At 38.8% G+C, this 144179-nt stretch overlaps 4 protein-coding genes across 6 annotated transcripts; 2 read left to right on the top strand and 2 right to left on the bottom strand.

Moving 5' to 3' along the window:
- Window positions 1-733: 733 nt before the first annotated feature.
- On the bottom strand, window positions 734-25954 carry LOC121944025 (guanine nucleotide-binding protein G(q) subunit alpha). The gene is made up of 7 exons (XM_042487682.1): window positions 24826-25954; window positions 9454-9638; window positions 5909-6063; window positions 5599-5727; window positions 3929-4058; window positions 2993-3146; window positions 734-1141 (listed from the first exon to the last, which is right to left on the bottom strand). The coding sequence occupies exons 1-7, from the start codon at window positions 24959-24961 to the stop codon at window positions 951-953; spliced, it is 1080 nt and encodes a 359-aa protein (XP_042343616.1). The 5' UTR covers window positions 24962-25954; the 3' UTR covers window positions 734-950.
- Window positions 25955-30313: 4359 nt separating this feature from the next.
- Window positions 30314-40545, top strand: wdr31 (WD repeat domain 31). 3 transcript variants are annotated; one of them, XR_006105909.1, is made up of 11 exons: window positions 30314-30571; window positions 31769-31839; window positions 32361-32493; window positions 33288-33362; window positions 33453-33597; window positions 34280-34380; window positions 34580-34647; window positions 35534-35675; window positions 36595-36757; window positions 36870-37347; window positions 39479-40545. XR_006105909.1 is itself a non-coding variant. In XM_042488254.1 (10 exons), exons 2-10 carry the CDS (start codon window positions 31793-31795, stop codon window positions 37070-37072), a joined length of 1077 nt encoding a protein of 358 aa, XP_042344188.1. In that variant the 5' UTR covers window positions 30314-30571; window positions 31769-31792; the 3' UTR covers window positions 37073-40545. The 3 variants fall into 3 exon arrangements, 2 of the variants coding, with proteins under 2 accessions (XP_042344188.1, XP_042344189.1); XM_042488254.1 differs by having other exon boundaries at window positions 36870-40545; XM_042488255.1 differs by having other exon boundaries at window positions 31780-31839; window positions 36870-40545.
- A 3320-nt stretch (window positions 40546-43865) lies between these two features.
- Window positions 43866-49096, bottom strand: LOC121944292 (bri3 binding protein). Its single transcript, XM_042488033.1, has 3 exons — window positions 48785-49096; window positions 46781-46883; window positions 43866-46677 (listed from the first exon to the last, which is right to left on the bottom strand). The coding sequence occupies exons 1-3, from the start codon at window positions 48959-48961 to the stop codon at window positions 46256-46258; spliced, it is 702 nt and encodes a 233-aa protein (XP_042343967.1). The 5' UTR covers window positions 48962-49096; the 3' UTR covers window positions 43866-46255.
- Window positions 49097-52303: 3207 nt separating this feature from the next.
- On the top strand, window positions 52304-116311 carry stpg2 (sperm-tail PG-rich repeat containing 2). The gene is given in 15 exon segments (XM_042488988.1): window positions 52304-52345; window positions 52446-52556; window positions 53868-53899; window positions 53901-53972; window positions 54346-54513; window positions 57491-57658; window positions 64680-64795; window positions 66213-66324; window positions 69929-70036; window positions 77154-77313; window positions 79065-79228; window positions 79354-79446; window positions 103779-103944; window positions 106487-106602; window positions 116144-116311. Coding segments are annotated over 14 exon segments (1749 nt in total). The 5' UTR covers window positions 52304-52345; window positions 52446-52450.
- The last annotated feature ends 27868 nt before the right edge of the window (window positions 116312-144179 follow it).

Raw genomic sequence — 144179 nt, forward strand, 5'->3', positions numbered from 1 at the left:
TCGGCTCTCTTCAGTCTGTGTAAAGCAACCATCATGGTTTTCATGACGTCTCTGTGTGCCTCCTCACCTGCTCGCTCAAAGCTCAGGAAGCCTTTTTAAAGCTTATTTCTCTCAAACTTCTAAACTTCATGGTTAAATCAATGCCGGAGACATCATGACTGTTAAGTATCTGGCTATTTCACTCCCCAAAATGTGGGGACTCCGCTGTCACACATGCTCAACTAAGCCGATGGTACCAAGGTCGATGCAATGTAATAATGATTTAACTCAATTATTACCAAATCAATATGAAATAATTTAAAAATCACAGTTTAGATTTATCAATCAGTTCTTTTAAGCAAAGTGGAAGCTGTTACTTAGAGATCTGTTACATCATTTCCTGCGGGTCAAACAGGTTAGCGCCCAGAATGAAGCTTCAGAAATGACACATGAGGGAAGGTAAAAAAAAAATAAAAAAAAAAAATGAATGAAAACTTTGTCTTTTCTTCTTGTCTATAAAAAGGCAGGAGGCAGGGAGCACATTGCATTCATTCCAGCTCTGATGTATCAGACTGACAAAACAAAACAAACCCCCAAACCTCGAGTGCACAAAGTAGTTTCTTTCTTTCTGTCAAAAAAACAAAATTTCACAATGCGCAAAGCCTAGAAATGAGGATCGTTGCTGTACATATTCAACAGCAAATCCCTCCCCAACTCTTCCAAATATCTTGCCCCCCCTCCCTCCCCCCCCCTCCCTATATTTCATCAACTCCTTAAATAGCAAGATAACATTTACTTTGCTCATCTCCTGGGGACCAAGAGACCAACAAATGGCAAATAAATTAGTATTATGCAACCATTAGATTTTTTTCTCTGATTTTCTTTTCATGTGTGTGTATATGATCTATCTTTTCACAGATTGCGTCAGTCAGTGTGTGTTGAGGGCCTCCCGTCGGCAGCCCCGCTCCGCTCTACACCAGGTTGTACTCCTTTAGGTTGAGCTGCAGGATGGTGTCTTTGACGGCAGCAAAGACGAAACGGATGTTCTCTGTGTCAGTGGCACAGGTGAAGTGAGAGTAGATGATCTTGTCGCTGTCTGGATTCAGGTCCACAAACATCTTGAGGATAAACTCTCGCCCTGCTTGGGCGTCCCTCTGAGGACCTGGAGACGAGAAGACGACACTCTATGAACCCAGTTACCACAAGATACATCGAGCTGTTTCTGTCATTACAGTGAGTACCGATAAGATCAAATAAGCTTTGACTCAGGCTGCACAGTAAATCTTTTTTTGATAGCCATTGCATACAACTACTATAAGTGATTTTTAATATAGTGACAATAAATTAAATTCTGTCCGATACAAAAATTGCTGTTAACTCTGAGTTAGACAGAGACGTTACATTCAGGCACTGTCTGATTGGTCAGAATCTGCATGGCAACCAGGGGAGGATTATTAAACTAGTGCTGCTGTACTAACGTAGCACAAATACAGGAACTTTAGAGGTCTGAGTCAAGAACTGAATATAACATTCATTTATTTACTGTATTAATAGTATTAACACCTGCTCAAGAAATGAACAAACTACTCAAGAGGAGATAAAGATTGTCTGTTTGTTTAGCATCTCTACATTTTTATAAAGCCCTGACTTCACCTGAGCGCTGTGAGTATAGACGTCCTTAAACATGAAAATGAGAAAATACAAGCAGAGGGCCGAGTCTGCAGAAAAAGTACGCCACCACACACTTCTAGTAGGTCACAGATGATGATTTAGAGGGGTTACTTCTGTATGAGTCATGTCTTCTGACACATTGTTTTTGGGAAAATCCTGCATGGTATGTCTTTATTGGTGGTGCATCCAAAAGGCTGACTGTCTGATGGTCAAATTACTGCTGAATGGTTTTCAAAAACTAAAAAAGATATGTTACAATATTGTTTTGAATAAATTCAAATTGCCCATTAGTTGTCACATTTTGATGAGAAATGTTATGTAATAGTTGAAAATCATGAAATGTCAGACTTAAGCACATACAAAATATATTAACTGTATATCAAACACTGTATGATGAGTCAGGCACATTTTTATGTAATTGACTGAAAGACTGACTGATAAATCATGCAGCCTCATTATCTAACCAGAACAACAAAAACATTATAATGTCAGTATTTAGGTGTAGTGTTTACCAGTCATAATAAAGTATATTACTGAGCAGGACATATTAAAGGAGCTGTATGCAACATTCAGAGCATAAATACTGAAGCAAACTACTATTTCCTATGTGAAGATATAGCAGAGTTATGGTGTCCTGACGAGAGGGTGAAGAATGAGGTAATCCGAACTTTTCTGTTCTTTGCTGTGGTCGACAGTCCGCCCCCTTGTGCATGTTAGTGCATGTGAACCTGTGAGTGTATCCCACTGACTCCAACATTGCCACCACTTTGCATGTTGCTCAAGAAGTGACTCACGCTGATATTGGGATGTTGTCGTTATGGAAGCGTAACATCCACACTTCTTTCCCCGTTAATTATGTTAGCTCTTTCAGCACTGTTGCTGTTGTTCATGGTGTTTAAGGACTTAGCACCATTAGCTGCTAGCCACCAGCTCCATGTTAAGAGCTGTGTGCACAAAATACCACCCCAGACTCTGGATCATAGATATGCTCTAAAGGTCGCATACAGCTCCTTTATCATGGACACATTATCAGCAAAAGCCAATAACACCTTTATCAAAGCAAATTAGCATTAGTCCAATACTATTCTTATGGCTGTATGTTGGCGGCATTAATATTTGATGCTAATTATTACGTCAAATTAACAATGACACAAAGTCATATGGCCTAATTTTCAGAATAAGTTTATAGCCTTGAGAATGCGTGTCAGACAGTGAAAACCTTAACCTGATTTGCACCTTACGCTTTCATACTGTATCAATATGGAGTGACATAAACTAAAAGCTAATAGGAGGAGCTTTGTGTTTGTTTCAGATGTTTGGGCTGGACTGAGCCGTCACTCACCGTCATACTCTGGGAAGTAGTCAACCAGATGAGAGTACATGATCTTCTCCTCCAGCAGATCCTTCTTGTTGAGGAAGAGAATGACTGAGGAGTTTTGGAACCAAGGGTATGTGATTATTGTCCTAAACAAAGCTTTACTCTCCTCCATCCGGTTCTGCAGAGAGAGTGTGAATATGTGCGTGAGAGAGAGAGAGAAAGACAGAGAGAGAGAGAGAGAGAGAGAGAGAGAGAGAGAGAGAGAGAGAGAGAGTTAATCACTTAATTAAACCTCAGTCCTTCATTCTCATTAAGTACAGATTTTAATAAACGTTTTACCACACCAGAGGGAGAGCAGTAACGACGAGAGAGAAGGGCGGCCATGTCGCCTTCAAGAGTTTAATTTCTCCCTTGCTCTTGAGTTCAGTGTATAATTGAACAAAACAACCGTTCTGAAAGCAAACCTTAGACATCAGACGGCACTGCAGTGTATTTAAAGTGCTAAACAGAAAATCTCCTGTATACGATAAAAACTAATCTATTGACGTCAGAGAACAGAGGACACGCAGCTGGTCAGTCCTCTCTTTCTTGCAGGCTTGCGGTAACAAAGGAAGGAAAACACACATACAAACACACACCTGCTCATTAATACACTTTAACAAACTGACACACATGCTATATCCTCTTAAGGTGGAGATGTGGCCCGAGGCCGTATTCAAAACAGCTGGCTGATCATTTACAAATGCTTTCCAAGGGGAAAAAAAGGTGGAGCGCAGCCAGGCAGGGGGAGAAACTGATTTCCATTGTTTTAAATAAGGACTAGCTTTTCATCTTCAGAGCCAACTCATCTTCCACATCACATTAAATGATAAAGCATTTAGGCGAAGTCATTGTTTTCAAATGTGAAACTAAGAATTACAATTAGTTTGATTGTTAAAGTTACGTTTTTTTATCATTCACCTCGTTGTCCGACTCCACCAAAACTTGGTCGTACTCGCTGAGCGCTACCAGGAACATGATGGATGTGACGTTCTCAAAACAGTGGATCCACTTCCTTCTCTCCGACCTCTGACCTCCGACATCCACCATCCTGCCATGGCAGCAGCATGCAGGGGAGAGAAAACAGTTAGTGTGAGGAAAACGTTTACAAATCTCTATGATTATCTTAATTAAACAAACAGGCCAAAGGTGAATCACGTGATGAATCTGATGATCCGTGTGTGTGACGTCAATACTAACTTTGCCTAATTATATTCTAAGTGAGACTGAAGATAAGGGGAAGTTGTTGTATTATTCACTAAAGAACCAAAAGTGGAACAGCGTGTGACACTATTTCTATTCTCTGAAGCTGTTTTAAGTAAAGAAAGAGTATCATTCTTATAACAGGAAAATTATGTCTCTCAGTCACAATTTTACTGTTAGTTACTATAAACCGTAACAAAGTACCTTGTATTCTATTATATTTTATGAGCTTATTGAACTTCACAATGTGGATTGATATTTTATATGCAAAATCAATTATAACCATCAGAAAAGTATTTGAAAAAAAAGCACAACATTTCACTTTTACTGGTGCTGAAGTAAAAAGATAACGTCTCAAAGAAATGTGCCAACATTTGAAACTAATAGAAAACCTATTATGCTTTTACTTATTTTAAATCATATATAATGTTACTATGTTGGATCTTCACATTAAATATGGCCAAAGTTTCAAATAAAGAGGCAAACTTATGTAAGTGTAATCCCTGTGAGCAAGAACCTCAGGCTTCAGACTATTTTTCTACTTTGGCTACAAGATAACATCAGCTCACAACATTTTTTTTATATGGTCATCTGTCCAGGAACACTACTGCAAGTGTTAACATTACGCAGCTTACAATGCTACCTGTCGCTACATGCTAACATCAGGCAAACATGTAATCTCGGTTGCTGATGTTAATTTGTCCCTGATTTCAGATCAGATTTCTGCTGGAAGGTTTCCGGTTGTGAAGACTCTACTGGTGACTGAAAACAGTCATTCCTCGGCTACAATGACGGCGCAGAGACCCGCAAACACTGACCAATCAAAGCAGATCAAAGGTGAATCACATGTGATGACTCTGTTAATCTCTGTGTGTAACTTCAATGTGATCCAAATATTCTGCTGAGAAAAAGCAGCATTTTAATAATGTGACCATGACGACTACTTCTACCCTATTATATTCTAAAGACGGAGCGTCTCAGACATGGGCTTAATACAGGTGTCCCAGCATAGAGGAAATATGAGGAAAATAGGGTATTTTTTGAACATTAACACATGTAAACATGTTTAGTAGAAACCCAAAATACAAGTATTAACCTGAAAATGACAACAATAGTTCCTCTTGAAATAAGTAGATACTTTATGTCTTCCTGCCTGTGTTATACACATACCTTTGGTAGACTAATGGGAATGTTAGACTTGTTGGACTCGTTAGAAAATATGATTTAAATAAAGGTCTAATTAAACATGCTTTCTTTTAACATTAACATGAAGATTTTCTATGCTTTTACCCACTTGAGCAGCTGTACAAAATAACAAAAGTTAGTTAAAAACTACGGGTATGTGTACACAACTGCTATTCTGATTCTGAATATATTTATTTACTCACCTGAATATGACACTCTGCAGGTCAAACGGGTATTCAATGATGCCCGTGGTGGGGACTCGGACCCTCAACACATCCTGCTGGGTGGGAAGGTAAGATGGCTCGGCGATCCGATCCAACGCGTTCAGGTAACTACAGACACAAAGAGGAAATTAAACAGGGTGTGAATTTGTTATTACATCCACAATATAACTCCAGTGCCTTTTAGAAGGTTTTGTATTTCACCTTAAAAAGCTGGAATTCACTTCATACCCCACTGATTTCAGGAGTCTGGTTCAGACATTTGTATGTGTTGTTTTTTCGTTCTACTCACTATTTAGTGGAGTCTGAGAGTTGGTATTCCCTCCTTCGATCGTAGCATTCCTGGATGCCCGGGTCATTCCATAAACTCTTGATTGCATCTACGTAAGGCTTCTCAAACATGCTGACCTTTTCTACATCCACCTCTCTCACAATGTTGGCGTTGCCCTGCAGGGAATAAAAAAACAAAGAGTAAAAACATGCTGTGACTTACTGAGACACACATCCTGATTTAACTAAAACAAACAAAAAGTTAACTTCATCAAGCTTTTTTTTGATAATGACTGAAAGACAATCAACATACAGGCTCCGCAGTCCTAATTATCACTGGTTTATTTTCTAACTCACTCACTGACATATTCTACATCCAAAAATTACTCTACACCTCCAGGCTCAGCATGGACCTAATATCTGAAGCTCAAATCCCTCTGGGGCTATTAAGGGGAAAGTTTCGCTGCCCCAGATTCCCATTAAAACTCTCCTGTGTCCCATGACAAGAGATCAACATGTTCCTGAATGGAAAATGTTCCTCTTTTGCGCACTGAACTAATTATAGATTATAAATAAATAATTATATAAAAGAATATAATAAAAGCAAGAAGTAAGATGTCTGAGAGACCAAACAGGTATACAGTAAATACACTGTAGTACTTTGATGGGTGGGCCTGATTAACCCACCCATCGTGACATTTACTCCAAGTGCCCAGACAGTCTGTAAACATGATCAACAGGTTTCATTTTCACTTCCTTTGCCATGTCAGTGAAAGCCTTTGTCAAAGATATGACACTTCCCATTTTTGCCTGGTGTATATAAGAGCAGAGGGATGTTGGATACAACGTTTGACAAAAAATTCAGTAGTATTGTTACACATATACTTTGTTGTTTGTTGTACTTGCGTACTCTCATAGTGCAATGCTAGTACTCTGGTATTTCCACTTAGTACTGAAAGTGTTTCCAGTGACTGAACTGTATTTTCTTAAATGAGAAAGATTATGGTTGCATTATTTTTATTCTAAATGTCCGAGGGATGTGCATGGTCTGTGTTGTGTTCAAAGTGGGTTAAACAGTGGTGAAATGGCTGGGCTGATACAACATATTCAGTTTTATTTTTCATGAGCATGTGAGGGACAGGAAGTGAAAGCTAACATGGACAATGGCGATCCAACCACAGTAGCAGAGAGCTATATTCAAGTTGTGGTGCCATTTTAAAGTGCTGGCAGTGTGTGACGGCTGAACCACTTCTTCATAAATCGTTAGTGAAAATACAAGTGGGGACTTCTCTTATGCGGCAACCCGCCACTTTATCTGGTCAACAACCTTCAGAAATCTACCTAATAAAGGGCGTTTTCAGATTATTTTAAGTTGTGTTGTATGAGGTTTTGGTATAGGTATTTATCCTCAGTCAGTGTATAACCCACAGTAGATAGCAGTCAGCAGTTTGGAGAAGCAGGCAGGAGGACCGACACAGAAGCTGAGCAATGTACTGGTGTGGACAGGGGGCAGCTGCAAAATGTAATTTATAGCCAGCTAAACAATCCACCAGCATATGCTATATTAAGAATATTTTTACTGCTTCACCTTGCCACAGATGGCCCTTTCTGATGGGGAACTAAACTAAAAGTGAAACATTTCTTTTTTCTCTTCAAAGCCACCAGACTTCTGAGACAAAAACAGTTTTTTAGCTTGCTTAACATGGGAATTGCTGGTCTGCTGTTGTTTTTGTGAGTTATGGTGTGACTTTGGCGAAATCCTAACAAACTGTTTAAAACACCAAAGTCACACAATAACACAAATAAACTAAACGATCAAGGCAGAGGTAGTGCGGCAGCTCTCGTGTTCTCCAAGGTAAAAATACTGGTTTTGTTAGTGGAGTCTGGTGGCGTCAGTTTCCCATTGAAAGTGCTGTGTGATGGCAAAGTAAAGGGGTGCATATATTCTAAATACAGCATACACTTAAACTGATATAGATTTTTTTTAGGTTGTTTAAGTGGATGCTGTATTTAGAATATATGCACCCCTTTACTTTGCCATCAAACAGCACTTTCAATGGGAAACTGACGCCACCAGACTCCACTAACAAAACCAGTATTTTTACCTTGGAGAACACGAGAGCTGCCGCACTACCTCTGCCTTGATCGTTTAGTTTATTTGTGTTATTGTGTGACTTTGGTGTTTTAAACAGTTTGTTAGGATTTCGCCAAAGTCACACAATAACACAAATAAACTAAACGATCAAGGCAGAGGTAGTGCGGCAGCTCTCGTGTTCTCCAAGGTAAAAATACTGGTTTTGTTAGTGGAGTCTGGTGGCGTCAGTTTCCCATTGAAAGTGCTGTTTGATGGCAAAGTAAAGGGGTGCATATATTCTAAATACAGCATACACTTAAACTGATATAGATTTTTTTTAGGTTGTTTAAGTGGATTTTGCTGCTATCCCAGGCTATAGCAGTACATTACTTAGCTTCTATTGCAGTACTTCTGCCTGCTTCTTCAATCTGAGGGTGTGCTGATCCACATCTACTGGTTATACACTAAATGCCTCATAAAACCCAATTCAAAAAATACATACTATCCTTCAGGGTCAGTCCAGATTATACAGAAATACAAACCCGAATACTTAAACACTGAAGACTGAGGACATACTAACTTTTGCTGAAAAATAACAAAAAGAACATCTTTTAACTTTTGATGTTAATCATCATTAAATAAACCACTTAAATGTTCTGCACTGTTCTGCATCAACCAAAAATAATTTTGCTTCAGTCTCTCCCCCTTTGTCTGTGCATTATCAATGAAACACTTACTGATCCTAACATCCAAGGATCATGATCTGACTTCAGGATATCACACTAAAATCTACTAAATAATTTATCAACCCCTTGTAACAAAATCTCTATAAAACCTTTCAGCGAGCAACATCTGACTGGACTGTGGCCAGGCAGGAACAAGCTGAAGCAGCGTTGTTAGCTGTCAGCTGTCACCTGAAATGACCTGATTTGTTGTAAAAAAAAAAAAAAAAAAAAAAAGAGAGGTTGCAGAGGTGACTATGTGACTACGATACCTACATTTCACTGCCTTTCATTTGTCACTCTCACAGGGAATAAACTGTGAGTAAGAGGTTACTGTAACAGTTCCCAAAGCTGTGACTACAAGGGTGACAGAGGGAAGAAAGAGGTCCTGATGTGAAATTTAGAGAGAAGTAAGGTCATTTTTGGGTGAGTAGTGCAGGGAAGGTCTCTCTTGTATATTTGCATGTGTGCATGTGTGTGTGTGTGTGTGTGCACTCATGGATTTGAGTGCACTTAAACACACAGGCAAACACAAATACGCACAGGGTGTGATGACGGGCTGGAGCGCTTTAAGGACACAGGAAGTATCAAAAAGGACAGGAAATGATTATGGATGGCTGTTCCAAATAAGATAGACAGCTCTCTAAAAATATACAAGGACGCCATAGCCACTCTGTAGTCTTTTTTCCTCAAACTAATAGTCACCCTTCACAACAGTCGGCATTTCAGTTGAGGAATTTGAAATGGCTCGAGTGAAAGGATCTCAGTTACCTTGTTGTGCTCGTATTTGTAGGGGACCTTGAGCGTCTCCGAGGCTCGGATCATGGCCTGCATGGCTGTGAAGATGTTCTGATAGACCAGTTTGGTGAAACCCCTTTTGTCCTCATCAGAGTAACCGGCACCGTGGATAATCCTCATCTGTTTGATGAATGTGCTTTTCCCACTTTCCCCTGTGCCTGAGAAAAAAAGACAGGAAAAGGGAACAAATGACCAGAGTTTATTTATTTATTTTGTGGGTTTGCGCAGGGCTTCTTTCAACCCGAAAACGCGTTCAATTTTCTGTGTCAGCATCCATGCTCCTGATGCCTACCAAACATGAAAAGACTCTGAAAAGACTAAAGGCTAACACGCTCTGACATCTAAAGACAGTGTGTGTTTTTAGTGACACTCTAGGATTTTGCAAAGCCTGGGGCTCTTACAGGGTCATTATTTGCAAGACTACAACTAGATTTCTTTTGAGATTATTTCTCATTCTGCTCATGGTGGAAAGAATTATGCCAAACTCCCTTTAAGACACATATACGTATATGACACGTACACGTATATGACATATTAACAATTCCTGTCTGCAAAAACAAATAAGTTTAGAAACATAAGATAAAAGGCATCATATGCATACAAAGTTAAAATCTTGGATTTTATCGCCTAAACTTGCTGCCTGCTTCCATTGGTTAGCTACGCTGTTTTAGTGGGAGGAGACCATGGGAATGAGAGGCGAATCGTTTCAAAAATTAAGATTTCTCACTAAAATAAGTCCTGATAAATTGATCAGATATAAACCAAATCACACACTAACCCTTGTTCACTCCACAACACCACCAGTTTCTCCTCCCTTACCACAGTTCAAGATAACCACAACTATTTCATGTTCTTGCTCCTCCCCTGAGTCCCCGTCATGTTTGCGGCCTCCCTTCTGGTGTCTTAAGTGAGTGCAGCTTTTGCTTGTCAACTGTTCTCGTCATTAAACTTCAGAATTTGCATGAGCCCGAAATAAAATTTTACAATAATATTAAACATGTTTAATTTTCTCAAAATGCCAGGACAAGAAAAAGACTGACTCTGGACAGCTCGGACTGAGCTCTACGACTACTTTTTATCGCATGGCTGAGATCACAGGAGCACACTACATCTCACAAAGTCATGATTTTATTCCAACATTGGAAACTTGTGTGACAGTAAAATCACCTGAAAATTTGTTTCGATGAAAGGCCAGCATTAAATGGATATTAGATATTTCCGACTTTTTTTGGACCTCTATGGGCAAAATGAGAACTACAACAACATGACAAAAATCATTTTTTCACAATAAAACAATTAATTAGTTGATTAGAGTTGAGCAATTTGAGGACAACCATAAAAACTTTAAAATATGAGATACAGAGAATACAGATACAGAGTATAGTATTTATAGACTTTTTAATGAAAGCTGCATTAATATATCTTTTGGGGGAAACAGAATAGGCTAAAAACGCATTAACAACATTCACTGTTATTCTGGTGAGCAAATTAACAAAAAAAGTTGCCTATTCACACAACCAGCAGACACAAGGTCAGACCTGCTAAGAACATTTCTGTTACATTTTCGAAATGACACAAGTCTGACTTGAGCGCCGTCAGATGTTTATAGAAGTTGCAGCAGCAAAAGGTTAAAAATACAGAAAGCGAGATTAGATCACTTTGCGCAACCTTCTTAAATCTCTGTAATACTTTTTTTTTGTCTAAGTCATCATGATGAAGCAATGAGGAGCATTCACAAAAAAATAATAATTAATGGAGCTTTAATTAAGTTCAAGGTTAGGCTGAATACGGGAATGAAAAATACCTCTAAAAAAGTTTAAAAATCTAAATGTGAGGACTTTTCCTGAGGGCAAAAAAACTAATCCATGTGGCTTTTTGTAACATCCTGTCGAGGACGAAATATGTGCACACACACATCTGTACACACACATACACAGATGAACAGCACATGCACACAGTATGTAATCACTCACTCGTGCACTCAGTCAGCCACACACTCAATATTCTGTGCTGGCTACTTTCCTCTCAGCCTGTTTGCTTAGTCTGGTGACAGACCAAGAACAACATCTCTCCCCTCTCAGTGGTGACAGGGACTATTTGGGTGTGAAGAGCTGGGGGTGTAATTTGTCTTTGGTTCATTGAGGATCTTGGCAGACTCACTGAAAGGGCTAACTTTACTTCACCACACTAACTCTTGAGTAACTTTGGCAGGAAGGAGAGTATGTGTGTTTAGCATGACGGTGGCTAAGAGATGTGCGCTGGCTTCCGGCGTAACCTAAAGTTTCTGGATGCGTTTCGCTCCTTTATATTGTACAATATAAATTCTATTTAGCCAAATTATCCTCCTTACAGCGGCCCCACAAACAGAAATTATGCACTTAACAAAACCAAGATAAAGACTTAAATAACTCTTAAGTCTCTTAAGTCTTAGATAACTTGTGTTGAATGCCATAACCTCTAAAGAAACAGCTTTTCTATTGTGAATTTGCAGGTGTAGAAACCTGAAATGAGCAGGGAAGGCAATAATGACAAAACAGGAGTTGGCACAGTTACCCTTAAAGTGCTCTGGAGCCAAGCATTTAACTCTGATAGAGACAGTTCACCCCGAAATCAAAAATATACTTTTATTTTGCTGTATGGACAAGATTAGTTAATAGCTATCCAATACTGCTAGCTCCCCTAGCACCACTGAGCGAGCTAATGTTACAGCTCAGCTGAGAAGGACGCCATAAATGTTTACAATCAATGCTCTCACAAGCCTCAAGTCCATTTTTTTCGTGGGTATCTTCAAGATATCCTCATGAAAGTGGGCTCTGTGGGTACCCATGAGTCTCCCCTTTACAGACATGCCCACTTTATGCCAATCACATGCAGTTTTTTGTCGTCATTTGATTCCTAATCGAGAAAATCTAGTAATATTATCTGTCAAAATGGACTTAAAACTGTTTTGAAATGCAAAATAATGGAATTTAAAACGTATGATAAGTCGCGATAACCTATTGACATTATGTGATTAACTGAGATAAAAAAAAATAATTGTTTGTCAGCCTTAACTTTCACTTTTTAATAAAATATATTAAAAAAAATACACTAGGTTTGTAGACGCAGATTTCTTCCAGCTCACACTATTTGATTTTGAATTGGATTACTTGTTAGTGCTACAAAATGCTGTTGTCCTTTGGTGCACTTTAAAATATTCACCTTGGAGCACAAAAGAGAGGGGTGAGACTTGTCACCACCTGCTTTCCACCCACACACTCGGACCACCTATAATTAACTATTACTTGAACCTCAATGACAAATAGTAGTTGTTGCAGGCCACAAATAGCGTTGCACAAAAGTTAATGCCTTACGGCATCCGCCCTAAAAATAGACACATTCTATTTTTTAAACAGGCAAAGTGGAACAGTGAGTAATCAAAAAACTTAAATGAACTGCCAGTGGGCTCTGGGTTTGTACATGCACAAAGGATCTGGGTTACTTGTGTGGGGTACAATTCTGATCTCGGCTCTGTTCAAACACAGAGAATAGGAGAGAACCTGATGTCCTCACACAGACAGAGGAATGTGAGTGACTCATAAATTCATCCATAGATGGAAATGTTTATGATTAAAGTCGCCTCAGTTGGCCAAGTCTGACCTGATAAATTGTCGCTGAGATGCTACAATTTTGTTTTATGTGTAAAAATTGGAATATAATGTCTTTCAAGACAGCAGAATCAACAGTTTATTTTAGGGATTCACCCATTCAAGAAAATCCTCAGATAAAAGTTCCAGTTTGTAGGATTTAGGGGACATTTCAAAAAAAAAAAGAAGAAAGAAATAGAATAAGTATTAGTATAGTTTTCTTTAGTTTATAATCTCCTGAAAATAAGAATTGTTGTGCTTTTATCATCTATTATTCGATGAGCCGTTTATATATAATTAAGTTACAAGATCTCCATGTTGCACCACAATGATTCTAGTTGATCAGAACAAACAATCCAAACCTAATTCCCATTTTCATATTGGCCACTAGTTAGATAGTTAACAGGTAAATGTTATGGGGAAAAAATTAATAAGAAACTGCTTTATTTCATTTGGTTTTGAGAGGAAAAGACCTTTGTGGATAATTCAGCTCCTGGTATACACCACCTAAACATCTGGATCTAAAGTTATTGGAGAAAAAAGGTGAGCCCATATTAACAATTGTTTGTCTCGCTGACCATCTGTGACATGGCAAACAGCTTCAGAGAAACACTGATCTGTAACTTGAAACTACTTTATTCACCGTTTTTACCAGTTTAAATCACCTGGTCTGTTTGTTTTAGAGAGGAAGAGACCTCTTTGGTTAATTCGACTCCTGGTAAAAAAAACAAAAAAAAAACAAAACTCCCGAACAATAAACACTGAAGGATTCCTAACACGGAGAAGTTTCAGCCGGTTGCAATCTGCAATTCTCAACACTAGAGGTCACTCAATCCCCCTAAATCTTACACACTATTCCTTCAATTTGTAAGATACTACCCTACAAAAGTGTTTTATATAGGTTACCTTGAGTTATAGAAAAATGAAAAGGCTTTACAGCATTGTTTAACCATCAGCTGTATGTATAATAAAATATAACAAAATGACTCAAAAGTCTTAAAATATTAAAGACAATAACTCCAGAATATTCCAGGATTACTTAAATCTGGGTCCTAATGGATCTTCTCTGTTACTGAGAGAGAAGCACTGAGAGAGAGAAAGAGACGGCGGGTATGCTGGGTGTGAGTGTGCGCTGGCCATTAGAGGCTGCTGAGTCACCTTTCAAACCAATGCAGTGACCCTGGATTAACCCCGTGTTTGAGGCTGGCGCGAATTGCTCGACATTACACCTGAGGAGAATACCTGATGTGCCCCTGGGCTCGTGAATGCAGTCAGACTCAAAGGACCTAGAAAAAACAAATGAAAGCAGGCATGCTGCCTTGTGTCTGTGTGTGGTGCATTTATTTGCCCGTGTGATACTCTGGATTTTGAAACTTGAGTGTAAGCTGAAAAATAATTACCACCTATGCTTAAACTGGTAGAACAAAGTATAAGCACATATTAAAGTTAATCAAAGGACTTTGAAAAATGTGGTAGCTTCCACAAATAACAAGCGTTAATTTGAAATAGCTGCGACCTCCATGCCAAATTTCAGCTTCTTTAGGCAAAAACTGTAGCTGCAAAGAGGGACAAATTTTTTGCAGACCAACTGACAGAGCGAGTTATAGAGCACTGGTCAAAGCTAAAAAGACTCTTGTTTATTGGCCATGAGACAGAGTCCTGAGAGCTTTGCATTTCCGCAGCCCCTGAATGCACCACAGCATCAGCGTCAGCTATGCACAGACGCCTGCAGCTGACTTTTTAAACCGAATGGGATGAGGAATTCAAGACCACCACTATGTTGCTTGATTTTTATAAAAAATGCATTAGCAAAGAAGAGGAAATGAATTCACAAGAGCACAAGACCTTAGCAGCACCTCAAGGAGCGAGTTAACACGCAGAGCACAGCAAGGCCACAGTACCACAATCACTTTTACAAAAGCTTCAGTTCAACTTGCAATTTGTTTCTCTAACTACAGTGTGTAGTATCTGTGCAGGAGTCAGCTTTACAAACCACAATCTAGGCTAGGTTTATCATTCGTTAAAAATACAATATCATACTGTGGATCCGGCTTCCTATAACATCTAACAAGCTTCAGGCACTGCTTGGTTCTGATTATAAACTATATGCTTATTATATGGCTAAAATATAATTATAACGAGATCCCTCTTGTATTGGTGGGAATTCCAAGCTCTCTTGTCCATCTCAATTACACAAACATGATTTTGAGTTTTTGCACCTCTATGAACTAAAAGTTGAAACCCTGTTCTCCGATCTAAGGTGCTGGTTTTGGTTTTCAATTTCATAAAGAAAATCTCACTCCTGTGGGTGTCAAATATATTCAGTGTTAATGGCAGGCAGCCTTAAGCCAGCATCAGCAAAACTAAAGCAAAAAAACAAGGCACGGACAAAATTTTAATTAAAAAAATACTGCGGTGTAGACAGTAGCCAGCATTCATATACTCTCCACCAGCATTTGTAGTACATATACGTGTTAATGTGAGTTATTTTAGTTTGGGACAACTAGATGTGAACTATGCACAATTCTAAGTGTGCTGTGCTGTTTATATCCCGTCAATGTCGCGCAGCACCTGATTATACTGTCGAAAATGCAGATACTCTGTAAGTGTTTACTTGCATTACAATGTCTGCTGTAGTGGAACTGAATAATAATGTAAAACTGTAAAGAAAATGTTCTTTCTCCTTAGTTCTGCACTTACTATAGCTGCACTGTTAAATTGGCTGCACTCATACAAGAATCATATAACATCTTTAGTGCTTCCTCTCACAATTACAACCATGTGTTTGTTGAAAGCTTGTTAAAAGTTGCGGTGGACTTTGTTCAGTTGTAGCCCTGAAAAAATTCCCACAGCTTTCATTTGGCTGATAAAAGCAGCTCACAGTGACTGGGGCAGATCAACGCTTTTGCAAATGTTTTTGACAAATGATATGCAAAAAAATCAGGGTCAAAAATGCGTGAGTGCTGCAATGATTTTAAAAGTTATCCAGGTGTGCAAAATTAGAACACAGTTCAGTAGATATTTCCTGTGTCCGCAGAGGTAATAACATAAACTAAATTATATAACTTTTTTGCATGTTCTGATTTTTTTAAATCCAATTTACCTTCAAACCCCGTCATCCCACTTATCTGTGATGTTCTCTGTAAGTGCGTTAAGAGGGACAGGAATCATAAACTAGGTCCATGCTCTCTTGAGGACTGGAGCTGGGCTGTGCCACTTTTGTAATTGAGCAGTTTTAAATCAATTTAGCAGATGGAGATGAGCCTGATAATTATTCATGTGTAACCCTTTTGACTGTCAACACATGCTTCTGACGTTAATGTTTAATAAACAGAAGTCAGATGTATGTAATAAATGCAGTAAAGTAGAAATTATTGTGCAGCATTTACTGTTTACTGTTTTAAAAATGGCTAATAAGTTTACCATGTACCTTGTATCCTACGAGGGTAAAATTTAGGGCACCAACTAATTTACATTAAATACATAATGACAAATTTACATTAAATATATCAGAGCGCGAGATATCATATTCAAATTGTTTCTTCGAATCCTCTCATTTGAGAAGCTGGAAACAATAAATGCTTGGCATTGTTGCTCGGCAATGCCTTAAAAGATTAGCCAGTTTAAAAAAATGGTTAATTTTCTATCAATACACAAACTGATTAATTGATTTATGATTTAAGCTCTATTTAAAAAAAGACAAAAAAGGTTATTTCAGTACAGGTGAGAATTAGAGCTGCAATTAACAATCTTTCTAAACTGTCGATTAATCTGTTGATTATTTTCTTGATTAATCGATAGTTGTTTGGTCTATAAAATGTCAAAAAATATCAGTAAGTGTTTCCCAAAGCCCAAGATGTCGTCCTCAAATGGCCACCACTCAAAGATTTTCAGTTAACTGTCATAGAGGAGAAAAGAAACATTTTTAAAGGCTAAATCAGAAAACGCCAATTTTTTTTTTCTTAAGAAAAATTACACTAACCAATTATTGATTATTGATGTTCAGAATAGTTGGTGGTTAATTTAGTCGTTGACAATAGAGGTAGTTAATGTTTCCCGACTCTTTCAGTGGTCTGGAGTTCAGTGTGTTGTGTATATACAGTAAACAAGCTTCAATGAGGCAAAGTGTTTCTAGTTACTATCCATGAGCCACACAAACATGGATGTCATACAAAATATTCAAGATTTGTTTAGCTGATTTTTTTTTTTCAAATTTAGAGTTTTAGATGTTGTTGCAGTCTTTATCTCATGTTTTGAGCTCAAACAAGTTCCAACAACTTCTGTTTGCAAGCACTAAAATGAACTCAACCAAATATAAAAATAAAGATAAAATACTTACTAAACTTTTACTCTTACTAGGCCGTTCAAATCCTTTTATAAAATTAAAAAAAAACAACTGAAGAGACAGGCAGTGAAGGTAGAAAATCACTCTGAAAACCTACATGTGGAGAATGAAAAGCAGGAAAAATATGTAATTTGTAGCCTATGTGCTAAAAAACAGATTCTCTGTTAGTTTCCAGTCACTCTGTCACCATTCCTGGGCTTAGCTGCTACTTTCCTCTCTTCTTCAATCATCTTGAACTTCCCATGACTGCACAGGTTTGGAATCTCAGCTAATGTAATGGAGCCTTGCACCTTCTTTCTCCCGTCGCTTTACATTTCTCCAGACCCAATGTCACGCTTTAAGAGTTCACTTTACTCAAAAATGAAGACAAGAGAACAGCCTCAGTCTGTTCACCTTTTATCAGAATGTAATTCCTTCAAAGTCTTGCTGCTAAAGTAAATGTTGTTTTTAAGCTAAAGGCCCCGACAGCCTGCACATTTCAGAAAGTTTAGCAAGTTAAAGAGAAGTGCTCTTCCTTATCTCAACAACTAGTCAAGTGCCCTCGAAGCATTGTCCGCTCCTCCTCCAGTGGAGCAGCTCAGTCAATGAGCCTCGCTTGGAAAACAAGAGGGTTCACTTGCCGACTTCCGTCCTAAAGAAAACTCTAAATATGCAGACTGCACCTACTCGATTTCTGCTGGGTCGTCAGTGGGAGACTCTCAGATTAATTCTCTGTCATTTCTCTGACTGTCAAAGTCAAAGGTCTTTTCCAGCTCTTGATGTTATTACGCACCACTTTTATTTTCACAAAACATCAGAGGTGTGCTCACGTTTGCTTATGTGCTGTGAGAAACTTTGGGTCATGTGATATCTTGAAGTTACACTATGCAGGAATTATTGGTTACAGTTTGTGAACTGAATCACCAGACGAAGTGAAAGTGAAAGCCAACTCCAGGTTCACTCTTGTTTTGGAATAAACTTAATCTACTTGGCGTTTCACCTCTAAATTTGCGGGGGGGGGGGGGGGGGGGTGCGATCGGGACTCTCGTGTAGCTCCCTGTTGGGGGCTGGCATCTGGTAGCCACCCTGTCATGGCTTGGTTGATAGGAAAACAAAACTTGCTTGTTTTACTTTGGGAATACATCTTGATAACCTACATCTTGCTAGCATCAGAAACTCTCCTGTTTTCTCTTGTTTTACTGTATTTTTCACTGCATATACTTTGACTTGCAATATTTTTCATGGCGGGTTATAATTCAGATATAGGGCAGAAATTTTGACTTGCAATAGCAAGAAAAGCACAGGTGGCACTAACAATGTTAATAATGCTTCATTTTTTTTTTTACCATGCCCATTGCAGCAGTGCAACAATTAACAGTTTAATTATTTACACCTGTGAACCTGGTGTTTGATAAATCAAGATGTCTGCTGTGGAAAAAAGGTCTGTTTAGTTTGTTTCACTCCACATGTCTGATCACATGTGGCTGTTTTGGTACCAATGAGTAGCCTAATGTTATTAAATCTTAATTTTTATCATTATGTTGTTTTGTAAAGCATGGCATGTGTTGCAAAATATCTGAATTTGATACAGCAACATTTTGGCATGGCATATTATTGGAAAAGTAACAGTTTGGACAGTGCTAACAACAGCAAACATGCTAACAATATTATGAGGGAGGTAACCAGAGGGTGGACGTTTCGCTTCTGTGACTATGTCATTCGATAGCGCATACTGCAACAGTATGAGATTTTCATGGTGAAATTATCATCTCACGATTTTACGGTATCGCAATATACAGTATTACACATTATTACTATTAATAGTAACAAACACTTTGTAATTGAGACTTAAAATCATTTTCTCAATTGAAGCGTTTGTAAAATGCAGTCAACAGGAAAAGGAGGAGCACATGTGCATGAGAGATTTTCCATCTGATTGCATTTTTTAACACCGTAGCTAAGTAAACACAAACAGTGCCGTCAACTTTAGCACCACTGTATACCTTGAACACAGTATATCGCTGCAACCCTGAACACACAGGAACTTATATGCACTAACAAGCACATGCGGTTAAACCGTCTCTCACAACAACAAACAGAGGTAACGTGACTTCATCATCTCCGTTATATTTTTACATAGCAAACGGTTGTTTTCTGCTATATTAACACTCTGAACGTCACCTGCAGCTTCATTAACATGAAGCTTTAAGCATACACATGGGGTGTGTGTGAATACTTTTGTTTTCTTGTAAACTATGAGGAGGTCCGAGCTTTCTGTTGATGACATCACTAAAATTTCTATGACTGTGATTTAATTTTCCATTAATGTGTTTATGTTTATGTATTGCTGGAGATCAGTTTCAGTTACCGAAATGCCCCGCCTCATTCCGATTTAACGGAGATTGATTTTCACTGGACTTCTCCTGAGTCACCGATCTTGCTGAAGCCTTTAGTATCTCTGACTCATTAGCTCACTTTAAACTGTGTGTGTGTGTGTGTGTGTGTGTGTGTGTGCCAGACAGCTCCGAAGCATAACACTATCGAACCCCCTCCTCCTCCCACTGCAACAACTCTTCACTCTGTTGCTAGTTATGTATTCTTGGTGATCTGCCCAGGTTAAATGAATGACAATTTCAGTACATATCCCTCATTAGTTTACGACGCCTAAATGGATGTTAGGGTGCACGAGGAGAGCGGATTAAATGTTTGTGATGTTTTTTAAACTTGCTCATTTGTTCTGTTGTGTGGGCTTCAATATACCCGGTCTCTGTGGATATAAAGCAATTAGTGGGTTTGAAAGACTATAAACCGAGCGTTGGCCATTTTGAAGAATAGAGAACCTTCTAGACTTGACTGGAGAGTTTTGCTCCAGATCCCAGGGGACATTTAGCAATTAGTGAGTTTAAAAACCCGCAATACACCGATACTGTAGCATATGGGTTAATGGAGCTATAGTGGAGCATGCACAACTTCCTCCGGTTAACTCCCACACTAGCAGTGAGAGCGGCAGAGTTTGTATTAAATAGACCCACAAAGTGCTTTCACTGTGAATTCAGAGCCTTGTGTATATACTCATACAGTATATTCCACGAGCTCTGGTCCCATAGCTAAAAATGGTTGATTGGGCCCTAATTGTTTCTTGACCCAGACAGGAGCATGTTGGTGTGAGATCACACATATGGTTCATCATTACTGGAAACTTTTTACTCTGCTACTTAATGGATCGCTTCTTCCCTGCGACTCAATATTCAAAGACATTAATTGTAAGCTTCCTGTCATTAGAGGCTTCTAAACCACTCTGAAATATAACACCCCGCAGGATCTACTACTGCACAAAAAAAAATGCATATTAAATATGAATTGTGTTCATTCATTTGGTCTGAGTCATCACTTATATTGCATTAACTCTTTGAGTGATATCACTTTTTTTTGTGCTGCATTCAAATGTCTTTCAGAAGTATTTAAATATCTTAAACCCGAGCCAATTGGTTTGATTTCTTTCAAAAACATGGGAAACAAGGCAATGAGAGATTTAGCAAAAAATGTTCTGAAAAATTGAAATGTATTAGAAGATTTAGATTTTCTTTTCAAAGGCCTGGAAAAATGACCAGAAAGTGATAGTTATAATTAGAATACTTACATTTTTTAAATTATTTTACAGAATTATTTACATTTTTTATACCCTTTTCTGGGGCCATTTCCCTTTTTTTGTTTTTACTTTGCTGATTTTCTTTTCTAATTTCTTGCCAATTTTGGGGTAATTTCCTGTTTAGTTGCTCATCACCTTTTCCCATGTTTTGAAAGAAATTAAGCCAATTTACTCACGTTTTAAAGGTTTAATACTGTCTTGTGAGAAATACAGGTAACGTCCTCAGACTAACTAAATCATCACTTTTTGGTTTGGGTCACTGGCTGTTTATGTGTTTGCATAATAGGCGAATTGTTGGGAATTAAAAGAGATTAGGGGAAAACAACAACACAATTATTTGACCATAGTTAACAATCGAGGTGGCAGTCAGCACCTTCAGATCCAGTTAACGGGGACTCATTTCATCATTTTTCCTCAAATCTCTCTTAAAACATCCCTAAAGACACAAAAACCCTGCATGTATTCTTCAGAAAGTAGTCTGGATGGTGTGATCTTAAAACTGATCCACCAACTTTTCCTCCATGCATTTTGTATGGGACTGAGAGAGGAGGGTCCTGGATCAGGAAGAGAGGTTTCACCATCTCCCAGACCACGGCCGACACAACTGAATGGGCTTTTTGCAGCAAATCTAAATTAAAAACGGGATGGTGAGTAAATGTCTTGTTTTCCTCAAAATTCTCAAGTATGACCAATACTTCTGAGAGCATTAACATCCAACAAATATCACAACCCTGTGTTTCAAAAAAGTACAAGTAGCATAGGGTCATTTTAAAGTTTTATGATTTAATGGCTGGTGTTTTATGATTCTATGTGGCTTAACAAGTTATGTAGTCATAAAGGTAGAATTATTTATTTCACCTCATAGCAAAGGGTTTTAATTTGTTTAAAGGGGAACTCATGTTATTCTTAAAGTTTAAGACGTCCAAAAAATTAAGTAAACATGAACAACTCTCTCCCAAATCCAAAAGCTAACATGGTAAAACTTCAATTTGTGATCTCGTACATAATAAAGTCTGGAGATGCTCCATAGAAAATGTATTGGGAAAGATGATATAGATAACACTGAGAGCGCACAGGAATGATGACGTTTTTGCGTAGCTACATTTTCTCTTTCAGGACTAAGACTACAATAAGTTAAAGCTCAGTTGGGTATAAAAATTGAAACAAACGTTCTGTTGGTCGAAAAATTCACCATCTATGGAGCAGCTTCAGACTTTACACCCTATGACAGTCATGTCCAAAGTCCGGCCCGGAGGTCAGTTGTGGTCCTAAAACCGATTTTAAATGGCTCTTGTCTTGTCTTTTAAAACATACTATAAGAATAATGCAATATTAGTTAATCGAGCAAGATCACTTTGCATTTCATTCATCTCACTATGGCAGTACAATCTCCTACAGCCTGAAGACATGCACCGAGTAAAAACTAGACGAAACTCATGTTTTTCATGAACTGATGGTAAGCTAATGAACCTTACGCCAGAAATTTCCTGCAATGTAGCAGACATGGCCACGGCAAACAAAGTATAAAGTCGAACGATGGGAAGTTGAATACTTTTTCACTTGAAGATGAAACAGTTGCTTCTGTGTCATTTATATGATTTAATTTTTTTTTTTTAAACTCATATGATGCAAGAAGCAGCTGGCCCCCAGGTATTTTGACATTATCTAATCTGGCCGCCATTCTAAAAAGTTTGGACAACTCCACCCTGTGATTTCATAATTCTGAGACGTTCTTCTCCAGTTTCTAGCTATGAGAGAGAGTAGCTCGTCAGTGGTTTAGGGAAGGATATACTCAGGTTTACAGAAAACACACTTTATTTAAAAATACAGACCCTGTTATGGGCTGCATTTAGCACATCATCCTGCTTTTTGTTTGTTTGTTTGTCTTCTTTCAATATTTTATTGTCCTGTTTTTGGTATTGTTCTTGGTGTTCATACTATTAACATACTGTGCCTTTGCAGTGTTTTTATGTCACTGGTCTTGAAGCAATAATATGCACCTTTTTTGTTGCAGTGCTGTATATTTACTACATTTTAGCACTTTATCCTAGCCACAGGTTTTATTTCACTGTGTTGTAAGCTCAAGTGTTTACATTTTGTGAAATAAAACTGGATGTGTGGTGATTTATCTGATATGTGGAGCTTGAACTAATGACAGAGGAGAAATCTGGACCCAGTGGCTGGACCAGTTAGGAACCACGGCTCTAATATACAGTGCTGTGGAAAAGTCTTTTGCCACCCTAAACATATAATTATTTCTCTTATTTTATTAAGGTTATAATAAACATACATATTTATCAGCCATCTCTTCACTAAAATTCAACCACAACATACAGGAACTATGTAAACTGAATTAAAAACACAAATATTTCAGAAATAAAGACATAACTTCAACAGGCTAAAGTGATCCTCTTTTCCACTTAGTCTGTCTTGAGCTCTGCTGGGCAGACGATATGAGGTTTACAACACTAATCATCTGCCGTATCTACACCAGGTTGCATTCAAGACATGTCTACAGCTCAGTATTGAATGTTTGAGCTACAGTACCTTTTGATTCCATGTTAGGACTTTAGCCGTTTCTTTGTTGAGCATTAGATACACTACTTGTGACAGTTTAACTCACTGGAAGATGGCTACTGTACATATTTCCTGTACGTCCTAGTTGTATTTTAGCAAAGAGACTACTGAGAAATAAATAAGTATGAGCATTATAACTTGCTAAAATGTCAAAGTTTAGGGTGGCCTAAGCAGGGCTCCTACTACTGAGGGCAAGTGGGATTTAAGACTTTTTGAAACGTTTTAATGCCACTTGGAATACAAGTTAAGAGCATTTTTTACATTGAATATTGAATGGAAAAAAAAAACTTGAACCAATATCAATTACTTAATGTTTGGGAGAATTTTATGTTATTTTTCAAATAAATACCGTAACATGGAACATGACTTTTTGGTTATGTTAAACTGGAGGCATTTGGTTCATTATCATTATTCTTAAAGTTACCCATTATTTTGAGCTTTTGCAATGCAATGTAAAAGAAAAACAATTAACAGCTACAAAAACAATCCTATTTCCTATGTCTGAGCATTTTTAAGACTTCTGAAAGATGAATTTAGGATAGTTTAATGCCAATTAAGACCTTTTATTTAGATGAATAAATGTAATGCCTTTTAAGACTTTTTAAAGATCCATGGGAGCTCTGCCAAAGACTTTTGCACAGGACTATATATGATAGGACAGCATGCTTCCAACCTTGCACCATAGACTGACACCGGTGATATAATCACTGCCAATGTTAGGTGTTAAACTGCGATACTGCCTTGATTACTCCCAATAAAACGCTAGACTTTGGCCCAGCCGGTGTTTGACATGAGCACACCACCTGGATAGGCCCTGTAGGCCTGGCTGCACAGGTTGCTGTCAGGCCAGTGAATGCATGAGGCCCAAAAGCATTTGTTTCCTCGACACTAACCGGTCGCAGTTATTCAAATCAGGTGGTTTTAACACTGGAAGCCCTACAGGCCTGACTAGGCAGCATCTCCTCCCTGTGCTGACCTGCCAATCTGTGCACTGGACTCACAACACTGACATATTTCAACCACACACACACACACTCCCCAACTTCACTCAGGTGGGAAGCCCCATTAACAGACCCCCACCCCCCTCCCCCCCTGCCTGACAAAGGTATTTTTGGTGAGAGGAATTTGGGTTTGCATCTCTCTCCCTACTCCTCTCCCTCCCTGCTTACCGAGAAGCAACAGTTTCAGTTCCCGGCGTGCGTCCCTCTTATCCCGGCGGAGCTGCCTCTCGATCTCGTCGTTGATCCGCCTGGCTTCTTTCGCCTCCTCGCTGAGGCAACACGCCATTATGGATTCCAGGGTCATTCTCGCTCCTTTTTTTGTTTTGTTTTGTTTTTTTTTTTTTAAAGAAAAACACGCACTTTTTTCCCTCTTACTGATTCATTCAGATTCGTCGGGGTAAAAAAAAAAAAAAAAGCAGAGGCCTGTGTGTGCCAAAAAAACGTCCTCATACAGGCCTACTTGTGGTGAAATAACGCGTGGACGCCCTTTATAATGAGCCCGAACAGCGCACAGATTGTGGTGGAAAAGGAAAAATTAGATATTTGAGAAATTATTGACCCCCCCTCCCCCCGTTTCGGTTCGCTCTCTGTGGCTTCCCGACAGCTTCAAAACAGTGTCCAAAGCGGTTTGAGTTGAATATCTGTGCAATCTTAATTGGTGTAATCTGCTTCTCCTTCTCAATATGATCAACAGATCCTTTTAAGACACATCCTCCGTGCTGTGATCTCGTTAAGCGTTGCCATCCGTGCCCGGCCAGCCTGTCTTCAAAGTCCTCAATGTTGGTATTTTTCAATCAACAAAAATCCCCCGTGCTCAAGTTATCGTCCGTGGGTGAGGGCAACAACGGGAAAAACACATGAATACAGCTGTCCGTTTATTTTACAATGGCTCGACTCCCGGGCGTGGTAAGGCAGAATATGGCGGACTTTCACTCCAATCCGCTAGGCTGGGATACAGTACAGTTATCTCTCTCTGTCTGCTCAAAAAACCAAGAAAGCCACACATAACATGGCCTTTCAGCCGGAGCTGTCGATGCCGCAAACGAAATATATCCCGGTTTGTGTTAAAAGGCGTTTACGTCCATGGCTCAGCAGCGGGGCGAAGAGAAAGGAATAAAACGCCGTGTTGTTGCTTTTCCCCCCGGCCAATCTTCTCCTTTTCCTCAATTCTCTTCATGTATTTTTATTACAGAGGCCATCCACTCCTCCGCTGGCAGGGTGACGTCGGCCTCCCATCGACAAGGGGGGAGTGTCACGTCAAACAAACGCCACACAAGTATTTAGCCTACACCCCAACCTGTGGAGGAGAAAATGTGTATGAATGGAGAAGCTCGACTGTGTATCTCTGTGGGCGTGGGTGTAACAGCGGACAATTCAGTTTTTGTGCTGCCTTTGTGTGGTGAGTCGACACAGTCACAATATATCAGAATCAGACATTACTTTATTGAAAACATGCAGCAACTGCATGTTTTCAACAAAGTGCATGCAACCATTGATTGTGGTTCGTTACAGTCACTCTGATGCCAAGCATAGAATGACAGAAAGTACATGTAAGTACCAGCACAAAGTATGTAAAAATATAAAATATAAAATGGTAATACAGTTATAATAAAATAATAAGCAATAGTAGCTTATGTGAATATTTAAAAATGATAAATATGTATAGTTTACTGAGTGTGTTGAGTCCGTAAAAACTGTAAAATAGAAACACAGTAATAATAGGAAAAAAGTAGCAGCACTAGTATGTTTATATCTAAAATCATGAATATGTATAATATGCTGAGTGTATAAAGTAGGCTATGTAAGAAAATAAAATAAAATAGAAATACAGTAATATTAAGAAATAATTGGCATTATTATGTGAATATTTAAAATTATAAATATGTATGATGTGCTGAAGCTACAGTAATGTGTGCTAAAGTTTTCATGAATGTTGAAATTAGAGGTTATATCAGGTTGTAAACATGTTTGTTTCTTCTGTAAAGATGTGCATTTTAACATGTGATTGAAGAAAATGAAAGACTGAGTCACTTCTGGAGCCAGCCTCAAGGGGACATTAGAGGAACTGCAGTTTTTGGCAATTCTTTGTTGGCTTCATTTTTCAGCTCCAGAGGTTGCCACTTGAGCATGAAGCATATGCTTTATAGTTATTAGTCTCTATTCTGTTGTTTTTCGCATTTCTTTGTAGTAATTATGCATGTTTTTTTTTTTGCTTTGTTGTCTCTGTGGTAGTTTTTAGTGTGGTAATTTTGGGTAGCTTTGTGGCTGTTTTGTGTCTGCTGGCACTCATTTTAAGTCTATTCAGGGTTGTTTTGCCCCTTTGTATTTAGTCTCTCTTTGCAGTTCTTTTGCATCTCACTGTAGTCTTTTTTTGTCTTTGTGGTCATTTGAAACTTTGGGCCCCTGGGGCTGCCCGGTAGAGCCATTCAGTAATCTGTCCATGTGAATATGTTCTATTTTTGTTGAGACTAAGAAGATTGTGTAGATTGTGAATGTAGAGTTGACTCTCATCACAAAATCATAATATTTCACATTCCATAGCCTAAGTGTACATTTTAATTGCAGGGCAGTTGAATTGCATTATAGTGCGCGCACACCCTGTATCCACCCTGTGTGATTGTTAGATCGTCTGTGCTGTATGCCTTTAACAAACCAGAGAGTTACACAGCAGTTGTTAGTCACATTACACTAACAATAGGCCCATACACTTACAGATTGATGAAATGATAGGTGGATGGATGGACAAATGGATGTTAGAAGCCATATCATATATCCACAATTGTTCCATTACTGTTTGATCATCCCCACTGTCCTTGCCTGAGCCATTCGTGTTATCAGTGAATCAGTGTCCTTTTTACTTCTGTCTTTCCACAACCAAACAATTGTCCATCATTACCTACTCATTTTCAGATGGACAGTCAATCATGTTACAAGTCAACAAGTTATTGAGTGAGCTGTTTTGTTTTGGGGCTCTAAGAAGGTCCAAGGCCTACAGTGGACGTTTAATGAGAACAGTAATGACCCAGGGACCCAAAGCAACTAAACTTCTCATTTGGATCCCAGTAATATTATGATCCAGAGCCATGGCTGCAGTGCTGACCTGCTTTATAGGCCAGTTTTGGTTTAAAGGCTTTTTGGGTCCTGCCTGAAAACATGCTTTGTTCCAACTGACTCCGTTACAAATCATATCTTGGCACTGCTCTGCTTCTTATTTAGGGAAATAGCCACACGTACATTATCTAAAATCTTTTAATGGAAACATAAGTTTTATAGTCTAATTAGCAGATGGGCATTTGCAGGGCAAAGCTCAGTACTTTCTAACTGCATCATAAAAGATCTACATTACTTCAGCATAATCTCAGTGCTTTCAGCAGTGTATGACATAAATCTCTACATCAGTCCTTGTGACTGTGGGAGAGGCAAATGGCTCTTGGCACCATCAAGTCAGAGATAGGATTATAGCGAAGTGAGAGCACTTGAGCTGCTTTTGTCTCAGTTTTGCCTCACTTTACTGACATATTACAGTGAGTGAAGTAATGTGCATGTAAGTCAAGACAAATTATGATAACAGACCCTCCAGAAGACCAAATTTAGGCCATGAACTCCTGTTTGTATACCTGGGCAAGGACACGTGTAGGAAAAGTTTTTTGTCATGGTCTACACTGTAAAGGAAATACTTACAGACTGGATTGCACCAACAAGAACAAACTTTTACACCTGATTAAATCATGGTTTAAGTTTAAATTGAAAATTCACTTAAAATTAAGATTAAATTCAATTAAGATTCAATTTAAACCGCTCTTTAATTCTCTGTTTCGTTTTTACTCTAAACCTAGATTAATTGTAATTCTATTGCACTAAAACTTTAAATTCCATTTTAAACTGTGATCCAGGTTTAACTTTAAACCTACAGTGGAGGAGGTTTAACTTCTCAATTGCGGCTGTTTTGAGATGGATTAAGTAAAATAATCGAGCTCCTTGAAGAAGATTGTGAGACAGACTCAACCCATTGGATTTATATGATGATGATTTTTTGTCAAGATACTGGTTCACCAACGAAAATGTTTTGGAGCTGAAGAGGAAGATTGGGCCAGCTGTCAAACAGTGCTGTGAAACTAGAAACCTTTTATCAAGCTAGCAACAGTGTAACATATATTGTTATGGAAAAGCTGCAGTTGAAACGGTTAACACCTCCCTCCACCTTTTATACTTACTTGGTGCTGACAGCAAGCTGTTAATGTATGTATTTATTTATTTAACTATAATTTGTTTATTAATATTAATTAATTTATTATTTTAATGTTCATATAATGTTTGTCCCCAGCAATTAAACTCAGTTTAAATTCTATTTAAATAAATAAACGTGGCTTTACTAAACCGCTGTGAAACCTAGCTTTACTAAACTCTGATTTGAGCTAATCTTAGATCAAAGTAATGCTTTTTGGTGCATCCCAGCCATAGTGAAACATATAACTGGAATAGTCCAGTACTAATAGTGCTGTAAAAAGCCTGACCAATTTATTCAACAGTTTAACTCACTCAACCCATTTGCTGCATACAAAAAGTTAGAATTGAGGTCATCTCACATAGGTATTGAACAGAGTTGATGTAACCTAACTAAGTGGCCCATTTAGACCCTTTAAATGGGGACATTCCACTGACTCAGTGCTTAATTGCTTGTAATGCATCAGGTTAAATTCAGCTCATGAAGTCAAAACCGAATTATCTTGACTTTATCTACCAAGCAAAATCAGAGCAACAATGAAGCACAAAAACACAATATGAAAAGAAAAACTGTAGAATAATTCTAGCATAATTAATGTTAGCTGTCCAGGGACCTGTCTGTTTTGTCCCAGATTTCAAGCTCGGGGAGCCATTCAACCTGTGCCTGTAATGAAGGTCAACCAATAAGCTCTGTAGAGGTACGCCCAGCCACAGGTCAGTAACATTTTAACCTGTCATGTGTTGTTCAGCATAATGTTGTTTAAAGGTGAGTTTCCCCTTGAAACAAATGCATTATGTTGTTGGCTGAAAATCATATCAACCCAGATTTATTTCCATCAACTAGAAAACCATGCATTTTTTAAAAAAAAATCATATTATGCTGGTTGAGCTTCACATGTCCGCTAGTCAAATGTGTCATTTGCATGCTGTGTAATCTTTTTTTGTTCTTACATTTCAACCAAAGAAAAGAACATACAACTTTCTTACATCTCTGACATTGGACAGCGTGGGGATAAAAGCAAGCACTGAGACATCAGTGCTATCTGGAAATAAAAGTTTGAGTTTTGGGTTGTTGATTTATTAGAAGCTCACTGAGGGAAAACATAAATAAATAGAATATAACAATTAGAGAGATAGAGAGGGCCTACACATATTGCAAGCCCCTCTCTATCTCTCTGTTTGCAATTACACATTTTGTTCATGCTAATAAAGCTATTTGAAACTGAAATTGAAAATTGACAGAAAAAAAGGTTACCCCATGAAGCATGACCCATGGTATGACCCCAGGAAAAAAAGTGACGAAGGAAACACGAAATCAGACTTTTATTTTGTAGAACAGAACGCTCTCGTTTACTTCCTGTCCCGTGTCACGTGACCTCGCCCTCGCCTAGAAACGAGAAAGCGTCGCTGCATGGTCGCTACGGAGAGAGAGAGAGTCTGCTGTAGTTAAAAGACGCTTGTGTGCACTTTCCCACGCAGTTAGGACAACTTACTATCATGGCACTCGGTGGAAAACGCTTCTCGGTCGTTGCGACAACGGCTCTACCAAGTTTTTACTTTTACATATCCACGTTTTGGTGCTACTAGGGCATTAATCTACCTTGGCATGACAGATAAAGATTAGTTAGCATGTTAGCGAGCTAGCTGGACAGCCTCAGCATCACACAGCGACCACACCTGCCGGTGACAGGTAAGAAATCTTGCTTCACTTATCTCCAGGAGAGAATACCACTACTCATAAACTGTTTTCATCATTAGTTAGCGCTGTTAAAACAGCTTGGTGTTGTTACACAATGACTGCCAGCACAGCTCATAGCAGGTGTTTTCAAGCGACTAATTCCTTGTGACAGTAATGACGCGGTGCTAATAGGATTTGAGCTCTCTCCTTCCTGTCGATTGTTTGAGGAGTACGCCAGGATAGCGACGGAGGAGCTGAGCTGTACGTGTGTGAGAGAAAGTAGTGTTTGCGTGGGAATTTGTGGTTTAATCTCACCTTGTTGACTGGGGTGACTTACCCTTATGCAAGATATTTTGTAGGAAGAGACTCAATCTACTTATATTGGGATGTGTAATATATGTAGGTGAGCTGTAAATATTATTAAACTGGGTGTAATTGTATGGGAGAAACAAAATATACAGTGATACATTTGCATCAAGAAAGCCCTTTTAGTTTCCTGTATCAAACCACTGATCTGACATAATAAGGATTTCAGCCAATGACCTGAACACATTTAAGAGCAACAATATACTTTCAAAGAGTTTGATGTTGCTTTCTCTGTGGTTAATGTGATTGCTATTGAGATAAACTTTACTTTACTGAGCATTAAAACCGAGCCTAACTTTTTAAAGAATAGGAATTTGTAGGTTTGTGAAATGGCTTCATCCATTGCCCCTGATCATCACTACTCACTACGGTTCCTCCTGCTTATTTAACATGTTATCCATAACTAATCAGGCAAAACTAAGACACATAATCAACTCCGCTGCCAGAATAATTGATCTCCTTACCGCCAACCTTGCAGAGTTAAACAATAAGGCCACTGCATTTATTGTAATCTCACTTGGAAAAGACACCACCCTTCCCTACTGACCGCCTGACGCAGGAACAGAGCATCGAGGTGCAGGAGGGCTAACTTTGGGAACAGCGTAATCGCTACAGCCATAACTGCCTCATAGGCCCAAGTGGAGTGTCTACTGCTGTCTGTCATTGAATTTTACTGTGTGCCATTGTATGTGCTGTTAGTCTGATGTGTACAGTGCCGTGGAAAGAATTCCTCGTCAGGTATAATCAAGTCTGAGTCTAAAGTCTGAGGGAAAGCATTGGCATAATTATTGATGCAACCATGATTTTTGTCCTAATTTTAAAGCATTTCTTTGATTGTGTCAGTGTGGCTGCAGGTTCCAAGCAGACATGGGTAAACTACAGAGCAAGTTTCGCAAGAGATCTGATCTCTACAGGTGAGATGTGTGCACTACTGAAACAGTTTCCGTGTCTTTCTATGTACTAAACATGCTAATAGGGACTAAATATCATTATAAAGTCTGTTCACAGAGAGTATGCAAAAAGGTGTTTAAGGTGCAGTGGTGAGACAGCTCCTGTTTAGCCCTTATCCTGAAATGTCTTGTAAACTAAACAGTGCATGAAATCTTTGGAAAGATACCATGAAGATAAGTTTAAGTTTAAATTTAAGATAAGTTTATTTTTTGGATAAAGTGATCCCATTACATAGGGTATAGTGTCGTATTAATCAGTTTACTTTGTTGTATTCCTACATAAAAATTGTAATCAACAAATGGGGTGACAGTCATTTCTTGGGGATCAATTCATCTTAATCAGATGAGTTTTAGCAGTTCAGCCTATAAAGCAACAGAATATGCACATAATATAGAGACATACTGCTAAAATCAGTGTTGGACAAATGGTGGCTAAATATGTTAAATTTGTGATTTTTTAAAATGTATTGGTGTTTTCCGCACAGGGCATCTCAGGGGGAGAAGGCGGATAATACCTTTGACAGTCAGGTGGTGCAGTATGAACCTGCTCATCAAGGGTCCACCAACACTGTCACCAATCTCAGCCCAGACCTCTGTGTTTCTGGTGGAAGTGACCAGGTAAAATATTCTATGCTCTACTTGTAGTTTACTCCAAAAATAACCGAATTTTAATCAAACTGTTAATTTGCTGATGGTTAAGATTCGGAAGATGATTTAGGGCCAGGCAGGAGAAATATTTTTGAGAGGAGGAAGATTCTTTCTTCATTATGCACGTTAAGAAAAGGTCAAAATGTCAAGAATAATATTGAAATACAACGTCCAGAAAAAAGCTGAAATTATGAGAATAAAGTTCAAATAAAATAGTCTTGTATTTCAACATTGTTCTCGACATTTGACTTAATACTGACATTTTGACTTTTTTCTTGATGTGCATAATGAAAAAAAAATCTTCCTCCTCTTAAAATTATTTCTCCTGTGTAGCCCTAATCCTCCTCCATATTAAGGTTTTAAATGAAGCAGTATAATAGTTTAAAAATAATTAGAAGGACTAATGCAAGAAAAAAGACTGAAATTATGCAATTCACGTTTTCATTGAGATTGTAACAGAAGTGTCATGGATCACAGGGTTGGGAATACGATCCCCACCTCCTCCTCTCCACATGTCTAATTATCTTTGGGCACGATACTGAACCTCGATCGTCCCCAATGGGCAGGCCTACACCCTGTGTAGTAACTGTGCCATTGCTGTTTAAATTGGTGAATGAGGGGCAAATACCTTGTCAGGCACTTTGGATCAAATGGCTACACGACTATAGCCATTTACCATTTAATTTCTGTGGAAAATCCTTAAACATATACTGATTATTATGTGTGCATGTTTTTTTGTGCCCCCCCCCCCCCCCCCCCCGCAGGCTGTGGTGGTGTACGATTGGAAACAAGGCCGGATGTGTCAGTCCTTCCAGGGTCACAACCGGGAGGTTACCAAGGTAACATCAATACTGTGTGTGCGCAAACTGATAAAGGTGTGACGCTGTTCAGAGCTCCCACACGTGTGACATACATGCCTCCTCTGCTAGGTGGTGTGTTATCCAGGCAGCACATGGATCTTTAGTGCCTCACGGGACAAGACTGTTCTGATGTGGGACCTAAATCAGGGGGACGAACCTATTCAGGAATTTTGTGGTCATGAGTTGGTGGTCAACGGATTAGCTATCAGCCCTGGTATACACACGCACACGCATGCACGCACGTACATACGCAGGCACACACACATGCCTCCTCACTCATGAGTAAATATTTTAGCTGTTGTCTTAAAGCCTTATTGCTTAGGATAAAGTTTCCCATTTTACATTTACAGTATGTCAGAATGCAAGATACAACTCAAGCTTATCATGCCAAATATATTTGGTTATATCTCCGTACAGATAGCGTCTTATTTATCAGAATCAGATTCAGAATAAGATGTATTACCGAGAAGATTTCCCATTACAAGGAACTGGCTTTTGTCTGTGGTGCATACATTTAACATACAATAAAAAATTGAAAGGATACTAAAAAAATATTATTACATAACACAACGAATATGTACAAAATAGCTGTTTCAGAATGAGAGAACTGTATACTTTTCTGAAATATTTCTAAATCTTTTATCTGTGATCAACTTTTACTGAATTATATGTTTAAAATGTCAGATAAAACTTTTTTTAGCAATGGGAACAATTCTCATGTTTTTTGTCATATATTTCTAATGATTTTTTTTACTTGTTCTTGTGGCTTTAGAGGCTTTTGCTTTTCAGCATGGTTTAATAATTTTATGCACATAGTAATTCATTTCAGATTACTGATCTGCAACATATGGATTTTTTTTTCTTCTTTTTTTTTTTTTTAAATTTATGGCTTGCAGAAGGGAGAAAGCTGTGCACTGGTTCTCGTGACAACTGGATGTGCCTGTGGGATATAGAATCTGCAAAATGTGAACAGAGACACAACATTTCTAGAAACCTGGTGAGAATAATCGTATGTGCTTTTGTGTGCACACAACCTTGTACTTAAAATTTTTTCAAGCATGCTGGATCGCCTTAGGTTTGTACTGAGCATGTAAGAAAAAGAATCTAATTAATAAGCCATTCAATCTGACTTTTACCTTCTGAGTTCACGCCCCTCAGGCTCTAAACTTTACCACTGTCCTCACTTGTCTGCTCAGGTGACTCACGTGTGTTGGGTGCCAGGCAGCTCCTCTATAGTCCAGACCTCTGAGGATAAGACCATAAGGTACAGAAAGCTTTGCACTGCAACTATATTACTGAGGATGCGCATGTGCCATCTTACTTTTCATACTTTGTCTGCCACTGATGATGAATTGTTCGTGTGTCTTCACCCAGAGATCAAAACATTATATGAATGAGTCACAGAAGACATCTTTCTAATCCTAAAGTCAAGTGCAAACAGACTTGTGCACTTTGTAAATGATGAGTTTCTGGAACACATGGTGGTGGCTCTGGAAAAGAACTATGCTGTTATGTAGACAATCAAAGACTCCTGACCACTCATTTAATACTATACTGCACAATTTAAAATTAAAATTAACATCATGTCATCATTACACTATAATAAACTCAGATTTTCATTACCCTGCTGTCTGCGGTGCTTACTTACTACATTAGTGCACATTGTTATGTAATTGTCCTTTTGGAAGTTAATTCTGTGCCAATACTACAAAGCAATAGGCCACAAAAAACCTAAACTTTTGCAAACTTACAGTTTTGCCAGTTGTTTACTGCAGAGTGATTGACTCTTGCTAGTAGAGTCAACCTAAATGTACCTGCACCCACAGTAGCAAATTAGAATACCAGGAGGGGTATTAAGTCTTGGGATTGTGCCTGATCTCATAAAAAAGACATTCTCCTTCTCTCAGATGATGGGATGGGAAAAGGAGAATGAACAGATTTTCTTAAACTAAATCAGAAATTATTTTTCAAAGTAAACTTTTAAAGAAGCAATGTAACATTCTACTTCCTCCATTTTTCTATTTAAAAGGTAGATGTGTCCAAACCTGAAAACATAGCCATCAGTGTCTTTGATTTTTTTTTTTTTTTGTGTGTGTGTTGCATATTGCACAAGTGCATTTCTCCAGTCATGTTTTGGTGTATGTTCACAGGGTGTGGGACAGCCGTGCATGGCAGGTGACCAATACCTTTCCAGCAAAGCAATACATCCAAACCCACTGTGACGTTTCACCAAATGGAAACTACCTGGTGTCCAGCAGCAACGGCTTCGGAGGACAGGGCTGTGAAGCTACAGTGAGACCATTGGTTGTTGGCACTATAGATGTAAATGTGCAGGTGGTGCATAGGTTGAGGCTGTCAGCAGGTCACCTATTGTCTGTGTTCGAGTTGACACAAGACAAACATCAACTAGAGGAAAAATCTACTAAAACAAACACTATAATTCGTGTCTTTTCAGATTTAAAACAATGCACCCATAAAGCGGGGCGATCATGTGGCTACTTGATGAACACCAGATGTTTTTTCTTAAAACAGTTAGACATTGCCATTGTGCAGATGGTTTTGAATTTGTCCCTTGTGGCTTTGACTGCACCAGCTTGACCAGTTCGCTGTCTAATCTGTGTTTTCTAAAAGTAGCAAGAGCCAAGAGTCAAATATTAAGTTAATCCTATTTGACTAATTACCAGTGGTTCTGTAGTACAGTACAGTCAAGTAAAAAGTAAAGCCCATAAAATGTTTTATTTAGAATATGTGGCAGGCATTATTTAGGTTTTATTACACTAATGCCAGTTAATTGTGATTCCTGAAGTTGTTATTGTTCAGAGTCAGGACAAGCACTTAGTTTAGTATTAAACTCCCCTTGTCCGACTTCTACACAATGTTGCTCCTCATATGCACACACCATGTTTCCAACAGAGCCTTAAAAAAGTACTTTTATCAACGTCCATTTGATTAATATGTTATTCTATGTCATGACTGTTATCTGATATTTTAAGGTGAACATATTTGCCTGTTTGTTTTGATGATTGATACTTTTTCTATGTTGTCCTTTAGTAATATTAATTACACTATAATAATTGTTATGATTTTTTTTGACTAGAGGTGGTTTTCCAAGTCTCTGGCAGTCCGTATTTCACCCACTATCTTACACAAATAGTTTTGAAACCTCTCATATTGTCTTTTATTCTCAGTGGAGTTGTGTCTGTGTTATTAGCTCTGGGACCTGCGCCAGCCTGGCTGTAAAGTTGTGGAGTACAGAGGTCATCTCCAGACCACTGCCTGCTGTATGTTTCTGCCTACGCCTCCTGGTGGCACAGCTCAGGTAGCAACATCCTCCCATGACAGCTCCGTCAAAATCTGGGATCAGAACACAGCAGGTAACACCCACTCATGGATGCAAACACTGATATACAGAAATATGCACTGATATGCATACACTGCATGGGTGATTAGCTTTTTCACACTAACTCTCCTCCACCCTCTATTCAGTCTGTTTAGCGACGCTGTCTATGGATGGTGCTGGTCCACTGGTTTGTCTGGCTCCCACTGACTCCACCAACATGCTGTGTGCCAGCTTCAACAACGGCCTCCATCATATCCAGATGGGCCACGGGTCAAACCAATCTCAGGTTTCTGGGGCAGGTTCAGGTGGAGCTGGTGGCCTGGACATAAAAATTGTGGCGCGCTTCTGACAGCCCAGAAGAGCCTGGTGTGACTCGTAACCATGACCTGTGAACAGAGAGTGACTCAGCGCAGTGACTCACTGGATATGGACGTCATGTTGGTTGTTTTTTCTTTTTTCTTTTTTTGTACAATTTTACACGTCTATAGACATTTTTTGCTTTACTAGACTGCCATACAGTGAAGAATGACAGAAGAGAGAAAAGGAGCGACGTGTATGGAGGATGCACCTTTCGTCTAGCAAAACCACCAGGATGCCCATCATAGCTGCTTATCTGGAAAACTGGTCAGTAAGTCACATTACCCATTAACTCAACTTTAAACATCAAAATGATCCTGATGGGATTGCTGCCTTCTTGGACCAAACCAGAATAACTGGGATTACTCTCAGTTTTACGCAATGCTTCAGCTAGGTGGATGTGTACATGTTGCTGTTTTTGATGCTGCTGATACATGTTTGGAGGACATCTTAATGAGACAGGGGTGGTGTTGAAAATGTGGAAGCACTCTTAGAGCAGGAAAGTTAGCTAATTGGTGAGGTGTTGCTTCTCTTAACTCTGATAGAGAAATAAAAGCCAAATGGATTTTCATACTGAGAGTATGAAATTTGGCTTTTTCTGAACAAAGTGTAGTTGGTGCACTTTGTGGAAAGTTGTTTTATCACCATAACAGAGTTTTGCGGAACATGCGTATGTTGATAATAATGTAACCGTTGATTAGTTTGTACTGTCACTTTAATAACCTGCTATCTTTAGACCAAAACGACACCGAGACACAAGACTGTATGAACGTGAGCTTTGTTTAAGAATTCAATTTATAATGGTTTTAAAGAAACAGATTCTGATATTTTTTTTTTAACTGAAACTGCCGATAGCTGATGTTTGGTGCTGATACCCAGTATATTTAAAGATATACTGTGCAGGATTTTCACAAAAAAAAGTATGGACTCATACTAGTATAATCCCTCCTAATCATCACTTTTGACCCACGAGAAGCATGTGGTGTATTTTTCTGCAGAGACTCTGTCCTCTGCCTGTATTTTTGTTGTTATCTGTGCTCGAGCCCTTATGGGCCTGTAGACCCACACCACTTAGGTGAGGTCGGCGTATTAAAAGAAGGTAGCACCCAGGTGCTAGACTGTGAGCAGCAGGCATCCAAGAGGCACAGTGCCAAAAAAGCCCACAAATACAGTGAGGTGAAAGGCCAAACGAGTGAATCTGGAGTTGGTTTTTACTTTCACTTTTGCTGGAGAGCATGTTTACAAACAGAGACCAATCATCCTGCAGAGTGTACCTTTAAATTTGAAAACTATGACAACTTACTATGCAAAATACAGAATAATTCCCATTTTTTAATATTGTTTGAAGAGAAAACAAATAATACAAATACATATAATACAAATATAATAAAAGATAATACAAATACAAAAGGAATCTGATCCGCAACATGAAACCTGCTACCACTTTAAAGGTGCAGTCAGTGATTCTAATCCAATACACTTTTTGTCAAATCATACAACTGTCTCCACACAGTGTGCAAGCTGTCTGCTCTGCGTTAGCGGGAAAAAAAAATCGAGCTACACAACACTATTCCATCCAATTAGAGACAGAGGGTGTTTGTGGTCATGCACAGAAAGGAGAAAGGCCATAAAAGTACAAAGCATGAACTATAGAGAAAGATGGACAACACATCTCCACTTATCCCACTGCTAAAAAGTGAAGCCAAAATATTCCGGATACGGCCGCTGCCATTTTGCTCTGGTGACATCATTTAGAGCAAGAATCTGTGCCATAGTGACCTCTGGGTTATCATGTCCCTGCCCATAAAATGCTCTGACCAGTCACGAGCAACGTCATTGATTGTGAGCACACCAATTGACACACACAGCTGTCAGTAATGATGTCAGTGTGTATTTGTTATTGGTGATGTTTGTACAGCATCAAATAACTAATTCAAACCAAACTTATCAGAAAAACAAACACTTGAAAATATAGCAGTGTGAGAAGAAGCAGCTAAAATGACGGAAACAGGGGGCGGGGTTCATGACCTATACTACATTCAGCCACCAGGGGGTGATCAAGATGTTTTGGCTGCACTTCAGGAGAGCTCTCATGTTGTTCATCTTTATTATACAATTTATAGTATAAAGAGAAAGGCAGTAGGAGTGAGAGGGAAGCTGATGGGAGGGGTGTATTTGTTTAGATGTTGACTTCTAATATCAGCAATCGTTTTCCAGAACTGCTGACTCCATCGTTAGTGAGTGAACTTGGCCGCACATGACATTCCTACCACAACTGACAGTCAGGGGATTAGTTAAACTACTCTTATATTAGAAGTGTAAATTTGATACTGATTACTTTGTTAGTTTATGCAGCTTAAAAAGTGACATGGTTTTCCTTTTGTTTGCGGATATCCAGGTTACCATCTCTCCTAAAGACAGTGGTTGCAATATCATCCAGTCCCTTTTTAGAGAATTATCTGCATCTACAAGAACAAAATGGACAGGCTAGGAGGTAGGTTTGCCACGTTACCAGAATTTCAAACTTTTTGAAAGTTTTTTTTTTTTTATAGCTTTGGTACTTAGGACATTATTTAATATATAAGTAATGGTGATTGTATTGTTTAAAACAAGTGATATCAAAAAAAAGTATCAAAGTATCAAACTTTTGACAGCCTTATTAGAAGTTGGGTTAACATAACTCAGGTGATTCCAAATGCACTCATGTGGATCTTAATCTGAAGGCATAGATTGGTTTAGTACCTACTAAACATTGTCTTGGTTCAGGCAGGAAAGATGCAGCAATAATTCATTTTATATTGCTAAAATTTAAGGAATACAAAGGTGACCACACATTTTGAGAGAATTAAATTTATGGGTATTTGTCACTTTAAACTTCACAAGCTGATTTTATATATCTGTTTGACACATTATGATAAAGCAATAAATAAATCATTTGATAATGTCTGAGGAGTAAATCCTGGTTCTGGCTCTTTGCATCACCTGAGACTTGTTTTTTACTTGGTTACACACTTAGATTTAATATGCCTCTAATATACTTTTAATTTGAATGCCTTCTTCGCCTCATCCAGTAGAGAACTACAGATAGATAAAATCATTCATTGCAAATCAACTCACACTGTGAAATAACTGTATTCCAATACAAATCAACAGTATGATTACTGTGCGTTCTGTGAGGAAAGATAGACACTTAAATTTAAATATTCTCCTCTTTTCAGTAATATAAGTTTAACAAGTTTACAGCTGAAAGCAGGTAGGGCTGCACAATTAATCAGAATATTATTTAAATTGCAATATGGCCAAGTGCATTATGCAAATCACAGAATCTGCAATTTTTTGATGAAGGTAAAATGTGTTATAACATACCATCACACAGAGATGCCCCGGCCTACAAATAATATTCTAGATGTAAGGGATCATGCTTGTTTGTTACAGACCTCGGAAAGGAATCACATCATCATCATTTTAGCTTTTTTCAGTGAAAGTAAAATGGAAAAATATGGAAAAATTGAAAACTAAAATTACAACTCAGAGCAATATGATATTTTTTTAGCCCTTAAAGCTGTTGTGGAAAACTAGAATTTTCTATTAACAGCCACTGACCACTTTCCAATGGAGCTCCATGGGGTTTTAAAAGTTTTGCTCAAGGGCACCATGATCTGTTTAAAGAATGGACTTCCCCTAACCAGGCCTTTCCCAGCTGTTTGCAGTCACTAATTCACTGCTAAGGAGAATGTTCTTGCATGCTGTGTTCGCAAAAGCACAAGTATTGATTGTTATTTTTGAGCACACTTTCATTTAAGAGGATCAGCTAACATTATCAAGAGTGCACATTAAATGCTTTTTCAAAGTATTCATGAATTTGTATGTTTACAGCAAGACTAATACAGTATGCATGCAGCTGACATTCATTTAATCACTTTTTATGCTCTTGAGGATAAAGACATTTAATTGGATTTCTTTTTGTCAAGTAAACTACGCTACAGTGTATTACTACAACTTTTCCAAAATGAGGTTTTAAGAAAGACTAGAGATTCATAAGTACCACCTAGTGCCAAAAATGTCCTTGTTAGGAAATTGTTACAACAAAATACACAAATTTTATTATCCAATAAACGGAACGTATTATAACCTGATGGAAATTTACTCTTAAACCAGACATTAGTGGATTACTATGACTTTTGACCTTTTTTAACATACTCAAATGATTCTGATTAAGCCATAAACAGTTACACACACACATTCACATCTGTCTTAAATAATGAATGAATCACAAAGTAGAATACTTTGTAGTACTGTGGTGTTTAATTTATTCAAATCTGGACCTCATTTTCACTGACCAAAATAAGGAACGATTTAGCCATCAACTGGTTCTGATAAAGACACACTCACACACAGACAACAGCAGGCAGGACAGTTTGGTGCTTGCCACATCACTTAAGTACAGAAATATTCAGATAAAAAAAAGGTTTAAAAACATTGACAAAAAAACCCGCACAAACCAACAGATAATTGTCTTGAATTAAGCAAACAGAAAATATTGGCACAGCATGTTATAAAAATGACAGGCGTCATGGAATAAGTAGGATACAGTACATTAAGATAATGGAATTACTAGCCATTCAACAGGCAGTTTTATCAGACAATAAATATAATCTGAATGTAGCATTCGATCCAGTGCTGAGAGATGACAGCAGAAAGACGCACTTGCATCTTTCAAAATCCAAGTGGTAATGACAAGTGGCACATGGGTGACCTACAGTGAGTGGCAACTAAGTTAACAGTTTCCCTCTGTTTTCAAGCTGATTTTTGTCTCACAAACTGACATTTCTATGGGGCTTGAAATAATGAATGAAATCAGTGTGAGAGAACTAGTGCACAATTTGAAGAGAAACAGTTTCATTCCTCATTCTTTAGTTTTCAGTGTTTAAATACAATAACCTCAAAATCCTACATTAATACCATGATCCACTGGACACTTGGAAAAAAAAGTTACATACATGATTATTACTATTTAATCAATACCTTCATAAATCAAACATGCTACCATTAGGAAAGCATTGGCTTCAGACTGTAACCACAAAATGCAAGACACCGGCACCAAACCTCTCTTTCAAGTCAGGTTTACCACTGCAAATTAATCAGATTTCTCAACACGTCAGAGATTAATTCAGTGGCTTTGTGTCCAGTTTAGTCCTGTAATGTAAACCAGTTAAGCGTAGTCATATGATCTATACACTTAAGTACTAACTCATCACATCACACTTTAAAAGAGTCCTCTACCTAGGCAGTCAACAACATGTATAGTATGTAACAGAACATTATAGGCATAAAAACAGCATGCAAGAAAATGAATTTGACTATGGACTAACTGGGGGTGGGTCAGGTTTACTGCAGTGACAAACTGGGTGTTTGGGGAGAGATTTTCAATCAATTAATACATGAACTGTACTCAAATATTTAACTCATTTTGTTGCATTTTGCTGATTTGACTCTAAGATGTAGATGAAAGACAAGACAATGGATATGAATCTGAATCCAGCCATTGTACTGAGCTTAATATAAAAACCCTGTGTAATGGTAATTATCTGAATGTGCTGAGGCACAGAGTCCATGTGTCTGTAGCTGGAATTATAGTGATACAACACCTTCCTTCTCAGAGAAAGATATTGACACTGCACCCGAACTATACTGAGAGACATTAGGAGTGCAGCAAAAATGCAATGCAAGTGTATAAATGCAGGCTAGTTCCTTTAGTTCTAGCTAGTTCTCCAAGAGCCCTCTGATCATTTTAGCCATCCTGCAACATTACTGGCATGCACAGGCATCGACTTCAGTGAAACACTGTGGGGGCAATAAGGTCATTTCTGATGATGTCATGAGGTGAGGAGACTTTGTGCTCCAACTGAGTTTGGGCTGTTTTTTGTAGTTACCACTATAGTAGCTTGCAGATACTGGGGAGGTTCTTTTGTTATCTGGTGCAGTTTAGTTAATTTTTCTTTACACTGGTGACTCTTTTTACAGCCATATGAAGGCAGCAGGTATCTGTTCCACTGGCAGTCTATAACTGGCATGATGTTGCGTGCTGTTAAGCCATTATTACTCACACCTGCTTATTAACTTTTGTGCAACCTACATCAAAATAACCTCCCCAGTATCTGCAAGCTACTATAGTGGTAACTACAAAAAACAGCCCAAACTCAGTTGGAGCACAAAGTCTCCTCACCTCATGACATCATCAGAAAATTATAGTGATACAACACCTTCTTCTCAGAGAAAGATATTGACACTGCACCCGAACTATACTGAGAGACATTAGGAGTGCAGCAAAAATGCAATGCAATGCAAGTGTATAAATGCAGGCTAGTTCCTTTTAGTTCTAGCTAGTTCTCCAAGAGCCCTCTGATCATTTTAGCCATCCTGCAACATTACTGGCATGCACAGGCATCGACTTCAGTGAAACACTGTGGGGGCAATAAGGTCATTTCTGATGATGTCATGAGGTGAGGAGACTTTGTGCTCCAACTGAGTTTGGGCTGTTTTTTGTAGTTACCACTATAGTAGCTTGCAGATACTGGGGAGGTTCTTTTGTTATCTGGTGCAGTTTAGTTAATTTTTCTTTACACTGGTGACTCTTTTTACAGCCATATGAAGGCAGCAGGTATCTGTTCCACTGGCAGTCTATAACTGGCATGATGTTGCGTGCTGTTAAGCCATTATTACTCACACCTGCTTATTAACTTTTGTCTCAAAAAAGTCCAGCGTCCCCCTCCCCCCCCTCCCTCTCCCCCATGCTTATGTGCACATCAAATGTGTCTTTTGATTAATTATTCTAAAGTTACTTTTGCGCATTAATGTGTGTGTTGGAGACTGACACATTGAAACCCTTTCACACAGCTGCACAAAAATTGTGAAAACCTTCTGTTCAATGGGTCTCTTCATCCTAAACACAAGGCAGCCCAGGGAACAGCTGTGCATGTAAATTGTCTCCCTCCTTTTTTATTTCTTTTTAAACAAGGCTGTTCAAAATGTTACCTGGAGCTCACCATTGTTAATTATAAAACAGGTAGATGAACACAATGTGATACAGATTGTTTGGGTTCAAAACTTAAGTTGAAAAACAATTTCTGTCCCAAGTTGTAGACAAAAAATAAGTTTCCTCTGAAGAAAACTCTGCAGGATTCCCAAACGTTCAGTGTGTCATGGCAGGGAGAGCTCTGTGATTAAAGGGGGTGAAAGTTGCGATAGTAAACGCTTTCTTTCTGACTCCACCCCACGCCCAAGGGCAACAAGGGAGGAAATTATCAAATGTAAGTCTTTCTCAGGAGAATCTAAAAGCAACATTTTTCACTCAAATCTGCACAGTATTTGGGTCATTTGTATAGAAACGTGTTTACAGAGTCCAAATTCTATAAACTGACAATAACACAAAAAACTGTGCCAAGGGGAATATGAATACATGAAGACATGCATGTTAAACATAGAGAAGCATGGCCAGTGTTTTGTGATGGCACATGATGAGAAAGATAAAAATGGATTGGCAGAAATAATGAAGACATAAAAAGCCCTATCAGTCTAACAAAGTAGAGCTGGCTGCAGTGATGCACACCAAGCCTGTGTCTAAAGCACATTTTTAATGACCAACCAGGCTGGTTGGATATCTCTCATTGAGTTACTGCTAAAAGCGATTATCTCATATTAACATGAAAAAATGATGTACAGCTTTAAATGTAATTTTCCAATGCAGAGTCAAATGGGATTGTCCATAACAAGCTTGAGTTTTTGCCACAGGATCAAAGGCACCAGACCTAATTTAATCTGTAATCAAGTTGAGAAATTGATCCAGTTTACACTAAAAATTCTCTTCCCAAAAGAGACATTAAGACATATTTCAAACCAGCGTGACTCAAAGATTTTTTTTAAACCGCTTTTGTGGATAATTTACCTGTGTGTTAACACATTTACAGTAAATATTAACAATATTTTCCCCTCAATTTACCACAAGCTGCAGTTTAAATCCCTACAATAACGCCATGCTGGTATCAAAAAGCTGGATTTGGTCTTGATATTAATCAAATTTTTCAACATGATGCAAGAACACAAACTGTGCACCCTTTAATCAGTACGTATTGTAAGTTACTGAGACAAGTTTCAAACTGTATCTGAAAAACTGTGACGTGACTCAAAGAGACCAAGACCTGATTTTAATATTCTTGATATCTCTTTTCCAATTCTATGTGTGTTAGCCGAGTCCCTGAGATATTACTGCCTGTCTGCATTTTCTCCTGGTCTGATGGTGACTTTTTGATACAGTGCTTTTCCATTTCACAAGCTTGAAACACACACATTAATGCATTTGCACCCACATTCGCGTACATTTGCGCACACACCCATACACTCAAACGCACAATGAAAAAGAGGTCCTGATGCCAAACTATTGCCAATATGGGACGGTGACTCGATGAAACAAACTAGAACTACATGATTTCAACATTTTGGATGGAAAATGAAATAAATAAATCTTACTATGAACAACTATCTAATATCTTGAGGATTTTTACATATTAGAAATACAATGTCTGTATCAGTCCCCTGCATCATACACCCAAACCCAAACCGTCAATAGGTTCAAAAAGGGGAATAAATGTTTGTGGACAAACCTGTGTAAGAAGAATCGTAACCCCAGGGTTATTCACAAGGATAGAAACAAACAAACATACATAAAATATGATTATTCATTTAGCAAAAGCATTGACGATGCTTATCCAAACACCAAAAATTCAAACCCCAGCTCAGGAGTTTCTCAAAAGTAGCTGGGGTGTAGAATTAGGCCAGCATTTAGAAAACTGTGGACATCTCTCTGACAGCTTCCTCACAAATGTAGCAAAAACCCTTCGATCAAAGCTTTGAGAAAAACATAAATGAAAAATAGTTGTTTGGTTGATTTGCTCCGAGTCCACACCTCTGAGGATTTTTTTTTAGGTATTCTGTAACTAAAATCAACTCAAGTCGTTAAAATACTGATTTCAAATCTAGTTTTGTTCCCCCATCTGACAATAGAGTTGTAAATACCCAGTAGTTGTGTTGCTGCAGCTGCGTACAGGAAACAGCATTGTGACATCAGCTGCAGCTGGTTGTACAATATCCCCTCCCTCCCCGTCATCCTCGCTGCTACCTACTGCTCCCCGGTGCGTTCTAGGCCGTCTATGACGCGGCTCAGCCTGATGTTAAGCAGCCTGATCTGAGTGTCCAGGTGGTCGATTTTCTCCTCCAGTGAACCTGCCCCGCCGCCCCGACGCCAGTACGCTCCCACAGGCCCCGTCATGAAGTACACCGCCATGATGAAGCAAAGTGGCAGCACGGCGCGCTCAGGGTCACCCTCAAACTTCTGCAGGATGTAGAGACAGGACAGCGCGAAGAGTGTGACACGTGCCAGCCAGAAGAAGCGGCCAAACACAGCGTGCAGCAGGTAAAAGAAACCCCCCAGGAACATGGAGAGGAACCAGTAGGCCACAAGTACAGCGGCCACCAGGAGCAGGGCGCGTGCCGGAGAGTTGGTGAGAGACGTGGGGCTGAAGTAGTGGCTGAGGTTTGAGGCTACAGGGGAGAAAAAGACAAAAATGAGTAAGTCTTAAAATATGTCACTTTATTTGTGCCAATCTTTCTTTGTTAGAAACGTCATAATACATTTTAAACTTACAGTCGATGCCCATCACATCCAGCAGATCTGACCAGATCTTCCAAATAGTGTCGAGAAAAGAGTCCACGCCATGGACAAACCGCTCCGTCGTTTTGGAGAAAAACTACAGAACCGAAGAAATGCAGAGAAAGGTAAGACTGTAATAATCACATTACATTTTTTTTTTTGCATTGTAACTGACAGGAACCTACAGCAAAAACCAAAACTAAAAAGACATGAAGTTCACAAAAACAGAGGACTGCAGTGTTGAAGTTTAAGTCAGTACGGTTGTGCAATAATCATGATGATCAGATAATTCTCCAACCGAGAACAAGAGTCACTCTGTGTACACACTGTCTGTCTTCAGTGTCACAGCAGCCTGTCACCCGAGAAGTTGGTTTTTGTCATTGTCCACATTTAATACACATTTCACAATTCTTAAGCAAAGCAATGCTTTGTTAGCTTCTGCTTACTATGTTGTGTTGTCTTCTGAAGCCTTCAACATGGAATGGTCTGCATTAAAAAGTAACACTAAAGAATAACATCAAAGTCTTTATGCATATGTACAACACAGTGCCATTCATATCTGTGACTCAAGAAATGGCCTGCAAATCAAACTACTGCTCACCTATTCTCCAGCCAACCAACTGTTTTCATCATAATGAAATGGACAGATGACTAAGGTGTTGATACAGTAGTAATATGTTAAAAAGACTAAGCAGGTGAAAGAATCCCTCTACTACCTTCAAACTTTTATAGTCCTTTCTCACAGTGTATCATAGCTGAAAACTCACATTTTGAAACATCACAAATATATTATCACATAAATGTCGATTCAGTGTCACTTGGAAGTGATCCATTATAACAGACTAACTAGAGAATGCAGTAAACAACAACCATGATGACAAATTCAACTTTGGTTAGTCACAAGATGAAGTGTTTGGTGTACTGTGTGCAAATAATCTTCAATGTTTCTCCATAACTTTAATCATTCTTTGAGACTTTTTAGTATTTATCGGGGGGAAGGAGTGGTGCAAAAACGAGGGAGGCACATCAGATAATTTCTTAAGCACTCAGGAGGAAGTTTTGTTTTTGATTTGGCTTAGGAGAAGGACGATCAACCTTAAATGATTGTATTTTGTATTTAATTTAATATCTTCAGAACCCCAAAACCTGCAAGTGGTGCCTGTGCACCTGCAGTTTATTACAGTCACAAACTGTGACATAATGACGGTGAGGGTCATTCATTTCCCCCCATTCACTCGAGAAGGCTAAAGGACTATTTGTATATTTATGTAATATTTGAGAGGGTCATGATTCAAAATTAAGTCACGCCACAGCCAACCTCTACCCTGATAAAGCTTTCATTTTGCATGTCAAACTCCAAATGACCATATTGAAATGCTTTTTTAGTTGTTTTTTTAATTATTTATTTATTTATTGACCAAAATAAGCTATAACTGCTGTGTGTGCAGTCAAACAGTGCGTTATCACGTGTGTAGCCGCACATATGTCACATTGGTTTGCTTTGGCGGCCTCATACAGGAAATATCATGAGATTTCAAAAATGCAGGAAGTGCAGCTGCACCAATGAGAAACACTTAAGTATGCATCCATAATAAGAGCATACTTAAAGCTTTTTAATAATTTGGAGATGATAAAGAATCAGACGTTATGGCCTGAACCAGCCATCTGTGACATTTGATGCACTTGCTGACTCCAAACAATGAATGAGGACATTGGTTACACAACAAATGACAGAATTTCAGTGTTACTGCATGAAAACAGATATCATTTTATTGTGCACAGCAACGCTAGATGAACTGACAGCTCCTGCAGTCGGATAAAAAAACAGGATAATGGCTAATTTTTCAAAATGGCATCCGTGAAATTGTTGTCCAGGCCCGGGCGCGCTTGTTTCCTGTTCGCCACAGTCGGACCACAAGACCGCCTCGTCTGACAGCTTTTACAAGCCGCTGAGAGGTAAATGAGCAGTTATCTTGACAAAACATGTCCCTCACTCACCTTGTATAACCCTCTGATGTTGTCTTCTCCGAAAACGCTGCTCAGAGTCTGGTAGATGCCGTTAGCTGCCCGTCGGAAGCTGTTCTGGTTGCTGGTCCTGCTCCTGGCCGCTTCGGCTGTGCACAACAGAGACGCGGAAAGCACCAAGAAAACCACGAAAAACCTGATTCCCTTCATGGCACCAAGAGTTCAGAGATGTCACGCAGAAATGTGTATCAAAATGGTTCAATTAAACGCAAGGTAAGACTGGTAGATAGCTGCCGAAAGTGACACCTTGGTGGGGGATAAAACACTGACTGTGATGGTGGTGATAACCCGTGCTGCCTTCAGGAACGCTTCGTAAACTCTAACACCCGCACCCAAAAAATATATATTATATATCATCAACCCAATATATATATATTTGAGTTGATGATTTTGTCATCGATGAAACGATAATACGTGCCTGTGTTGCAGTGATAACGCGGAGACGATACCAGTATGTGTCCTACTTGGTGTTTAAATTGGTTAATTTGCAAAATACACATTGTCTTCTGTTAGCATACAAAACGTACGTTGTGAGAAAGACTCATTTAAACTACTTAGAGTACTCAATTTATAAACATATATTCATAACATGTATTCTACATTTATTTGCCTTTTGAAACACGTCATGTCTGTCTGATTTCAATATTTCGGATTACAATTAAACGCATCGCTTGTCTTTATCATAGTTGAGGCAGAGCAGACTCATCTAAGGCCTGCTGGTGCCCTCCAGTGGTGAAGCTGTCTCACTGGTCTGCCTGATTTTTATTTCAAACCAGCGTTAAAAGCTCCAAGCTCCTGCAAATTAAGCTTTTTTTTTAGTCAGAGCAGCCTCATCATGCTTGGACAAAAACATCTCTCTGCATCATTCAGCCTCCTTATATCTGTGTCTACAGCTGCACAATTACTAGCTATAATAATAAAATAGATCTGGCAATAACTGTACTCCAAGGCTTAACCTTTTGATAATCATAATTCCATAATAAACTACATTAGTCTGTGCAGTTACGCCTGGTTTTGTTTGATTTTCTTTTTTTTTTTTATCAGTTAATTGTGTAGGCCACAGCTGTATGTCATTAACTTCCCATGTAAATTATGCTTTTTTTTCCCAAAATATCTGCTGTATGTGAGTGGTTCATGAGCAAAGAGGATATTGATAGCCCAGCCCACAATCATTTTTTCCACAAGAAAATCTCATTTGATACAGAAAATGTTACATGTTTTATTTTTCAAACAGTGATAAAAAAAAAAAACAAACTAGTTTTACTAGTTTACTAGTTTTAGATTTTAGACCCATGACATCATACATTTGAACATTAGTGCTCCAGTTTTTGAGATTTGGGAGAGTTTTTCATGTTTACTAATATTTCTGGACCATAGAAATGTGTATGAATTTTGAAAATGGGTGTACTTCCCCTTTAGCATGGCTTTCACCCAGATCCCTTACAACACATAAGTTTCATTATATGGTCAATAGGTTTTTGACATTGTCAGATATATTAGTACTACTTTTAGTAAACATCTTCTTTTCTAATCTTACTGACTTCTGACAGACGTGGAGAAAGTCTTTTGAGTGAGAAATTGTAATGCAAGTTTTAAGAAATCATGATAAAACTTTGAGCATGTAGATGACTGATTAATATTTCCTGTGACAAACCTGTAGTCATTTCATATTATCTCTGTAACACTCAGGATTTAGTACACCAGTGAGAAAATGGCCACTGCAGTTACATTAATCATGCCATTAATAAAATGCGATATTTGTCTCCGCTGCAGGCCATATATATGATTATTGTTGTTGCTGCTGACTTATTGGATGCCCTCTTGTCCGACCAACTTTTCCTTTCGGGGATTGGGTCTAATATAATTTGTCAAATCGAATACCGATGTGCAGACTAAACCTTCTGCTTTATGAGATATGACAGGAAGTTAGAATAATGATGCAGTTCATTGCTGCTCCAGCGAGGTACTTGTTACTTGCATAGCTTTCCCTTGAGTTCTCATTATCCATGTCTTAACTACATTGTGAGGCAGGCTAGTAGTGCAGGAGGAAGTAGGTCAAGACTGCAAATAATGATAACAGGAGTGGTGACAAGAGTGGCCATATGCAGGAACAGTTGTTTTTACCACAGGAATAAGTAAACAGAACTTTTTTAAGAACTATGATTGTGCCTTGACAATACTAACCATAAAAATATACATGAGATTAATTAATAAAAAATAGCCTGAAACCTTTCACTGTGGGTAAAAATTAATTAATTAAAAAAATATATGCAAGCAAAACAAATAATTGTAATATGGGAAATACAATTTATAGAAATAGTGCAGGTTGAATATATTAGCTGTGGCAGAGAGTATAACTACATTTGGCTCAAGTACTTTACTTACGTACAGTTTTGACATACTTTAATGAAGTATTTCTCTGTAAGGCTGCTTTATACTTCTATCCACAACATTTTGGAAAAATGTACTTTGCTCTTTAGTTACTTGTTACTTTGCGGATTCAGATTATTAATACAATATAAATAAACATTTTAATTATAATGTATTAATATGTATTAGGCTACCCAGCTCTATACAAAATAATTAAAATTTCCTCCAACTTTACGGCAACATTTAAGTGGTGAATGTACCTCACTAAAGTATTTTCTTTTTATGCCACTCTATACTTTTACTCCACTATATTTATGAGGGAATGTAGTGCTTTTTGACTTTACTACATTTTTCGAACAGCTTTAGTCACTAGTTACGTTACAAATTAAGATTTTTGCATAAAAAGACATTTAATATATAATGTTTTTGTTATAAATTAATACAAGTACAGCTGAAATGATTAGTTGATTAAGCAGTTAGCCAAAATTAATTGCCAACTATTTTTGAAAAAAGTATTTTTCTATTTATTTAATAATTGTGCAGTTGTGCAATTATTGTGTATAATTTTTAAAAACATTTTTCTGCATTAAGTACTTTACTTTTTTATTCTTTGAGTACAATTTCCTGATTATAGCTTACTTACTTTTACCCAAGTAACATTTTCAATGCTGGACTTTTACTTGTAACAGATTATTTTTACAATGTAGTATTAGTACTTTTACTCAGGCTAAGTTAAGGAGCTGAAAAGGTCACTTTTTTCCCCCCTAATTATAATCCATTAATATAATAGCGTATATATGATTCTGAATTGAGCTATTCTGCATAATGATTTTTTTACTTAAAAAAGAATTTGAATACAGTTCTTGTTAAAGAGTATTTCGACACTGTAGTATTTCTACCTTTACTTAAGTATAAGGTCCAAATACGCCTTCCACTACTGTATGTTAGTAAGGACGACATTTCTGGGCTAAGTTTTGTTACTTTGTCCAACTTTGGTTCTCTTTTTCTGCATCTGTTGTCTGACATCAGTCGCTGCGTGACTGCTGCGTGCAGCGATCTGTGGTATCCAAGCAACGACGCACGCAAGTAAACGCAGACAAGTCAGTGCTGGACAGGGAGCAGTGAAGGAATGTTTTAACCTCGGGGTTTTACTAATTTAATGGAGTAAGAACTATAATTTGTTTTTTGTGTCGTCTCTAGTAGGTGTCCTTACTGTGCAAGTGATGTTTAGTTAAGCTGCCTCTCTGTTTTTTTTCATGGCAAGTCAAAATGTATGGACGAGCTCCAAGAGTGACCTTCATGTCAACAGGCGGCACTTCATCTACGGTTGGCCCCGGCTCCTACAATGTCACCGGGAGCAGTTCCAAAACATCAGGTAGGCGTTAGCTGGTTAGCAACGATCAAGACCTGAGGGAAAAACCGGAAAGTTAGCCCAGTCGAGTCTCTTTTCTTTTAATTAACAAAATTCACATTTATTTTTCTCTCCACAGAAAATTTAGGCCATAACGCATAAATTAAAATTAGGTTAGCTAGCTATTAGCTAGCTGTGACATTATGCAAAAATGCTAATGCTACCTGAAAAACGTTAGGGACTGTACTTTATTGATCAGAGTACAGGGGTGCCTGGGGGAACTTTGTTTTTTTTTGTTTTTTTTTTTTACATCATGCTCTCCAGAGCTCCAAATAATTTTCTTTGAGCCTTTTTGAGTGACTGGAGTAAAAGGCATTTACAATATTTCACAGTTTCAAGCTATGACAAATGGTGTAGTTCTGTAGATTTTTTTTTTAAAGAAAAAACATGCATTTCAAAAGCACTTGTGGGTTTCAGGGTTCTGAGAATATTTAAAATTAATGCAAAAGATGACAATTTAAAGTTGTTTGCCCCTCCCCTATGCCATGTTAATATATATATATATATATATATTTCCTTCCTTGTGCTTAAAAATGATTTGAAGAGCTTCCATGTTTTGCACCATACTCTCCCCTATATAAAATAGTGCTTTACATCAGCGGTAAAGTAAAATACTACTTTTTACTACATACAACAATGTAAAATACTCTGTTACAAGTAAATTCATGAATTTAAGTTAAAGTACAAAGGTATTAGCATTGAAATATAGGGAAAAAACAGTCATATATATTATATCACTGGATTCTAAATGTCAGTGCATAATGTGTACATTGCTTCAATGTTGCAGATGGTAAAAGGCGAGGATAATTTAAATGACTACATAGCCTACTGTGGGGTATCTTGATTTATAAGTAGATTTTTTTAGCATTAATAATCTAAATCTGCAAAGTAGCTAATAACTTAAGTTCAATCAAATTATTGTGGTGGAGTAAAAACATAGAATATTTGCCTCTGAAATGACTAGTAGTAGTATGCAAAAAAAAGAAGCAATGAACCCCCCCCCCCCCTCCCCTCCCCCCTCCCTAAAACATCTTAAAAAACCTTCACTGTGCAGGTATATACTGAAGTCTATAGGTGAAAGACAAATAGAAAATGTGGCAGTGAAAGTCAAAACATCACCATGAGTGAATGTTGCAAGGCTAAGTTTAGGTTTTTTATGTTTCTGTTATTAACGTAATACAAGCACAAACATTAAATACAACATCTAATCTAATAAAATGAATAAATCAGTAGACAACTGTGTATTTAACTTTTGTATATTTTTCTTTATTGCAGATGGCTATGCTCCATTCCTGACCTTGACCAAACAGACAATCAGTATTTAGTCATTCCAGTGAGGACATACCAGGACCTGGACAATATGACACCTCCCCTGTCAAGGTACTATAGGTCATAGACAATCATTTACATACAGTAATATCAAGACCTGAGTGACTGGGGAGTCTGAATTTCTCACTAAAATGCTTTGGCGTGGTCAGACAAAGGGGCAATATAAGCAGCAGAAGAAGCCATGGAAGTAGGAAGGAATGCACATTGCAAATATATGAATATGGAGTACTTTTCATTCATGTCAGAATGTGATCTAAAACTATTAATTTAGGAAGGCCATAGATGAAGCTTATAATATTTGATGAGAGCAAGGAGGAGAATTTGCTGAGGAAAATACTGTATATTGTCGAGAAAAATCTTCCTTGATTGCAGTCTCATTCTCTGTGTGTCAGCTTGTCTCTCTGTTGAACCGCTGTCTCTTTAGCTAAACATCCATGGTGGCCGTAGTCTTCAGAACCGCTCCAAGCGTTTTGAGGAGGTAGCCTCGAAGGTTCCAGGCCCCGGGGCCTACAATGTTCTACCTGCCTCGGGGAACACACTCAGAGCTGTGACCGCTGAAGCAGGACAGGTGGAGAAGCTTGGCAGAAAAATGGTAGGCATATGGGTGAAGTTATGTGGGCAAACTAAATGAGCAGTCAATTTACAGGATTTTTATATGACATTTTCTCCTCTTTTTCAGCTTTTTATACTGTTTATCTACAGTACATTGTTTTTGTGTACAGTATGTTCTCTGTATCAACAAGAGTATATATGGAGAACTGCTCTGTAAATTTGACATGGTCAAGATGCACCATGGATCAAAACCTCATCTATTTGTACAAAAGATATGCATCAAGTTTAGCTATGTGGACTTTTCACTTTTGTACTGTTGGTGGTTTGTGGATCTCTGTGCTCTTAACAATCAAGTGCTTGTGTCCCATTTATTATCAGCCTCATTATTAAGCCAAATATCTCTCTGTGCTGGTGGTAGGTCCCCCTTTTCCCTATGGTTCAAATCTAACCAGTGTAGTGTCTCATACTGTTTGCACTCCACACACACACACACACACACACACACACACACACACACACACACACACACACACACAGAGTTCACAACTTTTTTTTTCACACATACAATAAAAACACAATAAAATGTAGATGGCGATGTGCTACATCAGTACCAAACAAAACAACAGTGCCTCCTCCAAAAGTGGTGACTGCCAATACTTGCAGAAGGTACACTGCCTGTACCTTTGCCCTTATTTTGGCAGAACACCAATCAACAGGAATTAGAGGCTGCTATTTTAAAACCTTTGAGAGACACAGTTTTTCTTGACATTTGTCAAAATACTTTGAACATGGCTGGGAAACAAAGGAAGAAAAGAATATGACATATTTTGTCTGTAATAAGTCAGGCATTCTATTACAGCTTACAATGAAAAGCCTCTTATATGTGTGGCAGTCATTTTATTATGTAACGAAAGGTCACTAACAAGTTTATAATCATGCTAGAGATATAGGAGAGCAAAACTGGAAAGACAAACAATTGAGAGAGTCTTGTGGGGACCTGTTATTTGACAGTTTAAGTAATTGTAATTATCTTTGTCTTGAATGTGGAAATGCAAAATAGGATGTTGAGCACAGGGAGGATGAGCTGATTTTCTGACATGTATGGTTTTACTTTATCCCACTATAACAGTGTAGCAAAAGTCGTATTGGGTTATTTTGCCATTTTCTGTATTATATCCTCAATAGCAATAACACTGGCAGACCTTATTCTGTCTAGGAACAATTGGACTAAAGCTTGAAGAAAACAGTATGTCCTTCTAACTTCTGTTCTTTGTTAGCCCCTGAGACTCTGCTCATTGTCTTGTGTTTGGTGTCTAGACAAAAGGAGCACCCTTGATAGGTTAAACATTACTATTCATCAGATTCAACAAATAGAATATAATTTTTAGATTTTTTAAAATCTAGATTTGCACAGCAATGTCACTGAATGTCTCAGCATGTTTGAGAGTTTAAGACAAAGCACTGATAGTACAAAGCAAGCAAAAAATGTGAGGAGAGGATATTTCATTTTAGATAAAGGTCCCTGTCCAGTAGTCTCCTCCAGCCTCATCAGCAGTAATAAGGTCAGTAGTGAAACATACGAAGTTTAGCCTTACAATAAAGATAAGATATTAAGACGATATTTAAAGTTTCCATACACCTGCTGTGTTAAATTTATGTCCAAAGTATCCACTCATAGATGGGTTTGACTAAACACTAAGCTCAGAGCTTTAATCTGATACATTTACCTCCAGACCTGACCAATCATGACTCCCTGTAGTGCAGGGAACTTGCCTTGCCCAAGGGCCAATTCTGGGGCCGGTTGCAGCAACCATGCACAGGTCAGGTGTACGCAAGCGTTTCTAGAATTTGAGGAAATTTGGGCCTTACACTTTTTTTGTTACATAAGCTCTATTTTGATGCTTATTTAATGCAGTCTATCACTTTGTTTACATTGAAAGTACAAAAAAGTCCCAGTGTGAAAATGATTAAGTATGTCCCAATACATAGTATGTCAAATGCAGTATGCAAAAATTACCAAGATGTTCTACTACATCCGGTAGGATTTTGCAGTTTGCAAGCCAGCATGCTTTTTTGGCTGTTCTGACCCACAATCCTCTGCGCAGTGGGAGCTATGTCACCTCTTGACAGCTGATTGACAGCTGACAGAAGCTGCAGTGACAGATTACAGCACATTTAAGTTATTGATAACCAGCCAAAAGGTAATACTAGGAATAAAGAAAAATACTTAATTCAGTGAACAAAATATTCATGGATTACCAACAACAAAAAATGAAAAAAAAAAACAAAAACAATGATAGAGAAATGCATATGTAGGGTAATTAAATGAATATAAAGTGTGAGAATCCACAATGTATGCAGTCATAACTTATAAATAACTTAAATAAACACTGCAAACTAACTTCTATCTCCATGGTAACGTATATGTGAGCAAGAGGGTCAAAGTTCTGAGCGCAGTGTTATAAAGAAGTGGTACTGCCCAACTGTGTGCATACCACATGTAGCAGTACATACTTTGTAAGGGTAGCTGCAGTACGTAATAAAAGAAAAAAGAAAAAGTATGCAATTTGAAACACACCCAGAATAAAGTCAGCGGGCCATCGAGCACCCCATGGCAGGGGCCATAGATTGAGCATCACTGCTATAGAGGTTTGCTCACATTCTCCTCCTTCTGTGCTAGCTGTAATTATCTGAATAGCATGCACCCACACACTCACACACACCTTACTTTCAGCTAAAGAAAGTTAGTGGAATAGCTTTCGTGCATTTTGACAGAAATGGCCTCCATTCTCTGTTCCCTCAGCAGATATTGTTTGTACTCCCACACTTCTACTTCTGTCTTCCCTTTTTTTTGTTTCTTATATTCTGCCTGCCCTCGCTCTCTCTCTTTGTCCCTCCCTCAGTCTCACACTTTATTGGCCGCAGGCAGTGCTCAGCTGCTTTGTAAGCCAGGGCATCCTTTCCATCACAAACCCTGACTTCTCCCTGTCTTTTTCCTGCTTTTTCTCTCTGCACAGCGTCTCCAGGCTAAAAGTCTCCGGCTGGTGCGTCAGTCAGATATCCCATCCATTCCTTCCCCGGGCCAGGCCTATGGCTATGAGGAGGGCGCCCTGGGTGTGCTCCTCAAACAGCCTCCTCCTCCCAGGGACACTACTCTGGGGCCAGCTTACTACAATCCACTGCTGGTAAGGACAGGATGCACACACACACACACACACACACACACACACACACACACACACACACACACGTACAGAATCATGTTAAAGTCTGAATATACATCTGTCACAGGATGAGAAGTGCTCATTTGTGCACGCATGTGTGCTTTCATTACTCTGTATGAGTGTGTGTCTGAGTGTACTTACTCTGCCTGCGAGGCGAGGTCCATTAGTGCGAGGCAGATCTAATGCACCGCTGAACCCCCACCCCACCCCATTCACTTGGCCCAAAACCCATTTCCATAGCTAATGATTGCAGCTCCACTTTAAAAAAGCCACAGCGCACCAATGCTCATCCATTTTACATGCCAACAAAGAGAGCCATTAGTAATTATTCTTCAAGCTATATTACAATATTCACTTAAAATAATGCACACGCCTGCTGGTCTGGCTCTCAATTAAGTCATTTTTCATCTGTTAATGACCAGAGGAAGTCAACAGCGTCCTTGAGTGTTGGCCGAGGTTGTGTCAACACACCGGCGCACGCACAGAGTCGCGCTGTGATTTAGGGCTATGAGCAGTTCATCCATCCTGTGCTTTTTTTTTCTGTCTCAACTTCTGTTGCTCTCCCTTTGAAAGTTCAACCTTTGGCTCTGTCTGTCTTTCTCCTTCTGTCGTTCCATCTGACACACTCATTCCTTTAAACTCAAACACTTCCCCCGCCCTGTGCTCCGACTGAGTTCAAAAGAGGAAAAAGAGAGACAGAATTAAGTGGTTGTCTGAGGACGTAACTTCAAAGTGGCTGGGGTAACCTTCGAATGATAAGACATTAGGCAGAAATCAAAAGAGCATAACTCTGTTTTCTGCCTGAATGTTATTGAGTAAAACAAAAACATTTTAATCGCTTTCGTCCACTGACCCTAAACTTATGGTTCATTTCCGTATTGAATGAATAATTACTTTTCTGCATCGAATGATAGTTAAGACCTCTTACTCAGAATTAAATGCTGGAATAGTAAGCAGTTATTGGCCAATACAGGCTTATCACACATACATTGGTACAGGCACATACGATGGCTAAAAATGACTGCATAATGCAGTAAAAAGCTCTTGGGCTAATTTAGAAACAGTATCACCATGAGATATTTTGTTGGTTCAGACTGTGTAGTTTTACAGTTGTCAGATTATCATAACACAGCTGGTGGATAGCGATATGGAGCACAGACTGTGTTAGTATATAAAAACAGAACACCCAAAACAGTTTAGAAAGGGACATTTTGGAAAATAAACATTGCAGCACTTTGCAACTGCCCAATCAATGAATCAGCTGCATCCATGACAGATATGCAAGTGGGAAGTGGAAACATAACCATGGTTCCCACACCAACATCTGTTTCATTACTACCAGCTTTTAGCTTTGCTCAACATGTTGAGTGTTTACAGTTGATATGATGGAAACAAAGGTACAGGACTGCTGTAAATCCTCGTACCAAATTTCAATCCCACTGTTTAGTGAAGATGGAGTTTGCATTAATAAGGAGAGAAAAGTAAATATTTTAAAGCTTCACTTATTGCTAACAAAATATGATATGTAAATGATAATATGCATGCCAGAACTTTGACCATGTTGACTTTCGATTTACTTATGTAGGAAAATCAGCATTAAGTATTTAAGTCAGGTGTTGGGTCTCTATAAGCTACCAGAACAGCTTTTTACTCCTTTGCATAGACCCCGCAAGTTTTATTGTCCAGTGTAAACCACGAATCTCTGACTTACAACATTTGTGATAAAATGTAAGATTAAGCTTTCACTTATGTGTTGGGAAAATTCTCCAACTTCTTGAAAACAGGACTGTTTTTCTGAGCTGATTAAAAGTTGACTTTTTAGAGATGCACATTACAGAATAGGATGCATTACAGAATAGGATGCATTACAGAATAGGATGCATTGCTTTAGATAAAACTACCCAGCAGTATATAAAGGAGTAACCTTAAACATTTACAGCAGCAAAATGCAACATACATATTAATGCAGCAGTAATATTACTCTAAAAACATTATATACAAAATCAAAACACTGACAAGGAATTTTACTGCACAGTTAGTACTTTTAGTTTTCATATCTTAAGTACATTTGGATGATAATACTTAGAGACTCAAAGTCTCTAAGTATTAAATAAGTTTTGAATGCAAGACTTTTACTTGTAGTGGAGCATTTTCAGTGTGTTATTAGTACTTTAACTTAACTAAAGGATCTAAATACTTCTGTTAGTGTGTATCAATAAATGCCAGTAAAAGGTTTCCCGGAACCCTTGAAAGTCTTAAAAGCATAGACTGTATATAAAGATCAGTGACACGCCCCCACTTACCCCTGCTATCCTTAAGTGAGGCTAAAATATTCGGGATACAGGTGCTGCCATCTTACGCTGGTGAAGTAATTTGGAGCTGGAGTCTGCCCAGTCGCGATATCTGCGGTGGGTTTGTTCCTGCCCAAAACACCCATCCGACCAATCATGAGCAGCGTCATTGAGATGCGAGCGCATGGATTGTCACACACAGCTGTCAATCATGGCAGCAAATCACCTTTTTGTTGAATTGAATAACTCATTAAAACTGAACTTATTATAAAAATGATCACTTGAACAAACATTAGAGTGATGAGAACTATCCTAAGAGATAGAAACCATCTTTGGAAAAATTTACTTGGCGTGTACTTTGAGTTTTTAGTTTGGCCTGTGTCCAATTCAGTTACATGGAGCGGTGGGCTTTATGACCTATACTGCAGACAGTCGTGTTGTCCATCTTTACATACAGTTTATGCTTAAAAGGCTTTGAATTCATAGACTGAAAACCAAGGCCTTATTTGATATTAAAATGTCTTAAATCAATCTTTCAAAAGTATTAAAAATGCTCAGACCTGGGACGTAGGATTTCATAAATGCATTGTAAAATCTCAAAATAACAACATCTGTTTTTAAGGTAATTTACCAAATGACTCATATTAATGTCTCGCAGATCAGGATAGTGGAACAAAAAAATTGTGCACATTTACTACAACCAATTAAATAATAAATAAATAAATAAAGAAGCTTTTTTTGTCAATAAACCAAATAGATACTTTTATGACAATATAATGTTTTCATTCTTTTAATCTGTTTCATTTGACACTTTTTTACATTTTTTGAAATAATCTTTAAATAATTTTCTAATAAGTACGTAGATCTTCTAACTTTTTCACTGGGCCAAAAAAAGTTATGTTTTAAGATACAACAAATATTTGGGCAAGATTATGCCTTACCTTAGAGTAATTGATGTCAGCTGAATTTTTTTCTTCAGTTTTGGTTTTTGTAAAATTGGTCTAGAGCCAAGACAGAAGTATGCTCAACAGTCCATAATAAACAAGGCAGCCAATTGCATTAAACAAAACATTTTACTTTATAACATGTCCAGTAAGAGGGTAGATACATTTTATCTTGAGTGGGCAGTCTTCAAAGAAAATTTGACCTCCTATGGCTTGCGTTGTTATTGTAGGTGTTATTTTGGATGAACACAATTCTTTCAAAATATATTCCCTCATTCAGTGTTTTTTTTTTTTTTTTTAAAAGACTAGCAGTTTCATTGTCTGTAACTATTAATCAAGTATTGGTCAGTTTCTACAAAGAGCCAATATGTGGCGTCAAGATGTGAGATGTAAACAGAGACATGGGCAAGATTGTCCTCTCAATAGGACCTGAATCAGATTCAGAAACCACGTTTACCAAGAAATTCAGCCAGCGGGAAACTGCCACGCAAACGTACTGACAAAAACTTATTCTCATTTAAATAATAAATAGCCTGCCATTCCATTTTATTAAAGTTGAATGAATATGCTCATACCCACTAGCTGTGTTTTTGTTTTGCTTTTAAGAGCTCTCCTTGACAGAAATAGGCAATTTGTGCCTCCGAACTCATGCCAGCTGCGATACCATCACGTTGCTTGTATGTGTCTGCGTGCGATACAGAACATTATTTTTTCTTTTTAACTCTAAGCATTTGAACATCCCCATTTACTATCTCCCTTCCTCAAAAGTGGATTGGTAGATCACAGGGGACAGAACCTCAGATCTCGTCCTCCAGTCACTGTTGAAGTTGAGATAAGGAGACAAGCACCACATGGAGTTAAAAACTTTTTTGAGACTCCCTGCCAATCCTCACATAACCTGCCTCACAGACTAGACACAGACCAGTTGGGTCAAGGAAAAGTTATGAAAAAAAAAGGGAAGAATTTTATATGCTTTGATTTTTTATTCAGAAAGGGAAACTTTTTCTTACATGTCTGTTTCATTTTAGCACAGGTGGTTTCATATTTGAGAGACAAGCAGCAGAGTTCTTTCAGTGTCAGGAATGTGATTTGAAGATTTAGAGAATTGGTCATTTGGTTTTCTCATTATTATATTTGGTCTTTGATAATCCCAAATCTCCCACAGTCAAAACTCCAGTGCCAGGCTGTCTTTATGTATCACAGTTATATTAAATCCTTTTTTTGTAGCTCTTTGTGTTTAGTGCTAATTAGCAAATGATAAAATGCTAGCACACTAAACTAAGATGGTAAATGTAGTAAATATCAGTCCTGCAAGACACCATCATGTTAGCATTGTCACTGTGAACATGTTAGCATACTTACATAAAGAAGTGTTCACTGAAGGAATGATGCTACATGTATACAACTAGGCTGTCTATGCAGTAGGAAGGAGCACTTTGCTGTATATAGTTGTAAATATAAATAGGTTTCTATATAATACCTTTGAAATTGGTGATACATGATCAGAGAAAACAAAGCAAAAGGATGCTTTTGCTTGGCACTGGACCAATAAATGCTCCTGCAGGTAAGTGACATAATGTGAAGTTATCCATTTCACACAACGGCGGCCAGCTAGTAACAAACAATCTCATATTACAGTTGAACAAGTTTCTGAAAACATTGTAGGCAAAAAAATACAACATTTTAACAGAATCTTGCTTTGTATCTGATCAGTGCTGCTTAGTTTTACGATTAAATTTAACTTTTTCAGTCTCCAAAACTGTATGGTGCCCACTTCCTGTTCACAATCTCACTATTACAGCTCAACAGGGCACTAAAATGTTTCTAAAAACATTTTAGGCGACAAATAGGCAAGATAGTAGCATAATCCTGGTTTATATTCTCTTAGCACTGCCTGGAGGGGTGGCTGTGTTTCTTGATGCACTTATAGACTTATAAACTGCATTTCAATAGTAGATCCACTTCCCCTCCCTCACTTCCCCTGTTATGTAACAGCTTACATTGCATGGAGAGCACTTGGAGAACGGAGGGAAAGCAGGCAGGGGATTTAAATGAAACACACCTGCACTTGTTCAATTTCAGTCAACTATCACGGATTGACCGGCAGTTGTAGGAGTAGTGCTATACTGCCCTTTACAAATCATCAGAAATACTTGAAGACTCCTTTCTGTGAGCTCAAAGCGTCTCCTGCAGAAAGTTGCAATACATCGGCAGACACTAATAATTTCTGTTTGTGATCTGCATCATGATTATCCTAAATATTCTTTTTGCAGGTTTATGATATCTTGCAAAACGGCAATTTTTCCATGCATTTACAGATAATGTTTGGAAGACAGAAATCACTCAAGCTGAACTCTACAACAATATATGTAAAGATGAACTGCAGTGAATTATGTAAGAGTTTTCAATAAAACATCAGCTATCAATGAGATTTTCTTAAGAGACTATCTGCTTATAGACAAGTAAATATTCACATGTAGGCCTATAGACCAAAAAGTTATATTAGAAAAACTGAAACTGCCAGTTTTGCCAGTTTTCATCGTCAGATACTGAATGTTGTTAATTTTTTTCTTTTTTATTTAACATTTTCTTCTTCTTCTTCCTCTTTTGTGGTGCAATTGGAGTTTTACGTACATTACTTCCTGCTAACCATGGTTGCATTTTCTTGCATCAAATGCATAACTTTAATGCACTGTGTAATATACACCCTTAGAGTGACCATTGTTGTTCACTCGCTCCCTCAGCCCTCCGATGGTCGATCTCACCAAATTCACTTCAGTTTTCAGACAACTGGAACGGTACTCATTATGGTGGCGGGGATTCCTCTTAGGGCAGGTGTCAAGGGGAAGTCAACAAGAGCATGTTCCGCGACTATTGGAAAGCAGCATTTGTGTCTGTGGTGGCAGTGAATTTGCATTCCCTAGGAAAGCGAAGGAATGACCTGCCCTACGTTTACTATGACTGACTTGTTGCCTGTGTTGGTTGGATCTGTTAGGTTTAGGTAAGAGGAGTGTGGGTGATTAGGATTAGGGTAAGAATGCCAGGGTAAGCCGATCAGAGGAAGAGCAAGGCAGAGTAGTTAGTGTTATTTTTTTTTTTTTCAAATTATAGAATGGGGAGTTTTTGTCAAGAGCAAGATTTAGGTATTATTATACAAGTGCAACACTTAATAGACTTTGTCTTGTTGATGAATAACGTACCTGTTTCTAAGACAGATGAATGCAGGAATTGAAAAGCCAGTAGTTGTGTTTATTTTGTTCTTTTTGCAGCACCCTTGCAATATTTTTTTGAGAAAATCTGACACTCAGTAACGCTGTAAAGTGTTTGGTGACACCTGGCCAGCTCCTTTCCAGACATAGCCTCTGTCAGTAGTTAAGCTGCAGAGTGGACTGGTCCTATCTGAAAGGCCGGAGGCAGAGCAAGCATGCATGCTATAAAACTCAGAGAGATAAGAAAGGACAGAGGGTCTCCCCTAGATCTCTGACATACTCTGGCATTTGGCTGAACTTTACATTTCATTCAACCCCAACTTCATAAGCCCTGGCTGAAAAAGAAACCAGATAACTGTGAATGAGTCAATTCTGTTTTCTCCTTCTTTGTTTATCCATTTATCCTCTTTCTTGCTTTCTTTCTCCTCCTATCATCTTCTTTTTCTCATTCTTTCTCCCTGGCCAATCCCTTCTTTCATCCATCACTCACCTGTTCTCTCCTGGTGTCTTCCTGTTTTCTCTTTTTCTTTTCCTGTAGTCAGAGAACAGTTCTGCACAGAAGTATAAAGGAGTCCACTTTGGAAACATGACAGGGAGGAGAGGTGAGGTGACAGTGGAGGAGGGACCGGGTCCAGGACAGTATTACCCTGAGATGTGAGTATTACCGTTATGGTACAGTATTACATGAGTATTACTTAGTATCAGTGGCATTTCACCAATAGGGTTATCATCAGGATTGTAACAGTGACCTGCCAACATTGTAAGACCCAGACACACCAAACTGACATAAAAAAACAGAAAACAGTGGCTATGAAAGCTGACTGTTGCATTCCCTCAAACTGCCTGTGCATCAGCCAGCTTACATGCTCTGTGCCAGCATGAGGCACAGAGCATGTAACTCTCCTCAGCAGCAGGTGGTGGTTGTCTGTACTCATCATTTAACACCAGAAGTCCGACAGAAATGATTTAAAACGCTAGTTAGCCAGTTAGCACATTAACAGCACAACCCGACGCTGAAAGAGCAAAGGATATTTATGAGGCGCTAGCGTACAACAATCAAGCACATCACAATCACCTAAAAGATGATCGTTTGTGTCTTTACTTGTTCTGCTTTGTGATGGTGATTTGAAAATGCCTGATGAAGATTGCTGTTTGATCAAAATGTTGCACAAATGAATTTGTAACCTATTAAAAACATCCCAAAAACTGCATTTAAGAAGGAAATAAAATGTTTGACTTAAACTGCTGAAGTTATCAGAACCTTATGAACTCTGCTAACTTAACAAGTATAAAGCATCATCTGTGATTTCTGAGATATTGAGAATTGAACTTGATGGATAGCCATCAATGCATGAACTTTCATAAGCTTTCATAAATTCACATTTTGAATCATGGCTAAAGGTTGGTTAGATTAGAGGCTCCAGGGCATGTATTCTCAGAAGTTCACTGCTCTTGAACTCAAACAGAGATGTGTGCTGAACAGAGAAGCTGTTCCACCAAAGTGAAATATTGCTTTGATCCCACAGCCAGAGCATTATGTTTGACATTTCTCACATAGCGTTTCTATTGATGGCCGCAGAGGATGGGCCTTACTAAGCACTTCTGCATTGGTGGGCAATCATCCAACTCAGCTGTGCATAAAGGCATCGACTAAGTAATAAGTGTGCATGTGAGCGATCATACTGTCCACACATAGATGGAGGCAGACATTTACATGTTCACGCACACACACACACACATACACACACACACACACACACACACGTGTGACATGCAGTTGTTTTGTTTTTTTCTTTTGTTTTTTCTCCCCTTCTATTCTCCTTCTCCAGTCATTAATTCCTTCACCCATCTGTCTTTGCTTTGTTTATTTCCTCCCATTCACTTTTCCATTATACACCTCTCTTCCCCTCTCACTGAATATATCATACCTCCCCATTTCTTCTACTTCATTCTGTTGTATTTTGTATGTTTATAAACACCAACTGTCTCTCTCTCTCTTTATTTTCTATCTCTTCTATTTGCTTGTATTTTTTTTTATTCTTAAACACGTTGTTGTCTGTGTCTGTTTCAGAAAGCAAGAAATACACTATGAGAATGTAAACCTTCAAAAGGAACAAAAAGGCCGAGCTGAGCTTATCATCCCTCGTTACCACGAGCTGGTGCCCAAGCAAGAGGAAAAGAAGGCGAGTATGGTTTTGAGAGTTTGTGTCCACCTTGTGCTGTGCATGCTAAGCTTAGATGAATTGTAGAAGATAAAAACTTCACAGGACTGGGATCAGTGTCAAGCTCTGCTCCTGTGGGGGACATAGTCTTTTAAAGTGCACCTATGTTACTTGCTGAACAGTAGCCACTGTGACCACAAGTGGCAATTAAAACTGCATTATTGAGACAGTGCAAGAAGCTGTAAACACAACATTGACTTATTATCATCCTACGAGTTGAAATCCAACGGTTGCCTTTTTTAAACAGCATTAGCATTCACTTTAAGTCAGGTTTCTGGCCACCTGATAAAAGTAAGTTCAATATTCACATTTCTAAAACTCTGGTTTAAATGGTAATACTGTACTTGTGTGCAATATATTCACATCTGTGCTGAAACCTTTAACCCCTAGGTTTTAACAAATTCTGTTGATTTAGCATATTATGTAAACTAGTAATAATCAAGCTTAAACACTCCAAATTAAATTTTGATGCTTTAACATGTAGGAGTATTTTAATGCTTAAAAGAACATAATTTTTCTTCAATAGTTAAACATCTTGTCCACTATCTTCACTGCACTTTGATTCAGATAAATTCTTGACAAAATAGGATTTGAAAACTAAAGATTGAGATTGAGTCATGATAGAGCATAGTGATTTACAGTGAGAACAGAGTCAAGGTAAGTACTTTGGATTTATTCTTGATTTATTCAGGCACAGTCGATTAAAGAGGAAATGATTCACCCTCCCTCTGTTAGTGTAATTCATCAGTTTATCCGTCCACCCATAGAGGGCAGTAGAACATAAGAATTAATCACATAATGGCAACCAAACACACATACAAACACACATTGTTACATTGGGTTGAGTGGAGGGGAGTTACTCACCTGCATATGAACTTGAGTGTGCTGGCAGAGTAATGCTTTGTGATGCCTTATTTCTCCGGTTGGAGGAGTAGAGTGGGTGAGTCTGAAAAATGTGGGACTGCATTTGTGGATAGGGAGGTGAACGTATCCCCTCTGTCAAGGACTCGCAACTGCACCTTTCTCTCCTCGTCCTCTTTTTCCTGAAATGTTTTTCTCTGCTGCTTCTCCTCTTTTTTAGGTTTTAGTTTATGCAATGTAATGGTGCTTGGTTCATTACATGTGACATTCTATTGCATTTGTTATACCTCCATTTACATAACATATGGCTACTAAAATTACTAAAAATATTTTTCAACATGATATAAATTATCCTGTGACTTTGAATCAACAACTTTGCCTTCTGTGTATGCTTGTATTTGTGCTCCATGCTGTTTTGGGACCCCCTACTATGATGGCTGCACCTCCATCCATCATCATTAGTACCTGACACCTTAACTCACATGTACTTCCACACACACATACACTGACCAGATGGGTCATTACCCACAGTAGGGACACTCAGGACAAACACCTTTACTTCCTAGAGATCAGCAGACAGTCTGCCTCTAATGGCTCGGGGCTGCTGCTGTCCCATAGAGTTTAAGAGTCTGTGTGTAGGATTTCCCCATTAAAGAGGCATTCTGTCATGGCGACTGAGCAAACCACTTTAACAAACCATTATCGTGTATGTTCCTGCAATCAAAAGCAAAACAGATGGAGTTGTAGCAATGCAATGCCTGATATTACCCTGTAAGTAGGAAGTTCACTGTCAGTTCATCTTAGAAATGTTGCAAATTCCACGTTCTGTACTCAGCGTTCGGATGGGTGATGATGTTTTGATGGCAGCACTTGTTATTTTTAGAAATAGGGAAGCAGTTTGTCTCCCACAGGGGAAAAAAAATAAAAGAAGAAAAAAAAACTTGGCAAATGTCTAACACTGGATCTGGGATTGCCAGATACTCAGACAGAATTGTCAACTTGTTTCTGTCCATTTCCGTCTTCAGACTAACATTGCCAAGACAATTTGATTTTCCTTAACCAAATACTAGAAAGCAACATATCCACCTGAATCTAAAGTCATTTTAAGCTCACAGTGATATGTAGCCATGCCAACATACCTGTTTTGCCGGGGTTTTAAGAGAGGAGCAGAACAAAGTTCTGAAGAGATTTTAAATTTTGTTCTACAACATAAAATACATCAGTAAATACCCCACTCATTAACTTTTAAGTTTTAAATCGTCTGAAAAAAGACGTTTTCTAACAAGTGGCTAAATGCAACTGCAGAACGTCATCATGCTGAGCCGTGCTGAGCATGGCTTTACAGCCTTGTAGCGGTGGCCACGCAACTGCAGTGGAGTTAATTTTAGCCTTTTGTTTCTGGTGATAACATTTAGGCTTTAAAAATCTTCGGTGAAATTTCAGGAAGGTATGAAATATACCATACTGCCCAAGTCTATTGAAGATCTACTTTTGCATCCCTGTGGCTGATGTGTGGAAAATGGCAAGTTCAGGAATTTATTTCTGCATTCAAGAGTTGTGTTAAGATCACCCAAGAGTTTCCTTTTATAGTCAAGGGTCACAGAGTGAAATTATAACAAAAGATCTTATGAATGACAGAGACAAGGTGTACCAGTTCAACTTAGTGTGTCAGATATATACTTCAGGGAAACAAAAATGTCTTTGACTCTGAGCCAGTCTGGCACAGAGCTGAAAATTATCACAACAAGCGGTCTTGCTCTCTGCGTCTTTATTCCAGAAAATTGTACATTTTATCGTGAGAAAAGCAGTCTCAGAGGCAGCTTTATTGTGCATCAGCATGCGGTAATGTCTGTATGCAACATTTCAGATTCTGAGGACTAGAAACACGTTTCTGGAAAGAGGACATTGTAGTCAGTGTTCATGAATAAAGACTGAGCTGTCCTAAGGCATGGGGAAGACATATTGTGCTGATATTCACCACTGTTCCCCCTCAAGATCTGGGTGTAACTGCTAACAATCTCCACAGAAATCCGTGCTGTTTTACTGCAGGCCTAGTTAAACCACCTCTGGCCCAGCAACCCTCTGGGTTTACCACAAATACAAAAATGTCCTCACTCTGCACTAGACAATGTGTGAATTTATGTGTGTGTGTGTTTCGTTACTGCTCACTGTCAGCATCTCTGTTAGTGTGAAGTCTTGTGTTATTAGCCGGTTTGCTAGTTGCAGTAATTACTGCACTGCAATGGTGCAGCAGTCTTGATCTGGCACACGTCATGACTGTCCCACAAAAAGAGCAAACACACAGAGGTGTGTAGTTTCTCCTCCTATCTGTCTGTTTTTAAAGTATAAATGACTTAATTGCAGAGCTGAGAAAGAAAAGGGCTTTTTGTTAATGCGCTTTATCTGTTTTCACAAGTTGCTCACTCAACTGGCATTGCTTCATTTTTGTCTGTTGTGTGTTTTTAGTTTATCTTTGTACAAGTCTTTTCCTCCTCTGGGTGTCCTTCATTTACCTCAGAAACAGAAAGAAATCAAACTCCTAGTCCCTGTCTCCCTTTTGATCTCAGCGTCTCTTGTGCTTCCTCACTCTCTCTTGTTATCTTCTCTTTGACACAACTACATGAAAAGTGATATTACCAAAGCATTTGACTACAAATATCACCTTGTACTTACTGTACATTTATCGCTTTCTGCTTCCCATCAGGGAGTTCCTGGTCCGGGCCAGTATAACATCAGAAGTCAGTTTCAGGACCCCGGTGAGTGCAGTGGAAACCAGCCGAGGGTTACCTGCCCATTCCTCTCTCAGACTGAGGTACAGTGCAAATAGAACTCGATATAAAGTAGTTCAAAATAAAGCCATTCGGTGCTCTGTGTGAAGGCATTTTCAGGTGAATCAGGTTGTACTGTACAGAGCAGGTTCTTTCTTAAGCAACTTTCGCACTGCTTTTGTCCACCAGGGTCTATGTCAGGTTTGGTGTTTTTGGTCTTACCTTTCATTTGCATTGATGCAATGCCTGTATGCAATCAACAGTATATTACTCAAAAACTACAGTGTTGGGCATCAGTTTTTAGAATTATGGAGCCACAGATGGCAGGAATATGCAGACAATATCTCTGTTTTGCTGCAAAGTTCAGTTTTATATCACAGCAGTCTCAAGACTAAAGGAAGTTCACTCCAGTTTATAATGGATCTTTTGAACACAGTTATGTGGGATATCACACTGAAGAGCTGCTCAAACTATAGGTGACCAAAATGTCTGATATGCCGATTGTCCGAGATCCAGGTCATTGATTGCTCAGACAATAGATCTGGCAAACTGATCTGACAGCAAAACTGATCTGGCAGAAATTTTGCCTGATTCTAATATTAGTAGTAGAGCAGCCATGTCGGAGTTTAAATTTGGCTTAATCGGTACAGTATCTGCCCATCTTATGTTCTTATTACTGATTGAAAAGTGGAATCCCTTTATGCCGTAGCTTATGGGGCTGGGCTTTTTCTTTGAGCCAGTTGGAGACAGAGCAACCAGCCCTAAACCCAGCATCAACACAATATCTCAATATGAAGTTGATTAGCAAACAGATGTCCATTTACAGCAGATTAGGATTAACTGGGTGTCATTTTTTCTGGTTACCTGATAAATGAAAATCCAAGTATCCTTTTAGTTTATTTTTGGTTTCCACCATCTCCTGTTTTTTAGTGACTTAATGCTCTGCTATGATCCCTGGTTAGTTGATCTGTGCCTGTCTACCGTTTGGTGCTTAGCAGGAAGTATATAATTGGTTTATTAGAGGCTTTTCACTTCAAACATTTAGCTGCTGTGGTTGAAAAGGAGGTTGGGAAGCTGACACTGAACCAAACAGTTAAGTTGTGGGCCATGAAACCAGAATCATGAGCTGAGCAAGGCCTTGTAGGTTTAGGAGGAGAGCTTCATTGTCAGATCAGGATTCTCTGTTGGTTTGTCACTATCAATGACACCTGTAATAGCTTTGTAACCTCACAAAGCTACCTATAGCTGTGCATACATTTATTCATCATCTTTAGCTGGTGTTAACAGGCTAAGATAAACAAGTTTAGATCCATAGATTTACTGGTATTACTCCGCTTAATGCACTACCAACAGAGAAAAAAACACACCATATTGGAAAGACTTCTTAGACATAATCTACAGGAGGCAAATTTATTCAATTTACAATTTCTCAACGGAGACTGGATTTTATATGGAATATTTAAGATTAAGTTACAGATCCAAGACACTGAGCCGGGCTTTGCTTGTTTAATTGATGTGCTGGGAGTGGAGGGTTTCTTCAGATGAGGGTGAAGATGAGTTTATTAAGAGGCTCGGAGGAGCAGAGATGAAGGATGTGAAAATGTGTAGTTTCACGTCTCAGGAATAGCTGAACTCCTCTGTGGCACTGCCCCACAGATTCACTCCCATGAAAATTCTCCGACTGAATGTTTTAATTATCACCCTGACACACACGCACAATGTGACGGTGTATGCTCACACGCACATACACACACAGATCAAAAATTCACATGTACACATGCCCGAATTTCATCCGCAGGCAGATATAGACACAAGACAGACAGGTTTTGTGAGTATTGCTGACATGCATGCAAATGAACACGCCTACATTTTTATGTATACACTTACACTTGTTCCCTGAAATTAACTCAGTGACGTCTGAAAAAATAAAACATCTTGGTGTTTTCCTGGTGTAAACAACTGATGCAAGATTCTTGCGTTCATTTGATCTGTGTGTGTGTGTGTGTGTGTGTGTGTGTGTGTGTGTGTGTGTGTGTCATAGTTTGCTCTGACCTAATTTCCGTGGCCACATGCTGTGTTAGTGCGTCGACCCTGTGATGTCGTCACTGACACCCACCGTGGAATGGGTGTATGTGTGTCTGTGTGTGAGCGCACGTGTCACAAGTCATCTCCCATGCAGAACTAAGAGCGACAGTTTTCTTAGATCTTCGTCTCCCTGTGAGTCCAGCTCCATCTGACATGGTTACCCTGCGGTCGGATGTAGAGAAAACGAGGGAAGGAGGGAGTGAAGGAAGGAGGGAGGGAGGGGAAGATAAGAGAAACAGCTGGAAACTTCCACCTCTCGCTTCTCTCCTCCCTTTGACTTCCCAATTTCCTAATATCAAAGCATCCACCAATTTGTGAAAACATGCCTTTTCCTCGATTCTCCTCGCCCTTGCTCCTCGACTCATCCCCCACTCCCCTTTTGGTTCCCGTCATTCCTTTTCTCCATTGGCGCTTGTTCTATTACTTCTTATATTTTTTGACAAGATTACAAGACTCTTTTTTTTCGCTCATTCAACATTCTATTTCCCTCCCCTCATCCTCCCTTCATCCTTTTCATTCACATGTTGTTTCATCCTTGAGTCCCTTGTTCCCCTCTGGAGACCATCTACTCCCTTGGTTCTTCCCAACAATTTGTCCCAAAGACACAAACTTTTGTAATTTGGAAGTTAAAAAACACATTAAAACCCAAACATTTTAATTAAAAGCATGTGCTGTGAATGTTCTTTTTTTTCTTTTTTAATGTATTGATAAGTGACAGTACACAGTAAGCACCTTTAATAGCTTTGTAACCTATTTTGCAAATATGTTTTTTTGTGAAACTAAATGCTTGAGTGCATCGTTGCGCAAATTAATTATTCTACATTATATATGATATCCAAAACATAACAATTTAAACAATAACTCATAGTTTACAAAAACATATAGACCAATTCACAGTGTTACAATAACAATAACTTACAATAACAGCATCACTTACATGAAATGAAAGGGTGCTGGCTTAGCTGGTTATTTTTTAGCCACCTACAAAAAACCCAATACCAGTTTAAGTGTGCGATATATTTAGAATATTTTCACTGCTTGACCTTGCAGACAGCTCATTCCAATGGGGAACTGAGGCCTTAACCACAATGCCACCAGCTTCCACTGACAAAAATAATAATTTGACTTTGGACAGGAGTAGCTGGTTTACTGTTGCCTCTATTTGTTGGTGTGTAAGGTAAAGTTGAGAAAATATTTCATATTTTGCATACAGTTGAACTAATATTGATTTTTTGGTGGGTCTTTATAGATCTTTGAAACGCAATTTGCTGTGGCCCCTGTCCACAGCAGTACATTGCTTAGCTTTTGTGCCAGTAGATTTAATTTAAAGATGCTAGCAGAGCAACCCACAGATTGGTCAGACCACCTTGTCTAATTGCATATCTTTACATGTTACAGTTACAGCTAAAAATGACAGCAGAAATGAAAAAAGTCTGCCAATTTCATGTATCTCTGTGATTAAGCCGGTTGTCTACCTACAAGTGATTGTTGTCATGCACTGTCACAATAATTCAGTCTATAGAGCCAAAGGTGTTTTTCTCAGTCTTTTTCACCTTGTGGATATGTTTCTTTGTCTTTAATGTACAACCCAGGGTGGATTTGTGTTTTTGCATTATGTTTATATGCAGTTGTGATGCCTCTGAAATTCTATTCACACTCATTCTGAACTCATCTTAACATTGGTAGTGGGGTTTATTTGGTGCTAGAGGGGCTACATCTATTGTTCCATTGCTCTGTGACGTCATTAATTTACATTAACAGATGTGAGGACGTTCTGTCACAGAGGTACCCACAGAGGCACCTCGCATGGACAACAAGTCATCTCTTGGCATGGTTATCAAAAGAACCACTTTTGCATTTCTTGTCATACTGTATGTGAAATGCTTACAAAGCTCAGTCAGTCGGTTCAAGACAAAAGGACGTGCCCATGAATAAGACGTAATCAAAGCCAGTAGGGCAGCGTTGGATTGACAGATGGCCACAAACCCCAGCTTTACATCCGACTTTGAATGAACACAGTTTGTTTTGGCCTTGGCACAGCATGTCTTGTAATCCCAGCTAGTCTTCTTTCTTCTCTTTAAACATTCACTTCATTTCGAACACAAACACTTTTCCTCTCAATCATTTGCCTCTCCTCTCTCCATTTCCTCCACAAGCTACACCTCTGCATGTTCTTCTTTTTCTCTCATTTCTCCTTTTAGGCTAAAAGCTCAATAATTCAACTGTGCATTACTAATACCATTTTCATTACACCACAACTCATTTTCCATAAGTTGTGTCTTTTTAAGATTAAAAGTGCAAATCAGTGATCAATGATGTGCCATGTTTCCCCCCCAAAAAACAGTTTCGATTATTATTCTTAGCATCTTATCATTCTTATGGACTGAACATCCTCTGAACTGACTCAGTGTGTGTAAATATGTTATTGTGTGTTTGTGTGTGGGAATGGCATCGTTAATGTGGACATGCCGGTATTTGAGGTAATCAAGTCCTTTTATTCCCCTATTCCTTTTGATAACGACCTGCTGAATGGTTCAGTTGTGAGAGGCTGAAGAGAAATTTGGAGTTACACTGAAACACAGTTCTCCCTCAGTAATTTTGACTGAGAAGGCAACTTATCTGCTTCGGTCCCATGATTGCCCGTGTTGTTATGATAGGCAATCAGATAAACACATTTATACCCTGGCAGTAAAGCTGGCAAGCGGTTGCAGTGCTGAGTCAGCTCTGATATCAGCAAAATAGTCAAAGAACATTAACTACCTGATTGTGTGCATCATTATTTTTGAGATGGAGATGCTGTTTAGCTCGTCTCATTTTCTCTCTGCTAATCATACCACTTTGTTCTGTATGTATTCATTTTACTCTCCTTTACCATTCTCTCATGCATTTCTTTATTTTTCTTTGTCAGTCTTTTTTCTTTGTCTTTCCTGTATTTTATCAGTTTAGTCTTTTTGATTTTCTGAGCATGCTTTTCAAGTTTCTTCATGTAATTGCTAGGCAGGATTTGCAAGGCAGTAGCGGTGTGGCTCTATAGATGGTAATGTCATTTTGTCTGTCAGTCTGTTGGTCTACTTTGGTCCAGACTGAAATATCAAAGAAATGAAAGGGCAATTTGAAAGCCCAGACCTCCATCAAGGCAATAGTTTAGTCATACATGATATGCAAATTTGCATGCCCAACCACCAAAACTAGCCCCAAGTAATTGGCATTGGTTCATGTTTTTTCCCTTCAATTTGGTTATTGTAAAATTGGCATAAGATTTTTATCAAGAAGTCTAAAAAAGTCTTAAAAAGTCTTGAATCTGGTTTGCCTTGAGCTGTAGGAACCCTGTAAATACGTCTAGATATACTTTGAAGCAATTAGAATGATGTCAAAGAGTGCTTCTTAATGACTGCTTTCTGTATGAAGCTCAAGAATCAGAATCAGAATTGAGTTTTATTGTCACGAACATTTACATATACAAGGAATTTTACTTGGTGTTTTGCTGAAAAACAAGTAACATAAAGGAAGAATAAAAATAGTACATTTAAATAGAATAAGACATAAGATAAACATATAGAAGTAATAAAAACATATACATTTAGAATTTAAAGAACACAAAGTATATGTACAAAAGGTTCTATGGAGTAATTGTAACAAACTATGTGTGTGGGTTTTCCTCAAGAATTGGTGGCACCCATGAATATGGATTATGATCAGATGGCAACCTCCAGGGCTGAAAAATGAAACCAGTGTAAAAGTATCAAAAACTTCACATCTTTGAATGGCCAATTTAGGCCGGCTCCAAATCCAGTCAGTGTCCAACTTTAAAACAGAAACAAACATGTTTGCAGCCTGGTACAAAAAATGTTTTGATCTCTATATCTAATTTCAACATTCATGACAGCTGTACGGTGGGGGGATTTTTATCCCTAGTTTACATTTTTTAAGGCCCAAACTTGCGCATATTTAAGAGCCGGGCTGCTTGACTAACAAGCTGTCTCTGAGGCAATCTACCTCTTGCTCCTCCATAGCTCCAAATACCTGCCCAAATATGGTCATTTCTGACTTCCAAACGCCAAGATGGCAACAGCCAAAATACCGAAACTGAGGCTTCAAAACAGCAGTCGAAGAATGGGGTGACATCACGGTTGCTACATTCATTATTTTATAGTCTAGGGTTGTCATAGAGTCATTGTATTTTTGCAATTGGCTATGTTTTGTCATGAATTAACTTCCATACCATCTACTGGATTTTAGGGTGAACAGCATTTGTTCAGTCAAGGCCCAGTGTTCTATCTTACAATGCTAATTAAAATGAAAAATGCTTTGTGCATTTGCCTCATGATTTGGATCTGCCACCAAAATGTAATGACCCATGCTACACCCTTTCACCAAATTTCATGAAAAAAGAAGTTTTTACATAATCCTACTGACAAACAACCAAACAAACCAAACAAAACCAAACCAAAAAAAAAACCTTGGCAAAGTTAATTAATAAAGGGTAAACACTCTTGAATCCAGGTTTTTCAAAACACAGTGTGAGGTGCGAGTAGCCAAAATCCACAGTCCCATACATGTAACCTTTTGCACATGGATTAAATTGATTGTTTTTGTTTCTTATGACCCTCGAAGTTTAACTACGTCTGACTTTGTCTAGCTGAGATGTCCCATAGTGGACTCTAAGGATGAACGCTTAGTAAAAATATGCTCCCTTCCATCCATCATCCATCCCCCAGTTTTGCCTTCTGGTGTAATGAGCTGTGAAACTCCATAAGGCTGATAGTGTGATTATAGACTGTTAGTCTTGTCTATATGTGGGCTGTTAGGCTGTATTTGGTCAGGTTCTGTCTCTGCTTGGTATCTGACTGTGAAGAGATACACTGCTCTGTCATTTGTTGTTCCTGTGGATAAAGCAAATATTCACAGCTGGATTTGTTTTGGTGTTCCAGATGGGCTGTTTAGAGAAAATAAGTGGGTTATTTTAAAAAAAGTACTGATTTCGGTTTCATCAATAGAAAGTGCTATTAGTCATTACATTTCAGTGTCTTGTTCTAACCTTTATGCATCTCTTTTCTTTTTGTCTCCCTCCATTAGAGGTTTAGCTCTGCAAAAGAAGTGTCTCCCCCTGTTGGTGTGTATAATGACCCACGCTGTGCCCTGGAGCTGCTGAAGAGAACCACAGGAGTGAAGAAAAGCCCATTTGGCATCACTGCGGTGCGCTTCATTCGTAACCACAAAACATGCTCCACACCAGGTCAGTGTGCGTGTAGTTGTGTGTGTGCACCAATCTGTGTTTATTCTGGATTCTGTTCAAAATGATATTCCTCTCTGATATAAGTATTATGATATTTTACAGATGCTATCCAGTTTTCTCTTTTAGACAAACCTAGCATTGTTCTCTTTGTGAAAAAATATATTCACACTGATTTCTTATACAGGAATTGATTTTTTCACATGGATCTAGCCCAGTTACCCTTTCAGACATCATTGGCACTTGAGTGTCATCTTATTATATCTGAGGAAAGAAAGTGTTTTTGTCATTTTTTGCATTTTTAAAGTCTGAATCTTATTGTCAAGCAACCCATCTTCTTTTGGAAGTTCAGACTTTAATTTGACATGTCCATCATGTTCAATATAGCAAGTCATAATTAAGAATAAGTACTACTTTGTAGCTTGTATTAACATTTTGAAATGAATTGAAAGGAAAGTGACTTGCTGTGGTTATTGCACAATATGTGTGTGTGTGTGTGTCGATGCTCTATTGTCCCAAGAGTGAGTCATGTTGAAGAGGAATGAGTCATTTCCAGCGCCTGGTTTTGCATTTAGCCCTTAAAATTACAGCAGTCTAAAACAGGATTAAAATAATATATTTTCATTATCTGTTTTTGAATTTTACAAATTTGATCTCAGAATATTAATCAGTAATATTAAGACTCAAATTTCAGGTGCATGTTTTTTTGCTGAGGCTGTACTGTATATATTAAACTGAACAGCAGCCATTTATGTCAAAAAACCTTCAAACACCACACTCTCATCTCAAAAACGTCTCTGAATTTGAGGGATTTCCATGATTTTTCCAATAAGATTGCATGTTGGTGGGGCGTTAAAGTGCAGATCTAAAGGATTGTTTGACAGGTAGATTGTTGAGCACAATTGACAAGAGAGACTGCACTTCCAAAAATGTCAATGTTGTACCACATGGCTGAGTTTAAGGGACCTCCATTTTTCATCATTATCTCAATAGGGTTGGGGTAATTGTACAAAAACTGGTATTTATCAATTTGTAACTCCCAAATTATGTTATTTTGTTAATGTTAAATAATGCTAAATTATGTTATTTTAAGAAGTCCAGTGAAAAAAATCCAATCTAGTCTTCTTTTGTTTTTCACATTTTGACGTTGGCTACCATAGTTCCTCTAAATACTCGGCACACAGGAGAAGTTTCACCTGGTTGCAATCTACAACCTCACTGCTAGATGCCACTAAATCCTACACACTAGACCTTTAAAAATATGCAGGTCTTTCTCAGCCATGGTAATATAAAACAAGAGAACCATTCTTCTTTGTTTTTGAGAATTTCTTTTATCAAGCTGTTGTCAAAGCAGGCATTTACACATGAAGACACGCTAATGCACTGTTATGGAGACAGCTATTAAACCAGCTGTAACACATGAATGTCTCCATATTGAAATCTGGTGTAGAGCAGGCGTCATTTTCAGTGAAAGCCAACACTACAAACACACTGCCAGAACTACAGACACAAAGCCTCAGTTACACCTACACTACATGTGTCTTATGTCTGTTTCTTGACTCAAAGTCCATGTAAATTCCTTTTCCTTCCTTCATTGTAGAGGTTTGGACAAAACTTAAAGGTCTAGGGGAAGTTAAAGGCTCCTGGATGTTGTTTTGGACCAGTTCATACCCGGAGAGTGAAAAAAACAACTACATAAAAACATACTCTACAAAAATACACATAATAATCCCACCTTTCTGTACTCTGTGCAGGTCCAGGGTCCTATAATTTGTTTGAGCATGGTTTAGCCCAGGAGAGTTTTAAAAAGGCAGTTTTAGAGAGAACCAGGAAGGGAGGCTTTGGCTCCACTGCTCAACGCAACTCCTTCTTCCAAAAGAAGAAATTGGAAGAAGCCCCAAGTCCAGGACAGTATGAGGTAGGAAAATCTGTCAATAAAGTATTCACTCATCAAATATCAATTAGGCTGAAATATAAAATGCTGTTATTCATATCATCTTTGCAATGTGTTTCTGCATGTGCGTGAATGCTGTTTGTGTCTAGACAGAAAAGAAGACAGAGGAGAACTACAAAAAGCAGCACACTGCGGTTTTCAAATCAGCCACAGAACGTCTGGCATTATCACTCCTGGCTAAAGTAAGTCTGCTTCCCTCCGTCTCCCAGCAGCATCCCCTGCAGTTGTCTTTGTCTCGCTCTTTCTTTTCCTCACACAGAGTTTCTGTTATAAAGCCGTTAAACCTACTTAACAGAGGAGTCTAAGATGAAGTAAAACAGCCTCACATGCCAAGTTTTTACTTTCATAAATGGGCCATCGCAGCGGTAGCATCTGACCCACTATGCCAAGGGTCCTGTTTTCCAGTGTTTAATTTACTTTGACTACTTCTTTTCTTCTGTTCCTTTTCCCCCTAATGCTCATTGATGCTGAAGAAAGCAGGTCACAATTTGTGATAATTAGCTTCTTGTTCCTCTGCCATGTTCCTTTCCCTTTTGCTGTGATCTTGCTTGTTCCTCTCTCTCGCCCACTTTCCCGACTTAATTCATCTCAGACTGATGTTAATATAAAGTTAATGCAATATATTTACAGACTCTTTCCACTTCAAGCATAACTTTATCCAATTGTTTTTCAAAAGCATTATTTTCCTTTTTTTCCTATTTATGTGCAAACTTGGTATCGCATAAAACAAAAGGAGATCTGAGTATTTCTGTAACCACTGGGCATTTATCTTAAAGTGACTGTTCACCTCCAAATCAATACATATTTTTCCTTCTACCTGTTGTGCTGTTTATCAATCTAGATTGTTTTGTGTGAGTTGCCAAGTGTTGGAAATATCAGCAGTAGACATGTCTGCCTTCTCTCCAGTATAATGGAACTAGATGGCACTGAGCTTGTGGTGCTCAAAGCACCAAAGAACATGTTTTAAAACTCAACAAGAATGTCTCTCTCCATTAATCATGACCTGGCCACTTATGATAATCCACAGACCGTGTTGTGAGCAGTTTCATGTAGGAACTACTTTTTTGCCACAGAACCCTCCTCCTTACTCCTTCAGAGTAACTTTGCTTCATGACCTCAATTTCAACAACATTTGCAAAGGCAGTAAATGTGGCATATTTTTATGGAATTACAACAACTATCCCAGGTATCAAATGAAATGAATATAACTGAGAGAGAAGAAACATACAAAAAATCAAAACAAAAAGAAAAAACATAATTGATTCAAATTAAAGTGAAGGATGTTGTAATCAAATGTGGCTTCTAAGTCTATTTTTTTATATAAATATTTCTATATATTCAAATAATATTGAATCAATTCTTGTTCAGTATTTTTCAAAGATGATTAGATACTTAGTGTAAAATTATGGAAGATTAGCTATCTTTGTCTTGCTATGAGATAGTAACAGTACATCCAAAGTGAACACTGAAAACACTCAGTGTTCACTGAGTGCCATTATTTTAGAGCTGTGTGTTTTATGATTGCATCTATTTTTAAATTTAAACATGTAGGAATTATTGCACTCTCTAGCATTGTGTATATGCATAAATAAAATAAATAAATTACATCAACAATAATGCTATATTTGAAAATCTAGATTTCTTTGCCCTGTATGACACAGAATAGTGTTTACTTGCATATAAATAATGTGCTAATGAAGAAACACAGAAGCAGCTCGTACTGACTCCAGTATTTAAAAAAATATTCCAGGTGAAAATTATGTAAATTTCCTGCTAAAGTGTATACTACAGCATTTTAATATTCAAGATACACAATTTGTATTTTCAAGTACCCTTCTGGGTACCAGCTGGTGTTTGCTCTGATTATCTACAAAGGTTAGAAGTGTTATCTAAATCTCGAGGCAAAGGTCTCCAGATCTGATCTTAACACTGCAAACTATGCTGCTCTTTGGAAAGACAGTTTAAAGGGTAATTTGGCACTCATCATAGAGGGCAGAAAATTGTAGGTGTGCTGCTCCACATCATCGTGTTTCGTTTCTGTCATCTTGTAGCTTTCATACATACTATCTTGCTGCTTATCTGACTAGCTTCCTCACAGTAACATCACAGCAGGTGTTTTCATTCAGCACAGCATTTACATGCGATCAAAAAACGAAGCAGACATTTAAATTTAGAGCACATTCACTGGTTTCAACAGTTTAGTTTCTCCTATGCCCCCAACCTTATTTATGAAGCTTTTTAAAAAACTGAATTAGTTATAGAAGATGCTGTTTTCTTTCTTACTTTCTCTTGGGTAGTGTGTGTGTGTTTGAGCAGAATGACGGCACAGTGAGAAGACACACAGACAGACAGACAGAGCACAGCGCTTTCTCACAGCGGAAATGTGTTTGTCAAATAATCATGGATGTAAACCAACTTATTGAGAGTTCTTGGGGCTACTTTGTGTTTGTATCAGTCTGAGTTGGACTTTGGATGGAATGATTTCAAATATGAGGATGCATCTCAATAAGCAATTACCGTATATCTTCTTTCATTCTCTTGCTCTGCTGTCACAGTTTCTCTATGTCTGAAATCAATGTCTTGCACATGCGTTCAGGCAAACAGTGTATTGGAAACTCATTTACACGTATACATGGGCAGGAAATTGTCTTTCACAAGAAGATTTCAAACTTGGGAAATTAAATATCTCATCTCCAATACCTCAGTAATGGAAGGCAGGAAAACATACTACTATAAAGCAAATTTGTGAAAATTATGTTTTACAAGGTAGAAAACTGTGTGCGGGTCTCAGCCCAGCAGTTTTCAGTCCATAACGTCAGGACACAGAGCCATGCTGGTTTTCATTCCTTCTGTCTAATCAGGGAGTGATTTACACCTCCAGACACCAAGTGAATGCAATTAAGTACCTGGTAGGACATAAAACCAGCAGGACTCTATGTTCAGAGGAGTAGAAGAACTTCTGCCCCAGCGAATAAAGAGCAGAGCCTGAGGAATATACAGGTGTTACATGGGAAAATATCACCACATACACCTGCATCATGAAGTGAGTGTGTTGTACATCAGAGAACTCCACCGGGACATTCTTTTGCATTCTTATGTAGTGAGGTCAAAGGTCAGGGTCAGCTTCATCTGGAGACAGGATGCTCAGTTTATTACCTGTGCCACCCTGCTGTGCCTGGCACAGTAGAATAATATTATCATAAAACTGTATCGTAAGGAATATCATTTTTGCTGTCCTCGTGAGTTGTACTGTGTGTCTCTGCAGCTAATAAACCACTGGGTAGAGCAGTTTAAAGTTTTCAGTTTTTACTCTTAATATTTTGTGTGGCAGTTTGGAAAAAACTTAGTCGCCAACTTGAGCATATTTCAGCATTATTGTTAGTGTCCCACTGTTTATGCACTCAGATAATGTGGATCAGTCACATTTTGTGCACATCACAAATGAACTTAAGTGAGTGTGATGAGACTCATTAGAAAACTTAGAATGATCCATTAAGGATTCTGGTGCTGATCACCTCTGTAATAGTCTCTACCTCATATATCTGTCGACTCCGTTAGCCATTTTTCATGACAATGGCTCCGTGTAGTTTTCTGTCTGGCTGCAGTATTTTGTGCTGATGGATGAGCCGACTCACTCAGAATCCACAGTGTGCTAAATCCTAATGTAGACAGCAGAAAACTTGACAGCCGTACTACACACATAGTCCACATAATGTCTGTGTTTCCCATTGCTATGCACAATAGCTACAGTATTGATCTGGGTGTCACAGGCCTGCGAGTTCAAATGGTCACTGATAGTTTCATTCAATGCTGTACACACATTAAATATTTAACAATTGCTTTAACTTGGTTCCATTCCCAGTAGCAGTACCTCCAGCTTGGGTTTGTGTTCACACAAACATAATTGGCTGCAATCGCAGGTGGGGAGCTGGCGAGGTCAAGGTGAAGAGAAACGGCTGGCGGCACCATGTGACACAGAGGTAGCACGTCAGTCTTCAGCACTCCTTTGGCAACAAACAGGGTTAGCTGTCACAAGGACTGTGGTGCACAGGGCTTGGACTTTCTAAATTTGGACAAAACTGGCAAAAAATGCCACAAAATGGAAACAAACTATTTACCTTTTTTTTACATTACCTCCATATATCCCTCTCTGTCTTGCTCTTTATTTCTCCCTGGGTAGTACCTCTGAGTACTCTGTGGAGAGGATCTGAGGCCACTTGTAATAGCTCCACACAAAGCCTCCTTTATGACCAGTTAATGAAAAATCACCATGGGACGTCTTAGCTGTAACAGTTAGCCACATGCCGCGCTCCAGCCTAGGCTGTATCCCTGGTAACAACCCACCCACTGGGACAGATATTAAAAGTGTCTAATTAGGAAACGATCACGATCATGAGAAAGAATAGAAAGAAAGGAAGAAAAAAGAATAAAGGCAGAAAGTGCGTCTTCATTATCTGTTTCATGTTTGAGACTTTATGTCTTCTGTACTTTGACATGAAAGCTTCATTTAGCAGTAGAGGTCGACATTTTGTTGGAGAAATATTCACGCTGCATTGCTTTTGAAATCAGAATTTTAAAAGACGTATCATGTCAGTTGAATTGATTGAAGTTGTCTTGCGGGGTGAATTAAACACAACAGGGAGACCAGCTATCTAGCTCCGTCAAGATATTTATTTCATTCTTTCCTTTCTCTCTGCTATGCATACACTGTGCAATTCAAGCCCTTTTCTGGACCGATTTTTGAGCCGCATGACTTATTATAAAGTTTGACCGAATTTCAGCTTCGGCAAGGGTTGTTATCTGTGCAGAGAACAGGGGGGAGAGGATGGATCATGGCTCAATCAACTGCTCCATACCGTAAAATGTCTGGATGAATATCAGACATGATTTTGGTCAACCTTCGGCAGGCTATCGCACAACTGTGTCTCAGCCAAGAGTTGATACCCCAAGATGAGTACCTTTTTTTCTCACTGTGCCTGTGCTAAGTGGTAAACAGACTGTCTAAGTGCCATGCGACGCGATGTAATGCACTGACAGAAAATATGGAGGCTAGGTAGGTCAAGCTGTTGCAACAGCATGTGTGCGTCTTTGATGTTTTCTCCTTCTATCGAGACCGATATGAACACAAAAAACATTTACAGTAAAGCATTACTTTAAACTGTTATGGTCTACCTGCCAGAGGGCATTCAGATAATTTTTTATAGTTGGAACGATCCGCAGGGTCTGACCTGTTTCATTGTCTATTTCATTTTTTAGGCAAAAGTCTTCTTTATTCAGTTGCAGTTTATGGAAACGTACTCTATGTACTCTATTAATTTCAAATCTGTCTATTCCCAAATCCACTCTATAAGGATTAGATTGCCAAATATTGATTAAATACATACCGAGTAACAGGCATTGCATGATTTATTTGAGTTGATTTTTCTTATCTTGTGGTGTGCCTGCATTCAAAGGATGCTTAAATTCCTGACAGTCAAACTCAAACACACCTCAACTAGTTCAAATATTTGAAGCTATGTCAGATCTGTACTTTAGTTGCAGGTCTGGATCTGATAGGAGATGATTACCTGTCTGTGGAGAAGAAAGAGCTAGACATGTTGTTGAGAAATGACAGATCTGCAAGAGGCGATGATTATGAGAGAGAGCATATCTTAAATGAGAGTTTGCTTTTCTCTCCCATCTAATCCAGGGCTCTTTTTCTGTGTTATTTCTCTTGATCCCCATCTTTCTTTACTTTGTTTGGCTCTCTCCTCCCTCTTCTCTGTCTGTTTCTTTTCCTTTCATCCCACTCTCCACATTCCCTCCTTTCCATCGCCTGCCTTTATTTCCTTCCTCCTGGCCAGCCCTTCCTGATAATGACCTTTCTGTTGCTGAGGTCGTGGGATACCCTCAGGCAGCGCTGGGAGAGAATGAGTGTGGAATTTAATTTGGACCTATGTTTTACCCCGAGGCAGTGGAATTCCTCTCCTATAGATCAGTGAAATATTGCCCTGTCCCTTGAAGCGACAGCAGGGAGGTTTGACATGGCGTTTTGTCCGACTGTCAGTTTTTACTAATACATGTCTGCCTCTGTCGATTTTGTTCTGTTGCCAATGATGGCGAGATTAATAGAGGTCTTGATGGACGGTTATTGTTATACTCAGTGAGCATGAGGGATTGTCAGTGGCCAGGGCATTAGTTCAATAATAAGGTGTTAGCAATAGCTTTAATGAGAAGTGCACTTTAACTTGTAAGTGCACTATCAGTGGATTGTGGGCAGATGATTAAATCTGCACTGTAAACCATTGGCTGTCAATTAATCTTGAATCATTTGGCTCACAAGATTATCCATGGGTTAAACATGTAAAGACTGTGAGTACAGAGTATTAATTTAAACATTACCTCAGTCTGACTATGTTGAACTGCTAAGACGGTTAAAGTAATCAATTGAAAAAGGAGCAGAGACACAGGTTTCTCCAACAATAGAAGTTTCATACTATATATTCTATACCTATTTAAATATTATTTAAGATGGCAAGAAGCTGCCACCACCGCTCTTGTTTCCAACATAAACATGATGCGAGCCATGCTGCTGGAGTGGCCTTTTTTTTTTTTTTTTTTTATAAAACTTGCCACTACAGCTGACTGTGTGACCATGACATCTAAAACCACACACAGGAACACAATGCTGGTGTATATCAACTATAGCTGAATCATACTTTAACTAATATATCAATCCACAAAAACTGTTGAAAAAAAATGTCAGCTCTGAAGTTTGATTATCCATGCTGTGACAATAAACAATGTTTAGTGCATTGGTAAGAAAACCCCGTTACAACAACTGTGTCTTAAATTCTGGTGTGTAGGATTTAGTGGCATTTGGTGGTGAGGTTGCACATTGCAACCAACTGAAACTTCTCCCGTGTGCCAAGTGTGTAGGAGAACTATGACGGCCAGCATGAAAATGCTGAGCAAGTGTTTGATTTGTCCTTCTGGACTACTGTAAAACATACTGTTTGTATGTAGACATAAACAGCTCATTCTATTGTAACACATTTTACTGTAAGCTATATTTAAGCTGTATTAGCTACTTGACGAGACTGGAGTAGACTATTATAACAACCTGTAGTGTTTGGTACAGGCTGTAGGCGATAGTCATAGTGGCAGAGTTGCGAAACACAGAACCCTGTCTCTCACGCTGCATTTTTAGTAAAGGGCATGACCACAATAACACACTAGAACATTACATTTTCATAAACGTGTTTGCTATGTAGTTATATTTACATATCCACTGCTTACATGTGATGGTTTGAAATCAACTAGTGTGAATGTGCAAAGGTGGATTGATGTAAAGTGGGTGGACGGAAACAGCATTACATCACAATATATAATAGTGTAAGAGTATCCAAAGGTGAATTGACCAAGTGATACAGGATTACTTGCATAGTTTCTCACAGTGTATTGCTCAGCTGAAACCACCTTCGCATTTCATGCTCTGATAGTAACTTTTGTTGAATACATTGAAAGCATAGTTTTGAGTTTTTACAAGTTTCCATAAGAAACATCAGTAAACAAAATAATTTTTCAGTTTTATTTTAATACAAAACCAAATATTTGACAAAATAAAATTCTTGCTTAAGCAGGTCTGTCAGCAAACCAAGCAATAATGTCTCTGCCAGTCAAACAAAGTTTATCTGCACTAATATCTGTTACACTGACGATGAACAACACTTCATCATTCTCCTTGCCGGTGTATATTAAATGACTTGATGGAATCAGACAGAAGATATTAATACTTGGCTTTTATTACGTGTGCCACTGACAGTGATTGCAGGCAGGAGTCATAATAAGCCAACAGTGAGAAAATGATATCGAAAATAGATAGAGAAAGAAGGCACTTCACACATCTGTCACTAGGCAACTCTCGTTATTGCTAGTGAGGATAATACACTGACTTCCAATGCCATAGCAATGTAAATGATTTTATTAAGAGATACTTATTGTAGACTTGCTTATACTTTGCAATTATGCACAACTGTTACCAGGGTGGACGGTTAACAAGGTACATGGAATCATAGTAACTTAGTGGTAAAAATAGCTAAATTATACATCTGTGACAGGTGTTGCTGTATGCAAGGTAGCTCTGTAGGTACATTGAGAGTTCATCCATTACTAACATGCACCTATTTAAAACTATAACCTCCATGTTGGTAATGTTGAGACTTGACTGCTATATTTTCCTCCTGTCTTTTTCTGGTGCCAGTTGTCTTCATAAAAGTCAAATACAACATAAAATCATATTCAGTAGCTTCTCTATTATATTTCTGCTCTAGCGACACAGACAGACATCATTCACAAGGCCTGACGCAGTCAAGGAAAACCCCATCAATGTCAATTACAAGTGGAGAAACAACACATTGCTCTTTAAGAAAAAGATACCACACACAATGGGCTTGAGAAAGACAGAGAACGATGAAACAATGAAGCAGTGGGAGGGAATGAAGGAGAGACAACAAGGATGAGAGAGAGAGCCTCTGTGTATAATGTGTAATTATCTATCCTGTTAGCTCTGGTTGAGATAATTAGAGTGTTTGCTAAACATACATTTATCAAACTGAAGCACATCATCACCCCCCTGCCCTGCAGAATGAACCGTATGACAAAAATTCAGGAGGTGACATTGCACTGGAATGAAAGGGGGTTGATGAGATAGACAGAGGGATGGAAGAACGAGTGAGAGAGAGGGACAGATAGAGCAAAAGAGAGGTTAACCCTGTAGACAGAAGAAAGACAGAAGGGGTAAGAAGAAATGTGGCAGTGCTGCCTGTGGCTCTGGAGAGATAAAGAGGATAAATAAATAAAAGCCATGTAAGTCAGACAACGAGTGTGACAGTTGCATGGAAGGTAATGCCACGGGCAAGATTTTCTTGAAGTATCTGGAATAGGAAAATATGCAGCAGCCCAGGGTTTGTCACTTATTGACTTTTTGTCTCTGTGTTTCATTGCATTTTTATGATATATCCATGGACAGCTAATGGCACGTCACAGTGCAGCCTCTATTTATGGGAGACAAGGGAGTCGGGTGATGAAAGCAAAGAACAAAAACAAGAAAATAGAGTGATAGATTTGATATGGATTTTACTGTCAGCTGTCAGGGTAATGATGATGATGTGAGTCCCTGTGAGAATTCGACCACAGCCACATACATAGTGCACATGCTGAGAGAGTGACTCACTCATAATGTGCCCAAAACACATAGATAGACCTATATTTATGCAGCTATACACAAAATGTTCATACCGTTTTTAGATTGTATATGTATGTTTATTAATGCATACTACATACACAGGAAACACACACGCACAATTGCTTATTGACACTTCCACCTGGAGGCTTGAGACAGTGATGTTTTCATATCCAATAGCTTTATTGAAAGGTCTTTCTGACAAGAGCTTTTTAATGCCTTGTTCATTCCTTTTGTTTCTTCCTCTTTCTCATTCACTCATAGTTATAAGCAAAGCAAAATAAAAAACGAAATGATAAGCTCTGTGCACAAATAAGTCCATTTGTAGATGAATCTGTGTGCCTCTCTGTTAGCTGATATAACACTCTACCTGTCCTGGCTATCTATCTGCCTAACTACTTGTGTCTAACAAAGTCACAGTGAAACTGTATGTTGATTTATTGACTCCGCTTTTTTAGGATCATACTTTAGCTAAATAAAGTCTCCACAATTTAAAGGCTTAAACAACACCACTTGTTATCCACTGACAGGACAATAAGACTGAAAATTACACTGTATTGGTGTAGAAATGTTCAAGGTCCAGGCAAGACAATGAAATTTGAATGAAGAAGGCTGGTTTGAGTAACAGATCAGGATTATCAGCTGCATAGATGTTTTTAAAACAATGAGAATTGATTTTTAGAACTTGAGAGTTAACATGAAAACTAGGGCTGGGTTTAAAAAAAAAAATCAATTTTCAGATTCAAATTGATCTTCATTTGAATGATCCCATATCAATTCATAAAATCCTGGAATGTCTTTTTTTCTTGTTGATGCCTGAAGTTTTGCCTCTGTTAGTCTCGTGTAACCAGTCTTTGGTTCTAGGCACAGTGAGATTTGGCCATGTGAGAGTAGCAAACCTCAGTTGAATCAAAAAATGCTGGGAGCTACACTACTGAAGGCACCACCAAGCCTGTAGGCAGATGTCTGGCTGCATTTCGGATTTAAAAACTAAGAAGACAGAGAAGAGATGGACAAAAGCAAGGCTATATGTGAAAGTTGAAAAACTGAGGTGAAATACTGTTGTTGTGTCACAAATCTCTGAAACCATTTAATGAGACCCAGATACACAACAGGGATTTCTGGTCACTCAGTACTTTTTAGGGATGCACTTCATTCAGTTAACTGTTGTAGTACGTTTATTTCTAATGAAAAGTACATTAATGTAACTGCTTTTGGGTCAATTTCATTGTAAACATTAAGAAGTTTAACACTGCCGCAGGTTAGAAAGTTCATTGTACATTTTACAGCATTAGTTCTCTGAGAAGATCTTTCATAACAAACCTGACTAAAATATCCCAAATAGAATTCAGTCAAATCAGAAATTAAATCAAAATGGGTCCTTGAAAATTCAATTGGGATACCTAGCTCTAATGGAAAGGATTGTATTATCATTAACTGCAGCGATTGAGAGGTAAACAGCAGCAGTCTGATCTAACAGGAATGTGCTCTTGCATGTATTTGATTGGTCAACACGTTAGGTTTTACTTGAATTCTTTTTTGTTACTGATTTTGACCGAGCAGTGCCCTCATTGAAATGAATGGGGTGGCTACATTTCTGGTGTCCGTCTGTACATGGCCTGAAATTGTTGTTCAAGTGAATTTGACCACTGAACTGCTGCTGTGTTTATTTGGCCCAGGCAGCTAATGTGTCAGCGGTATGTTAGATGTAAGCTTCTTAGCAGCAGATGCACTGAATTTGTCTGTGTGAGTGTACCTCTTTGTTTTTGTTTAGATCAGCCTCTGACTGATCTCACCAGGAAACCCAGTTCTTTTTGCTTTTTTTCCCCTTACAAAAGTCTCTCCTTTTGTGTCAGTTGCCTCTCTGTACATTTATGAAGTTGATTAATTAAGCCCTGGGCTAACTCCTGTTTAATTGCATCTTTCTATTGAATTTGTATGCAATCTCTAAAGCCTCTAAGCCTTGATGTTTCGAATGCACAGTAAGTCTTCGGTGACTGGCAGAGCAGTGGGGCCACTGAGGGCTCCAGCTTTCATCATTAAGCCAGAGATACAATTTAGTAACTATTACTCTAAAATCTATGGGTTTAGACGGCAAAACCTGATAATTCTATTCCCAAATGTGACACTGACGCAAACAAAATCTACACCTGCCTCCTTCAAGACGTGTGTAGCAGAGGGTTGAGGTAATCAAACAAAACCCCTTTTTGTTTTAAAGGCTTGAGTCAATGAGTGCTGGCTAAGTTGCTGCAGATCTTAGTTGTACCCCTGCAAGTCAAAGCTCTTTTAACTTGGTCTTTTACTCCATGTGTCCACTTTTTAGAGCTGAAAAGAATCATAATAGTCCACCAGAGAAAAACTGATGAAAAGAGAAGTCTTGAAACAAGATGCAAGATAGAGAATTATATTTAAATGATTTCAGCTTTGTTCTGCATAATCAGTCTGCAGATGGTGTCTCAGAGGTGTCTCAGTAAAAGCTGCAGGTCCATTGCTTTCACCTGATGTATATGTCTCCCTCTTAGTTGTAGATGTATTATTTACTGACTATTTGAGGGTGTTGTCTAACTCTCTGAGCGCTTCTGTCTGGGCATTTATTCCCTTTTCTTGCTTTGCTTTTCACTGAAATAGATGATACATTTCTGTCCATTAAAAGATGTGTTAGTCTTTGGTTGAAACAAAAAAGTCTCTAATTCAAATAGTTCCAAGTGTCGTCTGAAGCTCATAATGGCCTGATCAGCTACAGAGACGGAAAAAAAGGCTGTGATTGATGATGATTGACAGAGAGATAAAAGGACAGGAAGAGTTTTGCCAGTGACTAGAGACTGCAATGTTCATGACTCCTCACTGTATCAAAGACTTTTCTGCTGTTAACTAATCGTTGTCCTGATGGTGGTGCTCAGGAACAGCCATGGGGGCCGTTAAAATCAAAGCAGACTATCCCCATAGGAGGGAGAACATTTGACACAAATTATACAACAATTTGGCGACCGTCCACGCAAGAACAACAGCTTAGTTGTTTCAGTAAATGCCCTAAAACAACATTTGTTTATGAGTGAATGTGCTCAGTTAATTTAATGGCAGTCTTCTCTTGAGAGTTTGATATTTCTTGTGTACAAATCAAAAATTTCGCTTGTCAGTGATGCCAGAGAAAAGGTCAAGCTTCAAAAAATGGCAAAGGGAACATTTATGTTGAAGGGACAGTTTTCCCCAAAATCAAAAATTGGAGATGTCAGCTATAGAGATTACTGCCAATTCGTAAATATAATGAAGCTAGATGGCACTCAGACAGAAGAAGGTTTGAATACACTCGTAGACAAGAGGCTCATGTGTGTGATAGTTGGAGATGTAAACATTAATGGCATCCTCCTGAGCTGAGCTGTAACATTAGCGAGCTCAGTGCTGCTAGGTGAGCTAGCAGGAAATGCTCTCTTCCATGGTTGATACAGTTTGCGGATATAGATATATATATATATGTATATCTATAAAAACCCATAATTGACTCAACCAGACCGCAAGTCAAATGATGTCGGTGAGACCTGAAGTAGAGTGATATGGCTTTCAAAATACATATTAAATATGGTAACAAAAGACAAAGAAAAAGAAAAGTGAACACATTGTCACCTAATATATAGTTTCAGTATTGGTCTTTTACAAGATTTTTATTTGAAGATGTTCACTCCTGTCCTCACCTGTCCTCTAATTAAGTTGTGTTGAGCTTAATTTCCTGTCTTGAGTGGGATAGACAAGTATTAATTGATTCACATCTAATGGAAATATAATGTTGACATCCTTTAATGACACTACTACATTGTTTCAGTTGATTTATAAAGACACCATGGGGAGGGGGGTAGACAGTAAAAGAACTGGAATAAATGTGGAAAATGAGGACGCATGCATGAGCAACAGAGAAAGACAGAGAAAAGAAAGAGCCGAACAAGTGAGTCTTAAAATGTGTGATAGGGCACAGATGGAGAACTTGTCTGTGTAGCACTTTCAGATTTTATGATGTGCGGATGCTCTCTAAGTTATTGCTTGGAGGAAAAGATCACATACGCTCGGTGAAATTCTTTCTCTCTTTCCTTGTCTTACCGCTCATGCTGTGAAGTCCTGGTTATTGTTACCTCCCTGCTGTCTTGCTGTTATAAAACAAGTGAACTGAGAAACAACCCTTCCTCAAAAACAGCCTGACTGAAAATAAAAGGCATTTTCCAAGTGAAGGTGGATAAACGCGACATGATTTCTCGCACATTCACACAACTCCAGAGCAAACCTTTGTGGAGTTCATACCTACTGAATGCTTCATTAGTGTGCTGAATGCATGTTGCTATTTAGATAATACCATTCACACACCTCTCCTGTATACCCAGTGGCATCCAGGGTCCATTGTGTTGACTTTCTAAGCCAAAATAGACACAGATTTATTTGTATGAATTACTTATAGCATTGAAAGTAAAATGTGAGGGATTATACACTGAAACTGTAAAAGCAAACAAATCTTTACACCTAGATGTGAACGAATTTAAAAAAGGGCCCTTTTTAATTGCCTTCCTAAACAATCCATATTAGTTAAACAAAAACTATTCATATGAGCATTTTATAATCAAACAATGCTATAGTATGGTTAATGATTTGGTTGCTATGGAACAATGTTTTTACAGTTTGGTCCTAGTCTTGTCTGTGCAAGCACACACTGACGTGTCATACATTCATTGTATTTTTTTTCCCCACAGTAATATGCTGTGGTGGTAACAAGATGAAAAAGCAGCATTGTACCAGTACTAGCACACATGGATGCAAACAATGCGAAATTGAAAATATTTAGAAAATTGGCTTTACAAATGTTAAGAAATAAGGAAATGCCATCTGCACATTTGTTAAAATAACACAAAGAATGAGTCTTGTCCATAAACACTGAATGTAAACGTAGCCTTTCTTAAATTACAATATGACTCATAGTGCACCTTTAAGTTTGGGTAACATAAATAATTGCGTTGGGTTGAGAAAATTGTGGTTATTGTTGAAATAACTACTTCTTTTTTTTGACCAAAACGTAAGGCCCTTTTATCAGCTTTTCCGACAGCTTTCAGCTTCATCTGTTGATATAGATGAATGATGTAGATAAAAGCTCAGGAAAAAGAAAGCCTGTTTGAATTACTGTAAGTTACTTTTTGTCCAAATACTGTTTCCAAAGTAAAAAACAACCAACTGCTGTCCTGTTTCTGCTGAGGAAAGTCCCGAAAAAGCACCACATAGAAAAAAAATCACATTTGGGTCAGTGTAAAGTGTTTATTGTTTTAAGTAAGCTAAACTGATTTGTTAGTTCTTTTCTCTCTGTGACTTGGAAAAGGCTGGCACATACACAAAGGAGATAATGTCTTCTTTCATGTGTTGTCTGTCTCTGTCTTTAATCCAGTGACATGTTCAAGAAAACAGAATAGCACAAACAAACTCAAATTAAGAAATACAGTCAGGCAGCAGCTTTTATAAAGTTCTTGATGTGAAATAACATAATTTTGATAAATGAGGCCTTTCAGATGCACCTTTTTTGTCCAGTGTAGGGATCAGCCACGTGCTCTGTCTGCCAAATTTCATTTGTATCGACCTGCTTTTGAAAATCTTCAGTAGCATGTGAGAGATTGGATCCCATTTGTATTTATTTATCAGAGAATAATGGAATCGTCAGCAGATGCCTGCGGACCTGTGACACTGCCCAGAATAGAGATCAGTATTTAAACAAATTAAAAACTTATTTTCCCCTTTTAGATTGGATTAGAGGAAGTGAAATGTGACCAGGGCCAGTCCTTTAATTTCATCCTGTCTTTGTTTATTATCAGGCTTGAGTTTTACTTCTGCTACCAATTTTCTCAGTTGCATGTTTTTCTCTTTTGTCTCTTCATCCTTTTATACTGCTTTCTCTATATTGTTTGCTCTTTTAGTTTCATCTTGCCCATTTTTGTATTTTGTTTCTCCATATAAGTTAATCAGTCTCTCTGTCTCCCCTTTCTTTCTCTTCACCCCACTCCTCATGTGGATGAAGTAGGCACATGTGGTAAGCGGCTATGTACATTTCTCTGTCCAATGTATGGACACCAGCTGTGGCCAGCAGCTGTGTGTATCATGCATTGTGTGTGTGTGTGCACGCCCATATGCAGGTGTGGGCGTGTACCCATTTTATGCAGCAGCTGTGTGTTGTGTGTGTGTGTGTGTGTGTTTGGATATGGACAGCTGTTTAGTAGCAGGTGATGATTTTAGGAGCCAAGCAGACAGTGAGCCAGGCGGCAGGGGAGACGACAGGGAGAGCTAAGCCCAATAAGCTGTAAGGAGGCCTGGGCTGGGCGTTCACTCAACCAGGCCTTCTGGACCTCAGCTGGATGGTCTAGTGGTTCAGGAGAGACCCAGCTGTGGGTGTCAGTGTTTATACATGACTCTAAACCTGGCAGACACCACAGACAGCTAACTGATTACTACTGTGTATAAATCAGCTGCAAGAAGACAGTCAAAGGGTCTTCAAAAGGGTCTGGTTTTAAACTCACTGTGGGTCAGATCTATACTGAAATCTGGAATCACTTCTTCCACACAAAATCAGATTAGTGGATCAGGTCTGCATGTGCATGTGAATGCCACATAAGATGAGCTGCAGATGGAGAAATATCAAGAGCGGTTGTGATATAAAGAGAGGTTCAAGGAACAATGTATAGGATTTAGTAGGGTTGGACCCAAACATTCGACAACTCTGGTATTCGTTAACGGGGTAGGTATTCAGTTTTGGTTTTTTTGCAGAGGACAAATGCTATTGTAGTGTTTGTGATCCTGCTGCTGCAGCTGTCCCACACAGTGACAGGATTTATCGTTTTACCCAACGGTTATTAACAGGTTTATTGACTGAGTCTAACCATTTCAGTGTTGGTGTGAGCTGCACCAGAACGCAACGAGCTCTTACATAATGAGGACACTTATCATTTCAGACACGCAACAAGATTTAACAGAATAATTAAGAACACTGGACTCAGATTGTTGTACTGCATAACTATCAGAGCTTGTTTCTACTTCTGTTTCTAGTGTCTGTCAAGTGCCTGTATAATGATGCCTCTCACATTAAATTTAGCCTCATAACACGTTACTTGTAGATCCACTTTACCATAAACATTCAGTCTGGTCCTTACCTTTGTAGTAGTGAGCCATAACTTTACTAGAAGAACCTTTCAGTTGTAAACATTGTAAGACAACTCAAATCCCACATTGAATTCTACTCATTATTTCATCAGCTCCATCACATTCCTCATGGGAGCACAGAGGAGACAGCTGGACTGGTGCTGCTGACACTCAGCTGTTCAGCGCACCGCAGACGCTGAAATGTACTCATCAAACAGCATTAAATTATTGTAAAACAGAGTGGCAACAGTGTTAAATTATATCTTCTAAAACTGTTTATACATCCCCAAGTAAGACCTTTTTTGTCATGTGGTTTTTGTGTTTAAAATTGCTGCAGTGAACACAACTGTGTGTGCACAGTGTGCTATAGAGTCTTCAGCCGTGGCAACGTTTTCTCAGGTCACTTTGCATGTAGCTTCACCACCTGCACATATGAAGTGTTTGAACTAGGTGAATCTGGAAACAAAGCCTGTGACAACTCCTGCACAAGTTATTTGGCTTCATATCCTTATTATGAGTCCTAATCATATGCAGGCTAAGATCACCACAGCAAACTTAAAAAAATAATTAACTTGTGTTCATCTATCAAACTTTCATCTTTCAGTGATATCTCAGAGTGCTGTATAGTAGTCAGTAGCCAACGTGACAACTCGAATTTCATTTGCATGTAGATATAAACAGCTCATAAGGTAAGCAAAAAGGGAAGACTGCAAAGATAAAGTTGAAATGATTGACAGAAGAGAAAATTGAGTTTTTGAACCACTGGAAGAAGAGTGAGGTGAAAAACAAGTGTTGGAGCAGTAGGCATCACAGGTGATAGACAGAGCAAGAATATATGTAGCAAGAAAGACAAAAAGAGACAAGGCGATAATAAGCACACTGTATCAGGCAAGGGCAAAATAAAATGAAGGAGAAAGCAAGATATACAAGACTACAAAACACAGCAGAAAACTGTAGCTGTCAGCAAATTGTTAGACTAACTGCTGCCTATAAAGTGAGAATAGAAAGCGAATGGGACCCATATGGTTTCCCTCTGTCATTCCATCTGTAATGAAGACCTGTCTAAAACCTCATTAAGGCCTTATGACACCTCCACTTATAAAATCAGACAGATGGTTATCAAGCTCTATGATGAGACACCAGCTGTGCTTATGACACAGAATGACATAGATAGTCTATTCTGGGAGGAAAACAAGCAAACAAATGCTGTATTCACATTTCATTCAAATACTAGCAATATATGTTGTTACATAGATAAAGCAAAGCACAAACTCCAAATTAAACAAAGACCAAAATGGTTAATTCAAAAATATGGTGCCACACAGCAGACTTGTTCAATGTTACACATGTAGGTTTGGTAACCATTGTCTGCTTAAGTGTAGACATTTTCTGCTCTTAAATGTTTTTTTTTTGTTTATAACTTCTTAAAATTAAAAAAGGAAAGTTAATACAGTGTTATTGGTATTGATAGAGCACAAAGCCTTCATCTTTATCTCCCTATTTGTCTTCATCAGCTAGTATATTTTGGCATTTGATTAGTGGCTTTGATTTCAGATTATGGCTAATGGTTGGAGGAAACAACAATTACAGGACACCCTAAAAAAGCTGAAATTATAAATATAAAAGACAAGAACAGAAGAAAACTGAAAGATAGCAACAAATACAGTAAATTTAGCAGCATGAAACACCAACCAGTGACCAAAAGTTTTGGAACCTGTGCAGTATATGGGCACACTTTTAAAAATGCTGCACCCCTTGTCTGCCAATAAGTTTTACCGTCAAGATGAAGAAATCAACCCCAGGTTACACTTGCGTTAAGAGGCAGAGCCGAAGTAACCATTAATGTATATAAGACTAAAGAGGTTGGCAATATGTTTAATTTTATATTAATTTTGGGATATGAGCTTAGACATTATCTCAGATTTTGGATACCTTAATATCATAAGTTCTGTTTTGTTCAATCTGCTATATTATTTTCCCTTACCTACTCGGTCATCAGATCCATATTACCGATGACTATTTAAAAAAATGCATGGTTTAAATATAAATACCAATAATTAATCCTACAGTATAAGCACAGTATCGATAACAAGGTATTGGTTAGAATATATATTTATAAAAAAAAAAAAAAATATATATATATATATATATATATATATATTATATATAAATATATATAAACAATAGAATTTCATAGTTATTTCAATTAAAAAGTCACACCCCAGCCACCCCGCTCCAGTACAGTCCCATAACACTGGCACTGAAGCTAAGCAATGTCCTGCTGTAAACTGGGCTGCAGCAGAACATACTTTAGCCACCTAAAAAAAACACTATATAAACATTATACACACTATATTTGAATATTTGCTCCTCTTTACCTTCCACAACAGCTGAATTAAGGCAGTGGTAAACCAGAAACTCTTCTGTTCAGCGGAGTAAAATGACAGTTTCTCAGCTGAGGGGTTTTTTGATATAACTGCTTCAAATCCCCATCGGTAAGGGCTGTAGGGTATTGATGTTATTTTGGATGGCCTAAACTTTACATGTAAACGTACTGACTGTTTCTACTGAAACACCAGCCAGTTAAGCAGTCTTTTTGAGTGAAGCTTCTGCCATCCGTTCCCCAACAATGAACAATCTTTCAAAGGCATATGCATCTTTTTCTTTTGCCATCTTGATACAAAATCACAATCACGTGGGCCTGCTCAGTGTTTTTATAAATGCACATCCACAAAAATTAGTGGATATTAATTGATTTATTGCACCATGCCGTGCACCTGTGGGCAGGTGTTTGTTATGTTTCTCCACTGATTAATTCAAGCTTTTCCCTAAGTTTTTTTACCAGTCTGTATATCATCTGTTGTACAATGATCTGAAATATGGAAATTCAGTCTGAAAGGAGTCTGAAAATAGCTTTCCGCTCTGCGAGGAAGAATGAAAGGCTTTAAGAGTAATGAGAGGATGAAGAATGGAATGTGGCTGTAGCACAAATGTGCACGCGCGCGCGCACACACACACACACGCATACAGACACATACACATACACATACATCCCATGTTATGCTCTGCCATTAGTCAAAGCTATCACTGTACATACTAAGCCAAATCGTTAGTATTACAGTTTTCAGGTGAACTTGCGTGGCCATTAGTACGAGAGAACTCGGTGTAGATGAGATTCTGTAAGAAGATAACAAAGGAGATCTGACTTTGTGTTTGCATTTTGTTTTGTTCTTATAAGGCAGGCCACTTAAATGAGAACATGCTTAGCATTTTGTATCAGATGTAAAGGACATTTCAGTATCGTGTGTTATCAGTATGTCTTTTTTTTGTTTTTACTTGATTGTATGCGAAGCTGAGAACAGAGGCTTATGCACATAAATAGTCTTAAATCCTCATTATTTTGTTTTAAAAAGAATCTTGTTTTGGTGTGTATTTTGAATATTAAAAATTGCAGATATTTGATGAAATATAAATAATACAAGAATCTGTTTAAAAAACATTTTTAATAGTTGAAGGACACTGATATTTTATCCCCAGAAGATTTGTTACATTTGGCTTTCCTTTGGATTTCCAAATGGATTTTGTCTAAGAGACATAAGCATCTGAAAATACTTAACACCTCTGAACAATAAAAAAAATACATAAATGATCTCAAATAATTCAGGGGAAAAGCAGAATCTGCTCTCCAAGATAAGCAAGGATAAAACATTTTTAAAACAAACAGTGAAGCAATTGGCAAGATCCCTGATGCAAAATCATTGTGCTTGGCCAAGGTGTCAGTTATGAGTCATCTACACTTATCATGAATAAACTCTTGAAGAATAAACTTGGCTGTCTCCTGCTGTTGTGTTCTGCTCAGGGAACCACATTATAATGACATTGGGGACTGTGCAGCTGCACTGTTCACTTTTCAGCTAGCAACAATGATCTGACACAAGACAGGTGTTATCAGTTTTCTCAGCTTAAGAACCTCCGAAGACTGAACCAGAGAATCTGTTTTTAAACTATCTGTTCATCCACTTATGTTTCTGTTTAGGAGAGGAGACCCACATTGTCATTTTGACCATCAGACAGGGGAATCTTAAACTTAAAATACATAATTTGGTTTATTTTATCAGTTTTTTTCTGTTGGTTTTGCTTGGATAGATGACATTTCATCCAACAGGATATTCTTTGACTGAGGTCTTGTGTATCAGCCCATTCTTAAATCCAGGGCACCAAATCTGGCAGCTTGGCCAGTGGCCATTGGCACCTGATTAGGACGCACAAGACACCTTTTAGCATTTGGATGAGACGTATCAGGCTTTCAGCTAACTCCAGTGCAAATTCATCTGTGACAATGATGTAGTATAAAGAGCAATAAAGTCTGAGGAGGGCAAGAGAAAGATGTGTGCATAGGTAAAAAAAAAACAAAACACAGAACTGTCACCCAGGAGAAACTGATTTTTTGTCACAATACTTGATTTCGACTAACATATGTCATGTAACATGGCCATTAACTTACTTAAGATATGTAACAAATGTACTTCAAACCTGAACCCTGATCTTTTTTAATAAACCTTACCAAGTAGTTTTGTTGTTCTAAACCTAAAGTCGTTTTGGTGACGAAATTGACATTTCCTGCGACCGCGGTAGTTTTTCTAAAAAAACACTATGCATGTAACAAGTGCAAACTGGTACGCCATCCCTGAGCATCCAAAACTTACATTAGAGGGGTACCCAGAGCGCCATAGTTTGAAGCATATAGCCACTGAAGAAGCTGCTGCTCTATTTGACAAGGTGGGAGTGAGAATGTGTGTAGTGTGTATATTCATATCTAGGACTTATAAGAGTGTTTCATGCCGATAAGGATTTTTGGCTGACCTCAACTCTGTCAATGCCCGGTGTGCTTTTTGACGGTATCTTATTTAATGAAGCAAATTCAGGACACATTGTATATAGTTCATAGATGGACTTCTGCTGCATTGCCTCCCACTGTACAACCTTTATTTAATTTAGTATTTACCTGTTGGTTTATTTAGTATGTATCGCAATATCATGATTGGTATTGATTGGTATTTATATATAGTCTCGATTGGCTGGAAAAAGAGCTGTAAGTTCGTATATAGTGTTTTACAAACATCAAAATGAGAAACTTATTTTTTTTTTATTTATCTTGCTTCACTTATAATAAAAAATACCATTAGGTCTGACAGTCTGTCTCAGTGCTGGCATTACATCAATATTCAATTTCAGTTATTCTGCGTCACTGCCTGCCTGCCACAAATGTATATCTGGTATCTACAGTATACTATACACTTTGACAGTCAAGGGCAATGTGACAGAATTGTTAGGAAAAAGTGTATTTGTGTGTGTGTGTGTGTTTCTGTGTGTATGAGGGAAGATAAGCATTGAGCTGTCTAAATGTCTGAGGTATGTAATTAAAGTCAACCTGAGTGCTGTCAATACGTGATGACTGCTACTGGGAACAGTGGTTTGCCCCATGTTCAGGGATAATTACGGACGGTAGGGTCCCTCGACAGGTGTGCATGTGCACATTATGTTGCAGAGGTTGGAGGATGATTGCTTTGCACTGTTAGATAGATTTGTGACAGATGTGCCTACAGGTGCCTCTGTGATTGTGTGTGTGTGTGTGTGTGTGTGTGTGTGTGTGTCTCAAATCAAATCATGAGGAACAGTAACAGTAACAACACAAAATTTCCCCACCATAATTCAATTCATCTTATTTTCCAGCAATTCCACAGTTGCAACATCACACAGAATCTGTTTGTGTCTGTGTGTGCTTGCAAATTGTGTGTGTGAGGTTGCATTGTCACGCACATGTTGTGCTTGCCTCCTTTTTCCTCACACTGTGCCTATAATGAAAAGCTAAATGGCCTGGGTTAGCAATGATCAAAGATGGACAGCTACCTAGGAGGAAACGGAGAAAACAGCGGTCGGGAAATGACAGTTTGAGGTAAATGACAGCTCTGCTATGTTTAGGATAAATGGATCATGCAGCTATATTCAGCCTTCGCTATCAATTATTCAAAGACCTACCGACAAGACAAATCCCCAGTAACTGAGATTCCTCTGCAGCAGTGTTGAAGCAAGTTTCTAACCAGGTGACATAATTCATCCAGTTCCCTTTTCACATCCCAATTTCTCCAACTGGGATCCATTACATGCTCCCATCAGAAAGAGCACCTCAGTGAATTAGCTCTTAATTATTAGCAATTCATTTATGACTAAGAATGTAATGGCCTTGTTATGGAGGCTATTTATCTGAAATTACCTGTGGTACACTGTATCATTACTCCTCCCTCTGTGGAGAAGAAGCATAATGTCAGCTGGGAGACAACCACTCATTTGCACCATGGAGGCGATATCAGCGTGTGTGTTTGTCCGCATTTGCATGTAGATGATGTGACATGAACTGTATGTCCTTGTGTCTGTGCTGTGATATTCATGCATGAATGTCTGTACATGAGTGATATTGTAGCAAGTCTGAAAGTGTGTTCTGATAACAGATGGGTGAATGGGTCATTTGTTATTCATAATGAGTGTGTGTCTTTTACACTGTGGACCTGTCACTTGTGTAATCTAATAAGGGATGTTTGTGTGTGAAATTGTGTGTTACATTGTCAGACATTTTCCAGTGTCAGGTTACACTGTGACTCAACCTTTCGTATCCTTCCCTGTCATCTATTTTTTTTCGCGTTTCTGTTTTTTACTGAAAGTCTCGACAATTATTGAACGGATTGCTATGAAATTTGGTGCAGATCTGAATGCTGTGCAGAAAATTGATCCTCACTATTTATCTAGCGCCACCAGCAGGTTTAAAGTTTACATTTATCCAGTGAAATATCTAAACACCTACTGCTAGGGTTGGTACACAATTTTGTGCAGACCTTTATTCCCAACCCAAACGGCATGAGAAATGTTGGCATTTTATGTGTCTGCAAACCACGGATAAGTTACATTTGCACATCATTATGCAGTGGATAGACTGAAACTTTACTGTTCAACAATGTTGTGGTTAAGGTGTGATTACTTTACATCACAAGGACCCCTTGGGTGTGGTGTGGAAAAGATCTCTTTTTCGCTTAAAACTCTGTTTTGGGGGCTTAATCCCCACTGGAAACACAGAGCTGTCTCGGTAAAAAACAGCAGCTTTTCGTGGCACTTTCCTAATTGGAACAACAGCAGCACTACAAAACACATGTTTGATTTCACAAGGAAAAACCAAAGACTGTATATAAAGATGGATAACATGACAGCTCCCCCAAAGTGTAGCTTTTCAATCTCGATCGCCCCCTGGTGTCTGTCTGCAGTATAGGTCATAAAGGCTGCCCCTTCATGTTAGTGAATGGGACACAGGCCAAACTAAAAACTCAAAGTGCACGCCAAATATATTTTTCCCAAAGACTATTTCTGTCAATGAAGGTTGTTTTAATCAGTCGATGTTTGTTCAAATGTTTGTTTTTCTGACAAGTTCGGTTTTAATGAGTTATCAAATTATATAAAAGGGGGATTTTCCGGCATGAATGACAGCTGTGACAGCCAGTCCATGCGCTTGCATTCAATGGAGCTGCTCATGACAGGTTGGACGGGTGTTTTGGCGAGAACTCCCCCCACCGCGAATATCACTACTGTGCAGACTCCAGTTCTCAGTAACATCACATAACCTCACTTAAGCATAGCGGGGGTGAGTGGGGGTGTGTCATCCGTCTTTGTATACAGTCTATGGGAGAAACAAACTGTGCTCTCACTGAAAATGTGTCTTCATAATACTCTATAAGGTGTCTTCTAGAGCTCTGTGGGAATGCCACCCATTATCAAACATTTGTACGACAGGTTGCAGTCGTGCTGCTCTCTCTCTCCTCTTGTTTGTCTGCATGTCCGTAACTTCAGCACAGTGCACGATGGTATGTAGTGCTTAGCTGGTGACCATCGATTATGCACAACTTTTCACAATACCACAATATAGGGTATGATAATGATAATAATAGTAATAATAATAAGAAGAATTCTCAATATACATTCGCATAAAACTACAAAATGGTAAACTCACTATGCAGTGGACTAGCAAGTAGTGACTGATTTCCATTGCAAACTAAAACATTCTCTTTCTCCTCTCCTCTCCTGTCCTCTTTGCAGGATTCCCCTCCACCCAACAGTTACAATGTGAGTCAGACATTTGAGAAGGCTAATGGCCGCTCTTACTTAGAACCCCGAAATGAGGAAGCAAAGAGACGACAGAGCTGCTTCCTCTCTGCTGCGCCACGGAATAATTTCTTCCTGCAATGTGACCCTACTGTACCAGGTATCACATGCACACACAAACAGAATAAGCAGCATCAGTATAGAGAAACAGATCTATCTATGTATCTACTTGAAACTGTACAGCTCCACCCTTTCATCATCATGCAGTCCAATTAGCTTCATCTCTGCGGGCTTCTAACCTAATATTTACTTCAATTACACTCCCATTGAAAAATGTTGTTTCAAAATTGATGGATTCATGACTTACTTGGATAATTTATGACTAGCCCCATTTCACCAAGGGACTCAACCCATGAGGCACCCCAAACCGTTTAACCAAAATCTAATTTGCATATAAATAGATTTGGACTGTTTGCAATAGTGATTCTTCTTCATACATACAGCCACATACACACTTATCCACCCACACACACACACACACACACACACACATATTGGAGCAGACATGAAGACACAAGTATATGGATACTCACAGGCACGTACAGACTCACATTAAAATACACACATTGATGTGTGCATAGCAACACATACACATATACAATCATTCTGCCCATTATTGAATTAGCATTTATGAATAGGCATACAGTATATGGAACATTATGGAACATTATATTCCTCATCATGCTGGGTCCCCTGTGATCACATTTCTCATTATGTTAAAGCATTCAACTATTCAACAGTTTTGAAACATGCACACACACTCACACACAAACACTCCCAGCAGAATCACAGTTTTTCATATAATGGTCAGTGACATTAGCAATAGCTCAAGGTGTTTTTATGAATGCATGTTGTTGTTTTGTTGGTATGCGCTTATTAGTACATTTAAAAGTCACTTTATGTTCATGTAGTCATGAGTTGCAGTTGGCTGTTGGGTCAGACAAGCTTCTGTCTTAACATAAAAGTGTGTTGGACTAGTGATGGATTGTTTTTCTCATTTCTCTCATCATAACTCTTAATGCGCTGATTATAGTGCCCAGCCCTGGGGTCCATTAAACCATTTCAAAATCGATTGTAAAAGTTGTTTCTATAATTCATGAAAAGTTGGCTTTTGAGGTTTTAAATAAAAAAGAGGTTTATGGAAACAATGTTGTGTAACGGACAAACCCCCGAGGCTTAGCTTCTTTATTTTTTAGTTTTCATGTTTTAGAATTCAGTGTGAATGTTTCTTTTTCGGATGAAAATGGCTTTTTAAGAGGTTTGTTTTTACTTGCAACACCGTGAGTTCATGATTGTGCAGTGTTTTTCTGTCAGTGCCTCTTTGCTTGTTCGTTATCATATCAGCATGTGTGTGAATGTGTGCACATGGATCTCTGTACACCTGCTTCTGTGTTTGTCTCATAATATATTCATAACATGGACACTTTTTTTTGAAAAGCACAAAAAGAATATCTAATCCCTGCAGAGTTTTTGGTTGATCTATACAGTACCGTCTGTACAGTATACCATGTCTTGTGGTGGACAGCAGGGTGGTTCAGTATTCTGGTAGACTGAGCTTTGATCATAGTTCAGACAGTTCGAGTTACATTAAAATGCATCCCATGAGAAAAAGCTAGCACAGCTTGGAAACTCAATCCAGATTTATACTGTACAAGGCACCCATACTGCTGTAACTTTTGCTGTCTAATATCTATGAAAAGGAGCAAAACAGGGTAATCTTTTAACCTTGACCAGAATAATTCATCTGTCTTAATGCCGCTGCTGGTTCAGATACCGACACTTTTATGTTGTCTGCCACAGTTACTTTGCTTTAGACCTGTTAGCACTGCTGAGAGCAGAAAGTTGGAGATCTCAGCCTTAACAGAATTTATTTTACCTATCTCAAAAAATTACCTCCCGGTGAGGTGGTCTGTGGTAGTGGGGAGTGAGGCGGAGGACACACTGTGATTAGAGACTCTAGATAACATTAACATGAACTTTAGTCCCAGCCTTGAGCCTTTGGCACCGGCTAGCAGAAGGCTAAACTATTAGCAACATTTTCTCTCCATCTGTGAAACACTTTGCCACTATTGACAAGTGTTTTATTTCATATATTGTCAGACTCTTTCTCTTTTTGAGAAGTCTGTCTTTGTTTTTTGGATTGGTTTGCTAAGGAAGTAGTTGTTGCCAGTGCCGGTATAGAAACTTTCTCTGCAGGATTCTTTGCCATTGAATCAGACTTTCAATGAAGGGACGTGGACGTGGCTCTGCATTTGTAGAACAGCCAATAGGAACACCCTCTCTTGTTATGGCCTAGATTTTCTAAAGCCTGAACACAGAGCCAAGAAGAGGTACAGAAGTCAAGTTTTCTCTGAAACCACTTGAAATACATATATGTTTTTGCCCAACAATGCCAAAAGAAAACTGCCTACCCAAGCTTTAAAAACTTAAATAAATAACTGTGGTAGAAATTCTGTAAAAGACATAAATCTAATATGCAGTAATGTCATGAATAGCCTCTGGTTTTCTTGCATGCACTGAAGGTCGAAATATGGGCAGCTATAAAGTATATGAATGTCTGAAGCACTTTTCTGCTTATGTTAAAGCAGCTACATGTGAAATGATGTATTTAGGTGTGGATTATGTGTGCATGTGTTCATCAGGCCCTGGCCAGTACAACCCTAGTGTGAAATCCTTCCCTCAAATGGCTGTGATCTCCTCCAGAGCAGATCGATTCAAAGTCTCCGTGGACACCAACCCAGGACCAGGTGCTTATCAGGTAAACATGCTGTTAAAGTGTTACTCTCATGAAGTATTATTACTGTTGCCTTCCCAGCACATTCCCAGTCTATTTTACTCCTTGAGTAGCTGACACGCTCGGGCATCAGTGTAGGTATGGATGTGTGTGTCCTTGAATTTTAATGTGTCTCCATACGAATAAGCGTTGGAGTAGGATGAGACGTGAGTGTGCCTGCACAGACCCGTTTGCATGCCTGGTGTATTGCATGAGAGGCCACAAATATATGCCTGACATTATCTCGTGTTCTGATCCTCAGAGAATCTATCAAATTTCTCTGTCTGACCTTGAGCTGAGCGGAAGAAATTGATTGCTTTGTAAGAAAAATCCAAACTTCAATAAGTTTCTGTGGTTTCAACCTATCTCCACTGATGCAGCACAAGGCTGAATGATGCCGTTTCCTGCTCAAGGCAGCTTTTCACTTTGTGGGAGAATTTGTTCTTAATTGACCTGCCTGGTTGAATTAAACTGGGAAAAGTGAGTGCATTTTTATTAAGTCTTGTGTTGTTTAATGCAACCACCTCAGACTGCTGACAGAGACAAATGCTCTTTATGTTTGAAGCATAATACAGCTGTAATGAAACTTAACCAGAATTTAATCTCTCCCTGCTCTATTTGAGTGTGTTTTAATAGGAATTACAGCTTTGGGTTACAGCTCCAAGTGTGTCTGTGTGCGTGTGTGAAATGATTGAAAGAGCTAATGTTGCTTCCAGTCCCTGCTGACTTTGAGTGGTGAACATCAAAGACAAAACCACTGAGTTTGATTTAAACCTCGCTACAGAGTTCATCGTCATGTTCATGTCCATGGGTGTAATGTTATCACACGGCTCTTTCCTCTCTTCTCTGTCTCCCTATCTCCCAATCTGTCTGCTGTCTCTGTGTGGATTTATGTCCTTAGCTTTACGTCTCTTCTCTGCGGTTCACTGTCTTACAGAAAAATAAGCTCAGTGGAAGTTCACCTCCATGTATGAAGTTTATCTATTTCTAGTTCTCTTTCCAGAATCAACAGTCTTTGTCTCTCTCATCCATTTTTCCTCCTGCAAATTGCATCAGAAATTAGCAAGGCAATGTGTTTTGATTGATTTCCGTCTTAGTTCAGGAACATGTGAGAATTTGTGTTCATGCTGGATTTGATTGTTCAAACATGAGGTTTCATCAGGTTTCAGCTCACCTGAAATTCACCTCGCTCTTATGAAGTTCACTCGTCTGCCGCTCTCTCTTCTGCAGAGCTTACATCCTTGTGCCTACATCTCTCCATTATCTCCTCCATCATCTGTAGTTTGTATGTTTTCATTTCATCTGTACAATGTTTATGATAGTCTGCCATTTCTGTTTTGATACAGGAACATGAGAGATATGTGCTCAGTTCAAATTGTGCTTCTTTCTGACCGACAAGAGATAAGGATCCTACATGTGTATGATAATGATAGCAAACATATTTCCAAGTCTTTGTGCGTTTTGAATATCTTGCCATTAAACAGCCTGTCCCATTGTGTGAGTGTGGCAGTGTGTATCACTTTGTAAGTACTAAACCTCAGTAATGTAGGCAGAATGCAGTGCGTATTTTTTTCCATATACATTTTTAAAACCTCTATCTTCCTACGTAGATGTATGCTTGTAGTTGTTATTTCATCACCATATGCTGTGCTTTTCCTCTCTTTATCTGCTCTACATGTCCCTCTCTGCCTCTCACTGTCTCTCTGCTCCATTTTTCTCTGCTATAAGGGGAAACTGTAGCTGTGGGAATTTTTCCAATGACAGTAGCTAGTAAAACTGTTGAAGTATCTCCTACAAAGCTTCTCTCTGCTCTTCTCCTCTCCTGTCCTCTCCTCTCCCATGGTATGTGAAGGTAAAATAATTATTCAACTTAGGCATTAAATTAAAAGTAAAATCAATATTCTCCATTTTGGCTTGTTAAGTGTTTGTCTGCAGCCACTTTAGTCAAGAGAGGAGAGTTAATGCTGGGAGATAATTGCCTCAAAGTAAAAATGGGTTAGTTTTTGGAATTGAGCTAATAACAATGCTGCCTGCTGCAGAACTGAATTGCAGATGAATAACTAAGGCCCTGGCTTCTGGGTTTAACTCTATTAGCCGACCGGGGGCTCTCTGTGTGGAGCTGCATGCTCCTCCCGTCCTTAAAAGGGCTTCATCTGAGTGCTGAGTGTTTCCTCCCATAGTGCAAAGACATGCAAGTTTTGCGAACTGGAAATTGCTTGTAGGTGTGAATGGTTGTCTGCTTCAATATGTCAGCTCTTTGATAGACTGGCTACCTGCCCAGTTTCCCCAGTGTGAGTCTGAAGAGGCCTCAGCTTATCAACGGGATAAGTGTGTATTCTGTAAATTATGGTTGGATGGAGAAACTCATCTTGCAAACCCACCAATGAAATTGGGAACTACAAATGGCAGCACAAATGTCTATACCAATGTGGCGTCTAAGGGATAATCACATAACTATGTCTTGCACTTTCATAAAGTTTGGGGGCTATCGAAAAACAAGTTCCACAAGTTTAAAGAGAATGTGGTCAAAATTGAGTAGTAGTGTCTGAGATGTCCTGAACGGTGTGGCTATCACCTAGTGGTTCCCTGCAAATTCGACATTACAAGGTGTTCAGCCATGTTAAGTAAGATTCTAGCCTGAAGGGAGCAAAGAAAATGCTCAGTTCAAAGTGAACTGTATAGGGAAGAAGTAGACAACAGTTTATCAGTTTGCCAGAAGTTGACAAGCAAGATTAGCGATCAGTCATTGCACTTCACTGGAGGTGTTGAAAAAAAGAAGAATTAAAAGCAGCTGAAAGCAGCAGCGTTGTTTAACACAACCAAATTCCAGTAAAAATGTTTGTTTTTCCATTGCTAAACACAGTTAGTTTACAGTAAAAGTTCTACAAATGAAATGATTACTTTTGCCTACATAGTTTTTTTGGTAATTCATATTGGTGTGTGAATAGGCTAAGAAAAATCTGATAGTTTTGTATAGCTCTGTCCTAATTCATAGTAAAACTTGGGGTGATAAGATAGTTGTCAATGAAACTGTAGATTTTGTAAAAAAAAAAAAATTAAATCCCATTTCAACACAAGTTAATAGAATAAGTTATGTAAAGGTATACATTTTTATTTGAATACAAATTTAACACTGTATTTCAGTAGTGTAAAATTTCCACAGTAATAGTAACAGGTATCTGATGTGTTTACACTTGCAGAGTATATCACTGAGGAAGGGATGTCTGCACTGGTGAAGTTTCAGGGTGTTTAAAATGGAGGAATTTTGTAAAGGGAAGTTCCCTTAACAGCCATTCCCTGGACAAGGAGTAGGGAGTACTGTCCATGTACTCTTAGGAACAAAACTCTGCTCAGAGCTTTCTGTAGGGCATTTAACGTCTCAAGCTGACACCTGCCAACAGAAGCACTACGAACACTATAGCTTTCTGTGACTAGTGTTCAGATTCAGATTTTGAGTTCATACATGTACAAAGACCTTCATACAAAGAAAGATTTTGTGACTGAAGGCTTTACAGAGGCTGATGCCTTACTTTGTGTGTCACGGCATGACTCAATTTAGCTTTAGGAGGTTCAGTTCTCTTTTTTTTCAGTGGAATACATGTCTAAGCTCATGTCTCAGTAATTAGCTGTGTGACTGAATCTATATGACACCACAGGCCATACAGAGTTAAAGATGGTGTGAAGTGGTGCAGAGAGGAAGAGAGGTTATAGAGTGTTGAAGACAAGCAGGCAGAGAGAGCGGGATGAGAGCGATGAAGGCAATGAGGCAGGGAGGGATGAGAGAGAAAGGAGAGACAGGGACAGAGGTGAGACGGCGATGAAATGTGGTGGAGAAGTGTTGAGAAAGAGGAGCAGAGAGACAGACAGCAGCCAATCGAGCAGCTGGAGAGGGTAGTTAAATTCAACAGCTGAATATGTGTTTTGAGGGGCTGCAATCTGAAGCAGACGGCCAAGTAATGGAATAGTAGCTGTCGTTCATATCGCTTCGTATATACTTCCATCCATACATGTTCTTGTAATGTAACAACGCTATCTACTTGAGCAGCATTAGGTCACACTGAGGACTCATTTAGTGTTTCCATTAAATGCACCATGTGAGTCACCTGCTTCAGAAATGTAGGCTCGATTACCTTTATCGCACACAACACTGCTCTCATTGGTTGGGCTTAATTTAACCGAGACAGGGTAGAACACAGGAATATAAAAAGACACGGGAGCAGACGTCAAGCAGAAACAAATATTAATTAAATGCTGTGATCTTTGCAGATATGTAAATCTGCAAAGCGCAGAGCACAGAGAGAGCTAAAAAGAAGACGCTCAAGTTAATGTGATTTTCATTATGAGTCGGAACAGAAGGTGTCCTTAACACAACTGCCATTTCATCAAACCATCCTCAGGGTGTTTATGTACATGTGCTTTTTCTGTGTGAGAGTTTTTATAGCTGTTCTTTAAAGCTTCTAAATGGGAAGCAACGCCACCTGATAAAATCTCATCATTTTGTCAGCATTTTCATCATGTTGTGAGCAATTTTGTCTGATGAAGGTGGTGAGGTAATCATTCTAATTTTTAAATGCAAAAGTATTTCCCCATTGCTGCATTTCCATCCATCACACCCACTCTGCACAAACTTTCTGTGTGTTTACTGTGTGTTTGGAGAGTCGGAAACTCAAACTTATTACATTATACAATGTGCGTGTGTGTGTGTGTGTGTGTGTGTGAGTGTGTGTGTGTGTGTCCAGCAGGAAAAATAAGTAAATAAATAATTATGGGTGTATGGTTGATCTCAGTTGAAATTTCATGCCAAAGTTAAAGGAAATCTCTGGAATTTGCCAATCTGGCCTATTTCCCAGAAGTGTGGCCTTTGTTACTCTATGGGTCATGCTATTTTTGCACTCACCACCTCTGTTGTAGAGAATCAGGGAAACAAGGACTTGTGCACATCGGACTAGGCTCCCCGAGCCTTCTCCAACTTTACAAATGATTTTTAACATGAATCATTTCAAACTTGTTTCTGAGTCAGACTGAAAGTAAACACAGAACGTCGCTCACTGGAATAACCAGCCTGTTCTCACTTGCAACTCATCAAATAGACCCACTTTGACAGTGATCTCCGCACCAGATAATGATGTACAGAGGCACCTTTGGCAGCTGTATGATAGGCACCAGGCAGCAGCAGTTATGGCAGTTTGTAATGCCCCGAATGACTACCATACACAAGAGTGAGAGAGTCTGTATGGGGTGGGAGGGAGAGGTGGTGGATTGGTCAAACAAAGTCTGGACTTTCATCCTGGAGCCTGCTGTTAATTTCCCATGTGAAACCAGAAGTCGAGTTATTCTAACAGGAATGCAGTGCGTTGTGTGTGTAGCATGCAACGGTAGTGACGTATGTTACTTGACATTAATAACAATCGTACTTATTTTAAACCAAGCCATGATGGGGGTTTTTCTGAACCTAACCATAGTTTTGTTGTCTAAACGTAAGGAAGTAACCCTAAAATACAAAGTGTTTTAAGTTAATTGTAAGGGCCCATACACATGCCACGTCTTAAATCGCCTGGAAAATGCGAGGTCGGGTGCTATGTGCTGCTTTTGTGTCCGCTCTGTGCAACTGAGGTTGCTAAGCAACCATCAACAGCACTGCATCTTAGCCCTCTGACCAGAAATCCTGAGTGCAGAGATGATGTTCTTCCAGGTTACTTAAGTTTGTATGGGGCTGCAAATATAGTATGTGGGACAGATGTAAAGCTCACATTATCTCTGCATTAGAATGATCAACTTCTTCTCCTGGAATTTACGAAAGAAAGGAGAGGTATTTGCCACCATTGGTTGTTCCTCGTCACATGACATGCAGTGTGCACTGCTTCATTCCAAAAGTTAAACTCTATTTATCTCAGGGTATGACCGTTGCTCTGACAAAGCGGTGAAATTTTGGGTTAGGATAAGAATGAGTGTGAATAGCAATAATGATGAACCACATCACACAGGCATCTACATCTGGATCAACTGAACTAACTACCCTGCCATATTCCTTCCTGCACACCGCCTCATTTGGTGCATTTAAAGTTAGTGACCAGTAGTCACAATGGATGCATGCATATATTCAATGCACCCTTTTTGGCCACATAGTATTTAATCCATCATTACTCTGCTGCCACACTGCTCAACGAAAAGCCATGCTGTCATTGGCTACTTTTCATACAACATTTCAGAAGCCCCTCCTCCACCCCAGTACTCATTTGTAGGAAGAAAATAATTATCGTCAATCCCCATCTCCTGCTGTGCCGAGCTTGATGTTTGGGGAGTGACTAGGTCAGACCTTAAATGACAAACATCACAGAAGTGCATAGTGTACATAATAATCTGTTCTACCTGTTTTGGCTGGCTTACCCGCTGATGAAAACAAACCATCAAACATCTGTGTCTAATAGCTTTTTTGATCATTCTCTCCCGAGTGATTGTTCTAATCAAATACTTCAAATCACTGATGTTAACATGTCCCTGGAAAGCAACCTTATGACCTTTTGGGTAGGTAGAGTTGTTAGGCGCAGTGTTCTGTAAACCATAAACACAATCTCTTCCTTATCAAGCAGTCTTATTTGCCTTTATCAAGCCACAACTTTCACATTCACATGGAATCAGGCAGATGATTGACGTCAAAAGTACAACACCTTCTGGAGGGCACAGGAAAAACACACGGCAGGATGACTGAAGGAAACACACATGACAATATGTTGCGATGCTGGTTCTCTGCTGCTACTGCACTATAAATAACCTAACAGCGTTTTAATACTGCTCTAAATTAACAGTCCAGCTCCACTGAGACTATGGCAGGACAAATTAGACTATGGCGGCCCGCCATGAAAAATTTCAGTATTTTTTACTTTGGATGGCAATGCCGTCTACTGTTACTGTTGCCAGTGTTCTTTGACGGCCTCACCAAATTCTAGGATCCTGCTCTCGTTTACTAAATGATAACCGGTTTGGTGTCTACCGTCTGCCTGGTTGCGTGTGGATGCAGCATTACACCAAGGTTGGAAATAAGCACTAACCACCAGCCAAATGCTGGTAAAATATATAATTGGCTGCTAGATTTCCTTCAACCACCAGCCAATAAAACAATGGCAATCTATTAATTGGCTGAGGTGTGAGGATGCTCTGTTTCTTTTTAGTGAAAATAAATGCATCTCCTTGTGTGTGCAAATTTCTGCATGCTCCAACAGAGAATTTGTGTCCTTTGTTTTTCCAGCATGTGCATAGTCAGAGGCTTGTGCTATTGTGACACGTACTGTATGTGTGTCGTGGGAAAGACTTTTCCTCCTTTGTGCTTGTATGCACACCTGTACACGTCTACACACTAACATCATCACCAACTCCCTGCACAGATCCCCTTTTCCCTCTCCCCTCTATGACCTAGTGAAACATCCCATAATCTCCCTCATTATTGCTATGCCGGTGATGTCGTCACTTCCAAGGGCTCTACCCCATCTCCCCGACCTCCTGGGCAACCCTGAGGGTGACCTGGAGTTGAACCCGCAACCCTTTTCCCATTAGGATCAATACTGAGATCTGAGCAGCCCAGCCAATGCACCTAAATCCTACTGCGGCAGCTCCGGCATACTGATGTGTGTTATGTGTGCTGGGAGGTTAGGGGGGAGGTGGGGGGAGAAAGAAAGAGAGAGAGAGAGAGACAGACAGAGCTTTTGTAACATAGTAGAGGCATATTCCTCAGGCAGTTTGAAGAGCTTGTAGGATCTTTTCTGTTTTTGATACGTTTTTGTTGTTGTTTTTTTACTTGCTCCCCTTGGTAAGACCTGGGACAAACAGACTAGTGATTTGTGTGTGTTGCTGTGTGTTTGTGACATGTTACATTTGGTGAATTCAACCTTAATGACCACTCTTTACTGAAGCATAACAGAAGGAAATGTGTTTTGATGTGAGTTATGTTTAAAGTTAGGGTTGTAATCAATAGTCATTTTTACTTAGAATAACAATCCACCCATATTTTCAGTTCACACCACAAATGTCCAACAGTACCAAGAGAAAAGAAATTTAAGTGTCTTTGGTCATGTGAATAAATCTGAGTAACCAGTAGCAGCTTGACATACTTAACATTACATGAACATGAACCCTTCGAAATTCACGTACGACTAAATGTTAAAACAGGAAGAGACTGTTTAGTTTGAGAGCGTTATGGCCCACGCATTGTGAGAGATCTGTCATGGATGCACATAAATGGACATATGACGATAAAAATGACGACCATACCTGCCCGAACTACTGCTAGGCTTCATTCTTCAAAAAGTTCTTTGTTTTTGTGGCTTGTCCATTTCTTGGAAGACACTATAAAGTTGTTTCACACGAGACTGCTGGCTTTAGTAAACAGGTTCATACTCTGGTGAGGGATACAGTTTATGTGAAGTTTTATTAGACGGTTGAATGCAGTAAAAAACAGGATGATTGGTGGAAAATGCTGTGAACTGTTGATTACTCCTGTTTTAAAGTCAAAGGACAACGACCCATCACTCTGCCCTCTGCACATCATACTGGCCTCCACATATTTTAAATGTATTCATGTATTCAGTTTTTTTAAAATATTTCTAAGCTTTTATTGCCACAGTGGTTTCCAACCTTTTTGTTTTAGGGACCCCTTTTCTATCATTGAGATACTGACATCCCCTGACTAAGTTATGGATATTTCATATTATATCCAATGCATAAAAATAACAGTAATGAACAACTAATAAACTGTACAGTTAACATAAATAGTAAACACAATAACTAAGTTTGTGTGAACGAATGTTTTGAATATTGAGCAGATTATTTCCTGTAAATATTGCAGGAGAGATGAGTTTTCATGATATATTTAGACATTTTTTTTTAACAATTCTCTGTCTGTACTGTGTTTTTTCTTTTTAAATTTAACCATCATTTTTACATAATAGGCTTCTTTTTAAAAAGAAAATCAGTGTTTTTGTTCTACCTGGTGCTTGGGTATTTTCCTATTAGTTCTTTAGCTGTTTGAATTGTGAACTTTCTTAATAATAATTAAATGACAAATATATACAAAACAATATAGTTTTCTTCACAGGAATGAAGAAATTCTGCCTTATAGGCCTACTGTATATTCTTTTATGAAGTTGTTTTTTTACATCCCTTAAAATAAAGAAGGCTTGCAACCCCTCAAAGCTGTGGCAACCCGTATTTGGGTTGGTAATCCACGCCATAGAGTATGCCTTTTTAGACAGCAAAGTTTGTGCTTTTTAATTGAGAATGAATATTTCTCTATTCATACCTACTTTCATTGGCCTGTTTCATACTAAATATAAATAATAAATATAATAATAAATATCTAATTCTGTGCAAAGGTATAAAAAACAGTACTTGCATGTAATGTCATATGTAAAAAAACACAACACACTTTGTTTATATTTTTCTGACTTCATTTTTAACATTGACATTTCACATAAACATACTGTATCGCTCTCATTTTAGCTCCATCGTCTTTGTTCTGTTTGTGTCTCTGCAGTTGAGTCCAGGCATCATGAACACAGTACTGAAGGGCACCTTCAATGTGACGCTTAACAACCCTCTGGGTCCGTGCTGTTCCCCACATGTAGCCCCTGGCCTTTTAACAGCCCGCAAGACCATTAACACTGTTGCACCCAACACCTTCATCACCACGAGCACTTCTTAGAGCACTTTGTGGGTCAATGTTCAGAGGTGAAAGGTGAGTGGGGTAAAAGGTCAACTTTAAGGTCATCAAATTGTAATTCATAATCTGGGGAACGCTGATGTTTCATGAATATGTATTGTTCTATCCATTTCTGTTGAATGTATAATAGATAATGAGTGACCTTATTTTCAATTATTGAATTGTAACATTATTAAGCTTATGAATGAAATGAACAAAGGTGTGGTCAGATCTAGACACTGCAGTAGTTAAATGTATTGAAATTTAAAAAAGGAGCTTCAGGAGGTTTTCTAAACAAGCTGTTTTTAGATGAGTTGTGATAATGACAATAATCACTGAAGCACTTTATAGCTCGTTTGAGTGTCTTTCTGTTGGCGATATTTCTACTCCCTGCCACTTTCTGAAAGCTCACTTAAGCAGTCTGTCCAATCTCTGTTTGTTTTGCCGTGCGTGTGTGTGTTTGTGTGTCTAAGCCCAAATTTGCTATCGAATAACAACACGCAGTGGATCCCTAGAGCTGTTGTTTTGGTAATAGTCTTCAGTATTTCAAGTGTTAGAAATTGCCCTCACAGTTAATTTCACAGTTAATTTACAAATTAGAGCAGCTAATAACTTGTGACTTTTTAAACTTAAAATGTATCGAAGCAAAATGCCGACTGATTAACTTATTTTCTCTTTTTTTTTTGTTTCCATCCTTCAGGCAGAAGTCTGGAGGAAAATGACTGCACTTTATTCTGTGTTACAAAGTAAAATACCTACAATGGAGCCTCCATCTACAGCTGATGCTTCCCTCATTCCTCACTTGCAGTAATGACAAGCTTGACACACTGATTCAGCTGTTTTGTAGATTGGTTCCCTATGTATAAACCACTTTGTTAATCAATAACAATTAAAAAGCTATTAGTATGAATGTCGCCTGAGGTCTTTTGAAAGCATGTTACTCTTTGAGAAGACATCTGGTCCATTGGGCGCTTTGTTTTCTTAAAGCAACAATCAAAAGATCCAATCTGACATAAATTAGACAAAGATTAAAAATGATGGGACAATTTACTTTATAGATTTAATTGTGCGGCTCGTATTAGCTTATGACAGGAAAGCTGGTTAAGTGGTAACATGGGATCATGTTCCTTAAGCCTAATTTGAACTCACACAATCTGCATCTTAACTTCTGCAGGCCAGGATTGTCAGAAATCATGTTTTATTTAATGACAATGAACCAGTGCATTAGACAATTAAAAAATGCTATTAGAATTTGAAAAAGCTCCATAGCTATACATTATTGCTTAGCATGCATAAATCATGAAGCCATTCATTATGTATATTTGTGCTGACGACCAGAGAAACAGGTGTGAAAGTCACATAGAAGACTCATAACTTACGGTGCAGTTTTGTTGTACACCGATCTGGTTTGCTCATTAATCACATTAGTCTCACCTTTACCCGGCAAACACTGGTCGGACAGTTACATCATATCCCTGGCCAAGAATGGTCCTGGTTGGACTGTAACATATGAATCATTTTGGCATGAAAAAGGCAAATGCATGCCAATTTTTTTTTTAATTGATTTGTTTGGTTTTGAATTGGTTGTGATCAAACGGCCACTGTGACATCCACTGTGTAGTCCAAAGAGTTGTAATACTCAACATCTATTTTTTAAATATATAAAACATGTTTATGCCATTTATGTTTAATCTACATGTGAATTACATTTTTCTCTTGTTGTTTTAAGCTTCTGGTGTTTATAAAAGACATTATTGTTTTCATCCAGCTATCTTTGATTGCACATGGGAGAAGTAGCCTTCAAGGCTTTTTTTTTTAAACAGAAATTCACTTATTGTTAAATGGATGGGTCAGGTGTGTTAGATAACAGGGTAAGGCACAGGACGTCTGTCTTAAGAGTCTGGGGTTTGTGTCCCAGGTGGGGTTAAAGGTCTAGCCTGTAGGATTTAGTTGCATCTAGTTGTGAGGTTGGATAACCGATACTTCTTCAGTGTGCCATGTGTGCAGGAGAAATGCAGTGGCCGACCAAAAAATGTTAAAACACAAATAAGAACAATAAGATCATTTCTGTCAGTAGATGCCCCTAACTCTTACATGCTGGACCTTTAACATTGTATATCAATGTTACTTAAACATTCAGGAAAAACATCCAGCTCATAGCCAGATTGCGTTGCGCTGCATTTTGGAACAGTTTTTTGGCCATTACATGACATCTTGATTGAACATTTAAACACGGGTCATTCAAGGTCTGAATGTTTGCTGGGTAGTTTTGCACTCACATGCTGCACAGCATACAAACACACATCCAACTGCATGTGAAAGTTCATTCTGCTTATAAATACAAACATGAGTTGTAGGTGCAATAGTCAGTGGCATTATTTGGTGCTTTAGACTTGGTTTTAACAGAGCATGCAGAGGAGAGATTTGATGTGTGACCACAGCATGAAATATTCAGTGTGCAGTGCTCTGATGCACCTATAAGAGGAGAGAGGCTGAAGAGTCCAGAAGAGAAGCGAGAGAAAAGTTTTGTAGAGTAGTGATGTAGGAAACTATGCCTTAAAGATCAGTTCGACCTTTTGGAACACTTATTTGCTTTCTTACAGATACTTAAAAGAGAGGATATAAAGAAGTTCCATAATTGTATGTTGTATATAGTAATGTTCTGTATAATGCGACCCATTTCTTATCTTATATGGTTGTTAGATATGAAGCTTCAGCCAGCAGCCTAATGGGGTGAGTCTCTGCTGATTTCCTGGCAACCTCACAGTGATGACTGTTGCCTGCCAAGAAACAGTCCGGCACATATGTAAAACCACAACTTGGCATTTTTACAGTTAAGTTTTTGTGCAGATTAAAGAAACATTACATAAATGTGTTAATTAGCGAGCTTTTGAGGTGCTGGCTGGTTGATTCTGTTCCTTTCAGACAGAGCCAGGCTAGCTTTTTCCCTGTTTCCAGTCTTTATGCTAAATTAAGACAACTTTCTGCTGGCATGGACGGATTATAAGACAGTGGGCCCCTGGACACAGATATGCTGAGGACCCCACTACTTCTCCTACTGAGGAGCTAGACACACAGACTTTGTGGTGGATTCACATCTTTTTTGTTGTTGTCTCTCTAGTTGTTATGCATCTTTTGTGGATTTGTGTCTCTTCAGCTGGTTTTCACTCTGCTCCTAAAATACTGCCACTTTAGTAGTGGATGTTGGCATCAGACACTGATGCACAAAGGCACCCTTTGCAGCAGTATGATGCGCATGGGGTGGTGACAGTTTGTGATACTGCCGGCAAGCACAAGACAGTTTGTAATAGACGTGGATGGGTTAACAAAACCAAACTTCCACTCAAGAGCCAAGTGTTCATTTCTGCAGTGAAACCAAAAGTCAGTGGAGTTATTTTCATAACAATGTAGTGTGCTAGTATGTGCAGCATGCTACACGTGTAACAAATGTCAAACCATGGTGTTTTCCTAAACCTAACCTCAGACTTTTGTTGCCCAAACTGAAAAACGTAAACCTAAAAATGTAGTGTCTTGCGTACGTTGTAAGTTTATTTTTAAAAAGACTGTATGCATGTAATGAGGAGAAACTGTACATTTCCTGTTAAAATTAAAATATAAGACCCAATGTATGTAAATTGAAATGCATTCCAAAATGAACATCCAAAACTAGCCCATCATATTTTGACGTGTAAATCCACTGACAAATTGGAAGAATTTGACAAGTTTGGATTAGAACAGGTTGGTCTCTTTGTGGTAGTTTTGTTTGGTCATTTTGTCTCTTCTTCTGGTTTTATTTTATGTGTTTTTTTAGTCATTTTGAGCCTTGTCCTGGTTTGTACTTGTTAATTTGAGTGACCTTTTGTAGATGAAGGCCAGGCCCCTGTATCGCTCCCCCCCGGACACTTTGGGCCCCTGTGTCTGAGCCTTTTGTGCCCGTTCAGTAATCCATCCATGGCTGCTGGCTGCTTCATGTTTAAGTACCACACAAACATGAGGGTGGTGTCAAATCTCCAATTTAACTCTTGCACTGAAATCAGCGTTTAGCTTAACATTTATGTCTTTTTGGCCATCCTTCACTATTTGACTATCACTGACCTTGTGCATCTGGCACCAGAGAGGCAGTGATGGCTGGCTGTGACAAGGTGATGCGGGCGGATCAGCGTGTCAGATAAACCACTTTTACTGGCTGTTACTACTGGAGAGCGTAGATTTATGCTCCTCTTCTCTGCTGATCACTCACCGTAAATCTGCTATTCATGGCTGTGTGTGTATGTGTGTTTTACCATCCCTTAAAGACAAGTGTTTAAGCATCAACAGAAGATGCACAGATGACACCGTGCAGGTAGATCTTGTTGTTTGTGGTCATATCTGATCTGAAATGACCTTTCCAATTGAAAGCCCCCTCCTTACCTCCTGTGTTGGATCCCTCCTTGTCCTGCTGTGTTCAAAATGTCTCTTAGAGCATCCAGAGTAACAGGTTCAACAGAGCACCATGTCTCTGATTGTTCCTGTGGGCCTTTTAGCCTAATGAGGTGTTTACCCCCTATCATTATTCAGCTGGGAGTGGAGCAGAGGGAGAGGGAGGGGGAGAAAGGGAAGGGGTAGAGAGCGGATGGTGAGATATAGAGCAAAATGGAGACAGGAAAAAGCAAGGAATAAAAGAGGTGAAGGAAAAAGGCAAGTTGGGAGATGAAGAAAAATTAGAGATTGTATATGGGCAGAGGAAAAATCAGAGTTGAAAGAAAACGAGAGACAGAGGAGGAAAGAAAAGGCAGAGAGGAAGGAGAAAGAGCCTGGTGTTATTTATGCCTCCCTCGGCACTCGTCTTTACCTTTTTTTTCCCCACGAGCTGTTTTACATCGGCGATCTAATTAAATCAAATAAATCACAGCGCGCGCACACACCCACCCACACACAAGTACTCACACACAGCCACAACAGCCCCTTGTGATTCTGGGATTGTGAACATCTCCTCCCCCGTCCCCCTTCCACCCGAGATTGAATAAATCTCGATTATGGTGCATTACACGGCACATCATTCATGTTGTTTATAGGTCTAAAATATGCAAACAGACCAGGGGCATAAAAGTGATCGATGCTCAAATGGGCTCCTTTTTCTGTTCTGTTCTCATCTCTCACGCAGCACCGAGCTCCGTCACTTGCAGATGTCTTATGTGGGATGGAGACATATTGTATTGTGTCCTTACATTGTCCCCTCATGATGGCCATTTTCATTGTCTTTGTGCCCAGGCATCCAAAAGGCATTTTTATTACCCTAATTCACTAAAGCACTCTGTCTCTGCTGTTAAGCCATTATTAAATCTAATTAGCTCTGCCAAACCTTGAAGCGGTCCCTGAGAGATCTCTTGATAATTGTAAAACAGAGGTAAGCTGATCAGTGGTTTTATCGGTTACAGTGGTACTCTAATACACAAAACACATGCAGAACAACCAGCAGCTGCTAAAGCTGCAGTTTCTGTCTAAGGAAACGGCCGCTTCTGGAAGATTATTGTTTGGGCATATGTTGTCCAAATATGTTGTTAGCAAATGTATAACTTTTTTGGCCAAACCAAGCATGAAATTAATATTCACAATCCAAGATAAAAAAAAGGATTTCATCATTTCAACTGTTGGAAAAAGACAGAAACACCTAGCTTCCTATAAATATGAAATGTTTTTTTATTATTTAAATTATTTTGTCACAATTGTTTCTGTAAAAGTCCTTGATTATTGTATTCCTATTAGAGTTTTCAGTGGATTGTACACAGTTGGCACTTATTTGAAATGATGCAGTGTTTTTTAAATTGCTTACCCTGACATCACTTAAATGCAGAGTACCTCCCAAAGCCATGCATTTTCAGTGCAAGAAAAAACATTAGTATTGGAGTCTGGCTTTGAAGAGAGCATAGATACATTTCACTTTCAGATCAGTCTTAAATAGTAACGTTTTAGTGGAAACGTGTGTGGGAAGTAATCAAAATGAAAGGGCCTGACCTTCACCTAAAAAGTATTAACATGTGCTGACCAAGAAGAGACTTAAAATGACAATAAAGATACTTAAAATGACTACAAAGACACGAAAAAGATACAAAATAACACAAAATGACAATAGAGAGATGCGGAAAGCTGCAAGACAATGAGACTCACAACACCAAGAGCGACAAAACAGCCAAGAAAAGACACAGAATGATGACAAAGAGATGTAAAATGACCATAAAGAGATGCAAAACAACTACAAAAAGAGATGCAAAACAACCATAGACACAGAAAAAAACCTTCAAAGAAACAAATAATTACCACACATAAAAGTTCAAATGCAGATACAGGTGCAAATGACTATAAAGACAAAACAACAAAAAGAGTCAAACCATTGTTCATGATGTGCATATGGAGGTGCTGAGAATACAACACAATAAATGAGACTTGGATTACACTGCATCAGTTGTGTGAGAGTTTGTAAACGGATGTTTGATGGTATTGCTGTTATTAAAAGCGGTCCCCAGTCAATCAATAAATCAATATGTTTGCTGTTTTCTGTGGTGGCATCAGATACAAAGTTTTCTTCACAAATTTAAGATAACACAGCATGACTAACTGGTTAACAGATGGTCATTTTGTCTGTAATTTATTCCTTAGGAGTCGTTGAGGAGACTTTTAACTGTAAGCAGTATGAGCCTTGTCTACCTTTAAATCTAGAGAATATGAAAATGGTCTTCATAGATTTTTTAGTATGTATGGTTCCTCATGTGACTCCTCTGCACGTTAAAACTCTAAAAACATGTCTATTCATTTCAGCAGAATTGTAAAGATGCCTTCGATGCTGAAGCGAGGAGCATGGGGCGGCTGCTCAAATGTGCACAAACCTCATCAAGATGAAGATGGAAACAGTATATTTCGTTGTATGTTTGATGCATCTGTGTGTGTTTGGAATGCACTTAACATGCACACGTACCATGGGATATTCTGCAGGAGGGGTTTACATGGTGATGACTTTGTTACACTGTGAATAAGTAAATGACAATTTTTCAGCTGCATGTACAGTATGTTGAAGTAGAGAAAGTCATTGGTGAAACTTAGCGGAGGTGAAACTAGTTTCATCAATCCTCTCCTGACCTTTACAGCCCTTTTTGTCAATACATGTAAATGTAAAGTGCTATATTTAGCCACAATCATCTTGAGATGACAGCTTCACGCTCGCAAACACAGCTTGGTGAGAGCCAGATTAGCCCGTGTCTGTAATTAAAGGAGATGTACAGTAGTGTAAGAGAATCAATGTGGAGGTTAACAACTGCTGACAAGGGCAGAAGAGACAGCGAGGCTTCATTTAGATACAGCGAGAAGAACGAGACAGGGTTACAATCAGTGGCAGTCTCTTCTGAACTCCTCCTTACATCTATCCACCTTTAGGCCTGCAGCTGCCGTAGATAATTCTTTCCTTGATGTAGTGCACGAGGGCATTATGGGTATGCCACGATTTGGTGCATGTCAGGCAGCTGTTTAAAACTTCTGCTGAAATTATATTTATCAAACAATTACTCCGGTCATTGAGAGTAAAGGTTTTAGAATTCACGCAGCTTTGTTGTATATTTAAGATGAAGCAATTTAAAGAGTAACTTCAGTATTTTTCACCCTGGACACTGTTTTCCCATGTTTTTGTATCTAAGTGAGTAATGGGAACACATTTTTAAAAATGCTCCAGTATTGAGAGAGAGTTGAATGTAATCTCTGAAGGCAACTGAGCACCATCAACATATGTCCACTTTCTGTCATTATGTGCACTATGTGCATTGTCTTGTTTTTCTTACCTGTTTGTTGTTGTTGAGCGGAGCACTGTTACGAACAGAATTTCCCTTGGGATGAATAAAGTATTCTGATTCTGATTCTGATTCTAAAAGTGCTTGTTTATGCCACTGACAGGCTCAGATTATTATCTGAAGCGTCTGACAACATTATGGAAAGATCCTTACAGAGACAAACCTATTGTAAAAGGTTAAGATCTTTTTTGTTTAATCAGAAACAGCCCCAAAACTGACATCGCCAAACCCACCAGACTCCATTTAAATAAACAGTCATTTTAGCATGTACAGAGCCAGCATATTTTCACATCTAACTGGGTAAGTTAAGGGTTTATTTCAGTCAAACCAGAGTTGGTCATTGTTGGAACAGTGAAAAGGCAAACCAAAACAGCTTTTGTGAGTTTAACTGCACCTCTGTTGTCTTTGAATGAAATCTGTTTTATGATGATAAAATTATTGTTTACATAAACAGAGTCTGGTGGGTTTGGCAATAATGATTTGGGGCTTTTCCTGGTTAAACAAAAAGGATCTTACTCTTAAATAATCAGGTTGACCCTTGTAGTGACTCTTCCATAATGTTGTCAGACACTTTTAGTAAGAACTTAAGCCTGTCAAAGTCAAAAACATGCTCTTTTAGCAGTCGTACATTAACGGTGGGATATTGCCCGAGTGGTTACATTGCTTGGTTTGATGCTTGTGACGACGGTGGTCTCACTGAATACTGGCAAAATTTCAAAAATTGTTGTCTCCATTAGTTACACCAAAACATCAGAAAATAGTGTCCATGGTTAAAATATACAAAAGTTACCCTTTAAATATGGCTTCTTCTTGACTCTTTTATGTAACTATAATGTCCTGGTTTGATTTAGACCTTTTGTTGCTTCTTGTGTTTCCTGTCATCGTGTACCATCATCTGACGGAAACAAAATCTTATTCTTTTTTATCAAAATGTTGTTGTTGCAGAAACATTGAGCAATCTTCTGATTAATTAAAAAGTTACAAATCTAAACATATTTCACACGCTGCTAAACACTAGCAAGCCAAAGAGCTCAATTTAAAAAAAATAAATATATTTTATACACTTGGCTGCACTTTCTCCTCCCCTCTCAAAAACACACACGCCCGCACACATGCACGCACACACAGCATCATCATTATCATCGTCATCGTCATCATCATCATCATCTTTGAATCATTTCATCCAAACGTTTTCTTTTTTGCTTTCACACATGCTCTCCCCCCACCGCTCCCCGTCTCACTTCACTTTCCAGCACAGCTGCAAGTTACTGATACATTATTAAACACTTGTCTTGAGACAAACTGTTTCCCTCATTTGGAAGTTTTTAACTCTTGTGCAATACATTTTGTTTGCTGACCTTAGAATTTGAGGTGATTTCAGAAGACTGAAACTGTATTTTTCATTTTTTTTTCTCCAACACTGTACCACAGAGGGGACACATCCATCATGGACACTCTGATAAGCAAATATAGAAGGCAATAAGAGTTTACAGTAGTCAGAGTTATTACCCATTTTCCCTTCAATTTCATCCAGGAAAAGCTAAGAATGACTTTTATATTCACAGTTCGACACATTTCGGCAGAGCTGCTCAACTAGAACACCTTCTGACCCCAGATGGCCCCTGTGCAGCTTCACTGGACTGCTTCAGGACTGTGGTAGACATAGTGGTAAGGGAATGGGAGATGGTTCATTCATTTATTTTACCTGCTCACACTTCTGCAACTTGTCCTGACAATCAAAATACATGCACATTAGGCAGCAGATTTTATTTTTTAAAAAGCCTGTATTAAATGTGTCTTTTCAGGTGACAGTCACAGAAGTGCCCTTAATGTCCCTTCTTTAATCTTCAATGTGATACAATATAGGTGGTTTTCTAAAGCTTGAATAAGATCTGTACACTATATTAAAAACTTCCAGTAGTTTTCACAGTTTTGATATAACAGAGATCTTTGCCAGGGTTTGTCAAATCATCATCACAAAGCAGAACCAGCAACATATAAACACATTCATCACTCAGGTGATTGTGATGTGCATGATGATGATGATTGGTGAAATTGCGAAGAGCTTTGAAAACAGGGTGCATATCTTTTGTCTCATTCATGCCTTAGTTTGATTTTTTGACCCAGAAACTGTAAAAGTTCTTTGAATGTGAACCCAACACCATGTTTATCTTTCTAATGCACAACTGTTTTTTTCACAACTTCAGTGTGACAGCCCAAAAACAAGCCATGTCTTCACTGAGGTCATTTTGTTATTGTCAAGGCAGAATCACAGTGCACTGTAACTCTAGATGCACTGATTTGTTGTGGCGCAGCTCTAATGCATACAGTCTACATCTGAATGTGTATGAAGCATCAGTAAACATTTGAAAGTGCAGGTGATTTACATTTATCATGTGATATAATTAACTTTTTATCTCAAGATCAGTATTCAATGAAAATGATCAGAATACTTAAAGAAAGCGCTTACAATATTCAACAAACACTTGCTGTCTCGAAGTTCAGAATAGACCACTGCAGGGGCGGAGCCAGGCGTAAACATTTAGGGCTCAGTCAAAAACAAGTGGCGGTCTGGGTGCAAGCTCCCCTGGGAGATCCCCCCCCCCTTTTTATGGCAGCTATACTCTATTTTTCAAACCATTTGAGATAATAGAGTGCACGTAATTTGTTAAAAACACAATAGTTGCCGAAGAAAGAAATCACCCTCTAGAGCCTACATACTATTTTATATCTAAATGATCTCCTGGGGGGTATTCCTTTAACGTAGCTTAAGAAAGCCCAGCTCACCTGAAAATGGTCAGTTTAAACTAGCGCCATCTCCCTCAAATCGCTCCACTAACTCAATCTAGCCTCATCTAATCAAGGCTGACTCAAGACAGGCTGTATAGCTCGCTTTGTGCTCACAGCCTGGCAGTAGAGATGAATGGATGCACGAAAAGACGATCAAATGAGTCAGAAAGAGGAAAAAATTAGAGCACCATTTTCAGCAGCTGAATAAATGCTGCTGATTGAGCTTTATGAGGAACATAAAGTGGTATATACATTACAGGGGAAAAATGCTGACAGACAAAATTGATCACTTATACAAGCCTACTTACTTTTCATGTGTATTTGATGAATAATCAACAGTCAGACAGGCATAAGGCCATGGCTATATTATCAGTAGGCATGGTAGATATTTTCATGTGTTAAAATGATTGTGTAGGATTACTTAGGAGAACTGACATGAATACAGTGCATTTGCAGTGAAAAAGATATTTAAAAAAAAAAAAAAAAAAGAGCTAGACTTGACAGTTGTTATTAACATGAATTTCCCATGTAGTTTATTATAGTTCTGAGCCTTCTCCGTCCATTCACTCATGTTGTTACTTATAAACTATCTCAAAATTCAGATAACCAGCATAAACCACCACATTCTGACAAAATCTGAACACTAACAAAGAGTGACATTTGCATTTTGGAACATAAAACAGCTAAATTACCTGCAAACTACAGTCTACTTAGTCCATCCCTGGGCATGATGGGAAATGGGGCATCACCACAACAATCTTTAAAATGAAGGTGATCATGAATTAAATGAGGATTAACTGAAACAGGCTGCCCTATATCAAATAATCCACTTTCTTTTTAAGTGAAGGTAGGCTGTTAAACAGACCTGTCTTTTGAAGTAGAAATGACCCCAAAGTTAACAATAATTAGTAAAAAGTAAAAGAAAATTAACTGACAATAAGCAAACACCCAAACAGGCCATGCAAAACAGACAGACAAACAAACAAACAAACAAATGAAACAAAAACAAGAAAATGACCTGAAAATTGCAGCTCAAAAATTATAAATAATTTTATAATAATAATATAATTCCTTAAAAATAATTTTAAATACAAAAGTTATGATAGTTTTCTTCAAAAGATTTTTTTTAAAAAGCAAGACATTTCTTGTGAAGTTACTCATTGCCTTTTTCCCCAATATTGCAAAAGAAAATCAAACCAATTTTCTCGGGGTTCAAAGGTTTACATATTTGTAAAAGGTGTCTGAACTCAACATAGAAAAGTGATGTCGATCCAGGTTTCAAAGGGTTAATGAAACTATTTTTCTTCCCCACTTAATATCAAGTTTTCTCAAATAGGGGAAACAGCGCCTCTCTGTGTTATAAGGGCTGTTACATGTTAGCGGATGTGTGTGGTCAAACAGAGTATTGCAGTCTGACCGGCGTCAGCCCACGAGGCAACAGGTGCATTTTGCCTGATTAAAACATGTCGGACTCAGGTATCAAACAGCTCGATGCGGTCGGTGTCACGCAGCTTATGAATGCACTCTGATGAAGAATCCCTGTCCTGAGTTATTTTAAAGCCAGTTATACTTTGGTCTATCAGCAAGACAAGAGAAAGTTGAGACTTTAATGAAACAACCGGCAGTTAGTGTTTTGCAGTTGTTGCTAACTCCCCTGTGTTTTTTAAGCATTTTGAGCTTGCAGCGAAGAAGAGAGGAAACGATAACAAGTGTTGGCAAGAAGACAACAAATGCACCGGGACACATTGTGGATTTGAACTGCTTCATCTTCAAATCAATGACTTTATCTCCAGGAAGACAAGACCAGTGGACTTCGACGTCAAAACGTGAGTCAGATAAATGTTGTGTGTCTGTCTTGTCGTCGTCTCGTCTTTGTTCTCTGGCGTCTTTGCTGATGGATGACAAAGTGTTTCTGTGTGGCTAACTCTGTGTTGTTGCTGCTGAGCTGTTGTGTTTTGCATATATTTGTTGTGCAGTCACCTGTTGACTGTGATTTGTTAAGTGTGCAGACCTGCTTACTGCTTGTAAGAGTTTCTTCATTCTTGTTTTTAAGCTGTTCTTAACACGAGATTAAAAATCAGGCTTTCCAGGCTGTTTTTGCATCAAACATAGAAAAGAGTGCGTAAGTCATGTGTTTGACACATGCATGAACTTATATTTCTGAGTAGGTTCAGCCTTGAACCTTTTAGCATCCATCAAGGATTCATGCCTGTAGGCTAGAGGCTTTGCAGTGTGGTTTAGGCCTGTATTTTTGCATGCTAAGACAATGCATAAGAAAGATGTGTTAGTCATGTGTGTGAAATATGCAAGGTTTCCTTTTGGAGTGAGAACATACACAGCTGCTACTATACACAAGTAGGCTACACTGTAATGCAATCAAATACAACAGCTCAGCCAAAAATCTTTACAGATAATAGTAATGCTTAGTAATAATGGACACCATCAGAGAGGTATTAATTTAATTATCCTACATGTTTGTTTTTTTTTGTTTTTTTTTTCAAATTAAGGTTTTAGTTTCAGTGGTTTTGAACTGGACTGTCTTTTATTTAGAGGTGTTTCTTATATATTGAGTGTAAATCTGAAGTTTATTGATTGAACGTCATGTACTTTACCATGTTATCACAATGAAATGGCATTACAAATTGGAGTGTGTTCACGTAATTGGTAAAATGGCACATTTTTCTCCACATTTTTGCCCCCCCCACCGTAAAATGTCACCTAAATTAACATGTACTGACCAGGGAGATACTCAAAAAGACCAAATACGTGCAAGGCAACCAAAAAGAGACACAAAAAAGACCACACAAAGAGAAACAAAGGAACTGCAGAGGAACACATGACAAAAACAGGCGAAACAACCAATATAGAGGGACAAAATAACTACAGATAGACACAAAATGACCACTAAGGTACACAAAATGATCACAAAAAGACACAAACCACAAAGATACATAACGAATACAAAGAGGCAAAAACAAACTCAAAGAGAGACAAAAGAACTATAAAGAGACACAAAACAAACACAATAGACCCCAAATTGATACAAAGCAACTACGAGAAGACACAAAAAGAGCACAGAGATGCAAAGAAACTGCAAAATGAACATATAACTACAAAAACAGGCAAAACAACCACAAAGAGAGACAAAACAGCTACAAAGACACAACACAACCATAAGGAGATACAAAATTATCAGGAAGAGACACAAACCACAAAAAATATGTAATGACTACAAAGAGATGCAAAACAACAACAACAACAACAAAAAGTGAAAAGTCTTTGTGTCTTGCTTCTGCAGGGGAGGTGGTGGAGACTTTTGCATTGTCTCATAATCAGCCCATTACTCTAAAAGGACATCATACCCCACAAACACTGTATATATATATATATATATATATATATATATATATATATATATATATATATAATTTAAAACATCTTGTGTGTGTACTGTTTGTGCAACTTTGTGTAACTATTTATATTCATGAATGCCGGTATGTTTCCTATGTTGTGCTAATGTAAGAGAGAAGATGAGATATACTGGCTGCCTCTGTGTCTGCCGACACTGCTGCGAGCAAGTGCTGCTGTGTTTGCAGCCACACACACCAGCCTTTTTCTACGTGTGTGCTGGAGCTAGTGTACGTTATTGTGACATATTGAATCCATCCCTAAGCTCTGCTCGCTCCAGTGCGGCGGGGGCCTTGGGGCCACTCATTCATCTTGCTGGTCTTTGCTGCTGGGCACTGCTATGGTGATCCTGATTGGCAGTCATTACCAAACCCCGTTGGGAGGACACGCCTCATTGGTTCAGAGCAGATTTGAGGGCGGGTCAAAATGAAGGATAAAGAAGTGTGTGTGCATGCGTAGATTTTATTGATGATGCTGAGGTGTACTCCGGCTACTGTGTCACTTTGGCGTGATTCACAGATGTATAAAGAGCGGTGCTTGAGGAAATGACGCATGCACATATGTTGTTATGCACAGTCTTCATTCAGATCTTGAGTCAACTGAGTGTGTAGTTTTGTGTTGTTTGCTCACATGTGTTTGCTTTCCTGTATGTGCCTGTGCACGTGTGCACAGTGTCACTATATGTATCAGCCCACATATGTGTGTGTGTGTGTGTGGTCCGGGTGTGCCTCTCTTTTCATGCCTTTTTAAGCAGCAAGGCACTTTAAATGGAAATGTACTTGACATTTAGGAGGAGATGTAATCAGCGCCCATTAGAAAGCAGCTGATTTCCTCTTCAGAGCTCCCTCACGCCCTCCCTCTCCCACCGTCTCCCCACGCTCCTCTCTCTTTTTTCCATCTTAGCACAGTACATCATTTCTTTTTCACACTTTTGATTTATTTCTATTTCTTCCGGATTCTGCTGCCTGGCCTTCTCTCTTCCTTTCAATCTAATTTACCTGTGCACTCTCTTCCTCTCCCTCCTCTCCCCCCCCTCCACCTCCTCCCCTGTCTTTCCCATCAGGGCATTGTAGTTCAAGAATAGATGTCTGATTTCATTTCCACATTTTGCTGCGTTCATCTTGGTGTCATTATCAGGGCTCACTCTCAAACAGATAGCGGGAGCGTTGTATCATGGCAAATCATGCAAAGCAGTGAATCACTGGAGAGATTCTGTTTTCTAGGTGTAAGGTTGCGATCGCTGGATAACAACAGACAAACAAATCTACATGATTGTGAAAACTGCTGCGCTCTCTCGTCATTATGAGTCAGTGCGGAGGACATTACTGTGAAATGCAATATATTAAAAGTTGCTGATGACAAGACAGATTAGTCCCCGTAATGTAATAGTTGTTTTCATTCTGTTTTTATAAAGCAGTTTACTGAAAGGGATAATTCTGATTTTTTGAGGGGTTGTGGGAGGTACTTGTCCATAGTCAGTGTATTGCATTCAGTACATTTACGTTTGTGCATTTTGAGCATATGTTTCCCCTTTAATATATAATATAAATAATAACAGCCTAATGTCCAATAGTCACAAACCCAATTTCAAGAGACATAATGCAGGGAGCAGCAACAAATCATCGTATTTCAGTTACTCAGCAGCTTCTTTTTAATCACTTCTCAGAACCTATTTTAATGTTAAATCTGTACGTCTATTCTCTAACCCTCTTTTATCACTTTCATTTTTTAATACACACTGTTATCAGGGCGTATGTTTCTAATTTTTTTTTAATGGTTTTGCTTTTATCTTATCTGCGTTTAGTATTTTATCTTCTACTTTGAAGCACTTTGTATTTTTGCAATACTGTTTTGTGCCATACAAACCACCCAGGGAATCAAAATTAATATTGGTTGATTTTCTCTCAATCATCTAATTGATTTACAATTTCAGCATTCGTGCATATCTTTTCCAGCATGTGAGAAGAAAATTTAATATCCAGACATGTTTTTCAGATGCTATTACCATATGCTTTTCTTTAATAATCTTGTCACTATTTTCTGCTGCGTTTCACTCATTCTGCACATCGTAAGCACTGCTTTGTTTTTCCGTTTGTTTTCGTCACTCCGCCCTCTCTCCTTCCGTCTTTCCTCATCAGGAGACTGTAGTTAAAGAATAGAGGTGTGATTTCATTTGCAGTCTTCTGTGTTCATCTCAATTTCATTATCAAAGCGTCTTGTCAAACAGATTATACCGGGGTTGTGTTGCGACAAAGAACAACAAAAACAGTACCTTGATTAGCATATCCTGATTAGCGTTTGCTTTGAATATCCTGAAAACCTTTTATCTGATTCTCCACAGGCACACGACCAACATCAGTACCATCACTTTAGCTGCAAATTCTCCGCTGATGCAAACATGCCCTTTATTTTAGGTAGAGCTGGGAAAAGTCAGACGTCTCATTTTTGAGCATGACTGTGTGCATGTGTGTTTTTTTTTTTTTTTGAAGTTCGGTATATGTGGATTCCTTTTTCAGCACCACTTTCATCTGCCATTCAGATAAAAAGCTCTTTTCAGACTCTTTCATGTTAGATAGGTGACAGATGGAACTCTTCAATGAGAAACAAAGTTCATTTTAGTTCACGCTCAGAGTCAAAACAACACACAATCACCCTATTTGCGGAGGGATGCTCAGAAGAGTTTTTGAATAATAGAAATGATGAAAACAGGTGGGAGAACAAATCATATTAATTAATGATAAACAGGGGAGAGGCGAGCTCATGTCAGCGTAGCATGGATGCCTCAGTCAGAGCGAGGATACATTGTTTGATTTCAGATCACAGGGTAAGAGAGAGTTTTGAGGAGAGGAACGTGAGTAGGAGTTAGAGAAATCAGCGAGGGCAGGTGCACAAGGCTAAAGGACAACAAAAAAAATCAAATATCTGCAAAGCCGATTCAGGTGAATCTGTAGCTGGGGAGGAAAAGCAGCACTTTAACCCTCAGTTATAATGAGATTGAACCAGTGGGTAATAGTGTGCTTTGTAGGTTTGAACTGAAGACAAAAGGCAACCATCCTGCTGAGAAAACTGGTGTTTATTTGCCATATGTGGACTTGAAGATTATGTCCATCTTGCTGTGAAATTGTGTCAAAAATGGAATTTACTGGCATTTTCTGAAGCTTGAGACAGATTGCCAGATAATAATGTTTCTGTGGAAACATCTGGCAACATGCACTTGACAAGAAATATGAAGTTAATCCATTCCTCCATCTCTCCATGTGGGATTGATGGACAGAAATGAAGGGCTTCAAGGCACCACACAGATTGAAGGTCAAGTGGATTTCATTATTTTATATACAAGCATTGTGAAAGATGTGATTTCCTCTTCCTCCTCTCTGATTATTCAATTTTGCTGTCAGCAATCAGAATTATTCCTTTTCTTCCAGCCGCACTTGGATTTCACCTTTGAATGTGTTTGTATGTGTATGCACTCGTGCAATCATGCAAGGTTGATTTCAGGAATAACAGTAAATAAATACCGCCTTTGTGACCGTAATTATGAAGCCAAAAGTACTGACATGAGCCGCTACATAATTTACATCAGTGTCACAACAATGCACTTTCTAAACTCTGATTCTTGGCAGATGGCGTTTCTGTTTGAAATGTTTTTCAATTTATTCACTCGGTATCCAAAATTGATGTGCCACCACCCAGTGATTTTTGGCTGCTCTTGTGATGGAGATGAGATGAATGCTGATTGAGTTTTGGCTTTCATCTTAGAAAAATAAATAAATGAGTGAAATTTAATAAAACAATGAAAGCATGAAATTGTAACATCTAGGACGAGCAGATTTTGTGATACTACGTACAATGTGTTTAATCCCTGTAGTGCTTTTGCAGTCTTGAGCTGTTGGTAGAAATGTTCTTATTTCGGTCCTGCCAGGCTCCCAAATGAAATAGACTTCAAAGCTTTTTTGCTTCGTATCTGTGTTTATTAGGAGGTACAGTATTGTTTTTGTCTGTCAGTGGCAGCACCAGTATACATTCTGTAGAACAAAGATTCAGTTGATAAGGTTGAGAAATGCCAGATGAATACAGGATGAGCGTGCTGTCTGACTGATCACGATTAGGAGAAAAACTCTGCTCCACTTCATAATTTATCGGAATTTCTGGATACAAGCTTCATAAATAATGAAATGTCTGTATTTTGAATGCAAGAAGGCCATTTTAAGTCTCTTCTAAAACCTGAATTGACTGATTTCTTGGCCGTTTGGGGGCAGCAGAAACTGCATGCAAACACAAGACTTGCATATTATCACCCCTAAAGTGGAAAGCAATATGTTTCCAGCTTTGCATTTCTCCCCTCTAGCTTCTCCAAGGGGTATTATTGTTGATGCTGCCGTCGCAAAGACAAGCAGGATCGCTTTCTGTTTTCCTCCTCGCTTAGCAAGCATCCGCAGACGAGTGATCGACACTAAACAACATCAACACGCAACACTGAAGAGAGAAGAAAAAACATTTTTACTTTCACAAGTAAAGTCATTTTGTAATTATTTTAGATAGCTATATTTTATTATTTTTAAAACAAAAGAAACTGATTCTTTTTTTCTGTTGATTTCGATTCAGCCTCGTTTTACCTGGTTTTGACTGCTCTTTTTCTCTTTCTATGCAGAATTTCCTTAGTTACTTTACTTGTTCCACCCTCTGTCATTTCCACTACTACTGTGGACAGTAATGATAACAGCAAAATCACTCGTTCACTGCAGAATTACTCCTTTGGTGTAGATAGCTCGCGCTGGACCTGGGAAAACAAACCGCGCAGCTCTCTTCCTGCTTTTGGTGCGCAATGGTTGACACATGTTCTTTTGTGCCGTAAATTGATTATTCATTTTTCTGGCGAGATCGTATATGTAGACAGGCAGAATTTCATAGTGAAAGCTAATAACAAAACAATTTTAAACAGTTTTTCTCATAGTTCTATAGCCATTGATATGGTGAACTTATTAGGTACAATAAAGTGAAAATGAAGCAGTCGTTTTTGGGGGTTTAGAAGTTTGCTTTCACTCTTTTGCCTCTACAGCAGCACTTTCCAGCTACTCAAAAAACTCCTTAAAAAAGGGACACCCACAAAACCCCCCAAAAAACCAACTCAACAAAAACAGGATGTTATTTTTTTATGTCAATCTTAGAGTGGGAATTATGACATATACAGTAAAAGGTTTCTGAAGCAGTTTTTACATGAGATTCTTTATATAAGGGTGGAATATCTTTAAAATAGTTCGGTTATATTTTGTAATGAATATTTCTTTGTTTCTGTGGCACAAAAAGGAGAAAACAATACAGAAAAGAAAAAAGAAAGAATTCATTGGTATCAGCCAAATTGATATTTTAAACAAAGTTTTTGGTGTTGGCACAGAATGTCAAGTACATCCCTAACTATGATGTCTCGAAGCTAATACTAGAAAAAGTTCCTTACTGGTTTGAGTGTTTTCATTCATGTTGTAATCAGTTGATAGAATTCAGATAGAATCAAGGAAACAGACATCAAAAATAGAAAAGACTTAAAATAAGAACAAACAACAGATGTCAATGACAGTTTTGGCATTACTTAACCTACCACGTTTGCTGAGGCAAGCTGAGAAGCAGAGCTTTTTAAAATAATGACAAATATGTTTTAATTAAAAGACAACTTTGTTTTAGAATTAATGGATGTGAAAATATCAACTTATATTACAACCGCAGTCATCATTTGGCCGACTACCACATTTATTTAGCTAACAAGACAAGGTATTGACTGAGCATTGACAGCTCATACATCATCCTTAAGACTAAGAACCAGGGACAGGTGCAGTGTGAGTGTGTGAGTGTGTGTGTGTGTGTGTGTGTGTGTGTGTGTGTGTGTGTTTTCCTCTGATTTTCTCCTTGAAAAAAAGGTGGGTCAAAATTCAATTTGGGCTGTGTACAATCTGTACAAACAGTGATATTGTGTTTTCAAGGTGCAAACTGTGAATGCCACTGTATCCACTTACTGTTGTGTGTCTTCTAATGTCAGCAAATATCTACACACAGATGCATGATACATGTGCACAACTCAACACACATCAAAGTTTTTTGTCTTAGCTCCATTTAGGCTCTGGTAGTTTAATTTTGGTGTCATTTGGCAACAATTCCATAATAAACTTTGTGCATATTGTAATTCAAGTAGTCTCAAAGAAAACTTCTGCAGCTCCTCTTGGCTCTGTTTTCAGGCTTTAGCAAATCTTGCCGGTGATGTTTCAGTGCGAGGGTGATCCTTTTGACTGTTCTACGAATGCAGATGCACTTTCAGAAAAATCCTGCAGATAAAGTTGCTATTCCAGCGTTGGCAACAACTGTGTAACACTGCAAAGCAACCCCTAAAAGGAGGGCAGACTTATCAAAAAGACTTTAAGAGACTCTTAGAATAAATTAAGTAAAATTAAGTAAAAATCAGCAAATTGTTTTAGAGATGGAGACAAAATGTTGCTCGTAGTTTATCCTGCTGATAACCTGGAGGTGAGATCTCATGACTGCGTGTTCATGTTTATGTAGCTATTGTTAGCTCGAGCCTCGAATCACAGTGGGTCCTCCGCCTCATTCCCTGCCACGACAGACCGCCTCACTGGGATGTGAGCGGGCAGCAGCTCTGGAGACGGATCCCCAGTCGATGGCCACGCGGAGGACCAATGAGCCAAACAGGGAAGCGCTGATGTGATCTTGCTTAAGAGCTGAATGTGGACTTAAGTGGACACAGACACTCTTTTGTCTTTTGTCACAGTCTTTTATTGAGGGAATAGATACTTCTTGTATCTTTCCAAAGAATGTATTAAAAGCATCACAGCTGCGTCAGGACATGGACAGAGATGGTGGAGCAAAGAAAGGTCTGTTTCAGATAGTTGCATACAGTGCTCATTGGAATAACGGCACTGCAGCTCCGGGTCAGTTGAGTGATTGATATTTTGGATGCATGCTGGTAACTGGCCCTGGTGCTTGGCTGCTAAACGTTCGCTTGGGGAGTTAACTGTGTCACTGTGGACAAGGGACATGTTCCACAGAAATGATAAATATGTATTCTACTGTGTCCTAATGTGAATGGTACAGCAAAATTATAAAAGCAATGAATGAGGTCAGATTAGCCTCTAGCCCCTGACTGAGAAGTAATTTGCTGGAATACACTGCATTAGGATAAATAGGAATACAGTGAATAACTAACTCATATAAACCTTTGCCTTCAGTATTGTGCCGTCTGTCAATTTTGACACGTTGTGGTATTTTTTCTGTATTTACACAGACTTCTAAAAATACCCTAAGGGAGCTTTAAAATGCATCATGCTCCACAGACGTTTAGAAATGTTTCTACAAACGTTGCAATTAGTTTTGCAGCACACTCAACTGTTCCACATTAATATAACATATGGCATTTAGTGGATGCTCTTAGCCAAAGTGACTTATACAGTACATTTAAAGCACGGGTGCCTGAAGCGGGAACCTGGCAATGACGGTGCTACCCTCTTCATTGAATATACAGTTTCAACATGTACAACCATTATGACAGAGTATGTTTTCATTTCATCTTTGACCATCTATCCAAGTTTGCTGTGCAACCTGCAGCTGTAAGCCAGGCCTCATGGCATTCGTCTTGGTACTGGCTCGTGAACCGACCAGTTGGTTCCAAATTGCTGATACCCAAACTGCTCTCATTAGTAATGTTGCTGGGCAACACACTATTCCAGCCACTCGTCAGAGTTTTAAGCTGATTGTCATTTATTCCAAGAAGTAAAAGTTGGATCACCGGAGGCTTCAAGTCGCAGATGCTCATCCTGCCATGACTTTGCAGTAAAAGCGAAGCACGGACTGCATTCATTTAACAGAGCCGTATCAAACCAGTGGAGAAGAAAAACTGTTTTTCTTTTGCCAGTTTCTGACAAGTTGGTTTTTGCTGAAGAGGTGTTTGACAGTTGTAAATAGTTTTCCTTCTCTTTGGCACAAATTAATTGACTGTCTTTGGAATAAAAGATTTAGTGGCTGTTTCTCTAAAAAGTGCTCAGTAATTATGGCATTATTCAGAGCACAATAGCATTGCTTTAAGTACAGGCGGCATGTGAGTAGCATTCACTGATGGAGGAGTTGTGATTAGAGAGGAGAAGAATGTGACTTTCTTCATTAGAACGGACAGTTTTGCTGCTCTGCAAAGTTTTTCATTCCTGAAAGCCTATGCATTAGAAGATAGAGAGGAAGATAATGAGATAGAAGGGGGTGGCAGAAGAACGAGCATTTACCAGAAGCCTGCGATACAGAATGGAAGAACAATCAAAACGGCAAACTGAGTGAGAGGCTGACAGTGAAAGGAGGAGGGGGAAACCAACTCTCATTTGTCAGGTCATTTGTAAAGATTTTTCAGTACAAAAGACAGATGAAAGAAACAGAAAAACAAAGATCTGCTCTCCTCGTGCTGCTTGTTACCTTATTACAGATGGCGGAACCGATTAATCATCATAATGCATTTAACCAATTACGCTAGATTTGATCTGCAGAGCTAATTCAATAGAGATCCCTGGTGATTTACGAGGTCCAGTTTATTGTTGTGCTGGGTTGGGAGGTCCAGTGTCCCATGGGAGATGACTAAGAGGCTTTAAGGAGACCTCAGGAAACATCTAAACGGACATCTCTCAGCAGAACACCATAAATATCTGACAACCTTTAAAGATTTTTTAAAATCTTTTGAACTTTAAACTTTTACATTCACAGTTTATAGCTTTCTTTTATTGGTCTCTTAACCCACAGACCCATGGATCAAATTCAGAGTACATTCTATTAAATGAAAAATAAATAAATATTGGAGCCAAGAAAAACATGGATAAAAGAAGTTATGATGCTATGAAAATGCTGTTTCTAGAGCATAGTTAAGAAAAGTCAGATGAAGAAAAGAATAAGTAGAATTTAATTGTAAAACAGGGATTTGAGTTTCTTACACCAAACAGTTTTTTGTTTGGATTAGATACTTGAAGTCAAAGATTACTTTCTTGGCATACTGGGACACCTGAATAGAATATCATTATTGACACCTGTGCTTTTTCTTCCTTAATAGTCAAATTGTGATCTGGAAAAAAAAGGCCTGTAATAAGGTATTTATCTTGATTATCCGTGAATGCACCACACGCAGCGCAGCAGGCGGAGTTCTTTTTATCTCCTTTGCAGCTGAATGTCACTCGTGGGGGGGATAATTGATCTGTTGATATGTTCACAACTGATCAGATTGATGGATGAGAAAAGATTTTTTGTAGATTTTTCTAAGTGAAAGAGAGTTTTAGGCCCAGCAGAGTCATTCATAAAAGTTAATATTGTGAATGTATCTTTTCCCCACAAACTGTAGCCCTTGCTCTCAGTTTTTTTTTTAAGGCTATATGACTAAACGCCCAGGAACTGATAAACGCTGCACCTGGTTAAATGGAACAGGTGTTGCCATGTTTCTTTTTGTCAAGCTTGTTTGACCTAGCAATAGTAGGCGGCATAGAAAGGGTGACTTTAATAGATTGTAAGCACTTATGACATAGAATGTTATGTTGGAAACACTCTGTTTTTGTGATTATTCTTTAACTTACATTTTCTTGCTCTTTCTTTGACTGCACACAGAAAAATGAGTTAACATGGTCAGATTATGGCCACAGCTGTTCAAAGATCCAATAGGAAACTCCCAAATGTTCCGTGTTAAAGCTGTAATCATCATTAATCTCAGTGCTGCTCATGTGTCTTGTCCGAGAGCTCAGGAAGCTCTCTCATGACAGCCGAGGTCACCCAGAGGACACTCCCTTTTTCAAGTGTCTTCAGCAGGATGGGAGTGAAAATACAACAGACAGTATAATCCTAAAGAGTACATTTTTAGAAAATGTAACCTTTTAATTGATAATTTATTTGTATTTTGTTTAAAGTTAGATACATTTCAATTCACATTTACTTTTTTTTTTCTGTATACAGTAAATTTGTTTCACGAGTTTTCCTTCACATGTAGACCTCATTTGCCTTTTCTCTCTTATACCCCACCCTCCACACTCCATTATCTCTGTTTCTACTCATCCTTTGCCTGGATAATGTGCTCCCTCCACTCAAATACGCACTCCGACACTTAAATACTCACCCAGAAAGACACACACGCACACAAACACACACACTAACGCACGCACGCAGGCACGCAGGCACGCAGGCCATTCAGTTCCGCCAGCTTGTCGGAGTGTGACTGATTGATTACTACCCAGAAGGCTTGGCTTTGTTGATGTCAGAAACAGGACAGGTACCCCAGACCACAGGGGGCACAGAGAAGATTGATGTCTCTCTCTTTCCACAACCACCCCCTCTTTCTTCCTCTCTCCATTCCCATCTTTATTGTGACTCACTCACACTTCCACACACACACTCATTGACCACCACTGATCACTATAAGGACTTTAGTAGCTAAAATAAGTCAATTTGTGTGTTTTTTTTCAGTTGTAAATTCAGATGTTGGTTGTAAATTATACACTCATGGACTTATGTGTGTTAGCTGGAAGTTGGTGCTTGACCAATCACAGGCAGGCATGTAAATTATTTGGGTTTTTATCCAAGTGTTCAATTACTTTCTTGCATTTAAATTAAGTTTCTCACTTTTGGAAACGTGTGTACATTTATGCAAATTCATTTTGCATGAAAGCATACAACCGCAGAATATGTGAGGACAAATGAATGTAGCCTAATCTGAGCAAGTAAGGTAGAATAGCTGAGTCCAAACATAGACACAGTATAAGGCCCTGATGAGACACTGCACGCCTAAACAGCCTGTGGTGGCTTTTTGTAGTGGTTTTCAATGAGGGTGAAGCGTTTTGCTCGCTGCTTTTGTTTTGCTGAGTGCCTTGTGTTTTTGCAGGAGTGCCCTGAATGCCTTGACTTAAAAAAAAACTAACTCGCAGCCAAAGTAGTGCCCGACGTCATTAGCATAACTTTCCTTTGTCTAATCAGACTAATTGAGAAGCGGGCCTTCTGAGGTGGCAATGACGACAAGTAGTTGAGTACATGGTTTGTGTGAAACTAATTTACGTTAACGCTTTTTAACATTGCTTGTGGCTGAAAGACATATCGCAGCAAACTGTTTCCCTAACTTTTTACCAACTGTCTCAGCTTGTACTAGAAGAAGTCTTGAACTGACCAGCAACTAGGCGAGACTCCTGCCAGCTGGTGGTACTGACTGTGATTTCTCCTCTTTCTTAGGGTCTCATACACGCACATGGATCTCTTTTTCCCCTATCCAGTCCTCATGTCCATTTTTCATGCAGGTTTTAAGGTACAGATCTATTTGTTTTAATCACAGGAAAATAGCAGTTAGGCAAAGGGCACGCCAGCACGCGATTTGATGCGTGCTTTGCAACAATACGCAACAAGCCTCAAAAAGCACTCTGTCTGATTGGGCAGGCCTCAGTAAAAAAAAAACCGGCAGGATGGTGTGCCTCATGTTTTGCAGGTTGCAAAACACACTCTGTCTGATTGGGGCCTAATGCCACATTCAGACCAACAGCACTCCTGTGTGAAAGCAGCTGCTCTTATTTCAATGAGACCAGTTGGGCAGTGCAGCAGGAATGCCAATGTTGGAGGACAAAAAAAAAAAACCCAAAACAAAACACAGGGTTGGTTTGCAAAAAAATTGAACCTGGCTCAGCTTGCTGCAGCACAACAGGACATCATCCAGCAAGGCCTTGGCTAATCACATGCATGGAAGCGCACCTGATGGCTTATGACATATGTCGTCTTAAACAACACAACCCCTCCAATGCAGCCCTTTGTGTTTTCTCTTTTACGCGGGGCTGCTTTTGGTCTTTAATTGTAAGCAGGGTCCAAAATGAACACCCACCAAGTGCCAAATGACGGTAAATTTTTCAGTAAATCACGCAAAGCTGGTGGATAAATGTCTCTTAAGTGGTGATGTATTAAAGTGTGCTGAAAGTGTCTGATACATTTTATTATTATTTAGGGGTGCATGTCTCTGCTCCTGTGCTGTCCCTGTGCTATCTGCGTGCTGTTCCCTCCCCATACACACACAGCTGCGCCGGTACGGCCAAACCCGATCATCTCGAGCCCTACTCGTTTTGCGGCACTGTTTGTTTACTATCTGGGACATCAGCTGATCCGCAAAACTATCACTTGCTGCCGGTGTGCTGCTAGCTAATGTTGCACACATACTTATGAAGGTTATTAAATAATAACACGAAGGCCCCAAATTTTGAACCAAGAAAGGAAAATCTGTTGTTGCCTTCTACATTGTCAATGGCAGCAATTGAGCTCCACTTCTTCTGTTCTTACCTTTCAAAATAAAAGCCATAGACATATACGCTGCATCACTGCTTACCTGAGGGAAGTTATTCACGTGCTGAGGCTGTGGTGATGAGCTTTCTAATATATTTAAATAATATTTCTTCAGATTTTGATCTGCCATCTTTTTTAGGGTTTACATTAAAGATAATACATTATTATCTCAATTAAATCTACTGAAAAAATATTGATATGAAATAAAAATAGCAATTTCTCAAGCAGCAAAAAAAATATGCTTGGACGGTGGTCCCATACTTGCTTTTCTTTGATTTACAGTGCTGATCCATAATCTTATACATTACTTTTTTCTGTTCTTTTGTGATCAAAAAGGCCAGTCTCTGTGGCAAACATGCTACTGTACCTTAACATGGTAACTAACCTTGTGAACCCTGGTGATCTCGAACCAGTCAGCCGTCCATATGTCCACAGTCCTGCAGCGGGCTTCTTGGGCCTTTTGCCAGTTGTGGAGGTTAGAGGAGAGGGGATGAGAGGACAGAAAGAGAAGAAGGTTTCAAGAGGCTTCCTGTCTATGTGTCCTGACTGGCTCATGCCCTCTTTCTCCTTCTCACTTCCTCCTCCTCTCTCTGGTTTATCTCCGCAGGAGGCATTAATGATCTGATGTGGGATCTGCCCTTTACTACCCCAACCTGCTGTAACACAGCATTTGCAATAATAATAGCTGATGTGGGACCACCTAGCGTTCACCCTCAGCCAGGTGTTCTTGGGCACCTGGAAATTTAATGATGTGACCAGGGAAGCGACCCTTTTCACATTTCGACCAGTCGTCTGTTTCAGCTATGCCGCTCGTACCACATACTGTGAATGAGCCACATTCCATAAGACTTGGAGAGGCAGAAACACAGCACTTTTGGAAACAGCTGCAAGAGGCAATGCTGGCTTCAGTTGTAGGTTGGCAAATGTGATAAATGAAGAATGGACTCTTACAGTAACTGGCCCTGTTAGGACTGTATGTGAAGATAATTGTTTGGCTCTGCTATTTGTGCTGCTGTAGATACCTCTACCATTATGGTTACTGTTCTAAAAATAATACCACTGCTACTGGTATCAGTGCCACAAGTCCCACTATTTTGAAGGTCAGGTTCCCTGCATTCTTTTCTATGTTTTTTAAACGGACACTCCCACTCAGCCATCAGCAATGATAAAGTAGAGGGTATATGCAGGTATACAGGATATACCCTCGTCTTTTTCTGTGTGTTTACAGTCTACCTATCAGCCAAAAAGCCACTGGAATAAATAAAAGAGTAAACTCACTTTCTCTCCTGTAACTTACCCATCTACCTAGTAGTACACCCACCTCATCAACAACACCACTGGCAATTAGCAATGCTGATGACCTCCCATCCCCAACCCCCGCACACACCGTTCACTGACAGTGTGAGCATGGAGAGTGAGGAGAATGTTAGCCTGGAAAATATGAGTTTTGAGGTGGAAGATGGTGCTAAGTTGGTGCTATTTTGTTATTATTAAACCTTTATTAAACCAAGTGAAGACACAGTGAAATTCAATAT

The sequence above is a fragment of the Plectropomus leopardus genome, chromosome 6 (assembly GCF_008729295.1).
Source record: "Plectropomus leopardus isolate mb chromosome 6, YSFRI_Pleo_2.0, whole genome shotgun sequence".
Classification (NCBI taxonomy): Eukaryota; Metazoa; Chordata; class Actinopteri; order Perciformes; family Serranidae; genus Plectropomus; species Plectropomus leopardus.

Excerpts from the sequence above, each read along its gene's own strand:
- wdr31 (XM_042488254.1), top strand. The coding sequence starts at position 31,793 with ATGGGTAAACTACAGAGCAAGTTTCGCAAGAGATCTGATCTCTACAG. Across the intron at positions 33,363-33,452 it reads ACAACCGGGAGGTTACCAAG|GTGGTGTGTTATCCAGGCAG; the intron begins GTAACATCAATA and ends CTCCTCTGCTAG. Across the intron at positions 35,676-36,594 it reads GACAGGGCTGTGAAGCTACA|CTCTGGGACCTGCGCCAGCC; the intron begins GTGAGACCATTG and ends CTGTGTTATTAG.
- LOC121944025 (XM_042487682.1), bottom strand. The coding sequence starts at position 24,961 with ATGACCCTGGAATCCATAATGGCGTGTTGCCTCAGCGAGGAGGCGAAA. Across the intron at positions 9,639-24,825 it reads ACTGAAACTGTTGCTTCTCG|GCACAGGGGAAAGTGGGAAA; the intron begins GTAAGCAGGGAG and ends TTTTTTTCTCAG. Across the intron at positions 6,064-9,453 it reads ACAAATACGAGCACAACAAG|GGCAACGCCAACATTGTGAG; the intron begins GTAACTGAGATC and ends TATTCCCTGCAG.
- LOC121944292 (XM_042488033.1), bottom strand. The coding sequence starts at position 48,961 with ATGAAGGGAATCAGGTTTTTCGTGGTTTTCTTGGTGCTTTCCGCGTCT. Across the intron at positions 46,884-48,784 it reads ACATCAGAGGGTTATACAAG|TTTTTCTCCAAAACGACGGA; the intron begins GTGAGTGAGGGA and ends TCGGTTCTGTAG. Across the intron at positions 46,678-46,780 it reads GGATGTGATGGGCATCGACT|CCTCAAACCTCAGCCACTAC; the intron begins GTAAGTTTAAAA and ends TCTCCCCTGTAG.